At 37.8% G+C, this 144,179-nt stretch overlaps 1 protein-coding gene and 2 long non-coding RNA genes across 5 annotated transcripts in view; 1 reads left to right on the forward strand and 2 right to left on the reverse strand.

Annotated features, from left to right (window-relative positions):
* Positions 1-8,523: 8,523 nt before the first annotated feature.
* LOC130181241 (uncharacterized) lies at positions 8,524-89,794 on the forward strand. 2 transcript variants are annotated; one of them, XR_008829542.1, is made up of 5 exons: positions 8,524-8,839; positions 28,002-28,051; positions 74,071-74,184; positions 86,281-86,580; positions 87,981-89,794. It is a non-coding gene; the product is annotated as an uncharacterized LOC130181241 (long non-coding RNA). The 2 variants fall into 2 exon arrangements; XR_008829541.1 differs by having other exon boundaries at positions 8,532-8,839; positions 86,281-89,794.
* Positions 89,795-103,915: 14,121 nt separating this feature from the next.
* On the reverse strand, positions 103,916-138,109 carry LOC130181033 (uncharacterized). Of its 2 annotated transcripts, XR_008829513.1 has the most exons (5): positions 137,994-138,109; positions 137,330-137,483; positions 130,227-130,309; positions 129,712-129,795; positions 103,916-104,193 (listed from the first exon to the last, which is right to left on the reverse strand). It is a non-coding gene; the product is annotated as an uncharacterized LOC130181033 (long non-coding RNA). The 2 variants fall into 2 exon arrangements; XR_008829514.1 differs by lacking the exons at positions 137,330-137,483; positions 137,994-138,109 and adding an exon at positions 131,675-132,351.
* Positions 138,110-139,363: 1,254 nt separating this feature from the next.
* LOC130181611 (bcl-2-like protein 11) overlaps positions 139,364-144,179 on the reverse strand; it is a 24,615-nt gene continuing 19,799 nt past the window's right edge. The window contains exon 4 of the mRNA XM_056395942.1: positions 139,364-144,178. Coding sequence (XP_056251917.1) covers positions 144,014-144,178 — 165 coding nt within the window. The 3' untranslated portion in view covers positions 139,364-144,013. The remainder of the gene's footprint in view (position 144,179) is intronic.

The raw sequence follows: 144,179 nt of genomic DNA on the forward strand, positions 1-144,179 counted from the left end.
ATAAACCAAACAGCACTTTGTGTCTCTTTCACTCTCAATCCGTCCACAGGTCACACACGTTCATAGTAAAGGTAGCCCACTCAAAAATACTACCTACAGGCCGCGTCTCTGCTGTGTGGGAAGAGAACATTAACAAACGGTACTCTTAGTGGTCAAACTAAAATTCAAAGTCTGTAGCGGTTAACACCAACACACAGCCAGTGATCACATAAATAGACACTGCTAATGAATCCAGACCTTGTCCACTGTGTCGGGGGGTTTTCTTAAGAACATTCAAAGTTTAGTGATGCCGTTGGATTTTCTCATACAGTTTCACATGTAGGTCGTGTTAAGCCAACAACTTTGAAAACCCAGGACTGTGGGACTTTCCTACTAGTGCATGACGATAGTATAAATGCCCAAAACTATCTGTTGCTGGAAATCCCAGATCTTACCAAAATCTAATTGCCCGTTGCTGAGTTGATGCCTATCTGCCCCACAAGATTTCTAGACCTTGGCTCAAAGGTTTTCAAACTGTGAAGTGTGTCTCTGTGTTTGTGTGTGTTAGTGGGGTGGGGTTGGGTGGGGTGGGGATCGTGGTGGAGTTGAAAAAGATCTTATTTTGAAATAACAAAATAAAGAACCAACCAATGAGGTCACTGATTAAATAAAACGAAAAATGTTGGTCAAAACACAACAAATTGTGATATAGTTTGGCCTTGTTCTTATATTGGCTGGTATGACTCAGCAAGTATCTGTAAAGAAGAAAAAGTAAATAAGGCAAATGGTGGAATATTTTTGATTTTGAGCTTTAACCAAACTCAACCCGTTAATCTACTTTGGCCGCTTGCTGCAGTGACACTGCATGTCTTTGGATTCACTTTGCAAAGTTATCACATAATAAAAAAGACACCCAGAGGAACTCCAGAATTCACCTGAGTTATTGTTTTTGTGTATCATTAGATTAACTGCATTTAGCTAATTCAACACACTTTTAATGGTGCCAGTTTGCCAAAGTGTAAACAAATACAAGAAAAAACAACAGGGCTCAGGTTGCAACCTAACCCCAGTTTGTGCCTCATTTACTAGCAGATGACCGACAGCCTGTCAGCCATCTGGACGGGTCATAAGATCCAAACTTGGGAAACAGATTAAAAGTCTTTTATTATAATTCAGCTGGTGAAATATCTTTTCATCCCAATGGTTAGAGGAGTCTTTGAGGTTTGTGAAAATATCCTCAGAACAGCAGTGAGTTTCTAAACGACCCTCTGGGTTTTTCAAACATCGTAGGTTAATTATCTTTTAGAGAAACCATTGATTACTTCTGTGACCTGAATGTATGCTAACTGACTGACTCCACGGCAACATTATACTTAACCCCTCCAAAATTATGGGAACTGTAGTTCCAGAACTTGGAGCTCATCTACCAAATAGAAGTAAAACAAAGAATAATAAAAGGAGTGTCTTCCTTTCATGTTGCACTATCTGTATTTATTTTAACGTCACTGAGGCTCAGAAAGACTGTCTCACTGTCTGTGAATCCCAGTGGCAGACTTTGAAAGCCTCTGTCTCAACCTTTTTAAGCTGTTGAAAAGTCTTGGAGTCTGATACCCAACCAATTATAAAAACCCTCATGTTACGAAGTTAGTGTGTGGGAGGATGTGCATGTGTGTGTTCAGATCATTTTTAACCAACAGCTCTGAGAACATTCCAGAGAAAATGGAAAACATCCGAACAAACAAGTGGCCCACACCCTCTGCACAGAGCTGCAACACACAGAGCAGCTCCTCGCTCTAACTCTTCACATGGAAAAACATGTTTGTATTTAGTTAGGCTTTTTGTATGCAGAGAGATGAAATCTTTTTTATCTAAGGGTTCATTCACCTGACACATGACTAGAGTAAACACTTCAGCTCCTCAGAGTCATTTACTGCCTGCAAAGGTAATGCATTTCCAGGAAATGTTTTTTGTCAGTGGTGATCACTCATTAGCACCAAAGGAAGATATAATAAAGGACCAACAAGTGTCCATTCTATCTGTTTTAAGTCTACTCTTCCTCATACCGCGGCTAATTCCCCTGGTTTGGGCGGACAAAACGCAGGATTTGAAGCATCTGTTAAGCTCTGAATCGCCTGGTCCACCCACATTTAAACAGCATCTTGCATCTGCTGAAAAAAGTATTAAAACAAAGCTCCAAACAGTTTTCAGCATTATAACCTTGAAAAGGACCAAATATAGCATCCAGACATGACTCACATGCTCCTCATAGATGAAAAGACGCTTTTAGACCTGTGTGGATATTTCTGCTATGTCTTTCTGACATATTTCCTGGTCTTAATCATCACACACAGAGTTGTTTGGGTGGATACTTGACATGGTTTTTTTTTTGTCCACCTAAACACAGATGATTCAGTTTCTCTTAACTGTACGACTCACTCTATTTAATCAATTTGTATGAGACAACTGGCGTGTGCATCCCTGTCTCTCCAGGGACGTTGTGCACCCACATTGTACGCGTCAAAAATAAAAATGGTGACTTAAGAATTTAAGACACCTGGCGTCTGTTCTCTCAATCGGCCTCTTGCTCTGAGTAACGTGAATCCAGAGGGTCAGGATTATTTTCTGCCAAAGTTTGAACAGTTTTGGATGTTTCATGTGAGAACATTCTGCATTTGTGCTTTTCTTACTGGTTTGAAGTGGGTGGAGCTCGGGAGTAAAAAGGTGATGCCACATACCAAACAGGATTTAGCAACACTTAAATCTAAATCTGATGATAGCTCAGGGGTTGTTTGTTATGGTGCCATGTTAAACTCTTAAGAAGTAATACCTAAGGATGTTATTTTCCAAACTTTGTGACTATATAATGTTACAAAGAAATACTTTACATTTTCCTTATTGGTAAATCTGATCAAAAATTTTGCTTTCTGCCCTCAATTCTGGAAAATTTTATAAAAATGCACCAAGGAAGTTCCCAAAGTCCCAAACCTTCAGTTTGCTTGTTTTGTCTGACTGACAGCTCAAAATCAAAAAGTAATCACTTTGCAATGATATAAGATTGAGAAAACATGAGCAAATCCTCACATTTCAGAAGCTGGAGCCATTGAACGATAGGCATTTTAATTTACTGCCAGTCAACCACTTGATTAATGTCTAATAGTTTCAGCATTGTAAGTACTCAAGAACATTCTGACAAAATTTTAAAGATGTCACGTGTAGTATTTTAACATCACATCATTATAACGTTAGTTAGTGCTGAGGCGACTGACAGACTTCTGAGTCAAATCTGTTATTGTAGAGGAAGGAGGTGCAGTTCTTTCAAAAATGAATAACATCCTCTCTATAAGTCCTGCTGCTTCTGCAAGACACGGGAGCCGTTCATCTTCAATGGGAGCCTCGTTTTGCTACCGAAATACTGCTATTCCGTTTAAACATTTAAAGCTGCACTCATCAATATGTTTATATTAAACAATGGATCAAATGACAACATGTAATGTGTAAGGGAGTCACTTCCAGAAATGAATCCACAGAGAATTATCACTCCTCAGCTCTTTGGAGCGTTTTAGCATCCGTTTGTTTTTCTTTAATGTCCCACAAACTCCGCTCTCATCTGCCTCGTTTCTGGCCATGCAGCTGTTTAGAGTGTCAGATACTTCTCTCAGGAGAGTGATGAATAATAAATGATAAATAATGTTGCTTTGTGCTTTACTAACAAATTCACCTTAACATATGATAATTGCCATTGTTGTCAATGTTTTTTCAGCTTGTCTCGCTGCTTTGAAATTATTAAATGCAGCTTTAAAGCTCCAGAATATAGGACATGTAAATACTAATGAATAATAATACACGCAATAATTATATCTCCAAATCTAAACGAAGCATTCATGTCATATAAAATAATACAGGCAAGGTTTACTTGTACACTGTCTTCATTAAACATAGATTAAATCCTATTATCAGGACCCCAGTCACCTTAAATGACCTCCCTCCTCACTATGCCAACATGCCACCCAGGCAGTATCATGTTTCAGGTTTGATATCCAGTATCACAGTGTAATCTGTAGGACAACCAGGTCGTTCAGCATCTGGCCATGTGTTTAGCTGACGATGGCGGTGTGTGTGTGTGTGTGTGTGGTTTCTCGGAAACACGTGCCGACTCAGTCAACGTGTCTCAACAAACATTCCAGGCAAATGTCACATGAACTGAGAGTCCAGGGCCAACAGGAACTGGGACAGCCTGTGGGTGTCTTTAAGATGATCAAAGGTTTTAATAGTCCTGAAGTCTCCACCGACTGCCTTTTAAAGGACTGCTCTTCTTTTCTCAACTTGTAGGAGCTACTTGTATCCCTGCTGTTGTGATGCTCCAGGGATACAGTGGGTCTTAAGTTAAATGGCTCAATGATGGGAATAGCAAAAAAAGCAACAGAAAAAAAGAGAATGAAGAAAAGATGAATCGCAGATTTTTCCGGCTCAGTAATGCTTTGTGCCGACAAACAGATGCTTAGTCTGAAACCATGTTCTGATCTCTGAAAGTAATTTAGTAACTGCGGCTCATTACAAGATGCAGGTTATCTGTGGATTCACATGCTTGTTCGTGAAACATGTGTCCAGGCTTATCTCTCACTTTCCCCTCTCAAACACGGAGTAGCATTCGCTTGTTTAGAAACCTGGTTGAAACTGTGGATGTAAATTTAAAAATAAGTCAAAGAGGGGCAAAGTATAAGAGAATGAAAGTGAAACTTAACTGAAACTGACTTTATCTGGTCTTCATTTCTTTGTGGTTGCTTTCTAAATTAAAAATACCAGCAGATAACACGTTTGATACTGACGTGACTCACTGAAGATGATGCTGATGCTTTCTCACAAAGGTGGAAGGAGATGAGGCCTTGTCAAATGAGTCTTCACGTCAGCAAGATGGTGACTTGACCTATCCTGAATGTGTGTACATATATGTACAAACACATACATTGTACAAACTTATTAATATAATCTATATTTAACCAAAACCACAAAGCTTTTGTTGCCTAGACCTAAACACAGACAGGACTCCATGAAATGGTGATGCATTATAGCTCATGGGTATTAGGACTGTACTTGTGGCTAAATGTGGGCTTGAATTACTTTTTGGGTCAAGAACACAAGTTCAGACAAAAATGCAGATTGAGAAAGAATCCATTTTATTAATAAAACTCCCTGAGTAATCATTTCATCCCGACTGGAGTTCATTTCGTTTCGGGGCATTTGCTAAAACAACTGATCTGTAGTTCCTCTCGGGACAAGTCTCATCGCAGGACTCTTAAAAAACCAGTCCCAAATTTCCTGTCAGCTTCAGCTGTGCCTTGAGGTAAATGCTACAATGACATGACAACATGTTAGCGTTATAGCATTATATTTCTGCCTAAACCCTGTTGCGACCATGACGCTCAAAAGACAAACAAAACAAATGGCGTAAAGTGAAAATACGTAGCATATTAAAGGGAACCTCCACTCTTGCCAAAAGCTAAAAAGCTATCTCGTCGTAGCAGCTGTCAAGGTTAGGCAGTTTGTCCCTTCATCAGCTCCCGGGGGGGTCTGTCCCTGAATATTCACATAAGGCCTCCGTCCAATAGATAATCACAATACTGAATCAATTATACTGCGATGTGTAACATTTCTGTAGCTGGATTTATTGTAAGTCTCTGTGGATCAGATTTAAACAACCAACACAATGTAAGATTGTGTAATAATGTGGGTGTTTTTTCTCCAGACAGCTCAGAGGCATGTGTTGTGAAACAGACAGCCTTGACTGAGTCCAGTGTTTGTAGTGATGGTCTGTCTGTATTGAGCCTGTGGGGGAAAAGAGCGCTGCCTCCAAGAAAAAGTCCTGTTGTGTTTGTTTCCACATTAAGACAATCTAAGTGTGTCGCAGTAAACATACCGTCCGACCCCGTGGCTTTTTTCTCACGTCTTAACTGTACAGACAGACGTGCAAAGTACTGACGCGCAATTTTGTTTTAACCCCTTCCTTAAGCAATTAACCAGATAACACTTTGATTCCTTATAAAACCAAAGCCTGACCATTGAACACCAACATCCAAGAGAAGTTGGATCGAGGGCAGCTGGAGTTGTTTGACCACCAAGTCATCAAAACTGACAGATTATGAGAAAATGGGCCCAGCTTCCCCTCCCATATAGGACCCCCGGACTGAAAGGACAACAAAACGACTGCAAATGACACAACTTGTTGAGAGTCGTTTGGTGCGTCTTCGGTCGTTTTTCATCTCTTTGTGGTTGTTTTGTGTCTCTGTGGCAATTTTGTGTCTCTTTGTAGTTGTTTTTCGTCTCTTTGTAGTCATTTTTTGTCTCTGCGGTCATTTTGTGCCTCTTCATAGTCATTTTCTGCGTCTCTGTGGCCTTTTTCCATCTCTTTGTAGTTGACTGTGGTTGTTTTTGTCTCTTTTTGGTCATTTTGAAGCTGAAGTTATTCTTCTTTGTATCCTTTGAAATCTTTTCAGCACATCATAAGAGCTGAGACCACAGAGGCTCAACATTTTACAGATGTCCTCTCCTTCTTACAAGTCCCACACAGTTCCACTCATTCAGTCAACTGGTTAAATTTCTGTATGAGTAACTGATACTACAGTTTGAATTTGAAATGTGGCCACAACGTGACAGTAAACCACAGAGGAATGAAAACAAGTCAGTTGTACAAAGCTGTGGACAAATGAATTTTCTGGTAAAGAAATTACCTTTTGAATGTACTGTGATCCTTCATCACTGGTTACATATGTTCACTGGTTATTATCAGTTCAACCAGTACCAACCTGAAGAACTAATACACTACAACAAAATTAGAAAGATTAGGGGGAAATAAATATATTTCTTTCTGCTTTCTTATCCTGTTAATTGTGATTTAGGTAATATGAGCTGACATGACACCCTTACTCACTCAATCCTGCTTTCAACACTTGGGGCGTTTTTTTTGTGGACAAACTTATTGAAACATCTGTCATAGGAGGAGTTCCCGATGTGACACCACATCTGTACTTCCCTCTGCTCTAACGTCCACTTCTCTGCACCAGGTCAACCCCACAAGCAGCGGTTAGATCAGATACTGTTTCCACACAATTTGCACTTAGAGAGGAATTATGTAAATCTTGACAGGAAATATCTCACTTAGCATTTACACAGAATCTGGGCAGGGTTCGTCTCGGGCCATTTGGTTAATAAATACAGAACTTAGTTTCTGTACAAGGAAGTTGTAATATCCATCCCACTGACACTTGAGCGAGGACAATTTACTGACAGAGGCTGGCACATTCAAGCATACGCAGAGAAATGAAAAGGACACCCTTTCCCCTCTATTGATAGCCCATGTCTCCTTGAGCAAGGCATCAAGAGCTAAATGAAACAAGCTGCAGGGAAATCTCCCCCACTTCTGCCGCAACTTCTGCTTTTACTTCCTTTGTGTGTATGTGTGTTCATGAAAATGGGCTGAATTTCCCTGTCTTTTTCATGCATGGCAGCTTTTCATATATCTGCATATTGTCCTGCATTAATAATAGATGAAGCATGGGAGAAAGAAAGACGGATGACTGACATCCTCTGTGTGCATTGACTTGTTGAACGCTGCTTTATTTTTAATTCTGTTTTTTTTAATGGTATTATTTAAATAGTTCTTTAATCTAAGGCTAGGTCAGTTGCTTGGGCAACCACTTTACTCCAACTATTTGATTCAACATTGATCAATCATTCATGGGCTCCTGAGGACGAGTCCTAGCGCCACAAGCATGTCAACATTTTTATTAATCCAAGCTCCAATTAGAAAATGTTAGCATGCTATGCTACTCTAAGAGCCTATAAACATGACACCTGCTAATCATCAGCATGTTAGCATTGTCACCATGAGCATTGTAGCATGTAGACACATAATCTGGCCTCTACATTATCCTTTTTTTTTTTTTTTGGACACAATATGTTGGAAATTTAAAAAACTACAATGTGAAGTCTCGGGCTTTATTGTTATCATTGACATTTTCATTGTTGTCTGTGATCCTGACCCTTTTGATATCAAATAACCTAAATAGCTTCTTAAAAATAATTTAATTTACACTACTTGGACTCTTAAACGGGGGAAAAAAATGATCATGTGAGGACCATCATGGTGAAAACACCACCAGTTCTCATTTGGCAATATTTACCTTTAAAAACAGACTTTGTATTTTTTTTTTTTTTTTAAATGTCCTCCAGGTTCTCATTCTCAGTGTTTCAGTTTGTGTGTATTTTATCCTAGAGGCGGCACATGATGAGTGAACTTCTGCAAGATACTCATTGTTCACAAAGTTCAGTGACAGGTGTGTTTGTACCTTCAATTATTGTCCTTGCTAATTGACTGCTTACATTGTGTACATTATAATGTGTGTGTGTGTGTGTGTCTCTGTCTGTCTGTCCTTGTTGAACAGTGATGTCAAACGGAGAAGTCCATTCATGATGAGGTTTCCCCTGGTGCAGCCGAGAAGGAAGGACTGGTGAGGTGGGTGTGACCAAAACTACGAAAAATGTATCACAGTGCAAGTCCCGTAGCCATATCAGTATGAATGGTGGAGCTGCAGAGGACAGCTCTGGTGCAGCAGTGAAGAAAGTTAGTGAGGAGAGAAACACACACAGAGAGAGAAAGAAAGAGAGAGAGGAAGCGCGCATCATGGCTCGCTGTGTTCAGGATGACTTTTAATCCGCAGAGCAAAAGTTTGAAAGTGAAAGAAAGCCATTGGTGCAGATGCACGCCTTGCAATTGTTGCCTGAGTAAAAAAAAGAAAAAGAAAAAAAAAAGAAGAACAGAAGACGTGTAAAGTGTGCGCCTGCCTGCCTGCCATTGACGCCGGGGGTAAGTTCATTTTTTATTTTATGAATTAAACGTATCAAACTCTCGAGAAGTTCTCCACCTCACAGCTGTGCTCCGTTCAAGGTCCAAATGAGGAAGCAGGTCGGATAAAACTGCAGGTTGAATTTCATCACATCGCACTGGCATTTCAAAACCTTTTTTTTTTTTTTTTTTTCTTTAGTACAGACCTAGAAGCGCCAGAAGTGTTCACTGTCTTAAAGAGTTCAGAAGTTTGAGGGCCGTGCTGCTTCACTCATGCGTAATGGGCGGTTTGTGCAATGATAAAAAGGAAGTGTGCGGTGTCAGACAGAGATAGTAACCCGGCCTTCCTCTTCCTTTTGTATTTTTTCAAAAAAGTTATTGAATGACTTGACCTGAAACGTTTTTTGGTTTTTTTTGTTTTACTTGGTGGCACATTGTCATAATTTTCCCCTTGAGCTGTAGCCTTGAATGCACAACAGAGGAGCTGCACCCTGTTTTTATCACCATCATCCCGCAGAAAATCCTCTTATGACTTTGAGTGAACCTCACTGATCTTTTTAAAGTCAGATTCTTATCAGCGTGTGAAGTTTGAGCGGTGAGCGTCACCTCCTGGAAAGAGTCTTACCAGAATGCAGTGGGCGTCACTTCAATAACTTTATTACAGGCGAAGCGCTGTAGCCATGGAAGTCACTGGGAGATGCTGCGTTCAGGTTCTGTCGGGAAACGAGGGGTTCAGAAACGTTTACGACAAAGCAAACTGGCAAATGATAATTTGTAGTTGTTTAGGAAAATACCGGAACTGCTATGTACTGCATCATCTGAATAATGAATAATACTTTCATTTGAATTAATAATTCTTTCATTTGAGAGAAACTAAATTTTGTGACGACTGAAATCTACAGTGAAACATTAAACTAAGGTTTAAATGTTGATAAGACATATTATGACTTTGCCTCATCATATTCAAAACAAACAATTTTTCCTCAAGGTCCATTTAGTAGTTTTTCTGGGGCTTTTGACTGCGTCACACAATCAGCCTCTGGGTTTATGTCGTTGACATGGAAATGTTTTAATTTCAATATTTCTGTTCATTCTAGACATTGAAAATAGTTCCACAAAAAAAAAAATAGCCATGTTCCACATTCCAGGTTTTTCCGTAGTATTTCATTAGAAGACGATGACGACTACAACTTTTGAGTTGAATCAAGTTGAGCCGGTACCATGCTGTAGAAAAGGGCTAAATCAAATCTGCTGATGAGAACCTTGATGTATGGCTGAAAGCTCAGAGAAAAACCCAGTAAGTGGACCTGAGTTTTTTTTTTGTTTTTTGTTTTTTCTCGTTAGAGTATTTTAATTTTTAATTTCCTGTTGGGTTCTTGGGTTGTTTGTGCTACCTTTTGTTTGTCCATTGTACATGATTGGTTTCTCATGACATAATTAATCAGTTGGCTATGATTTCATTTCAACTCACCACCACATTTTTCTTCTTATAAAGACACGACAAACTGTAAAGCCACAACTTTCCTCTTAATTTAATTTTCTAAGAAATGTCGTTGTTACGTTTTCTCCAATGAGGAACTTAAAGATTTAAAGAAGTAGTTGAAGATATTGTCTCTGTGTTTTCTATTAACTCTTTTTTGTCAGTTTTGCTGATCATTTCACCACCACATTTCTCCACTATTTGGACTCATTAAAAGTAAAGACATAGATGTACTCAGTGGTGTGTGTGTGTGTGTGTGTGTGTGTGTGTGTGTGTGTGTGTGTGTGTTTCATAATGAGTGACATGGGGTTTCCCTGTCCCTCTTTCCTCCATTCATGTGGCTGGAGACTGAGAAGCATAGACATTTCAACCCGGATATGAGCTGAATATTGAGTGAGTGTGTTTGAGGGAAAGGAAGGAAGAGAGACCAAGAGTGTGTGTGTGTGAGTGAGAGAGAGAGAGAGCGAGACTATTGGGAGTGTGTTTGCATGTTTTATCTATACAACCTTTATTTAAGGAGGTTTATTCTTTGAGATCATGTATTGTTTTTGCCGGGGTGTGTGTGTGCGTGTGTGTGTGTGTGTGTGATAAAAACAGCAGCTCATTTCCTCATTCTGCTTCCTAGTGACCTCAGTTGCACGAGCTTCCTCTTGTCACTTGCACCATTTTGCATCCCCAGCAACTAAATATGATGATTAGCAGGAAGAAGCGAAACACACACATAGCATAACTGATATCATATCATATATTTCTGGTTCTGTAGCAAGATGACAGATTACATGTAAAATACTTGTAAATTTTAAAGACACGTTTCAGCCTTGTCCAGCCAACTATGATTCATGTGGAGGTATTTCAGCTGTAGCACGTAGCACAAAGCAAGTTATCCTGTGACTCACGTTGACATCCCGTCAAAAGCGGAAAGCGGTATTTTGGTCTGTACTTCAATACTAAAATTATAATCCTATATTTAAAATGATCAACCTTTTTTGTTGAGCTAGGAAATGCCACTAGGGGACAGTGTTACTCCAAAACTGTGTGTAACCTAAGCTAAGTTTTTTAATCCACAAGCAACTGGAAACGTAATCACAAAGGGAGGCAGTGATTAGTGATCCAGATGCTAATAAACCTTTTTTTTTTATACGTATTTTACGTAATTAGACCTTTCCTCAAGTGTGTGTATGTAGGAGTTTACAGAGTGCAGACATATTGACTTGAAAAGCACGAGTGTTACCAATAACATCAATGGTGGCTCAGTTTCAAGCTTGAAGTGTCCCAGTAACAAATGACAGCGTGAACAATACCAGGACACTGAAAGCGAAGTGGCTAAATGGATCATTGTTACTTACGCCTGTGCTTTTCTTACTGTAACATGTCGAAATGTCCTCTGTGAAAATGGTCGTCTGTTGTTGCGCTTGACAGTAGTGTTGAAGAACGCCCCCCTCACTCCCATGAAGATGTAGTAATTTGTGTGCTATTGTACAGTGAAACTCTAACATCCAAAGTCCCTACATATCCATGGAACACCAGCCCCAGGTGTTTTCTGTTATTCACCTCATTAGACCTCTTCTCCGGACAGTGTGTTGGTGCACAGTCTGTGCTTGACAGCCACAGCGCCAACATTAAACCTGCTATAATCAAAATTTTTATAATGTAATGTATCATTTTAAGAACTGTTTTAGATGACGATGTGAAAATCGGTCACTACTGAGGATCATCATTCAAATTTGCGGCTCCCCTCGGCTTTACAGAGCTTTGTAGTGAGTTTCAGCTCATTGTTTAGCTGTTTGCAGCTGCTCAGCACCAAACAGCTGACAGACACAGTGAGCAGCTATAGCAGGTGAACGCAGTGCCAGATATATTTGTCTGGAGTTGGTGGAGACCAAAACGAGAGCAAAAGGGAGAGTAAATACATCAGGTGGCCTGAAGCACAACTCCAAAAGAATGATAATCTGTGACTTGGGGGCATTTTATAGACATTTATGAATCAATTAATAATGAAAAGATTAATTTGTAACTATTTATGTAAAGGAATTGATTGATCTTAGCACAAAGACTGGGAATGTAGATGCAGATGGCCAAATTATTCCACATTCAAACTTCTTCCACCTTGCAAATTTTTGTTGGCTTGTGTATCTTTGCTAAATTGAAATAAAAGTTTCAGTCATTGTAGCTGTGGCTTTGTCTGCAGTATGAAGCCATAAACCCTGTAGTAATTCCTTTATAGCGGTGCAGTCACATCTTTGTTGTAACCATGACCACAGTAAAGAACGCCGTCTCCAGTATCGCCGTGATATTCAGCTGTTTGTCTCGTGAGTTTTGTCGCTGAGCATAGAAATGAAGTCAACGCAGGAACTGGCTTGTTGTAGGCTGCTCTGTGTGCTGTGCCTTCGTACAGACAAATTAGAGGAAATGTACACGAGAGGTGTTGCCATGGAGACGCAGGCAGAAACAGAGAAAGTTGAGTGTCATAGGTGTGAGATGGGTGAGATCCAAGCTAGAGCGAGATTAAGTTTAGTTAATCACTTCATGCGAGAGAGTAAAATACGGAAACAAGAACCCGATTAGACCTAAAGGATCTACATAGTTTGAACTTGATGAAATTCAAATGCAAAGTTGGAAAGGAGACTAGAAAGTGAGTAAAAAAGGGAAGAGAAGAGGTTGTCACTGTTCAAATCAGTATGAATACAGAAAATGGAAGTGGAACCAAACTAGAGATACTGTCTCTGGAGCTCGGTATTCTCTTACAGCGACTTACAAATGGCTGCTGAAGGATTTCTGAACCTTTTTAGTGACACAAGGAACTTAGTTACAAGCGATTAAACATTAACATGCATTAACTAATATTTTTAGCCACATCGATGCAACAGAAACAAGCCGTTATATCGGGCTCTTCAGTCGGTTACAGTTGGTATATAAAAGTTTTTTTTTTGCTCAAAGCAGCTGCCTGTTGTGGCTGGAAAAGACAATATAAGAGCAGTGACAATAAAACAAAACATTAAAGTCACAGAAAACCAAAACAATGACCTCAAAGACTCTAAAATACATGTAGTCATTTGATGCAATGTGAGTATGAGGATTGAGCAGCTTTTAGTTACCCATTACTCCCAGGACACCTGAGCTTGCAGCTACCACCCACAGAAGAAGCTTCAAGCTTTCACCTGTTGCTGCCTCACACTGTACTACAGTAGATGTGTCGCTTCACTTTCCCGAGCACACAGTCAGCAGATGTCTTTTAAGGCTACTTGTTCTCTCCGTGCTGCAGAGAGAGATGTAAACCACAGATAGCTCATTCAAATGAAAGTAAACCCTGTGTCTATTTGTGCAGCGACGAAAACAAATGAGTAGGCAGCTTTTACACCACACACACACGAACAGTACTGAAATTAGCTCGAGTCATCTCAATGTCACATTTGTAATCCTTATGGGCTCCAACTCAGCCTGAATCATGGCATCTGATTGGTCACCATGCAGGGATGTTGCAGTATGGACTTTAAACCCAGCTCATATAGCGCAGATGTGAGCTAGTGTGATTGAAACATAACTCTTGTTTTCTATGGGAGGCTCTTAACCTGAAATATCAATATCATTCAAAAACCTTGCAGCTGCACCTCCATTTCCATGCTCTCACTTCAGTTGAACGAGTACCTTGTTCCTCTGTGTGTTCCTCCTCTTTTAGCACCTTTGGTTTTGTGAAACCTTTTCAGACCTGCAGTAGATTAAGGTACAGATGCAAAGTGGTTTTTCTTGACACTTTTCAACACTGGATTTTCCCTCAGAAGCCATTACGTGTCGTTTCCAGCAGCAGTAGTTTCAGCTGAGAGTTTTTGGGGTCTCTTTTTTTCTTTTCTTTTTAATACAAGAGTGCAAACAACTGCTTGCTGTGGCAGAAAACAACATATGAGAGTGGTGAGAGTGAACCAAAACAGTAAAACTGCAGATCGGACAACTAAATAGTGAGCTGGAACTCGGTATCAAGCCCTGGAAGGCAGAGGGGAGTGAGTCACCTCTTTCACATTGTCATTTGAAACACTGTCATTATAAAAACATTGATATTGATTATAATGTGGAGCGAGAGCCAGGAGGCGATTAGCCAAGCATAGCATAAAGGCTGGAAGCAGAGGGGAACAACTAGCATGGCTCTGCCCAAAGTTCAAAAATATAAACGCATAAATACACCGGTTGGTGTTCTTCTCTTTTTTAACAATTCCATTCAGGTTAAATACAAGATGATGTGAATTAGTTACTTTTCAGAGGTGCTGGTAGGTGTATTTTTTAGGTTTCAAAAGAGCAAGTCTAGCTGTTTCCAGTCTTTATGCTAAGCTAAACTAAGCTTATTTATTTATTCATTACCTGTAGTGTCTGATTCCAATGTGCTGCTACTCGTCACACATCTTGTCCAGCACCTATCACACTGAGGTTTTGTGGATGTGCACACAACTACTCCAACATAAAGACATGAAGCAATAAGATTTAAAGACACTGAACACCAGAATAGAATTTATCAATATATATATAAGTGCTAAAAGCTGTCAGATCTCTCTGGACCCTCGGGTGTCAGCAGCGTCACGGGCGTGGCCATTGCCATGATGATAAGATGTTTAATGGCAGGATTTTTCAGTCTGCACTGACATCAGCTTTAATGAGAATACAGTAGTGAGTAAGAGAGTGTAGTAGTACACCCATCACCAAAAGTGGATGTTAATGCACACATGCAACACTCACAGCGCAGGGACGGTAGCACTTCCGCTTTTGTCACTATCAAAGCCTCGATTTTGACATAATACGCCTCTCAGGGAAAAAAAAAACAAAAAAAAACTCTAACCTCTCAATTTTTCAGAAACTGTTGACAGCAGCCTGGTTTGTAGCTTGACATTTGTGGTGTTATATTTTAGATTAGCCAGTGGAGGGTTGAGCCAGATGGATGGTGAGAAAACATGAAAACCACAAAATTTATTTTAAGAGGTTTTTACAAGACAAAAACGTGGTTCAGTGAGGACTTCTAAGCAATGGTGTGAAGAATGTGTGTCTAACTTCAGAGTGTTTTTGGCCAGTGTGTGTGAATTTATGTGGGTGTTTGTGCACACTGTATGAGTGAGTGGGTGCAGTGTGTGTGTGCATACCTGTTGCTCCTGTGGCCAGCTGTAACTCTTTATCCTTTTATTTTGAAGGTAAAGTGAAAGTACAGTGGAGGCGAGCTGATTAGCTAAACTAGCATTCTTCTCTTATCACACTGCATTTCTCACAGTGTATGTTCTAAAATCTTATCAGCTCATAGCTTGCACAACATGTAGTTTACTTGAGTGGCTCTGTTGCATTGCCTCCACCAAGCAGGGCTGGAAGAGGGTTGTGTTTTCATTCCTCTGTGCTTCTTAGAAAGAAGTCTCAGAGAGTTTCAGGTTTGCACAGAGTGCCCTCGCCACAAGAAAACAGCTCACGTGATTTTGTCTTTGATCCACATCTGGGATTTCAATCATCAGCCTTAAAAATTCAGACAGAAACCTGTGTCATTCTCACATGGGTGCAAAAAAGAGTATTGTCAAAGCTGTTGATGTTGATGCAGGACTGACAGGGAGAGCAGGAGGAAGCAGAAGGCAGTGCACGTATTCATGGCTGTTCAAAGGTCAAACTGTTGAAAAGCTGCAGTTTTGCTTGTTGCAGAGTTGTTCTGTGATAGTGGAGGTTCGGGCTCTGCAGGGAGCCTTGTAGAGGAGTTGGTCAGTGAGACCATCAGGAACTGGTCTGTTTTCACTTTCAGTCCGGTCAGAGAATCTGCAGTGACTTCAGCAGCAGCAGCAGGAGCAGCAGTGCTCATTTTCATGCCTTAATAGGCAACACTCACATGTCTGTTATCAGTGCATGAACACTGAAACAAATCCATTATTCGACAGGGAATTGCTCTTGTCAGAATTGTAGTAAAGACAGTTGGCTAACACCCATGATAAACTTTTGTGGGCAGATTTTGTTGGTTGACCACACCGGCTTACAGTTGAAGTTACTGGTTTCCAGTGAGATGTTGCCTCAGGGTGCAGCTGGGAGGATGGAGGATGTGTGACACTTCTTGCGCAGACACTGAGGTGTCTACGCAAGAACTGTCTCACACTGTGCAATTTATTGGTAACTAACGGCTGCCACAAGTGCACCATACACTATTACAGTGGGGTTTTTAGTCAGAGCTACTGGTTTCCAGTAAAGACCTGCACCCAGTGGCTTCACAGTAGAGGAAGTGGTGGTGGTGAAGTCTGAAACTCTGTTCACAAAAAGGGGGAGAGAAAAAAAAGGTTTTCACGCGCCAATTGCTTATCTTTTCATGCAAAATGTTTTTTTGCCTCACATGCATTTACATATCTGCTTTTTATTTTATTGAGCTGTTCATATAGGAACTTCCTGTGAGCACACAGTGAAAGAAAAGGGTCAGAGGTCAAAGCCACAGCACACTGAACTGAACAGAACAAATGCTGCATGCATCTTGAGGCACTGCACCACTTGATCATGCAATTCTCAATTTATTCTTAAAAGCAGAGTCAACACAATGTTTTAATGTCACAAAAGTGACCAACAGACTGTAAATGCATCAGGTTTAAGGTCTGAAAAGAAAAAACATCTTATCCTATCCTTTTTTGATTCAGTATAATATTTAGTGCACCACATGTTACCGAATGTGAATAGATGTGTGGCAAGTGTCACCACCCCATGTTATATACAGTCTTATATCGCCACTTGGTGGAAAGGCACCGACATGACATTTAGGGCAGGGATCCATATCTGCTTAATATCCATCTGCACATTTTCTTTAGCTGCACAAAGATGATGATATTAAACTTGGTTTATAAAGCAGGATTTCCAACATGTTGTTAAAAGGGTAATAAATGTTAAAAAAAAAAAAGGGTAACAGTGAGCAGCCGTACTACCGGTGAAAGTTGAAAGTTCACTGCCTTGCTCAAAGGGGTTCTGGGCGTTTTTCACTATGTTCTGACCTCTTACAAACTGACCAATCAATTCATTAATCAAAAGAACAATGGAGACATTAATCACTGCAGATAATAATGGTTGTTTGCAGCCCTACACTCCTCTCCTCAGAGTTTCCACTTCAGCCTCAAATCCACAGGGTCACTCTGCCTCCACCTGCTGTTTGAGTTTGAAAGCTGCAGAAAGTGAAACCTCCTTTCAACCCTTAAATCACTCCTAAGTTATCTTTTTAAAAATGCCTTTTCTTAATGTTAACCACGCTTTTTATTCATCCAGCTTTATTTGACCTCTTTATTTATTTATTCTAATTTGTCAAATTTTATTTGTCTCATTGTTAACATATGCACTCTAAAAAGGTTGAAATCTTGATTTTACCTGCAGGGCCTTTTGGACCTTGGGACAAGAAAGGCAAGCATCTATTACTTATTCATTTCTTAATTTATTTTACAGGGACCACACAGATAAACATTGTTACCAGAGGAGAAGCAGTGCAACAGATGTAATGTGTATCAGGCCTCTACAGCTGAAGCAAACTCACAGTTTCTGTCAATTCAGGCCAGCCAAACAAAGAAATGGATAAACCAGACTGTGAAGCTGTGAAGGCGTGAGTCTGTCTGACTGACTGTATACATTGACATATAGGTGTGATCACGGAATCACTACATGTCTAGCACTGTGTGCAGCAATAGCTGAGTGGAAAACGAATTCCCCACTTTGTAACTTTGTACCAGATCTCATCAATACTTGACTAAGAAACTTTATGTCACATCTATACACAAATGTAGTTGTACGACATCCTTAAAGTGCACAGAACCTGGCACGTAAGGGACGAATTCTATCCACATAAAGCTATTGTCGCATCCATTTTGAGGTAACTGCCCATTATTTGGAGGCTGTATTTTTATTTTGAACATCTCACCAACTAGTAAGTCTGAAGGGGATGAAACAAAAATGTCTCATAGTTGCCAGAAGAGGGCGGTGTTTTCCACATCATCCCCATCAGACTTGAGGCTGGGGGTGTTTGTGCCCTCCAGCATCACCCCCATCAATGGATTCTTTCAACCTCTGTCATTTTCTACAGAGTGAAATAGAACATTTGAAACTCCGCCCCCTGGGAAATGTGAATTATTGATTGGTTGGTGGGTGTCAGCTTGCAGTATTGATTGGCATACTTAAAGGCAACAATGGGGGAGAGCAGTGAGAAGCAGTCAGGTTTTGGTTCACACAGTAGATCAGCACAGTGAAGGCAGACACAGCTATGGCAGTGTATTAGGATAATTTAGTGTGTGTGTTTGTGTGTGCGTGTGTGTATCCCCGTAAATATTGATTGAGCTGCAGTTGAAGTTTTCCAGTGGGGCAGAGGAGCAGCTGCCTCTACTCAGGCTTTTTAATATACATTCCTTAAGGGAATATTCCACCCAAAACATCATCTTAGCTTTAATAACTCGCTCGTGTGAGTAGGTCAATTGCTACTGTCATCCTGTTATTAAGTGTCATTAATCTGCAGATCATTTTCTTGATTAACTGATTAACAACAGTCCCACAAGCAAAGATATTCAATGTAGTGTAATGTCAAGCAAGTTAAAGTAGTAGATTCTCACATTTGAGAAGTTGGAATAATGACATGTCTGCATTAATGTGATCAGTATTGGCACTGATACTGATTCAGTATATCAGATTAGTCTTGTGGAGTTACAGTGAGACTGAGTCACTGGTGGACCCTCAGCGGAGACAAAGACATCCCACCTGCAGCATCAAGCATGGTGGTCTCACTCAGGCATTAATCATGGTAGAAACAGACATCATTTCTCTTTTTCTGTCACACTCACACTCAGTCCACACACACACACACACACACACACACACACACACACACACACACACACACACACACACACACACAATACACACAAAAACCTCCCCACACTGACACACAGACAAGATGCAGACTTCACATACACTCCCACGCAGACACAGGATAATCCACTTTTTTTTCTGAGGGAAAAGTGCCTCAGCTGTCTAATCAGAAACACAATGGCGTCTCAGTTTACCACCTGGAAACTAATGGTGTTTAGACTAATGTCGAGGTGAGTCAGATCCTCTGCTCCCTCTGACTCATATACACCCAGACTGGATGGAGAAGGAAAGCTACGTTTGTGGGGGAAGATGGAGGGAATGTGCGAAGAAAGAAGGGGATTAATTTAATTTTTCAGGCGCAGACAAAGTAAGATAAACACCACAATGTAATATATGGTTGAGGCAAAGATAAGTTTTTGTTTAGACTGTCTTGGTCATTTTGCAAGGGCGTAGCTGTTCTTGTGTTGCTAAGTAAATATCCTGTTAAAAATCATTATCAGTGTTGCTCAGTGAACACGGTGATAATGCGGTTTTCCTGTGTTTTTTGTCTTCATGATTTTAGACAGTTCCACCTATCACATTTTTGCAACATTCAGTCAAGCAGCAACTGTTCAGCCTTTGATTTGTAAAATTATGACTTTAGATTTCTGCTAAATTTGAGACTCACTGTGTCACTGCATCAGTTGCAAATCCTGTAACATTATTTACTGGGACACAGCCCAGTATTCTCACAAATACAATCTTGTTGGACGTTACAATTCACAGCAAGTGCTAACTTTAAGTGCCAGTGCAGGAAGCAGTGTGACCTGTAAACACAATGAGGCAGAAAATAAAGGGGTCAGTAGTCTTCATCCTATTTTTGTAGTTTACCGAAACTGACAGTCCAACATTCACACCCACTCCGCACAACAATTGACTGGGAGTGTGTGGAGGTGTATGCAGCATTTGAACTTCCCTCCGAAGCTCTCATTTCTCATTCTTCACACACAACTGCTTCCATCATTCTTTTTGTATGTATAAATAATTGCAACACCACGCATACCTCTGAGGAGAGACTGTCCAAAAGCGTTTACTTATTATTGGATGGTAGTCTTTATACTCTGCCTTGAAATACTTCAGCCTTCAGACGTGGTCAGAGGATGCACTATACAGGGTAGTTTATTTCAGGCATGAGTGTGAAGGTCGGTGATCTCTCCCTAACCTTAACCATGTGTTGTCTAACCTAACCCATAACTTGGCCATGGTTTATTTACCATCTGCAGATGTAGAAAGCAACAGTTTTAAAAAATGTTGGCATTAGCTGTACATACAGCAAAGCCACATCAAATAGGTACGTTATTGACTGCAGGACTGCTGCACTTTATTTATGGATGTTATTTTGTCCACCCCTGTGCACGTGCACGATTGATAAGTATGCTGTGAGAGCAACAGAAAAAGAGAGATTCAGTTAATGGGTGTGTGGGTGCTCGTCCATTTCCACTTGTGAAACCTCTTAGTCCGCCTGCCCAACAGTGTTTCCATGGTAAAACATCATCACAAAAATTGTTCCACCTTACGTCAACACACAGAAACAGCCAGTAACCAGAGGACAGAGGTGGAAGTGTTGTTTTTTAAGAGGTGGAAAGGACTGGTGGAGGCACAGACAGACAGATATAATCAAAACATTTAGTGGCTTGTCGAAGCCAATGAGCAGAGACTAGTTGAATGAAATGTTTTTGACAAAAGAGTGGGAATATGGTGCCAGAGTTAGATTATAGGGCTAAATTCTACAAAAACAAAGCATGATGGATGTATCCGTTCTGGGTCAGAGGAAAAAGAGGGACTGAGTCTCACTAACAAAGGAAGCAAGAAAATGCCTCCTCTAGTCAGGTTGTGTAGTTTTCTCAGCTTGGATAGATGATTATTAGCAGTTTTAGGGCATCACTTCCATACACATGTGGAAAATGAATATGCTATTGTCAAATTACATTATCATTTGAATATAGTCCCCGATAGGCTTCCATAACTACCTGTGCTGCCACAAAAATGTATTGGGTTTACTTTTCCCTCAGGACAGGAACATTCAATTTGTTGTGAAATGCTGTAGGTAAAACAAAACCTGTGAGAAAGTCACCCCAAAGACCTGTAATTAATGTCAGAATTTTACCATAGGGGAGGTGTGAGAAAAATGGTGTCATTCTAAACTTAGATAAAGTATTTTTAAAGACTAGCTTGTTGAGCTCGTTGTGTAAAGTTATGTTGTTTTCTCTGTCTGAACATAAAGATGTATGATCTGTACACATAATAAAACAATGACGACAGGAGACAGGCTCATGTTTTCAGTTTCGTCCCAGAGGATGTACATGTAGTATGTTATAGAATAGCCCTCGACTGACATTAACGTTAATGTTTCCAACATTAGCAAACCACACAATTCACGCTGAACACACAACAAGAAACAATATTTAGCTGCCTTTTTATATTGAACCTTGGCTGTTACCTGGGTACTTCCCATTGGCGGTTATCCAGGAGTGAGGTCATCAGCTGGACCCCTCTCACCTGCTGAGTCAGCATGGATACCCTGTAGGAGTGTAGAGGTGGAAGAAACCGCTCGTCTGGTTGCTCAACAGTGGTGTGAGAGTCTAAATGAGTCAACGCTGATGTGGGAGAAAAGACGTTTGCCACTTCCAGCCGACAGTGGCAGCGCTGCTGAACAGCGCTAAAATCTATAGTCCGGGAAGAAATGATTATGCGCCATCTTGGATTTCAGATGGGTTAAATTGGTAGCGTAATAACAGCAGATTGCAGTTACAATACAACTACCACAAAACTATCATAAAACTGTCACAATCACACTTACAGAATATTTTTAGAGTGGCAGAAATAAGAAATGTGTCTTAGTCCCACTTTAGTTTAACTATGAACTCACAGATAAACCTTTAAACACACTTCAGATTCAACTGCACTGTGTTTGAGTAAGTTGTGTTGTGGTTACTTACGCCTGAATGATGTTGCATTTTTTTCTGTTGCGCAGGTGAATTTGTATTTTTTCATTTCACGTTTTCATTGCTGAACATTACGACTACTGAATGTCTAAAATACGTGGACCACTCGGACGACACTCCAGAACTGCATTGCCTAAGCAGTTATCTGTAACCCAGAGCCATCGTTCAACTGCTTCATTCACTCCACTTAAAAATAGCCATTAGCGTCTAGCTGTTCTGTTGTGCTTCATTTGAGCTAATGGATCTCTATCTGTAAAGTATACACATGTAGGGAGAGAATATTTCTATCTGCATAATAACATGCAACGCTGAAGTGTTTTTACAAGTCAGTAGCCTAATAAACTCCTCTATAATGAAACAGGATAAAGTACGACATAATGATACAGTAAAAATCATGTTTGGTTCAGCATTAACACATTAATGTGTTAACATGGCCAACAATTCCTTTAAACAATTGTTTTTTATAGCATTTAATAAATGACCCTTGTGAAAGAGCTGATAATGATGGCAATCCCACTGAGAATCAACGCCTCACTGCGTTTTACACGCTTTCTGCTTATTCTTGTTTGACTGCCTGAGATAAACAGATCAATACCAGTTCACCAGTCAACAAGTAATAAAACGGAGCTGGTGGACAAAACTTGAGCCTTGATGCCGGTGAATACTTTCACATTTGTCAGATGACTAGAAACAGGCCTAAGGAGAGGTGTTCTGTTGCTCTGTGTTTGCTGGAGGCACGACTGGGCAAAGTGTTGCTAATGTGACCTAATGGCCTTAAGGAATGAAAGTTGCTGTTTCAAAGAATTATGATCTCACAAGATACAATCAGAGGTTCTGTTTTCTGGCGCTGCGCACTCACCCAAAAACTGCCAAAAGGCTGATAAAATATCCTAAACTTCCAGAAAAAATACAGCAACAGCAGACGGATGCCGACAGACTGCTAACCAGCCATAAATAATGACTTAGTAGGAAAAGTAATTATATGGCATTTTAAGAAGGAAAATCCTGTCCAGTGCCTTGAAAGACTCGGTGTTTCTATGAAGAGAACAGCTGTATTCTTGTTCTTTTTACATGTCTAAATTTACTTAAGACCATCACGGGACGGTTTAACTGTCCACATAGCTGGACATGTTTTTATGTGTTTAACAGCTGTTCTGATAAAAAGAAACCAGTCCTATTTAATGTGTGATCAGTTGTTTCCTTTAGTTGAAGAATTAGTTTGCCAATGACTAAGCACAATGCTCAAAGAAGTACATCTTATCTTATTTTTAAAAGATGAATATTAAAGATATTTTAAGTTATTCATAGGTGCTTAACTCAAAGCAACGGTTCAGCCAGTGTTGAAGGTTGAATTCCCACACAGACACTAAAGATAGAATGCTTGTCCTATTCATTCTGATATTATGTGTAATGGCTCTCCTTGACTCATCCGTAGACTCCCACAATCCTCCCACAATGAGCTCTTTGCTGAGCCAGCACTTCTCAAAGGCTAACTTTCTCTCTTTCTCTTTATGGGTCTGTCAGTCTGGTTAACTGTGTGTCATTGAAAAAACTAAAAATAGATTTGTCTGTGACTAAAATTCATGCATTAGAAAACCTATAACTATATATATGATCACTGAGTACGTGATTGAAGTTGCTTCATTAAGACCTCCCCTTTTTCTTTTTATCTTTTGTTCCTTATCTTTGTGGTTGAGCAATATGGAGATACATTTGTAAGTCAAACTCTGTTGGCACCACTGTGACACCGTCTTGGTAAAAAAAAAAAAAAAAAAAAAACATCTTGATAAAGTTGATAAGGTTTTAGTTTCTATGCAAGTGTTACTTTCTTTGCATGTTCAGCAGCTGCTCTGACTTGCTGCTAAGTGCAAGAGAGTGACCGGTTACTGACTGTTCTAAACAATATAAGAATAATACAAGTGAAATCTTCCAATAGAATGTTTTTATAATGATCAACCTGGTGGTGATTAAGGTGACATTCAGTAACTTCTACACATTTGTCTTTTAGATATTTTTGGCCATGGTTTTTGGGATGGGAATGTTGGAGCTGTCGATTGGTTGGCCGCCTTTGGTTCCAGTATGTAATATAACAACTAATTGATGGACTGTCATTACATTTTATACGGACATTAATGGTCCTTAAGAGGATGAGTCATGCTGACCTTGGTCCCCTGACTTTTCATCTAACTCCACCTTTTAATTTGTCCGATATTTTGCTTTGTGACCAAATGCCTGCAAAATAAACGACATTGTCTTCAGCTGCACTTTGTGTACGGACTAATTAGCAAATGTTAGCATGGTAGCATGCTAAATGAAGGCGATAAACATGGTTAACATTATACCTGCAACCTGCATTGTCGTTGTGAACGTGTTGGCATCACTATTCTATCCTTAGTCACTAGTCTTGTTTCTGTGTGTGTCATTTGCAAAGTGACACAATACTATAGTTGAAAGGTGAAGGGGCTGAAGAGTAATAATGCATGGCAGCTTCTGACTGGATGGCCTTCTACTGCAAACTGGTACATGCAGTATGCAGTGCAGCAGTAACACAGTAGAACTGTCACAAACGCTCCATCGGCCATGTACAAGCAGAATCACAGTAACATCTTGTGCAATCATGTGTGTGTGTTCCCTATTTTCTGTCACTGCCAGTGCGACTACGCAGAAAATGAGACGTGAGACATCATGCCCAAGTCTGCCCTTGCTTCTGTCCGTATATGAGGATTTGTGTGCATGTGTGTGTTGTGAAAGTCGTGGGAACTGCAGAGGAGGATGTGTGTATTTATGAAGCTGGCTCAGAGTTCCCATGATTTCCTCCGGATAGAGCGGGACAAGGCGGGAATCCTTTTGTATCACAGTAACCCCAGAGGCAGACTGATTTACAGTATACTGTGAATATAGACAGAATAGTGGTCATATCCAGGATTCACACTTTTTGGTATTGTGCAAGAGTTCAGGTTGGTTGCCTCTCTATAGTGATTAAACATGACCTGAAACATTGCAACTGTATCAGAGAGCATGGTTGTGAGGTTATATCTGACTGTACAACAGCCTTGAATATCACAGATGAATAGAAACAACAGGACGATACGTTCTCAGGGTGATGCAGTAATTTTGTTTTCAGTTTATTCTTTCTCATTACTGTTGTGTCACTATTTATAACTTTTTGAAAGATGACAAGTTCTTAAATGTCATAGAAAGTGTTGGTCAGGCTTAGGGTGCAGATGTTTCACGTGCCCTGATCTACAAAAAACTACACGAAGGAAGTGATTTTAAAATGAAACCATTTCCAGTTGAACCCAAGCGAATTAAAAGAATTTACAGCCCCCAGTAGCCAGAATGAATCTGGCCCCCGCTGAGATGGGTTCAGACTAAGAACTGATGATATATTCATCTGTAATGAATCATAGGTCACCAAAGTTGAACTGTGGGCCACAAGGTTGTATAAACCTGCACTTTCACAATCAGCTTTATTTCAGGTTTTTGTCTCAGAGCTCTACTGACCGAGCAACACGTTTGTCATCCCATGTGGCTTTGACACTGCTGCCGCGCTGTGACTCTGCTCAGAAAAAGAGCTTGTATTTTTGTTCACACTTTGCAAGGTTTCAGGCGACTTGATCTGGATGGAAATGTACCTGTCTGATACTTATGGACCTGTGATAAACCTCCTAAATCGCAGAACAAGGCCTTGGTTTGCTAAGGTGCTTTTAAAGGAATAGTTAAGCATTCTGGGAAATATTGTTCGCAGGTGGTGGTTAGCTTAGCTTAGCACAAAGACTTATGGCTCTGGGAAAAAGGTAACCTGGTTCTATGCGAAGTTAAAAAAAAAACATGCTTATCTTTTGTTGGTTTTACACTGAAGTATGTGGTGGAACTATTTCTTGGTGAATAACAGCTGGGTGAAACCAAACCGGTGCTGTATCAGGCAACCTGCGGAGAGGCTGCTCTGCTGTTTGTCAAGAAACAGTTCCAGTGCATAACTCCACTCCAAACACCACCTATCATTAAAATGTAACAACAGATTAAACTACCAAGACACAATGTGTTTATTCGTGAGCTTGAGAGCTGCTGGTAGGAATATTTTTAACATGGAGCCAGAGCCAGCTGTTTCCCGCTGCTGCCAGTCTGTATGCAAAGCTATGCTACATGTCCTGATTCCAGCTTCGTACTCAAAGCGGCTATAATTGAATAACAATGTGAAAACACAGCGACAATGTGAAAGAGGTCATTCGTAGTGATGGACCTACAGAGAGTATCCCCCAAATCTGCAGCTCCCTTGGATTTTCTGAAGCTTTATAGTGAGTTTCAGCTCATTGTTTAGCTGTCTAGCCGTTTTTGTTCACTATCAACACCGTTGTCAGCATCGTTTTTGGCCCCAGCAGGCAGCTGTTTTCAGTGGAAAAGCTAAAAAAAAACCACTGTACACCACCTGCTCAGCACCAGATAACAGACAGACACAGGTAGCAACTATCTGGTTAACACAGCGGGGAGATTAGCAGCTAAAGAGACGGATATTTCCCTGGGGAGTTGATGGAGAGTAAGAACAGAGCTAAAAGAGAGTCACTATTGAACTTGCATTCACCAGGTGTCCACAAACATGACTCTTACACAGTGATGATATGTCAATATTGTGTTCCCAACCTGTTTACACCGGCTCCGTCTGGCCAAAAAATAATTTACTGTTGGTTTAAAGTATTTTTTGCAAGCCAACAACCACTTAAGCTACAAGTTATGATTACACGGTATTTGTAAGTGCTAAAGTTTTCAACAGTAGCAAAGTAGGAAAGAGTTGTGAAGTTAGGCAACTTGATCAGTAATGTCAGTATCTATATAAAGTTTAGCTACCATACGCTACTGCTTATACCAGACCAAGTAACCCCTAAACCTGACTTTGTCCCCTTGAGTGTACTGAACAGAGTAAATGTGTGTTATATGTTCTCACTCTAACACACAGCCTTTGGTTTTGATCTTCTGATTTCACTCTCAGAAGGAAAGCAAACAAGCAATTTTCCCAAAATGTTGACTCAGTCCTTTAAGTGAGGCGCCTAGATGGATTTCCCCATCACTGTATAGGATGGATGTGAAGCGGAGTGATCAGTTACCCTTCCCTGGATGAATAAAAATTAAGAAACCGTGCCTCTGGGAATTCTGGGAAAAGGGAAAAACTGTTTATTTCTGAAGTTAGCGGCACAGATTGTGCTGTTTCTCATGACACACATGGTGAGGTCAGTTCATGGGTCAACTTCTCAGGCTTTCTCTTATACACACGAACACACACACACACACACACACACACACACACACACACACACACACACACACACACACACACACACACACACACGTGAAAGAGGAAGAAAGAGTGTGCAGCTTAAGTAGGAGAGTCTTGTGTTTTTGCATGTGCATATGTGTGTTCGTGTGTGTGTGTGTGTGTGTGTGTGTGTGCGCGCGCGCTTGCCTCAGAAGTTAGCCAGTCATTAGAAGAGAGCTTTTACAGAGTGTAAGAGTGTAAGAAGAGAGGAAGTGGTGGTTACTGATGACTCAGCCAAGCCATGCATTTCATTCTCTCTCTCTCTCTCTCTCTCTGCACTCTCCTCCCTCTGTCATCTGCTTTTCTTCATACATTCTATTCATTCCTCTTTTCTATTCTGCCTCTTTATTTTCTGTCTCTTCATTCACTCATTCTCTCTCCCCTGTCTTTTCTCTCCTCTCCTGCTTCATCTTGACCTTTGGAGGTATCTTTGGGAGTGTGTGTGTGTGTGTGTTGTGTGTGTGTCTGTGTGAGTAGGACACTCAGCAATGTGTGTGGGAAGATAACTGGCTTCCTTCAGAGTGATTAAAACATTCCTTCTCTCTTCTTTTTCCTCTCTCCTCTTTCTCTCTCTGCCCTTCTTAGTTTGCAGTGAAGACTTTCTGATGAAGAGGAGAATGAAGACTGACAAACTGGTAAGTGAACGCGAGCTAGACTTCAGGTTTCTTACAGCACTGGCTGGTATTTTTCAAGCTATGAAGGAATGCAGGTCTTGGAAAGTCTCTTCTGTCAGATTTTAGTGTATGGGCTAAAGAGCAGGCAGGATTCAAGAGCTAGCTGGAAAATATTACAAATGTTTCCAGAGCTTTGGTGAATTGCACTGTGTGAGGCGCTGAACGTCCATTTGATGTTACTTTGACTTGATTTAATTTCTCTTAAGTCTTCATAAAGCAGTTAATGAATCGCCTTTTTATAAATAGATCATAGCGCTGGATTTTCAATAAGTATCACAGCATGCAAAAAAGAAAAAAAACAGGTTCGCCTTTTGCAGCGATGGGTTAAAAATAGGAAATGTAAAATATGGCAGTATGATCATCACAGAGCGGATGAATTGCACTGTGAGGGCAAATGTTTTCAGTTCATTGGCAGTCAGTCAGGTTGTGGCAAATATTGGCTATATTTGGCACTTGGCACGGAACCCGTTTCTCCAAACTTAGTCATATAATAATGGTGTGACGCACTGAATACACCTCTGAAGGGCTGAAGTGAAAGTGGCAGTGTTGTATATCTCCTGGTGATATTGCAGCAGCTGTCTTCAGATGGAACAAGGTGATCAAAGAGCTCCAGCTCAGGAGCACTTCAGTCACCTTGATCAATCTGTGTATAGGAATGAGTCTCTTAGTGACGTTAGTGGGAGTTTCGCAATCTGTATTGACGCACATTATACAAGATCTGTAAGTAGTATGGTATATCAGAATACATATGAAAAAGACTAAATATACACACATACTCCAAACACACATACTCCACTGAACTCCAGATTCACATTTTGAGTCAATAGAAAGGCTTTAAGTGGGATGGCTAGAAAGGATGACTGTATTTCTGCACAGGTTGCATGCTCTTAGTTTTTTAATAATGTCTCAGAGATGGAGAGATGCATAGAAATTATTTGGTTACGCCAAACTTGTAATGTATGACTATGTCAACTGTACTTAGCATTAAGACGTTTTGCAGATGTGCAGTAGCTGCAAACATCTGATTGTGTATTCAAACCCATGGCTTTGCTGCCTTAGCGGAAGAGGCATGATTGAAATCTCTGTGGATGATAGGGTAGTGGTAATTTCTGGGTAGCGTACAGGATGAGGAGAATTTTTTTGGCCCATGGGGGTCATGTGATTTGTATTTCTGACTGTAGCTTCTAAGACAAACTCGTCTACAGCCGAGCCTGTTCCTGAGGCCTGGATGACTGCACACTAGCCTTGGTGCTTGTAAACAGTTGCATCTTACAACATTAGTTGCTTTGCTAATGTAGCCTACTGACGACTAGCTAGCTAAACATCAGTATTGAGGTGTGTTTAGAGAAAATACAAAACAAAATTTCACCTTGTTATTAATGCAAACTTAACTCAAGGACCATTTATGCAGTCTTTGTGCTCAGCTCAGCCTCTGACTGATCTCAGAACTCACCAGAAACTCCAGGTTTTTCTGTAATTTTCTCTCCGGTCTCTCTCCAATGTCCCCCCATCTATAGACGTGTGTAAAGTCGTATTTTCCTTGGGTTTTTTTTTTTTTTTTGCTTATGTTGAAATGGTTTCACATTGCATGGTTGCATTTTCACTTACATTTCACCTGCCTTGAGCGAAATCGAGTCAGTCTGCATCTATTTGCATCTAAATCTATCTATCTTTTTAATCATTGTCCCAACTTGTCAAAAGCGAAGCATGAGTTCAAACTAGGGACCATCTTTCAATAGGATAACAGCGACCATGACCTACGAGTACTCCGTAGTTATTACTATTTTATTACTAAATTATCACGTCAATAATCAGCACTCATCGGTCGGACCACAGCCAGCTTTGAACTCGGGCTTCAATTTAATCTCAACCATACACTTGTAAAGTTTTGTGACTGTATCTTACACAGTTGTGATGTTATTGTGTTCAAAAAATCTGTCCACAGAAAGAGAAACATATAAACACTCAAAACCTCAGTCTCTGTGGTAGTTGCTGCTACAGTAGGTGTCCCCAGGGCCACGTTTTTCCATGATCACGCACACACATACAAACACACGCACTATATTTGTGGAGACCTCTCTTTGACATAATGCATTCCCTAGCCCCTTACTATAACCTTAACCATCCTTAACCCTAATTCTACCCCTTACCATAAAACCAAATCTTAAACCTCAAACAGCCATTTCAATTTGTAGGGGTTCAGCATTTGGTCCTGGTTGTTGGACCCCATGAATATAATGAAACAAAACCACACACGCACACACTCGCACACACAGAGACACTGACAAGCTGAAATACCAGCCCTGCTGTTGCAGCTGGTAAATGTGTAGTGGAAAAATATTTTTTGATAAATTTATTTGTCAGGGACCATGAACAAAACCATTCTTTTCGTACAAAGAGAAGAGACGCTATGCATCAGATTTAGCTACTAGCTACTCTCTGTCTGTTCTGGGTTGGTCTACAAAAATACGCCATCCCTCAAGAAGTTTTCCCGTTGCTCAAAAAGTAGAAATAAACACTACACAGAGCCTTTTCTCCTTTGTTACACCAGAGGGAGGGATACGCAGTTTGGGAAACAATGTCATTATCACGTCTCTGTGATTTGGATAAAATAATCACTATAAGCCAATATTTTGTCAAAATATTAATATTATTAACAACTAATTGAAAGAATTAACCATTTATTTGTATGAGTAATGTGACCAAAGGTCTCAGAACAGACTGTAAGCAGTTAAGGCCTTGAATTTACCCCAAAGAGAATTCAGACACCTGTGTAATGAACTCACAAGTGGCTCTGTACACTAGTGAGAAGTCACAACTATTTCCTGAATACAAACAATTTATTTGTGAGTTTTGCTGTTGCTACATAGCTAGCATTAGCATTAACAGCAGTTTACTTCACGGTCTAGAAGAAACGTTTTGAGTTTTTTTTTTTCAGCATCAAACTTCATTCCTGTACATGCCAAGAGCTGTGTCCAGCAGTGGAAAGCAACGCCAATGTTAACTCTTGTTTCTATCGCACCTTTTCTTCTACTGAAGTTAGCATGCTAACCAGCTATCCGCCGGCCTGTCTCGTCATTTTCCGATAGTGACTCACTGTAGCCTCCAAGCTGCCCTTAAGACATAGCGCTGCTCAGAGGGGGTATTATCACCTTTTGTATTGTAAACACAACCCTAACAAACCAAGCTCTTGTCAAGCAACAATCCCCACCACCCGCTCTCGGCAAGAAACCACGTTTAGCGTTGGAGAAAACATAGAATTACCACCTTAACACCTTAGCTTATAATAAAGTTTGGCCATTGCCCAGAATAAATAATAAAGTCAATAAGTCAATATATTCACATTTTAGAGAATATATTTAATATTTTCCTCATACTTTATATAGTATTTATCAACCAAACCCATCCACTGTTAATCAGAATGTTAATTTTTATGATTTGTCCCACGTGATCCAAGGATTAACCGCAGTGACCGCAGATATGACTGTGATTCGTGCATCACTGCTGTAAACACAGTATTGCTGGGTTTTGTCTACACAAGGAGATGAATGAGACATGTCGAGTCAGGATGGTTGTAGGAAGTCTGCTCATTTCCACAACCTTTGGGACGTTCAGATGATACATTTTCTGTCAGCGTTCAGATTCTTGTGGCTACATTAATATAGAAAGTATAATTTGGGCTGACAGAAAAGTTACGAGCACTACAACATTATTGTCTTCTCCATTTCTAAAGCTCAGAATGGTTCATTCAGTCTGAAAGCAAGAAGTCAGATAAACAACTGAGCTACGAGCTCATACATAACAAGAAAAACTAGATGAATGGTACAGATGCAGTTACGTCACCAAGAAATATAACGTTGATGAGCAAATGGAGAGGGAAGTTTGTGAACTTGCGAATTCCCTGCCAATGTGGTTGATTGTGGAAATTAAGGGATGCCGCCAGACGGCCTGGAAATCCCTAAAACTATTGCATAGTTGGCAGATGATAACTGGCTTTGCCCCAAAGGCTGCTCTCGACCAACATCAGAAAATACCAAAGTGAAAGGACTTGGGACGGGCGGGGTGAGGTGCAGTGGTTGCAGTTAGATTTCAGCCCTTATGCTTCATGTTTAGGCTTAAATTTGAGGAAAGCATTAAAGAAGTCTGGCTGGTAGGGTTAGCTGGTAGTTATGGCCTGCTTTGTGTTTACGAGTGCTGTACGGTCCAGCGATGTCCATCCTCACACAAAAAAAACCTTTTGAAATTTCTATTTAATTATCCCCAAAAATCCCTTTTCACCTGTTTGCTGTTAGATCCCTGTTCACTATTTTAATACAGACATTTCTTCACTGGGCTTCTTCATAAATGTTGACCTTGGCCCTCATAAATGTCAGTATTAATCAGTAACATCAGACTGTGGCCAAGAGAGTTCGTCTTTACAGTAAAGTCAGTGGTCAGGTGAACACACACACACACACACACACACACACACACACACACACACTTCACAAAGCTTTTACAAAGTTCTATAAGTGGTATCAGTTTCCATATAATTGTCATAAGATTCACATGCGCGCGCACACTCACACACACAAAACACACTCACACCCACCTATGCCAACCCTGTTCCGTCAAGGCTCCCCCCATTTACGGTAAATGTGTGTTTTTGTCATCCGTGGGCCTGGATGAAGTGATGCAGTTAGTTTTGGTATCATGTCCGTGGCCATGCATCTCCACCACCGAGAGAGACAGAGAGCAGTGCAGCGTGGGTAGGCGTGGGAGGGCTGTGACAGAGATGACTCAGCTTTCTGTTGCCGGGTAGAGAAGCACCAAACGCTCTCCCACCCCCATACATTTTAAAAAATACTGTATCTAACGTAGTTCTCATTCAAGCTTCAGCCTTGGGTAAACACTTACCAAAACTGCACTTGGATAACATTTGCATGGTGCATTTCCCAGCAGCCATGTTCCATCCTCTGGAGCTCCACTGGAGAGTTAGCTGTGAGTAATTAATGGATTAATAAATAGCAAAACCAGGCAGGAAACAAAGAAATACTTGAAAGAGATTGTTGAACTACAATGATCAGTTAACTTGAATAGACAGGTTGCTGTTTGCTTTGTTGCCCGGCAAGCAAGCAAAGCAACCGACTTGAAGATGTAACGAGCCACTTCTAAAGCTTTCTATACCACTGTCAAACCCAAAATGTGCCAAAAACACCACCTACCAGATACTCTGGTTAGCTGACAAGAAGACATTATCCAAACACAGAATCAGGAACAGAGTGAAAAATTGTTTCGTGAAAGTCTGGTTATACGCAGCTAATGTAAAAACATTTTGAAGGAAACATAACACCGACCAGATTATGTTTTCAATCTACATAATGAGGAAATGCCATGAAATAACATATATGGTAAGTTTGTATTATAATGCGCTTTTCTCTGGATCCTCAAAAAAAATCAGTAAAGCAACTACAACTCATCAAAAATTGAATTTAAAACTCTTTCAATGATTTACAAAGAATGAAATGGCTTAAACCCAGCTTCTAAAACCACGTCCCAGCCCGTGCACCCAGCTCCTACAAAGCCCAGTAGAAGTTACTGTCAACTTCAACTTTTAATCTCTAATTTTAGTGTCATTTAAAAAGAAAAAATCTAAATTCTAATTTTTAAACTCATGTGTTGTTTTTTTTTTTTCAAATGTCCTTATTGTAGGAGTGTTTTATTGTTTCATTTTCCTTTGGTGTGCAGAACCTTTTGAGTTGTAACCACCGTGTGGCTTTAAAAAAATAAATAAACTTGAAACTAGAAGTGATTACACTTGACAGCACAAAGTAATTCAGAAAACAATTTAGTAATAAACAAATCTAATTGTAGTATCCAGGGTTGACTCATCCTGACTAACAGTGTCCAATGAATTCTGTCGACAGTTCATGATATTCAGCTTGTCGAAGCCGTTGTTGAGGATATACTGTACGTGTCCACTCACGTCTTTCATCATGTCGTCTCTAAAATTCACAATCCTTCTGAAGACTCCTTTAGAAATGGCTATGTTCAGGATTGACTTAGTAAAGGCACCTTATTTTCCCCTTCTGTTCATATTCAGTGGTTCTCACCTGTAAACATTATGTTAATATCAAAGGCCTAACAAATTTGTTATAACAATTTTGTTGTCAGTTGCCCAGTTTCAGTTTATCATGGACTCGTCTACCCAAAAGTCTCAAATGTTTTTCATGTCACTTAGCTGCCATACTGTTGTCCACAAATTCCAGTTTGATATTGCTGTAATAACCTTTACTGTGTGTGAACATTTTTATTCTAGTGACTAAAGTCACAATGATGAAACTGAAACGTGGAGAATTTAATCACATGGTAATTCTTCTTTTTGTCCCGGAGTCACATGGCTGGGACAGTCCACGAGGAGTCATGGGAGTCCCCTGACGTGACTTTGAATGAGATAAAAAAAAGAAAAAAAAAGAAGAGGTTTACAGGACACCTGTAACTGTGTGTGGGCTCACACTAAGCTGTTGTCAAATATTGTCAAATAATTCCCACTTTTACCATTTTACCTAAGAGTCTCATTAGTGCTGGTTTGGCTGCTGCATCAGCTTAAATTACACTAATGGTAAATCTTAAAACGTGTTGATTCATGTTGATTGTCAGACTGATCTGATGAAATGGTCAAATGAAAGTTCTACCTTCCAGATTCGATAATTAATCTTCTAAAGCCACAAATGAAGTGAAGGGCTCAAATTCAACACCACTCAGAGGAAATGGTTTTAAAGAGGTTTCACTTGGCTGGGCCCAATATTTCACACACCACATGACATTATAGATGCATACAGCAGCCCCTCAAGGACATGAAGAGACATTTTTTTGTTCCAGCTGGGTTGAGAGGAGTATATATTTATATATTTGAAGGTTTGGGCTCAGCAGATAAGAGCAGCTACAGAAGAAGTGAGAACTTGCTATGTGTCATCCAGTGAATTACAGCAGTAATGAGAGAGCAGAAAATGACTTGGCACCACGTCTCCCTCGAGGTATACAGCCATCGCCCCTGTTCTTTCAGTCTGAGAATAGACTGTATTTTACATTTTAATGATAATATTCCACCACAAATGCACACAAATGAATGTATTTATACAAATCATTGCACACATTAGAATTAATTAGCCTTAAGGGAATGTTTCAGTTTTCTCCCTTTTTAATCAGAAATCCATTTATATTGTAGATTTACTGTTAGCTTTCGACTCTATTACACAAAAAAGATCAAAAGATGGACTTTGTACAGCTGTCAGATGCTCAAAATTAAAACATTTTTTTTGACTTTGACCTTGACTTCTCAGACAATGTTTCCCTGAAAGTTGAAGCTTAAAGTTTTTTCTTGATTTTGGAAACAGAACAAAACAATCTCACCACAACACCATTTAGTAGCTGGTCTGGAGTGAGACAGTACAGTAAATACATTTTTAATTCTCCCGAACAGCTAAAAAGTGGACCTTATGTGGATCATATTACCTGCAAGGTCAATAATGAACTTTTTTTTTTACATTTATTAATGAGACTGAATAGATTTTTAATCAAATAAATGAATGCATCATGTTAATAAAACCCTGAATGTATAGTGTTTTAGGTCCAATCTTTTAACACTGACTTTAACATCCAGCTAATCGGTCTCGCAAAGAGAGAGAGTCCAGATGCTTTTATTGATGCTGTGTGTCTGCTGCGGTGCTAAAAGTACCAGTGTTATGGTGCAATTTTCGACTGAACTTCACTTAAAACGAGCCCAGTCGAGCGTATTTTTATCCTGTGAGTGCTTTACTGTAAATGCTCAAAACGAAAACAGACAAAAACACGCCGCAATAAAACAAACAAGAAAAACAACCAAAGACAGAATGAGGCAAAATGCTTTTGTATGCAATGTGCACATGTGTGTGTCTGTGTGTGTGTGTGTGTGTGTGTGTGTGTGTGTGTGTGTGTGTGTGTGTGTGTGTGTGTGTGTGTGTGTGTGTGTGTGTGTGTGTGTGCGTGTGTGTAAGCGTTAGTACTGGTTTGAATCAAAGTTTTGGTTTGTGTGAGTATGAAACCTTGACATTGTCCTTAAAATGCCTTCTCAGTGTACATATTCAAGTCAGTAATACATAGTTTCTTATGGGGTCAAAGCAGCACATGTCGTATGGAGCGTTTAGGAAGTTTTAAAAATGTTGTAACATTTTCCTAGATTTTAATAAAATCTAAATGGTGTTAGAATAGATGATGTGAGCTTTATGCTTTTAAATGACAAATAATAGATTTACATGGAAATTTAGCTTCAGGGATCTAAAAACTGTCATGTGGCAGAAAAGGTCAAGCAACATGGAGTTATTTGTGTGTGTGAGTGTGAGGCTGTGTGTGTGGGCGTGCAGTATTGCTCATATCGTAATTTTTGTGTCCCAAAATGACGATAAACCTTACACAACACTCTGGATACGAGCTTGTGTGTGTGTGTGTGTGTGTGTGTGTGTGTGTGTGTGTGTGTGTGTGTGTGTGTGCGCTCTCATGAGTCAGATACCAGGTTCGAGATCAATAGTCAAAGCTGAATATCTTTTTCAAGGTGAAAACAGTTGTAGGTCACTGGTTTGTGGGTGTGCATGGGTGGGTGTGTGTGTGTGTGACTGTGTGTGTGTGTGTGTGTTCTGTTGCACCTTTACTCATCATGAATTACGCTCAGAGATACAGTAAATGACTAAGAACGCCACAAACATCACTCTGCTCATTACTCAGGGGTTGTAAGAAAAGTCACAAATGACAAAGGCGTTTTCAGAAGTTCATATTCTACAGTTAGCCGTCTCATTTGTTGGCTTCAACTACTTTTCTTTATTCTGTTTTTTTTTAACTCTTTCAACTCCCAGGTGAAAATGACTAACATCCTCTTGCAAGAGGCATAATTTACTGATTTAGCTTTATGAAATATGGAGGTTACAGGGTTCAGTTCATTCTTTAAAATGAATCTACTGGCAACCTGAAGCTGCTTCGTGCTGCAGTTTGACCATGGACCATGACCACGTTCAGTTTAAGTCAGTAGAAATTCTCTGAACAAGATGCCATCACTGAGAGGACTGACAGCCTCTAGTGGTCTCTGTGCTGCATTTACCATTTTTACAGCTTTGCAATGATTAGTCATGTTTGTTTTTATTCACTGTTTTAAAGCTGAAGGCTTCAGTCGTGTCACCTTTTCATTCATTTAGAGGAAAACTTATAGATTCCACACAGAAAAAGCACAAGAGCAAATTAATAGATATAAAACTTAAAAACAAAATAAAAATAAAACTATATATATTACAAGCATCTACTATTTTGAAATAAAGTATGGAAAAGGATAATTAACACTGGAGCTGCAAGGATTGGTCGATTGGCAGAAAATTAATCAATAACTTTTTTTGATCATTGAATCTTTTTTGTCAATTTTAAAGCAACATTTCCAAATATTCTCTGGTTACAGCTTGAGGTATTTTTTAACACAGATTCTTAGACTGTGGGGAAATTTACAACATTTAACATTTAACAACAGTTTTTTGGTATTTTTTTTAAGACTAAACAATAAATCGATTAATCAAGAAAATAAGCTGCTGATTAATGAATAAAGAAAACAACTGTGAATTTCCTCTAGCATAAATACTCAGTATAAAGTGTTTTTGTACAAAGATAATCACAAGGAGACAAACATTTTTAAATACAAACAGTGTGACTTTCTTGTACCTGCAGAAAACAGTGTTAGCAGCTTAAAATACAGTTGTTCCAGTTGTGGCGGCAAAACCAAAGTGTGTAAAACATTTATTATAATGCAGGAGGTGACAGTTGTCAGGGCGAAGGTACAACAGCAGATGTTTAGTTAGTTAGTCTGTAACAAAGTAATACACATCCCATCATTGCTATTGCTGTCAATAAGTGTTAGTATTTACCTTGCAGTGGAGTTTATAAAATTAGGACGTGATTCCACAGTGGTGGCGTCATGTGAGGCATTGTACTAGTTGAGACTAGTGTAGCTAATAAGTCTGACCTTCATTTTGACCTTTCTTGTAAATCTCTTTCGTAAATATCTTTGATGTTTCTTGTAAATCCTCTCAGTAAATGTCATTTTCCATGCTGATCTCGGTACCAAACAGAAGAAAATAATAAGTTTACAGCCTCCAAAATCTCGCCTTCCTCTGCCTCTCAATTCTAACCACACAGTTTCAACTTCATGTCAGGTTGCCATGTCTAAATGTGAGATGACTGTCGTCGGCTCTTTCCATTCTTCTTCTTTGTGATCTTCAAAACAAACAACGTGATGCCAGGGAGAGGGGAGGGCATGTAGAGAGAAACAGCAGGGCTCATGGGAAAGTAAAGTAAGTCTTTACTCTTGGGATTATTAGCACAAACAACACCGAATGAAGGATAGGCCTGCTACTCATCTCCACCGTGGAATCCTTTGTTTATGAATCTATATGTTGAGGGATCAGCATTGACCAAGTGCATCATGTAGCTGATTTATTTCTGAATTTAGTTCATATTTCAAAGCAGCAGGTAGAGGATGTTTGGCTTTCTGCCGTACGTGCGAAAGTAGCGCCACTCAAAGCGCTTTACACTGCAAGCCACAGTCACCCATTCTTCCTACATAGTGTTTTTTTTCTACCATACACGCACACTCAAACACCCATGATGCATCGGGGGCAATTTGGGGTTCAGTATCAAGGACACTTTGACATGCTGACAGGAGGAGCCAGGAATCGAACCACTGACCCTCCCTACTTCAGTAAAAGTACCAATATGACAGTCTGAATATATTACAAGTAAAAGTTCTTTGTATAAGTAAAAGATTATCAAAAAAAAGGCCAATAAAGTATCTAAACGTGTCGGTGTGTAAGCAGCATTTTAATGTTCCAGTAGTTTAGTGCAGTGGTTCCCGTCCTCCGGGTGGCGCCTGTCTGAAGGGTCATGAGATGACTAATGGGAGAGGAAAGAAGAAAAAACAATGTTCTGTCACATACATTTGAATTCATTTCTGAAGTCTTCTCTGATCTTTTCTGGATAATTTCACCTCTTTGTTCCTCGAACAGTGATTTAAATGAAACCATCTGAGCAGTTTAGAGGGGAAATGTCGCCAACAACACATCTGAGCCATGATGACCGGCTCCAGCCAGACACTGTGGTCACAAGCCAGGAAGACTGAGAGGCTCTGGGTTAATCTTTATCAACATATTATATTTTATATGCCTATCATGTTTTTTGTTTTTTTCTTTTAAATCTTAACCTTGGAGTAAAATCTACAAGACTACCCTCTGTAGTAGAGTACAAGTGTACAATTCCATAAAGTGTAAATACTCCAAATGTCTCACTTGAGTAAATGTACTTAGCTGCTTTCCAGTCCTGAGAGTGGATAGTGTTTGTAGTAACTGTCTGTGATCTCATCCCACCGTACAGCAGTGCCTCCATGAGTGGAGTCAGAGTATTCCTCAAAGACACCTGAGCAGGGTGGAGCACGGGTCGACGGGGCAGATGAGCCACCAGATATTGTTTTAATATTTACTTTTTGAGCAAGAATGCACAAAAACACAACATAACCAGACGGGAAGACAAAACAAAAACTTGCCGGAGTAACAGTACTTGTCGACGTGTACCCAGATTTACTGTTTCTCCAGCGTCCGCAGCTGGAGAAATGTCTGAGGAGGAGAGGTAGATTTCCATTCTCTCAAAATGAGCCTTTTAGCTTTAACCATGTAAAGGGTTGTAAAGTCTGCTGGGTCTCATGAGGCCCCGGGGGGGGGGGGCTTTCAAAACCACCACCACACCAAAACAGCAAGTTCAAGTTTAAACCTTTATTATTAATTACTCTTTGCGTGTCATGTGTAGATATGTTGAGGAAACATAATTCCTTGTGGATGTGGCACTGAAGCTGGTGAGTATCCTCGCAGCTTGAGGCAGGAAGTGCTCGTACCTCCGGCCAGATGTTAAGGAGGTGGAGAAGCTGAGCCTGGGGTCACTGTCTGGACACAGTCTGGATCCATTTGTTTCCCAACAATTGTATAATGAAACATTTCCTCCCAGAACATTTAACTTTGTAGGCCAAGCCCAGAAAAGACAAGCGGAGGTCCCCTCACTTGCTTTTATTTACAACTAATTTCTGGCACAGCAGCGTTTACACCTGTTGACGGATAAACTAATAAATACTTTTATTTATTGAGGATACACTCTGATTTTGTTATGACATCCCGAAATCCCCTAATTTCCTCTCAGCTGAGTTTGAGAACATCATGAAGACGGGTTTCAAAACATCAGGAGAACATTTTCTGAGGGATCAAGTGTGTATTCAATTAAAGACGTTCATTTCTTTCTCTGTGACTTTATGGTCATGATGTAGCTCTGCTCTTTGAGTTGGGATTAATACAAGAATTAAAGACGGAAATTCAAAAGTCTTGTTGTCAGTGCTCACTGTGAACAATGGATATTTATTTTAATCTTCTTTGTAATCTAACACCTCCATGTAGGTTGTGTTTAAACTCCAATGGTGCGTCATATTTTATGTGTATATCATAAAACGAGGAGGAGCAGGATAAGACAGTGGAGACCCTCAATTAGTGGAGCAATTGTCTAAACTGTGATGAATTGTGGGTGAGGTGCTGGAGTCCGTGTTACCGTGTTGTTGAGTGTAGTCACATGTTGTGTTGCTCCAAAGGTTTCCGTCTGCTTTCCAGGAAACACCGTCAGTGCTCGACTGTGTTTCCCCTTCATCATCAGCATTAATAAGTCACGGTGTGGGGAGTGTTTACCTGGGTGGGAGCAGATCTCATGGTGTGGGTGTTTTAAGAAACTGAAACAAGGTGAATGACAGTAATATGAAGTGATGATACCTGGTAAATGTCACTGTGTGTGTGTGTGTGTGTGTGTGTGTGTGTGTGTGTGTGTGTGAGAGTGTGAGTGTGAGTGAGTGAGAGAGAGAGAGGGAGTGAGAGAGGGAGAGAGGGAGTGAGAAAGAAAGAAAGTTGTAGTTCCATGTCCCTCCACTAGAGGGCGGCTCCTTCCCACAGAAAACAGCCTGGGCCTCCAACAGTGTTTTTCTCTTCTTCAATCCTTCAACTAACCTGCGTCTTAAATACTTTTCTGTCAACTGAAAACATTATTATCGACGCTTTGCTCTTAAACTTCGATCTTACATCAACATAAACCGCAACCAACCACTGTTTTATATAGTAATATATATTATATTATTACAAGTCTGTGCTACCGGAGCTTTATTTATCTCTTCAGTCCAACACTTTTTCATAGCGGTTGTCGGCAAAAAAAAACGTGTTTCATCCTAATAATCGCTTTAATATACCATTAATATTACTTTAAGTTCTGATGCTGTATCTGTGGCACGTAGTGCTGCGTTCAAAGTCATTTATACAGAGCTTTTACAAAGCTTTACGGTCTGTTTATTCTCTCTGATGGTCTCTATTTATACTCCTACAGACGGAATTACAATGCTGTTTTGTTTTTCACACATTAAGTTTGATCTTTTTCTATTTCTCAGAGTGATTCTCTTTATTAAAATCACACAGTCGACATTTTTTGCTGTTAGAAAACAAGATGGTTCAGATGTGAAATCGTTCTGCTCTCGACCTGCTCTCGTCGTCGTCGTCGTCCTGTAGCCAAGATCTTTTAGAAAATGCGGTCATTTCTTCATTTAGTCATTTTGTTATTTTTCTTCTCAGGATTTCAAGACGACCACAGGTTAAATGTGATTTTTACCAAAACGAAAAAAATGCCGCACGGGGTTATAAAAAAGCGTTTGTCTAATATCCACGTTCAAAGAAATATATCACCATCAATAACCACATAATTCACTGGCCTTTTCTGTGCTTTGTGTTTGATTTTACTTCTAATATAGTGGGGAAAATGTAATATAGTGGGAAATATTTTGAGAAATGGGATTATTTGTAACTTGCATTAAATGTTTGGTCTGAGGGAAGACATTAGAAATATATTAGGACATACAGGACTGCGCTGTTAATGTTCCGGTGACGCCCGTCAAAAGTTTTTATAAAAATCAGAAGCAGAAAATTAAACATTTCTTCATATTTAAAAACATTAAGTTTCTATATTTTTAATCTCCCACAGCTTCAGGAAATGACTCAACATTTGACAAGAAATAATATATATTATAAAATATGTGTAATGACTAGTGACTGCAATTTTAACTTAAATGCTTGTGTATTTTCGCTTCATCTATTAATGACAGTTTTGTACTCGGCTACAACAGGTAACATTTGGACCCAGTTTGTGCTGAGATGTGAAGGCTTGCCACACTCAGAGCTCAGACACTAAAACACGTTTAGAGCTAAAATATTTTTTTTTAAAAAAGGAAAAAAAGATGAAAAAAGAATAAAATGAAGTGCAAATGTGACCTTTTGGTCATTTCATTATATCAAGTTTATTTCCTGAGGACACTGCGCACACTGAAGCGGTTCTGCTTTTTAACACGTTATTTATTTATTTATTTATGCGGCATTAATCTATTCATCCATGCTTTTGTGACACTCCGTTACTTTGTAATTTGATATATTATTTTCACAATAGCCCGTTACCGAAGTGGGAATATGAAAAATAAAAGTCGACAGAAATGTAGTTTTATTAATTTATTTAAACCAAAGGAGAGCCAGTCATTTGTCCCACGTCCCAATTTAAACAGCAGATATTTTTCATGACTACAAACGTTTGATTTGAATAGAATTGCTGCCTGTGCACGACGTGGAAATCTGTCGATATTGTTGACTAGTGTGTTTATCACTGAGTAAATAACAAGAACAACAAGAGACGATAATGAAAATGTCACAGCCTGATTAGCTTCCTGTGTGATGAGCAGGCAGACATTTGACATTTTGGGCTTGTTTTCCTTTCCTTTCTCTCTCACTCTCTCTCTCACTCACTCACTCATACACACGCACATGTGCACGCGAACACGCACACACACAGGGTCAGGGTCAATTCACACGAGCAGGAATTTATGATCAACTTGTTTTTTTGTTTTTTTTTAATATGTAAAGAAGTATAGAAGGTGTCTTAATGACATTAATACCATTAATAAAACAGTATCTTCTGACACAAAAAAATAAAAATCCATTTAAGTTTTTAAAGTCTGTTGTGACTTTATTTTTTTCACAATTTATTTTCTTTTACATATGACAGAATTTTTAAATCTGTCATTGAAAAACACTCAAAAGTGTCTAGTAGCATTTTTATTTAAGAAGCTTGATCAATAATCTATTTATTCCTTTGTTTGAGGATATTGGCATATGTATTTACAGTGACATCTAGATCCTTTTATGTAAACTTAACCCTGAACTTTATAGTTTTCAGGGCTGAAATTAATTCTAAGACAGAAGGCCTTTTTATCTAAAAGCCTCGTCCTCGGTGTGTGAGTCATGTCTCTCTACAGCGGCATCAAAATATGTCAGTAAAATCCAAAAACAGATTTAAACAAGCTCAAACAAGAACCCAGTTGTGAAATCAACTTCAATGTTTGAATTTCATTTTCTTTGAACTTTGAATATATAAAGTTTCACATCTTTATTCTCGTGTGAGTGTGTTTGTGTGTTTCTGAGTCACCTGCGGTTGTGATGGAGATAATATTCACCCCACTGATGTCTCTCACTTTAAGTCAGCGTAAAATGGATATTAGAAATGCTAAAGGTTGAATGCTGTGTTACTGCAGTTGAGACAGTTGTTGTGCATGTAGGAGGCAGACTGGACTAGGTAACAGCTGCTTTAACTGCAAACCAGACAATGCAAATATATAAAGTGTGTAGTGGAAAATAAAGAAGGTTGAAATACACACGCAGAACAACAAACTGAAAATGTAGCATCACCACAGGTGAACATTAATTTATACTTTTCCCATGAAAGAGCCTAAAGCTTTATGTAATGTCTTCTATTCTGCTGTCACATAAGATGATGTGTATTATTAATTTATATTACAAGCTCTGAGTGAGTTTCACAAAATCCCTAAAATAAAAATCAGTCATCACAGTTAACAAAATACAATATTTTTCAGTCTAAGGGAAAACAGCATGCACATATTCACGTCCTGATAATCTTTTGGTCTGTGTGTTTATCAGGTTCATGGTGACCTTTGTGTGTGTGTGTGTGTGTGTGTGTGTGTGTGTGTTCAGTGGATATCGGTTCAGTAAATCATCATAAACTGTTATCATTATATGAACTAAACTATAAAGCTGTATGTAAAGCTCCTGTGGTCACAGTGCTCCCGTACTTTCAGTGATGGATTTAGGCTGTTGGAGACTTAATGAACTAGTTCATGTCTTGCGGTGGCTGTTTATCTTATATTGGGAAAACTATTCTTAACCAGGGTTTAGTCTGTATTCAAACTGGTCAGGTACACGTGGATCTTTAGTTATTAGATTATGAGTTGTGTAATATTTTGGTCGTAGAAACTGCAGCTCAGTGTAAGTTGCTCTGGAGAAGTGACATGAAAACACTCTGCTCTGAGTAATCATTTGTCTGTTATGACTTTTCCCCAACTATTTAAAATTCTTAAAATTACACCTACTCCTTCTGTCTCATTGAATAATTCAGAATCTATCCAAGTAATGTTCATTTCAAATGTTCCAGTAGTCCGTCCTCAGTGTTTGGATCCTGGAGGCTTTAGGATTCCACATCACACTTCTGTCAGGTGCTTATTGGGCAACGACAGGCCACAAACCAGTTGTGAAATCCTGCTCGTACTTACATGTCTACATGTCAGACTCGGATTCAAGTTGAGCACAGATATAAAAACAAACTCTGCACAGTGAAGGTCGAACATCCAAGTGAACTGTCTGAAGGAGGCAATATTTCACCTCTGTTTTCCTTCTGCAGCCCACAGGTGATGGTCCTGCGTGGACTAATTGCTCTTATTTAAATGCAGCTCCGCTCGCAGGGGTTGTGTCTTCGCCTGGTCCCTTCACAGATTTATGAAAATTCATGTTTGATTTAAATTCATCAGATTTCAGATGAACATCTAGTGAAACTGCATAAAAAAATACGGGACTTTCATTCGAATCGTTTTCATCTGCTCTGGGCGAGGGTGGGGAGGTGACACCTGCTTCTACAAAAAGCACTGTGGGCATCAAAGCAAAGCCTGTTATACTGTTGTGGTTATGAGCTACTCTGTTTTAATGATGATACAGCGAGCCTACATGTTTTTGTAGAAGTTTAGTTTCAGGTATTTGGCAGAGGTATGATACAAACTTGTCATTAGAGCTCACATCTCCTATGTCTTTGTTTAGCTCTTACAGTGTTGATTATACAGGTAATTATAACACCGATGTGTTTTCTCATTGTCATAGCTCTGATCCAGAGATGTTTGTAAATGAACAGTGCCGGACTCGAAGCCTTTTGTTTTGTTTTTTTTACCCCTTTGGGAAACGGGGGGAAAAAAAAAATGGCTGCAGTTTATACATGTGTCTGTACGAGAGTAAACGCCTTCGAATTAAAGTTGAACGTCAGCACTTTAACCTTGTTTTCACTAGTTCATTATAATGGAGAGTCCGAAGGAAGCTGCCAAATTCTCTCAGAATGAACCACACATGTGATGGGGCAGAGCAGTTTCGGCTTTCCAGCTCGCACCCTTGGTACTCTTGTAGTTGGTCGGTTAAATGGAAATGTATGCTGCTGTTTCATTGTGGTTTCCTGGACTGGACAAGGGATACAAAGGATCATTTCACTGTACAGCTGCTGATGCACTGAGCTCACGGCACAGAATCACAACAGTGCAGATCAAAACTTCATCCTGGCAAAAACACTTACAGCATTTTGCCCATTTAAGGAAAGTGATAACTGATAATGTATTTATTTTTAAGTTGGATAATGGTACTAGTGTATAAATTTGCAGGGACATCTGCCCTGCAGTGTTTCCTCTGAGAACATTTCCATGAACTTTCTGTTTAAAGGGATACGATTTAAAAAAAGAAAGATAACTAAAAGAGGGAAAATAGATGAGAGATGAGCTTTAACTAAACTCATGTTTCTCTAGTCAGGCAGGTAGAGGTCCAATTTGTTTTTTTTTTTTACCTGGCTATGAAATCAAAAGTATCTTTGCACCAGTGCAGCAAACATAAAGCAGAGAATCACAAAACTCTAATACCTGATTTAAGCTTGGGAAAGATTTTTATTTCCTCATTCATACACTGAAACTACGCTCATACAGATGAGTCGGGGCAGCAACTTTACACACATTACAAATGCATGCTGCACGGCCACACTGCTCTAAAGCACAGAACTTCATTTGAGGTTAAATCCTAGTGTTCCCGAAGGAAGCAAATGTTATGTTTCAAACTGAATTACAGGGAAATTTGTATGAAATGATGCACAAAACATCAATAAGATGCCCATGCCCGAAAAAGCATGAAAAACTTTGGGATTTCAGTATTTCAATATAAGCATCATAGACGTGTCATTCAGAGTGAAGAGTTATTTCTCTGACTGAAATCTGCTTGAAGGGACAGTTTTGGTCAAAAGTCAAAGGACAATCAACTTTTATTAGTTTTGCCCCAAACATCTGAAGGGAGGATTGGCACTGGAATAATCTGTGTCTGTCTGGTTTGAATGCTGACACACTGGCGTGCAGTGGGTTACGTAAGGCCTCCATGCGAGATGATGTTGAATCAATAACAGCATTAAAAACACACACCACTGTCCCAGTATTTACATCTGTCAGAGATGCAGTTGTCCTAAAGTAACTTAGCTGAATTGCAGAGCTAATTTAAGCACCGCTCATATCACAGGAAGAGGTTTCAGTGTTTTTCAGCGTGGAGTGAAAGCCTGTGTTTTGTGTTGAGTGGCCGCTGTTGTGAGGCTTCATGAGGAAATCAGGCAGGGATCCTGCTGTTCAGCTTGCCAGCTATGGAAATGAGAGATTATCTTTTATCATTAAGTCACCCTATCCCACTCAACCCAGCACACATCCACGCACACCTCCACACCCATATCTGCTAACACCCTCATACCCTCTCACGCAGGTAAACACCCACACACTCGCCGTGTGAGTGCGCTTCTATCAGCGCGCACTTTTAAGTGCACATCTTGTAAACACGTTTGTCAGGTGTTCGATGTGTCACTTGTATTTTCTAAAGACATCTGGCACACTGGGGCCTTCATGGGTCACCTTGACAGAAATTATAAACCTACTGTGTAGGTGTGTGTGTTTGTGTTTTTGTGTGTGTGTGTGTGTGTGTGAGATACCTTTTAGCTTTTTGATTTGACTTATTGCCAACATCATTGCTCATCTGCAGTGTCACAGTGTTACATTTCACTCATTCATTCACTGATGTTTCAGCTGAGGCTGCTAACGTTTATTTTCATACAGTCAAAAAGTCTAGAAACTGTAAAAAAACAAACAAAAAAAAATGCCCGTTATAATTTTCCAAAGCCGAGGGTGATGTGCACTCACACAATTAAATGATTAAATGGTTCATTAAGGGGCGACCCGATAGCCGAGTGGTTAGGGCACCAACCATGTGGGTGCAACTGCCCTGAGCAGCGAGTCTCTGGCTCAGCTCCCAGCTGGCCGGAGCCCTGGTTGCATGGCAACATGTCCCAGTGTTGTCTGATGTGTTACGTTACATCAGTCTGCATAAAAAAAAAAACAAAAAAAAAAAACTCAGACATGAGCAAAGGATGAACTTCACATCACACAGACTCTTGCTGACACACACATCCTCATGGATTCAGGAAGTAAAAGTTGAGCTTAAGCTACTGTTGTCGTCGATGGTCAGATTTAGCGCACCTACCTCAGCTGCTGGTCAGAGAAGCCGCACCAGCTCGACCTGTTTATGATGGTCGGGCCCTGAACATAATTGCTGCTTTAGGTGGTCACGAGCTCCACATAATACAGTGTTTTGTTTTGAGCACATGTTCGTCGTGTGTGGTAAACCAGCATGTACCTCATTTGTCATCTAACTAGCATCATTCAGTTACTGACCAACAGAGGCTCAGTTGTTCCCATCAGCAGGGCTGCTTTGTTTTCAGGGCTGAGGTCACTTTTTTTTTTTCTGTGGATATTTAACAGGCTGATTTCAGAGCTATAGTGAGTCACTGGGTTTGAATTTGACTCTTATTAAGACACTTTTTTTATTGGTGCCAGCGCAGAGAAGGCTTTGAAACTGTATTTGCAACTTCCAGTTGGGAAATTAAACGCTTTATTTAATGAGCCTGTAATTTTCGAGAAGCACTGTAAAGAACTACAGTGGCAAGGAAGAGTGAAACCTTTGGAATTAGCTGCGTTAGTGTTTAAATTCATCTTAAAATATGGTCATTGAACAAACAATCTATTTTGTGTTTAACCCTGAATGTCCATGTAAATCTACAGAATGGCTTCAAACTAAGAAAATCCACCTTTTGGAGCGGTCCACTCAGAGCCCAGGTCTTAATCCAGTTGAGATGCTGAGAAATGACTTGAAGAAATCCGTTCACGCCAGACGTCCAGAGAATATGTGTGAGCTGAAGCAGCTCTGTAGGAAAATCGGTCCAAAAATCCTCCTGGACGTTGTGCAGCTCGGATCAGCAGCTAACTCCCGCTCGAGGTTATCGCTCCGAAAGGAGATTCAACCAGTTATTAGTCCAAAGGTTCACTTGTTTTCTTCCTGCAGCTCTGTGGATGTTTCATGGGTGTGTTCAATAAAGGCACAAAAGATAATAATTGTTTGTGTGTTTTTAGCTTAGGCACATTGTGCTTGTCTATACTTGCAACTTAGATGGAGATCAGATTACATTTTCACAGTTCACGCACTTGTTATCTTCAGAGGGATTTCTTTTCTTTTCTTTTATTTAAATAAAACCTGCATAAAATATAACTGAAGAGCTAACTCCATAAGTAAAAGAGGAGAAAAACAACAGGATAATTACAAAAAATTAAAAATTAAAAAAATTTCGGCACTTTCATGTTGGTGCCCATCAGCAATGGGCTCAGGCGATCTGCACACCATCAGCCAAAGGTTTTTTCAGCAGAGAGATTTGCAACCACCTGCAACAGTAAGAGCAGCAGAGGGATTTTCTTCCAGTCACCACAGTGAAACAAGTGAAATAGTAACCACCTGGCTGAGCTCACAAATGTCACTTTCCTCTCTGCAGTGAGGCATTTCCTGATGTTGTTCCACGTGTTGTTAGCATGGCATTTAGAGCAGCTGAGCATGACCTTTGAACCTTAACATTAAGAGACAAACTAATTTGAATCTTGCACACAGCTGTAAATAGCAAGTACATCACCCTGTTTCTGTGCAAGAGAGTAAAAATATGCAGTTTTGAAAAAGAAAGAAAAATTCACAGGAGACAGTGAATTGAGATCAGGATGCTTCGATGACTTTGTTGTGTGCACGTGGCTGAACATATAACGAACGGATATCTGACACCCTTTGTCATGACCCCCCCCGTTCCCGATATATTTTAGGTAAAAGTGAATAATGTGCATGATTTATTTCCATTTTTTAGGAACTATTTATTTGTATACACTTCTGGCTTTGTTGTAAGTAAACAAGCTGCTCCTGTGTGCTTTTATCTGCTCGATGGTGTATTTTGGCTTGTGAGTTACTCAGATGTGTTTACAAGACAGACAATAGTTTGCCAGATGACATTATCTAAACATATCACAGTCAACAATGATAAACCATGTCTGCTGACTTGCGATCCAAAGATAATTTTTGTTCGATTGATCTACCATTATTTTCTTAAATGATTGATTTATTGTTTGTTGGAGGAAATTGTCTGAAAATAGTGTAAAAAGTCCAGAGTGAAAACATCTTAGTGAAGGATTGTAGTAACCGTCCAAAAACCCAAATATTTTCAATTTATCAATCAGAGAAAAACCAGATATTCACATTTGGAAGCAGAACTGAAATGTAAATCAGCAAATCTTGCTTAAAAAATTACAATCAATCTGTTGTGAAAGTAGTTTATTTTGATTTTCTGTTGGCTCACTAATTGATTAAGTAGCTTGAATGGCACTCAGCTTCTGTCAGCGTCTGCACCCAATTGTACAAAGTCATAGATCTCAACTGCATAAATATGTTTGATCCATACATTATTTCCAGAGAAATTGACAGTAATGTTGAAAAATGTCTTGCAATGTTTAGGAAAGTGATAAAAAAAATTTCTGGATAGGCGCCTTTAACCGGATCCACACCAGAACTCAGTGAGTTCTTCTCTGGCCCGTGCCTCAGCCCTCCACCAAGTGTGGTGCAAATCAGTTCATTACTTTTTGCCTAATCGTGCTGACAAATAAACAAACAAACAAACAAACAAACAAACAGACACGGGTGAAAACATAAGTTTCGGCTCTACAGTCAGCTGTTCATAAGTATTGTTGTTGAGAGATGAGAAACCTTCACGTGGCGCCACATCACTGAAACTCCACACAACAAGAGAGACATGGAGAAAGATGAAAGAGACTGAAAATGAGGGAGACAAAAGTCACATTAAGTGTTGAGAGTTCATGTGAGAGGAGTGTGTGGGCTTTGTTTGGCTCCACAGATGGCACACAAACTCTCTCACACACACACACACACACACACACACACACACACACACACACACACACACACACACACACAGATAAAATGTTAAATGTCAGAAGGCAGAAATACCGTTGCCTCCTGTCAAACACATCTCACATCTCCCTGAATAGTAAAGCATTGCCTGAAACCCACAAAACTTTTCTCGGTTTTGTTTTTCAGAAGTTGACAAAAAACAGTTGTTTCACCCTGAAGCTGACTAAATATGGTGAGTTCTAAGTTATATACATTCCTGGAACACATGCAGTATCCCCACCTCTCATCACCTGATTATTTATCAGAAACTGTTGGTTTGTGACGGATTCCCCCGGCGCAGGCCTGTCTGTTCCTGTCTACCAGTCATACCGCGCCGTGTGAGGAAACAATCCGCTAATTTGAGGTAGAGAGATCATGTGCTGAGCGCTCACCGCCTGCCTCTTATCTGATGTGCCTCTCAGCTGTGTCATTATTAAAGCAGAACTCTGACTCATCTACCTGAAATGGACTTTCCCATTTATTCTACCATATTCATCAAATATGAGCAAAATCTCCTCAGCTGCATACTCATGTCATTAGTGCAGTTGTACAGCAGTCAAAGACCATGTCAAAGTTATTTTTAAATGCTTTGCTAATCCATGAATAAGTAACATGAAAGTGCAATACAGGATTGACCAATACAGGCCACTGTGTGCTTGAGGTAGTTAAGAAACAGTGATGCTGCGACATAGATGTAAAATGCCTCACTCAGCATTATATTTATGTCAAGATTTAACAGAACAGAAACAAATTTGAGGAATAAATGTTGGATTTCTTTAAACTGTCAAATATCTGTCAGAAGTGGCTTTTTGAGGTGAAGTCAGACCGGTGAAATGCAGCTTAGGCACATGGTGGCAAACAGCAGGCGGGGCAGGAAATGGGCACATGAGCCGTCCACATAGTTGTACATTATACAGCATTTTATCAAAGGTTTTGTTGTCATACACTGATCGATCTACACTCAGTTGTCGGTTTATTAGGATCAACTGCTTAAACCAGTCGGTCTAATACAACAGTCCTGCAGTAAATCCTCCCCTCATTAATACAGAATGGTCTTTCTGTAATATAGCCTACCACCACTAATATAAATGGGACAAAATAATAGAAACACTGGACTGACTGTTGTATTAAACTGCGTTTGTTTTACCCAGGTGTTCCTTATAAACTGGCAGCTGAGTATATTTAATGTGCTACAGCTGACAAGCGCATTATCTGTCACAGAAAACTGATTCTGGTTATTGTTGTCTCAGGTTTCTGTCTGGCTGTTGGTCAGTGTCATTGTCGGCTCACGACAGAACAGTGACGTTATGTAAATACAGTTTAAAGTCAAATTGGATCTTCTCTGTGCACAGACTTCTTTTTTTTTCCCTCAAAACATGGCGCACAACATAAAGCTCACAAAACAGATCTGTGAGCTGTAGCAGAACAAATAACATGAGGTTTAATTCAGTTGGATCTGCCATCGTGATTTACTGTTACGCTGCTTTATATTGCACAGGAAGTGGCCAGCTGGCAAAAAGCAAATGAAAAGGAGCTAAAGCAGTGACTAAGATTATTATTTTTACTGTCATGAGTCATCACTGAGTTGGAGAGGACATGCTTTGTCCAGGGCTGCACTGGAGCTCTGCAACCTGACAGAAAAGGCTGTATAGGCTACTCTACAGTAAAGCAGTGTTTTTTCTTTGTATCAGATCATTGGTGTATTGTTGATGTCTGAAGCCCACCACTGTTTTGGTTTAACATTTTCATTTCAAGTGAAGGATGGACAGAGGAAAGTCTGTGGCCTCCAAGTCTCAAGAAAACTCTCAGACAGAAACCCACTGTTTGGTCAAACCTGCTCTGTGGACAGGAGTTTGGTCAGAATTAATCATTACAGCGGACAAAGGTGCAAAAGCACGAGTTCAAGATGAAAAAATTTACAGATTCCAACATTAAAAAAACTAATTTCTGACTGAATTGGCTCATTGATGTTGAAGCTTTAAGTGAAGAACAAATCATGAAGTTCTCTGAGACACAGTGAAGTGATGAAGAAGGTGGAAATGGAAGTTTTCATTAACAAACAGACATGCAAAGAAAAACAGTCAGTGTGGATCAGCTCACAGAGATCCTCTGTCTCACACAAAATCCTCATTATATACACTTATCACACTGCTCATGTTCACACAATGCAGCATTATACTTGGAAAACGCTTGAGGCTGGTTTACATTTACATTCTCCCAAAACAGAGGGAACCACTGAAATCTTTAATGATTTCATATTTTATATAGCCTCTGTTTAATCTTTGTCTAAACTTTCTCTCAACATATGAGATGATAGCGGTTTTTCGGCGGGACCTGCGAATGCTGGATCTGATTTTAGTTGCAGAATCACCGGCAAAGTCAAACATCTCTGTCAGTCACTGCTCTGTCTGTGACAGCAGAGACGCTCAGCAGGGTTAAATGGTGACTTTCAGATATGTGAAAACATTTAGTGACGCTTGGAGTTGCCAAATCACTGGGGTGTACCCTGGTTTGTCACATGGGAAAATAACAGTACTGCTTTTAAAGGAAACAAAATGATGCAATCCGTGTGACTATTGTTCCACTGTGGGGAAATATAATACAACTATACACAGAACATGAGTTTTTTTTTAAACAGTGCTACACATAGGGAACAGCAGCATTAGTTCTGCTGCTAAAATTCCCATGTGTCAGCTGTAATAAAGTGCCGCAGTCCCCCTGGTAGGCGGCGGTGCTCAGGTGTTGCCGTAGCTTGATTGTTTTGCACACACGGTGTATTATTAAACCCATCAGGAAACAGAATGTGGCACGTTTTTGGCTCCGTAGCTTATGTAGTTTCCTGTTAAGGGTTTTTTTTTTTTTTTTTTTTTTTTTGCCTGAAATGATGTTTTCGATCATTGAGGGCAACAAACCGTTCACATATCCGGTAATGCTTGAGTCCAGTTGTAGCCGTGTTGTCTGTTGCTGTGGCGCGTTACCCAACAACGTCGCCGCGTCTGTCACCAACGCGGTGTCAGGAGTTTTTATAAGCTCTTATTCACAGTCGGACAGTTAATACGTGCGGTGAGTCCTCTGTGGAAGCGTCTCTGGAGCAGGCTGATAACGTTTCTTTGTGTCTTGGTCTCACATTGAGTTTCCACTGAGGTTTACCACATAGGAAAATACAATAAATTCAACATTATTTTTTCATAAGCTGCACCTCTTAAGCAATTACCGTTGTACCATAACCACAGTGAAGAGCATTTTTTTTTATATCTAATAACCATGAGAAAACAGCAGATCACATGGCATGGCTGAGAGATGCTCTAAATTTGTTCATTAAAAGTAAATGACCAGTAACGTAAGAAAATATAAACACACGACAAAAGTCTCCTTCATTTTTTGTCTGTCATTGTGTCCTTACAACAGTGAGATCAAATCAACTGAATTCAAGTGCAAATTAACTTCTAATTTCTAGAATCAAATAAAAATGTTCACGACTCTTGTGCAGTGATCTGCTTTATTCTTTTGAATCTTGAATATTGTTGAAACATCTTTTACAGTGCTGGAAGATTGTATCACTTGTTTTAAGAAAACAAGATTTTCATGACACAAAGGTAAACAGGAATGAATAGATTAGCTGGACTTTTTTTTTTTTTTCTTTTTAACAAGAGTATTTACTTTCTTATCAGCAGCCAGTCTGTGTACCGTGTGTGTTTGTGTGTGAATGTGCGTGAGGCCTCTCCCACTTGTGGTTGTCTTGTCTCCCAGACCGTGGGAGGCTCTGCAGTCTTTCACATCGGGACAGCTAGACATCTGCATGCCACCAACACACACACACACACACACACACTAACCCGTGCACACACACACACACACACACACACACACACACACACACACAACCGTGCACACACACAGGCACGCTGTTTTGTGATGTAGAAACTGATAAACAGGCACACGTAAGGAGAGAAAAAAAGAAAGTGCTGAGGTTTAAGGACACATTGTGAGCCAGCTTACCTCCCACTTGACCAGATAAAATCAACTTTTTAATGTTAGAAGATGCACCAACACTGAAGTGTAAATACTGAATTTTTGAATCTTCATGTGCAGAGATTTCATGTTTCTGGAGTATCTTTCTATTTCACAGCTGGTGTGATATTTTCTTAGCTCTTATTTTAATTGATAACTTTGCCCATTGTTGTGTAGAGAGTGAGAGGTAAAGAGCAATGACAGAGATGTGGTAGAGTGATCTATTTCTCTATCTAACTCATAAACCCACGCTAAAGGTCACAGATGAATTTTTGCAACAGTCTTGTATCTGGTTGAAGCTTCAAGTCTCTCCACTCCCACTGTGTGCTGTATGTAAATGTAAACTGAATACTGAAGCATGTTAGTCAGATTTTAAAGAATGAAGCTGGTGATATTCTGTATTTTTCTTACCATGAAAAAAATTCCATGAAGAGACCGAATCAGACTCAGAATAGCTCCCAACAAATGCACATGACATTGTGTTCATATAGTACTGAATAGTTTTTCCCGTATTTGTACAGGAATGTAATTGTCGATTGACTTATGCTCTGAGGCAGCTTTTTTCTTTGTTTTTATAAATTGGATGAAGCGCTACACTTAGAGTATATACTGCACCTGAGTCGCAGGGAGGTAGTTTAGTGGAGGTGCTGGTGTATGAAGCGTAGGACTGTGACACCAGAGTTCAGGGTTCACATCCTTACTCCCATCTGTGGTGAGGTTTAGGCTACAAAAGCACTCTAGGGAAAGATTGTGGTTTCTGTTAAATGTTATTTAACACGTTTCATCTCTAGTCACTATGGACTTTTTTTTTTTAATTAAACATCACTACAAGCCACTACAAGTGGATTTTGTTTCTTTGCCAGCTGGCATTACATATCCTCCTAAACATATTTGCCAATTAGTTGTATATAAATGTCATTTGTAGGAGACAGGGGTGGCAGAGACCTGAGTTTTGTTCGGTTCCAGTTCGCGGTGCATCATGCTTGGGTGTCCTGGCAGCACGACGTTGGCTCAATTTGAGAAATAAATATTAGCAGGTGATACGGAGGCAGGTTTCAACAATGTCGGGTCACATCAGCTCCTCTAACCTCTTCCATAATAAAATGTTTTGTAACCCTGTGTAACCTTGGCACATTTGAGCAAACAGGCCTCATTGTTTCTAGATCCTTCACACTTTGCATATAGGAAGAGAGTGGGAGTCGTTGGTGCTCTATTCTATAAGCTTCACTGCATTTGGAAACAGCAGGTGGTTCTGTTTTCTGTGGGATTATTTTATTTCATGGCGTGTCAATGCAACACAACCACACATATTAGCATGTAAATGAATGGCTCATACTACTGCTAGAGGCTCTGGTGTAGACCTCAGAGTGGCAAACTGTAAAATTAGATAATAACAGAGAGGTTCACCTTTCACCACAAGGAAAACAATGCAATGACCTGTGATATTTACACTGGCTGAAAGCTGAAGTCCACCTGAACCAAAGTGTTGATGCCGCTCTCAGCTTGTGTCATTTCATGTAAGTGGATGTAAATGGCACTTACTAGTGGACCTCGGCTTTTTTTCAAGTTCTTCTACAGTTATTAAAGCCTGTTGAGCCAGACTGTATCTTGGGATTGTGGGTATTTTAATGCAGTTACGTATGTACAGCAACATGTTTTTTCCTCCATGGTTGTTCAGTGACGCAAATTTCTGAACTTTCCGGACTCTGGTGAATTTCTCTTTTTAGTTGTGGCATCTACATTAGTAACAGTTTATCATATACTTCCTCTTGTATGTTGTCAAAACATTCATATCTATCCCTAATATACTGTGGTGCTGTTGATATTATACTCATTGTGGCCTTATGCCATCTTGTTTTGTCTGACCAACTGTTCAGAAACCAAAACATTTTATTGACTATAATGTGACGACAGGTGAAAAGCAGTTTGGCATTTTTTGGTTGATTAGAAATTAAGCAATTATCAAAATAGCTGCTGCTTAATTGTGCAGCTCTTTAGGAAACTGACGTGGAAGGACTGTGCTGATCAGAAAGGCAGGTTTTGTTGTGGGCGCGACTCCAGATTTATTGGAAGCTAAACTACAGATTGTTGTGCATCACTGAGGCCACCCATCGTACAGCGAACACCTGATCATGTTTAATTCCACTGAGAGGCCAGGGAGGATTTTTTTTTTTATTGAATCAACATCTGTTTGTAAATGTGATCCAACTTTGATCAGAGCATTTTCTCTGTCTGAGCAGTTTGATGTTGATTTAAAAGACACAATGAGGTTACAATGAGTTTAAAGTGAAAGTTTAAAAGACTCTTAAACTCCATCTTGTGGAATTATGTCATGCTCAAGGATACGTGTATGTTTACTGTTGATAACTCATCAAACTACATTACATTAACATCCATTTCCTGTTTATGTTATGTGTATATAATATACCTGTCTCCACTGTAAGTCACTTTCTAGTGAAAACTTGAGTGGACTCCTGTGATAGCGACTCATCCAGGGCAGAGTGAGTGAAAAAATAAATAAATCCATCCCTGAATCCTCAAATTCTGAATCCCAGTTTCCTTGAAATGAAATGGAGACATCAACAGTATCAAGAAGTTTTCTCTAACTACAGGGCGAGTAACTGGTGATGTTAAGGGACACAGATTAACTTATAGATGTTTAAAGAAAATATTGGATGTGGGAGAACTTATCCCACTGTTCACTTCATCTCAGAAGTTTTAATCAACACGTATTACTTGTCAGTGTTTAGGCCTGAAGGAAGAGAGTGGTGAAGAGGAAGTGAAGGAGGACATGTCACATGTTCGTGTGCTGCACCACTTACCTGTGTACGATGTCGCCTCACTTCTGCTTCTCTGTACGTGCAGCTAATAACATGGGATTAAATGTAGATGTGAGTTAGCGGGCCCTGCCAGCGTCTGCTCCTCCGATGGTATCGGACAGGTGTATCGCGAGACCTCGGTGAAAACCATCACATGACGAGCAAATATACATAGTCTGTTTACTCTTACACTGCTGACACGGTCTGCTTGCACTTCACCCACCACTACAACAGGTTGGGTTGTGCTGAGCATGCATTTTAGCAGCATAGGTTGCATTTCATTTTACTGTTATACTGCGGAATAAAATGAAGGAAGTGAAAATGGCTCTTTAAACAGATATGGTTCAATCCCTATTGCCTATGAAGATCCAGATCTACTGCTGACACGCAGACATACAGATAGTGGTCTCAGACTTTTGGACCCCACTGTATGTGTTCCTGAAAATAAAGTCCTGATGCAGTACCATGACTGTTTCTCCTCCGCGTATGGCAAAATCTACCTTTTTTATGATCCATGGCGCACACAGCAGACATGTTTATGACGCAATTATTTTCATATTTCCAGTCAAGCTTTTGTTCTATAGTAAAATTCCGTGAGAAAATGGTGAAATTAAATATAAATCTGCCACATGGAAACATTAAAGACCCTCTCTGGCCCTCCCAAAAAATTTGAAACCACTCTCCCTTGAGGAAGAATAAAAAAAATACATAACCATCCCACCAGTACGTTTCATAAAGTCCCTTATCAATCGTGATTTTGTGCCATCTCTGACAGGTGTATTCTTATATAATTGGAATGGGAGATTTTCAGGGAAACGTAGTGTAATATTATAAAGCTATGGGCTCTACTGTTTAATATGCAGGCACTAAGACGGTCGCTAAGTGCACTAGGTAGCAGATAGATGGACAAACGCAGACCGCCGCTGTCTAAACACATGGAACACATGATGTGGTGTTTCTCCAGGGCACTACGCTGTAGCTTTTGAGGTGGGGGGGGGAGTGTTACTCTTTCACTTTCTCCACATAGTTTTTCCGAACTCGTCTTATTTGACGCCAGCTGCAGGCAGCCAGGTTGTGTTATTAGTCACAATGTGTAAAGTTAACACCACGTGATCCCGAGCTCTCTCAGATCACCGTGCACGCATTTACAGGATGAACTGATTTATAGGATCATTTGGCCCCAGACAGTCTAGTACATGCAGAAGAAATAATGTGTGTGTGATGAAAGAGGGCTAGTTATCTTGAGACTGATTCAGTTAGTGTAAAGGGTTGGTGTGTCTGGTTATAACTGGTTGACTCCTTACTTTCAACAGATGGTGGTGTCGTTTCACATCTCACTTCAAAATGGAGACGCCTGTTTTTAGGCCACAGCTCTCCTACAGACTTTTGTTTTGTCTCTAAAGCCTCCCACATTTCTCTTCTGTGTCTGAGCTGTTATTTGCTGCAACTCTACATGCACCACAATTTAACCAGCATCTCTTTCTGTCTTACATTTCTCTCTCTCTCTCTGTTTTTTTTTTGGGGGGGGGTCAGGGGTGGGGGTGGTGGCTCTTTCATCCTTTCTTTTTTTTCTTCTTTTACTTATCGCTTGTTGTTTCTGCTTCAAAACATTCAGAAGCACACAAATGATATAAAAGTAGATTATTCTATTCCTCTACTTGCAGTGAAACTGAATCAAAAAGAGAACTACTTTGATCGATGAGGCATTAAAGGTGACATGATTCAGCCTGAACCCACGTCTTAGAAACTAATACTTCATAGTGAAATTTATACTATGACTAGTGAATATAACCCACAATGTATGACAAACTTTTTTGATACATACATCAAAAGCCTCCGTTTATTTTTCACTTCGGTTTGACGTGTTTTAAAATTCAACTACACCCTCTTCCTTTGGTTTCTTTTCTGCTTCTTTTATTCACCGTTTGTCTTTTTACCTTAAAATATCAGTAACACCAAAATGGGGGAAAGTAAATTTGAGCTCATATTCTCAAACTGAATTAAAGAAATTAAGGGATGTTTTTAAGTTTGTTTTTATTTATTTAAATGTATAAATTAATTGGTTCTCAAATGCTTTTGTTTGTGAAAAATCTTTATTTTGCTCTTGATACCTTTCTTCTGTCTTTTCTGTGTCTTTCTTGCTCTTTGCTCTTTCATTTTCTCCCTTATTTCAACATCAAAATATCAGCGGCAGAGAAAGAGGAAAAGCAGATTTTCATTGCTCTCCTACCCACTGTTCTCTCATCCTCTCAGCTTCCTTTTCACTTTTTGAAACGCACGCTGCGCCTGATCGCATCAAAGCCCAGCCTCGACGTCCTCTCCTTTTCTCTCTGACTAATTTTGATAGTAAAAGACGCCGAGTAAAGCTCATCTGTCTCCCTTTTATATTTTTAGGCGGCACAGTCATGCTGGATTATGTCATGTTTTTCAGGTGTGCTTTGTGAAACAGGTCGTGGGGATGAGCGTCCCCAGCGACGGCTGCTTACATCCGACAGAGACAAACCCACTCTCTGCTGCGTGGGGAAAAATTGTCCACCTCATTTATGATTTCACTTTGTGTGTACTGTTTTTGTCGGATGCTAGAAAATTGTAGTCGGAGGCTGGGTGCTGTTTTGTCACAGGCCCCTGAACGTTCCCCAGAGTGTCTACGTGTGACAAACAGAGTCGGACTGTTGATGTCGGTGTAGCTGAGACTGCTAAGTAATTATTTGAACCTGTACTTGTGCACAAAGTGTGGTTTGCTTGCTTCAGGTTTGTGTTTTTTAATAAATAAAACCAACAGTAATAGTGAAACTCTGAATCAGAATGAGAATTACTTTGATCGATGATCCTTTAAAGGTGACATATAAACTCTTGAGCAGTGGGTGGAGTGCTGTTAAATGTTGGCAAACGGTTCTTTTCATTTTAGTATTTGATAGTTTAATGCTTCAGAGTGTATTTCATCTATCACTTACCAACAAAAGTCCAAATATTTTTTGTATCTTGCAGAATATTTATGGCAATATTTAATTTCACATTAACATTTAAATTACACTTTGTGAATGTGATGTGACTTATTTTAAGCTTGTTTTGAAATTAAACAGATTCAGCTAAATTACACAATGTGAATTCTAAAATATGAGCATTGTCACACTTGAATTTTAATTATAAAATGATTTTTCATATTGAGAGAGAAGCTGAAACTCTGCCATTACTGTTATTTGTGTCAAATTTGTTTTTCAATTTGTATGTCAGATTTGAAATCTGCTGCTCAAACATATAAGCACTAACCTATAGACGTGTATCTGTGAGCTGTGACTGTATTTTGTGTTAATTGGTGTCAGGCTTGTTTTCTTCTTATAAATAAATCCATAAGTCATACTGAAACTATGATGCTTTGGAGTGATAATATTACCAGAGCACCAGGGGAAATTTGCCTTGTGAAATGTTCAGTTCTCTGACAACCCACTCAGTTTCGACTGGAAAAAAAAAATCTTTTAACCTTTTCAGCAACAACAAATGCATGTTTAAAAAAAAAAAAAAAAAAAAAAAAAAAAAAAAAAACGAAGAAGAAAAAAAAAGAGATGAAATGAGTGTGGCTGAATATTGTAAATGTGCTGTGTTTGTTCACTGCTGTCAACCACTGCTCAAAGTAAAAATCCTGCTGTTGATTATTTTGTAGGATCACTGTTCTCAGATAAACACGCAGTTTGACTCACCTCTTTTGTCATCACATTTTTTTTTTTTTTTTTTAATTTTAGCGTCTGCATATTTTTAAATGTTCTATTTCACGTCTCTGTGCCATACGTGTCTGTTTGATCATTTCTCTCTGGTTTATTTGTGACTGAGACGAGCAGTTTCAAGATGAGACTCGTGTTATTTCACAGCACGGTCCTGTGAGTACAGTGTCGACAATATTTGAGCTGATGACCCTGCTGTGATTACTGTACCTACACTTTAATTTGTGATTCTGAATATTTCGAGGGAAAGTCCTGCTCTCTAATTACTGATATGACTGCAGTTGTATCGATTGTATTTGCCACTGCTGATGACCTTTAATGCAATTTCACATTTTTAATCATTATGTTAAAATTCAGTTTAGCAAATTTTACTTTGGAAATATTTAGACTTATTTTCCTTTTTTCTTGTGTTGTTTTTTTTATTGGTCAGGCTAAATGTTTCCTTCAGTGTTGTTTTTTATGTTGTTGTTATTTAGGAAAATTATACACAGTATTATTTAAGCTAGATACTGTATTTTATATTTTACTCTGCCACTGAGACATTAGTTATTCCTGTTGCCACTAATTATTAGCCTAATAACTTAGAGGTAGAGTTGTCTGAAAAAGCTTTCATGCTGTGTTTGGCTTGAGATATTAAATGTCAGACATTATATAGTCATTTTCCTTGATCTAAAATGAGATAATAAGTAAATATAAACATGTTTATGGTTTCAGTTAGGCAGTGTTGCGTGCTCAGAGTCCGTGGGTGGCATCACTTTGTTCATTGCCATCAGCGACTGTTTGACTAATCACCCTGCTAACTTGTTCCGTGTGTCTATGGCTGTGAGTGTGTGTGTGTGTGTGTTTATGAAGCTAACCTTTATGTTACTGGTTTGTATAGGTGTATGAATGAACAGTACATGAGCACCGATCTGTAAGGACAGTGTGTTCATATATGTGTGTGTTTGTGTGCATATTCAGACAGTACATATATCTGTGTGTTTTTGTTTTTGTGGTTGTCTATCCCTGGCTGCTTTAGGGGTTCTGGTACAGTTGTGTGTGTGTGTGTGTGTGTGTGTGTGTGTGTGTGTGTGTGTGTGTGTGTGTGTGTGTGTACACACAGTATCTGTTTGCATGTATCTGTACAGTGTGTGTACAGTTCTGTCTCTACATGCAGTGTGTGTGTCTTCTTATATGTGTCACGTGTCTTTGACTGTATGTCTTTGTCAATGTACAGGCAACATGTGTGTTTGTGTGTGTGTATGTAATTAATATTAATATAATTTTTACTATTACTGTGTTCAAACACATTGTGTATGTGTTTGTCAGTATGCACATTTATTTCTGACCGTTTATGGAGTGTGTGTGTTTGTATTTTTACATGTGTCATGTGTCTTTGTCTGTACATCTCTGGACAGCTACACATGCTTTGTGTGTTAACAGGATGTGTGTCTATGTGCTTATAACACATATAGTATTATTACTACTACTGTGTGTGTGATCATATGTTTACGTGTGTATGAGTGTGCTTTGTTGCGGACAGTGTATGTGGTTTTTTTTTTGTTTGTGTGCGTTTACATACATTTGTCAGTGTGTATGTGTGTGTTTTCACATGTTTATATCTGGCTGTGTGTGTGCATTTTGTGAGCGTGTGTATTTCTGTACTTATTTCTACTGTATGTATATGGTCAGTGTGTGTGTGTCTGTGTTTAGACTTTGTCCACATGCAGGCTTCATGTGTTTACGTTATGTGCATATGTAGTTATTACACATATGATCGTACAACTACTACTACTGTGTGAGAACCATGTTGAGAACGTGTGTGTGTGTGTGTGTGTTAGAATTGTATTGGAATGCATGTCTTTATACAGTATATTTACAACTCTGGGAGTAGATGTATGTATTTTGGTCAGTGTGTGTGTTTGTGTGTGTGTGTGTGTGTGTATGTATATATATATATATATATATATATATATAATGTGTGTATGTGAGGACGTATGGCCACTGGGCGGTGTGTTTGTGAATGTGCACATTTTTTTCAGATTGTCTGTGTAGTTCTATGAGTGTGTGTACTTCTGCACTTGTGTGCACATATAGCATTTGTTTATATTTAACCATACAGTGTGTGTACAACTCTGTGTGTACATGTTTTTGTCCACATGTTGTACATGTGTGTACAGTTTGTGCGCATATGCAATCATTACTAATACTACTAATTATACAGTACTACCGTGAGTGAACACATGTCTGCTTGTGTGTGTATTAGTGAATGTTTACACGTATTTCTGAATGTGTGTGTGGTTCAATGAGTGTGTGTGCAATTCTGTATGTACATGTATGTACTTTTCTGTGTCTGTTTATGTGGATAATTTGTCTTTGTACATATCCATGTGTATGCTTGTTTTATTTATTATTATTTATGTCATTATTCATTTTGTGTGTATGTCTATGTGTGTGTTTCTGCATGTGGTTCTATAAGTGTGTTTCCTTGTTTATGTGCAGATACAGATGGGTGATGAATTAAAGGTAAAACCTGCATAAATGAGTGGACAAACAAACACACTCCACTCAGTGGGTTAAAAACGGATCCAGGTTGAGTCAATAGTGACAGTTGCAATCGTGGGTTCACTATGTTTTGACTCACTGTTAGTGAGTTAGTGCTTTAAATTAGCAATGGACTATTTATTCAAACTAAATAACAACCATATCAGATACAGACTCTTCCACACAGGACGTGCAGGGTCTCTGAATGTTTTGATGACTATGAAAATGATGCGCATCACGTGTTGCAGCTTTCACAATCACCAGATCTCATCCTCTATGAGATTGTGGACTGATTTTTTTCGGTAGCGCTCTTCCACCATCACCATCAACACACCAAAGTCTTTTTGAGATGATGAGTTAATGATCAATCCTCCAGTAGGTTTTCAGAGAAACCGGAGAATCTATGCCAGACAACACTGAAGCTGTTCTGGACGCCTGTGGTGGCCTTCCTCTCTCTCAATTCATCTCCCATCTGTGCGTGTGTATTTCTGTGTACAGCTGTGTGGACAGTATATGTTGTCACTATATTGTGTGCTAATATGTGCTGTAGCTTGTGTGTGTGTGTGTGTGTGTGTGTGTGTGTGTGTGTGTGTGTGTGTGTGTGTGTGTGTGTGTGTGTGTGTGTGTGTGTGTGTGTGTGTGTGTGTGTGTGTGTGTGTGTGTGTGTGTGTGTGTGTGTGTGTGCCTGTGTGCAGCACTGTGTATGTATTTATTTGCACGCACGTGTGAAAACAGCTTGTTCCCTCTTCTTGCTGCTCATCATCTGTCCCGGCTGACATTTACACATTCAAATCAGAGAGTGTTTATCGTTGTTGGAGGCACATGACAAGATTTCATGCTTTGTTTAAGATAACCACTGACTTTACTGCAGCACGTAGAGACACTGCTGCATGCTGAAAGACTGCTTTTGACATCAAGTAAAATCCTCACATCTCCCAGAAGTAAACTTTTCAGGAACTAAGACATGGCCTTATTTTTAACTTTACCACCAGGTTGTTGACTTTTTATTACCAGTGCTCTTTGAAAAGTTACTTCATATTACTCTTTACCTATTTTATGTTCATTATTATGGTGTGGGAACAAAGTGTCATAGTCGTTTGTTGTCATCTTTTACAGAATGTGCAGTTTGTGGCAAAGGGAGGGGCTAACTTTGTACAAATGGGGTTTTAATGAGGTCAAGAAGTTTTTTTTTTTTTTTTTTTTTTTAACACATGCAATAGTGGAGTGGAGGAAGTCATGTAAACAAAACGGAAGCGGTTAAGTAACATTTTATATGTTAAATTAGGATGTCTTTAATAGTTGTTCTTTTGTATATTCCATACTTGTTTTTCCAGAGGAAATAGTCTGGAACTCACCCGTCTAAAAATCCTGAGTTGTGTAAATCGAACTTTAATATTCTTTCCATTTTTAACAGACAGGCTGCACAACTGATCCTGCTTTGAATCACACATTAGCTTATGGACTGTGATTGATGGGAGCTGGAACAATGACGTTTTCTTTGCCCGACCGCTGTAGAAGTCACCCCTTGTTTTCAGTGCTCTTTGAAGCTGCATGGGAGAGAATTTATCAAATATGAGCAACAAATCTTTTTATTTATTTTGTGGCGTATGCATGTGAAAAAAAAAATTGCAATAAAAAGAGGAGAGAAAATAAAGAAGTGCTCTGTCAACAGTGAGCTGACTGTATCGCATATGGAAGCGAGTGTTCATAATGTCCTTTGGTTTAAATGAGTGACGTTTTTAAAAGTTTCCAGTGGTGCAGAACTGTAGAGAAAGGATTTAACCTTGAAAGCACTTTATTTTTTATATGAATTCTTTTTTTTTCACCCAGTTGTATTTATACCCCACTTCTCTCCATCCCAGAGCATCAACAATTCACATCCTGAGGAAAACACTGCAACAGAGATTTGTGTTGATACATCAAACATCCTCATGACTCAGGTCTACTAGTCTACTGCCTCTTTTGGTTCCTTGAATTTCACGTAACACGACCAATTTATAAATTAATTGACAAGACTTGTAGTTTGACGACAGAGGAGTTTGAAATAATATTTTTTTTAAAAAGAGTCATTACCTGTCAGCATTTGTGAGCCTTTCCTGTGTCATCTTGGTGGGTGTGTCTCTGAATAGGTTCAGTCTCTTGAAACTGAAATTCAAATGACACACACACACATGCAGATATTTATCGTGTGGTCTTGTCTGGATTTCAGCTCCTGTTTACGATATTGCAGTCAGAATGGCAGAATAAGAGCGTTTCAGTCTTGCAGTTTAAAACTTCATAGTCGGGTATTTGCTTTGTTTTAAAGTGACCGAAGGGATATTAATAACAGCAGTATGTTGTTCTACTTGGATGTTGAATCATTGTTTTGAAAATGTACCACGATACCACTATCACCTCATGGCTTTGTTTGGGTTTGGTTCAGTCTGGTGTAACATCATGGTGTCTGTCAGAAAATGAGCGGTGAGGCATTTGAAACTTTTCTCTTTTTTTTTTTTTTTTTTTAAGAGTGGGTGTGAATGTGTTTAAGTAAACATGTTGAAGCATTACCATGCCCTGCAGGATATATGGTACCTGTCGTCTGGTAAAAAACCACATGAGCATACACGCATACACACATATTATCATTAGTGTTTTTATTTTATTGTTTTTACTTCTCTACTCTTGCATCCTTGAATTCCTTCAAAATAAAATTTCCCATGATTTGGCCCATCATCATAATAATCTTCTTTTTTTTTTTTTTTTTTTTTTTTTTGCTAATGCATAGAACCTAGACCTAATCAGGAACCTAATATTAATGCGACAAAGTTATTCCATATTCATTTTCTGTAGATTTTCATACAATCATAAGAACCAACGGCTGGTTACTAAGCAGAAGTAAACACACTGGGGTAAAGATATATTAGATTTTCCTATATTTCTAGTATAGTAGGATTTCTAAAAGCAGTCCTCCTCCCACAGCTGGTTCCCTGTTAGCACATAAGTTTCCTTACTGTATTCACAACCTCATGTTGTAATGTTCTTGATTTATTTGGAACAGTAGGAATCATTAAGCTTATTTGGTTCTGGGTTGTGGAATCATCAACATGTTTAGGAAATTACAGTTTTTTAAAATTGTGTTTCCTTATATTTGAAAATAATAGTAGGCTACAGTTACATTTAAACTGCTGTAGTTCAACAGCATTTTACTATCTATTACCAACTTGTAACCATTATGAATTATTAGCATTTTCCTTCTACCAGTATTTACAGTCTGAAGTCTGTATAACAATTCAGAGGGCGTGTGTCTGCGATCGTGGTTGATGCTGTGCATCGAGTCTGTATATTTTAGATTTGTTGACAGACAAGGTTGCAAAGTGGCACGGATGACAGGCCTTGAAGTTTACAACCTGTGTAATGTAGTTACCATAGCAACCACAAGAACACTATAATACTGCAATTTTTACTGGAGTCATAGCCTGTAGGTATGGGTAAATACATTGTTTAATCTAGGGTGATATTTGATTTTAGAAAATCCCGTCATTATTGACAGTTATGATTAAACACATTTACAATCCTTTCATCTTGTTAGGAAATGTACATTATAAAGTGTTTGCTTTTCCTTCCTTTTGATTGGTTTTGTCGCTGTTTCCAGGAGAAAATACTTTTACTAATTTTTAGGTTCACCACACTAGACACTAAAGCTTACATGTCGTAGCCTTGGTTGATAACATTTGACAAGTTCTCACAAGTTCTCTGAATCCGAGGGAAGTGTAATACTACAGTAAATCTTGAGTACCTTTTGAGTTAAAATATCTGGAAGTATTATCATGTGAGATACTGGAAAATTTATCTTAAATTTAGCTTGGGCGACATGAGTGGGCTAGAAGAGCGGCAGCATCAGTCATTTCATCCATGGCCGAAAAACGACACGGTTACGTTCAAATGACATTGCCCTCTAGTGGCTGTAGTAATAATAACGGGAGTAAAACAGGAACACGGATGATGTAAAGTTGCATTCACACCAAGAAAAAAAAAGCCCCGCTTTGAGCAGCGCAGGGGGCGTGTGTTTGTGGGGACGTGTTGTTTCATGTACCAGAGAGACAATGAAACACTGTGGAACTATGGAAAGTTTTGACGGCATCAATCTTGATGTAAACAGCAGAAATATAAAGTAAATCCACCAGAAATGCTCATTTGCATGTACGTGATTCGTTGACGCAGCGCCTCTCTGGAACAATGTATTTTGTTGTTTCATTTGGAGGACTTACTATTTTGTATTTGACCCCGTTCCATTTCATTTTTTCAGTTCACTTCTGTTCATGTCACTGTGCGGGAGTCAAAGCTTTGGTGAGGTTAATAATGTTGGCAGCATCTCTGCAGGTATGGAGGAGTTAAGAGGGACATTAGCAGTATATAGATAAGAGGCTTTGCTCTGACTCGTGTGTGATTTTTGGTGTGTTCAGTTTCCCAGGAATATTAGTCACATCTTTGGTTTAGTCATAGTGGCTCAGCATTGCTTGCTGTTGTCTCCATGCAAAGCTTTTGTTCTAGGAATCCGTCTGCTGCCGCTGCTGACGTCTCCGGTGACCTGCATAGGAACCTCAGATAAATGTAAACATGCTACAGGAGGCCATGTACTGAGAATTGAAATGTATTGACTCTGGATTTTCCCTGAGCACAGCAACTCACAGATATTAAACCTCTCACTTCCTTTTTGAAGCCGCTTTGTTTACCAGCCAACATGCTATTTTTACTGGAGGCCTGTGCTCGCTCACAGCCTCAGTTTACTGTAGAAAAGGATGTGTCTTCTTGGGAACAACACACATCTGTGTAACTTCTCAGTGCAGCATTTCATTTTATTGTGTGTAGGATGCAGTGATACATGCCTCTTACACCTATAAGTGCCTCTGGTTGTCTATAACTACTAGTTTTAACCTGAATTTTTCCAAATATAAGTAGTAATAGAAATAACTGTGCCTAGAGTTATATAGTGATGCCACTGTGGAAATTATCTGTCATTTTACTGTCATGTATTTTAGTCTTTAGAAAATCTGGAAACCCTGCAGAAATGACGAGGACAGAGGTCCAAAGCTAATAAAAATGCTGCACCAGTTGAGCTCTGTTATTTTCTTTTCTTCTCCCACTAACGTTTTTGTTAGTTAATGTCGGCTGTAACAGCATAAACATCAAGTTATGACATTTTGTAAATGAACAAGTGATGCTTTGTAAAAATCTCTCTTTACCCCATCCCTGTTTGTGTTTGGATTATTTTAGAATTATTAATGTCAAATTTGTTTTGCATCACAAGGTGAACACATGACATGACATCAATCATGACAGACCGGAGGCATGGTGGTAACGTAACACAATACATCTAATGAAATGCACATCATCATCTAATAAAATAGGATATGATATTGTATTTTAACAACCCACTGCATATAAAGTTGGTAAAATTAGCTCCACATCGACCAGCTACAATATTCAAATGCTGCTTACATTATTTAAGAAGTCGTACTGCAGAGCATTTCCTTGTATCAGCAAATGTGTCATTTGTACTTTTAGTACTATTTTAATGCTATTTACATTTACTGATTTTGCGTGCACTTTTGTCCCACCACTAATTCAGCCACACAATAAACATAATTACAAACAAACGTGTAATGCAATCACACAGGTTATTTGAAACGCAGATTTGACTTGTTGTTTCATGTGAATAAGGTTGAGAAATCAGCCATATGATCAACCTACTGGGTGGCTAGCGATGGCGAACGTTAACATTCACTGTGACAAAGGAACTGGTTCAAGCATGTCTATCTCTCTCTTCCAAACCAGTATGAATGCCCACCTATGAAGCTTTCGGCTAAAGGCAGCAATTGTGCTCATCAGATTTGATCCTTTTGTCACTGATATTTCTTTTGGATTGGACCCAATGTGCCTCCAGACAATTCACCAGTAACCTCTGGCAGCTCAAATCCATTTTCCTGAAGCGTGATTCAAAATGGAGCAACACTAAACACGACGAAGAGACTCCAGCCATGCTATTGGGTGTGCGAGGCTATATAGATGCTGCAGTGTAAATATCCGGACAGTATAACGCAATCCAGTCACTGTTTCATTACTCAGGGAAATGATAGCTGCAATAACAATCAATACAGTGATGCAGCTCAATTCTTCCATGTGCCGTGAGTCATATTAAACAGATAGACAAACTTGACGAACTCAGCGTTCATGTGCGAAAACAGGTTTTACAAGATGGAAGTTACTGACACGTTTGTTTTATAGATCTTGAGGAAATTGTGTCTCTGCAGATGGTGATCGCAGGAGAGGCCTCATGGTTTATTAACAACATGCATTTAAATTCAAGCCTCAGGATAATGTGTTTGCGATGCCAGAATTCGCTGTTTGGTCTCATTCAAACCAGAAAGCTTCAATGATTGATCACATTTCTTCAGTAACTTGGCCAACACTGGTTATATTGTATACTTGAATGCGTCCGCACCGGCGACAGCTGTGTAAATTCTTTAAATTTGGCACCAACATTCACTTGAATCCAAACATGAACTGATTAGAATTTGGTGGTCAAAGGTCAAGGTCACTGTGACCACACAAAACATGTTTCTGGCCATAACTCAGGATACGCTAATTATGACACAATTTCACATAAATGTCTAACAGGATAGAAATGATGAAGTAAAGACATTTTATATCCAAAAGGTGAAAGGTCAACTTTAATGCGACGTAAACACAAAATCCAAAAAAGGTTTTTCTGTCTGTTATTCAGTGCCATAACCCAGAAAGAGAAGGGGAGATTGTGACCATATTTCCTGAAACTTGACTGGTTGACGGAGGCATACAACCACAAGGAAGTTATTCTAATTTTGTGTCATTGTGTCCACCCCCGTTGCCCTGAAGACTTAGGCCATAAAAACATCCCATAAATGTATTTGCACATTTACGTTGTGTTTGTTTAAGCATGTTTTATACTGCAGTGTGACTAAGCCTGTACCTTCCTACATTAACAAATAGTGGTAGTGTAGTTAGTAATAGTGGTTGGGGTATAGTGATAACAACAGTAGTCATAGTAGTCGTACTGTGAGTGCTATGGTAGAATTTATATTATACTGTTAAAAGAACTTTTCGTTAAGTCATAATAAGAAAAGGAGCAGCAGTAGTAGCAACATCAGCAATAATAATAAGCGGAAGCGTTTCACTTTCGTGCTGCAGTTAAAGCTGTATCAAACAAAAACAACTGAATAAGGGAAAGCAGACACGGACACATATCAATAACAGACCTTTTTTTTTAAATGAGCTTTTAAAAAAGTTGTTCTTATCATTCAATGCAGACAGTGGAGCAGTTGTTGGAGGGAAAAAAGGTCCAGGTCCGGGCCAGAGATTAAGTCTAGACCTCTTCACCAACACTTAACTTTCTACTGGAGTCAAAAAAGATCCAACATTCAGAAGCCTCCCCTCTACCCTAAATCTAAGGCCCTCATCGATCCTCAATCTGGACCTCGCTATGGCTGCTACTCCAACACCGTTTCTCCCGGGGCCTTCGGACCATTTTGTTTTTTTAACTTTATTCCCTCCAGGTTCCATCCTATAACAATCCTACTTCAGTAAAAGCTGGTTCACATACAAATCTAACCTCAGTTGTGGGTATAGCTATTCCATTGGATTATATAAGTTTAACATTCAGTATATTTATAATGCATAGTATATTTTAATGAAGATTTACTACAACATAGTCGTCACAGAAACTGGTACAGTGAGCATATCTATGATACAGAGTGACATGTGAAAGTGTTCGCAAAATAAATCACTGACTAAAGACTCTAATTCCACTTTTGTAGACTGAGATTGAGATTTCAGCATTTCCAACACTTGATTGTAAACTGTCTGTTTTGGATGCATTTCGTCAGTTGACAAGATGCCGCGCAGCTCAGTGTGAATGACGCTGAACTTGATTTTCTCTGCTACTATCATCATGAGTCACCCTGTACATGAGCTATGATTTAGTGCGTTCACCTCTGAAATGTGGTACTTGTCCTCTCAGCGCTGGCTGCATATCAGATAAGAACTCAGGTGTGTGAGGATAAGATTATGTTGGAAAGTTTAGGTTACTCATTAGAATAGCTATGATGCACAGTGCGTGCAGTGACCCCCAGGCAGGGTTGTTTTTTCTTTCCTTGGCTGCTCGCAACAACGTGAGAGGAAATGTGGGAAGTAAAACAAATGACTAGAAATGAAGCATGAGACAGAAAATATTATTTAAGTTCACATTGTACAGATAATCCCACACAGGGGGAGGCAGTTCTGTTGTATATTTATTCATTACCGAGAGTAGGCCTGTATTCCGTTAATGTCAAGTAGAAATGTCAATAAACAATTGTAAGGCAGTGTTCTGTAGCAGGACAAAAGAGAGGTATAAAAGGATATAAATAACACAAACAAATTTATATAATATCAGTGGAAATCGAGATGTGAAGCCATATTAAAAGTTGACAACCCCCATCAGATCTTTGTTCACCTTCTCTCTCTGATTGCCACGCACACAGATGGACACGTATATGTATCTATGCATAAACAGGCTTCAGGTTTAGTCAAAACGCTGCCCACACACAGGCCTCTTTGCATCTGCCTGCTGTGTGGGACGGCTTTTCAGACATTGCCTCATGTGTCAAACAATACACTCACACATGTGAACGGTGAGAGAGCTTTATCGCAAGACTTTGAGGCACAGCCTAAAACCAGCGTTCCCATGACCTTGAAACGTGTAGAGAAGTCAGGGGGTTAAACTAAGATGAGTTTGTGTGAAAACATGTGTTGTTTACAAAATTTGAAAAGTATCACACCATATACTTTTATCTCTGCCAAGGGTGTGTTTGTTTTCAGGGCATGTTTTTTCCTGGATCTCTCAAATACCTGTTCACAGTTTTCAAAAAAAGTTAGGCAGCGATTCAAGAAGTGCAGATGTGTTTTCGGGATTTCTTTACAGTCTTTTGGGAATTATTGCACATATGTTTGTGTACTCACTAACTCCTACGTATGTGTATTTGGCATGTATGTTTCATTTAATTATGAAACATGGTGTAGTCATCCAGCATCTTTCAGTGGTTAACACGTGAGAGACAACTGATTCATGCAATGAGGGCATCCTGGTATCTCAGAAAAAGAAGTGGTGTAAACAGGCTCATCAGTTTTCTGTGAGAAAATGATCATTTTTCAGCTGCAGACTCAGTTCAGCAGCGGTTCCCAGATATTCAACAGGTACACACGCACACGAAGAATGCACGCAGCTATTTCCGCACGGAAGCGGGTATTTCTCAATAACAGCGTGCTGAGTGCGTGCGTACATCCACACAATCTTTGCACCATTCATACAGAGACGTTTATGAGTCAGCTGAAACGAGTGTGATATCATATTGTGCCAAAGAAAATGAAAACATCAAAGAGAGAGAATTTACGCAAGGTTTTATTTGAAGCCTTAATTTTGTCAGGCACTACAGTCTCAACAGCGAATGATATAGTGTTTTCCAAATGTAGTAATTCAAATCATGCAGTAATTCTGGTGATTGACAGTGTATGCTGTTGTGTATGGGCTGTGTGTAATGGCCCAGCGGATGCTTCAGCACATGCTGGACCAAGGACAGAGCAAACCTGGTTTATGTCAAGATTAAACAGCTGTGTCATCGTTGATTTATGAATAACTGTGTAGGTGGTTTGTTCACTTGCAAACAGAGAGGTTAAACGCTTGTGCAGGGATTTTTGATCTCTGAAGTGAGTGCAAACACTGTGCATATGGTTTGCTTTTGAGCGTGCAGACTTGAAGTGTTGAATCTTCTGATTTACACCCATGACACCAAGTAAATACAAAAAATGGCATTTCAGTAGGAGTTAGATAGAAAAACCAGGAGCAGCCAGACTCCTCACTATGAAAAAACGGTTAAATTTCTTTGTGGTCGCGCCACAGTGGCTCACCTGGTAGAGAGGATACCACTCAGGCTCATGACATGCAACAAAGGGCCATGGGTTCAAGTCTGACCCATGGCCCTTTGTTGCATGTAATCCCCTCTCTCTCCCCAGCCCTTCAGTCACTCTCTCACTGTCCATATCTGAATAAACTGTATCTGAAAAAATAACTTAAAAAAAGAAATTCTTTGCAGTACAGTTTCCAGGCAAATGGTAGCACTTGTACTGACATTCCCGTTTCTCTCTCACTTGTAAACCGTATATAATATACAGCACGATGACATGGATGACTGAGAATCTCCACAGACAATTTATCTGTTTATTTTTATAGATGTTTTTTTTGGGACTCAAATCTTCTTGGCGAAATGATTTGTTACAATGGGGATTTTTTTTCTTTTCTTTTGCAGGGCTGAGGCACAATGTTGAGAAACAGTTTCCACCACAGGACTATCGACTTGGTTTCCACCACATTCACCTATCCTGACAAGTAGCGGGGAAACCACCCCAGCACAGCTCATCTGGTAGGAGTTATGACATCCGTAAACTACTGTACTCTTTGGCAGTCTGATCAGTGCCTTGTTGATGATCTCAAACATGATCATTTGACATAAGGACTAAATATTCCTGTGTAGCTGCGTAATGTGAGATGGAGTTATATGTTTATGAGCTGACATTAATGACATATATAAAGGTTCCTAAACAATGAAAACATGGGAAGTCCGTGAGCAGTAAATGTGGTTTATAAGCCTACCTGATATTATCCTGTTTCTGCTGTTGTTTGCTCATTTCCAGCTCGAAGTCAGATTGACCCAACCCACACTTATGTCATTTCTCCAACAACAGCTTGCTCAAGTTCTCTTTTTGTGGTTATTCTTTGTTTTATTAAAAAATATTAAAGTTCAGGATAATTTCACTCACCCTGTAAAGTGTGTGACACTTGATCATTGCCTAAATCCAAAAAAAAAGGGTAAGGGTATAAAAAAAGTCTCTTCGTGTGAGTGAGGCAGTGCTGTGGCTGAAGGAAATGCAGTGTGTGTCAGTGCGTGTCAGTGCGTGTGTCAGTGTGTGTGTCAGTGTGTGATAGTGTGTGATAGTGTGTGTCATTGTGTGTGTCAGTGTGTATCAGTGTGTGTGTCAGTGCGTGTCAGTGCGTGTGTCAGTGTGTGATAGTGTGTGTCAGTGTGTGTGTCAGTGTGTATCAGAGTGTGTCAGTGCGTGTGTCAGTGTGTGTCAGTGCGTGTGTCTGTGTGTCAGTGTGTGTCAGTGAGTGTCAGTGTGTGATAGTGTGTGTCAGTGTGTGTGTCAGTGTGTATCAGTGTGTGTGTCAGTGCGTGTGTCAGTGTGTGTCAGTGTGTGTGTCAGTGTGTGTCAGTGCGTGTGTCAGTGTGTGATAGTGTGTGTCATTGTGTGTGTCAGTGTGTATCAGTGTGTGTGTCAGTGTGTGTCAGTGCGTGTGTCAGTGTGTGATAGTGTGTGTCAGTGTTTGTGTCGGAGTGTATCAGTGTGTGTGTCAGTGTGTGTCAGTGTGTGTCAGTGCGTGTGTCAGTGTGTCAGTGTGTGATAGTGTGTGTCAGTGTGTGTGTCAGTGTGTGATAGTGTGTGATAGTGTGTGTCAGTGTGTGTCAGTGTGTGTTTGTGTGCCTTTGAGCAAGACACCAAACCCTAACTAAACCTTTTCAGCAAAATAAACTGCATATAAACTAGTACAACCACAGTGCTGCAGTGAACAAGAGACCGCCTGTGTGTCCCGCTCGAGACCACCCAACTGAGTCACAGCACGAGCCATTGTTCCTGTTTTATCAACAGATCTGAGATCTGAACTGATTATCTCCCGGTCACAAATCTGCATTCTTCACAACAGACTTAATTTCTTTACAGCACTGTGTGTGTGTAACATGAAAGCTCTAATGCATGGAAAACTGCCGATGAGTTCAAGTTCAACCGTTGAAGCGAATTAGTACAAATCAAATTGAATTAATGTAGCACCCTTCATTTGACCTTGGATTTTACATGGCGATAAATAAAAAGAAAGGAGGGATTAGAGCAGAGTGAAGCCTCTGTGAGGCATTATGTGTCCGGATTGTCTGTCCATCCCATTGTCGTGAACGCTCAGAAACGCCTTGAGGGAATTACTTCAAATTTGGACTTGAGCATAAACTGATTAGATTTTGGTGGTCAAAAGTCAAAGGTCAAAGGTCACTGCGACCTCACAAAACATGGTTTTGGCCTCTTGAATGTGGTATCTCAAGACCACTTTGAAGGAATATCTTCAGATTTGGCACAAACATTCACTTGGACTTAAAGATGAACTGATTAGATTTTTGTGCGCAAACGTCAAAGTTCGAGGCCACAATGACCTCACATTCTTGTGAATGCGATAGCATCATAATAGCCAGAACATCATAATGTTCTGGCTATTATTCACACTTTAACTCAGGAAGGGGAGATTGTGACCATATTTCCTACAACTTGGCTGGTTGGCGCAGGCATACAACCACAAGCCGGTAATTCTAGTTGCTCATGTTAGACGTTATTTTAACTCACACTACACGTCACACTACATGTCCGACATCCAGATCATTGATCAATCAGACAATTATTCAAGGGGCCGTGACGCTCCTCAAACTCAAACGTTTAAAGACAGCTGATCTGGGACAACTTCCTTCCAGTTCTAAAATTACTTTTATCTGTTGTGAAATGGTGATATCCGGTGTGATGGCTGCCATGGGATCAGAATAACTATGTGATCCGGACATTTTGAAATGCTTTATGTCATTAATTAATATCAGAGTAATGTAGTGATGACTCTGCCTGCTCAGTGTTGGTGATTGTTTCCCTCTCTACTGCAGCAATAATACACCTTAATACGTCTACGAGTATTTATCACAGGATCAGGAAATATCGTCTTAGGTACCTGTGGCCAGAAGGCAAAAGAAAAGAAAACATTTTGTGGTTAATCTTACTTTCATTGGGGCGGTAAAACACCGAGAGAAAACAGTTGCCACTATTTTAAGTCACGTGGCACTCCGTGTAAAACACCAGCACCTGTGAGCTATTTTAAGTTTGTGGATGCCCTACAAATGTTCTCAGATGTAGAGGCCTGTCGTAATCACTCAAAATATGAACATACAGTATATAAAGTCAAACAAAATCATCGGGACATTAATTTCATTGCAACTGCCTGTAAATAATCCAACAATCCTTCCTCCCTCCTGAACTCTCCTCCCATTTAACTCTCTCATGCCGGCTGACTGACAGCTCAGATTAATTAGCTAAAGTGCAAATCCATCCATTCGTCACAAAGTCTTCATGATCAATACTGTGAGTGTCATGGCCTCACACTGGCGTCAGTCCTTACATGGAGGCATCTAAAAACAGCAGCTGGCAAAGCATTTAGAAAAACAACAGATTGGAAATTTATCAAGCGTCCATATTTATAGTGTTTAGTGTGAGTAATGCCAGATGTGCTGTAGACCTTTTTGGAGAATGAAGGTGAAAAAAAATGTGGTTGCGGGACTCACATGAACTGATTCTAAAACGGATTATCCCCTCAGCTGGAGATCAGTGTTATCACAGTAACCTATAGGGAGTGTTGTGTTTAATAAAGACCAGTCACAACATCTTTACACAGTTATTTCATCACAGTTATTTAAATGCGATCAAGTTGCTCGTGTGATTGTTGACAGCGGCCCATGTTTCTCTCTCAGTTGGAACACTCACAAGAGCAACATGTCAAATGTAAGAGAATCATTGGTACGTTTAAATTTCATGTTTGTCAAACTCAGACTGTTAGCAGTCATGGTGTTCCTGCAGGCATGTCAACAAAGCCACTGAATGTGATCAGTTACTGCTGTCGGATGTAAAATTTCTTATTTTTGAAAATGCAGGGTGTTTACAAAAGCTTAAACCAATCTTGTTTTTATCTCAACCTTTATGTAGAATCACATGTGATATTTTTTTACTGTATAGACTACTGGCAGCTGTGAGGCCAGGTAGAGCGAGAGAGGAAGACGCCTCTGCTTAACACGGTGCTAAGGTGGGGCTGTAATTAAAGAATTGACTTTAGTTTGATGTTTTGGGAAAGAGTTAGAAGAGGGTTGATGCCACTCTCACATCTGTGTGGTATTTATGAAGCTTGAGTCAGCAGCTGGTTAGCGTAGCTTAGCATCAAGACTGGACAGCCGTGCAATCTGTACAGAAGCTGAAGAGTAAAAATTACAGTTTTATGGAGCGTCGTGTGTCCGTTTAGTCTGCACTGACTACATTTGGCTTCTCTACAGAGTAAACAAACGTAGTATATTGTGTTAACTTTGGAGGTGCCTTTAGGCATTTGTTACCTTCAGACAGAGCAAGACTTATTATTTTCCCTTTTCCAGCTTTATGCTAAGCTAAGCTAACCTGATGCTGACTCCAACTACATATTTTCTGTGCAGATACAAGAGAGGCATCAATTTTTCACTTGCACATAAGTTTATTTCTGAAAATATCTCACTATTCCTTAAAATATATCTTTCATTTTATGCAAAATGCTAGGAGTGACTTACGCTCTGTTTATAAAATCTCGATGAATAATAATTTGAAAATTGGAGTTCATGGACATTAGTTTTATTTTTTGCCAAATGAGTTGCCACTTCAGCTTGGAGTCGTTTCAGAACAGGACCGTCCTCCGCAGTCAGTCAGTACAATAAGGGACAGAGCACACTGCAGAGACCCGTCCCTGGGGCCCGGTCAGTGCTGTGATCTTAATTCTTTAAACTGAAGAACCAAAATTGAATGCAGACCTGTGAAGCTTTTGTCCGGCAGCAACACAAATTTAATTAACAGACTCTCTTGAGGGTGGTGTGTGAGAACCTGTGTGCATCTGTGTGTTCACTGAGTGGAAACTAAAAGTGCAGCATGACTGTTCCCAGTCGTCTTCCATCAGTATGGACACAGCCCTCCACTCGGCCAAACTTAACCTTGTGAACGCACACACAGACACACACACACACACACACACACACACAAAACATCAAGAACAAAAGCAGCAGATGTTAAATTTCCATCTTAAAAGTCTTGTGCAAAAAAACCTCTATTCCTTGTCTTGTTTTGACAGCTGTGCGTGTGTGTGTGTGTGTGTGTGTGTGTGTGTGTGCGTGTGTGCGTGTGTGCGTGTGTGCGTGTGTGTGTGTGTGTGTGTGTGTGTGTGTGTGTGTGTGTGTGTGTGTGTGTGTGTGTGTGTGTGTGTTTGCGCACAACTAGATCATAGTTTGTGGCAAATGTCCCACCTCTCTTGTTCTGGTTTCCGGTTCAGCCATTTTATCTCCACATCCATCTCTCCAGTCAGCAAATGAGCTCCTTCTCCCGTGAAATGTAAAAGAAAGAGCAGAGTGAATGAGCGACCGATGGAAAGTGAATCACTCACTCGAGCTCTGAAGTGATTTCTTTTGTCCTGCAGATTTTGTCCACACCAAATGTTTTTTTTACATCTATTATAACACAGTACTCACTCACTCCTCATGTAGGTGCGACCAATTAGAAGGAAGTGGGAGGCAGTGGAGATTACAAACAAAGAAAACCTCTGTAATGAGCTGTAAGTGATGTTAAACCTGTCAAAAACACCATACATTGCAAGTGGAGACAATCCAGGAAAATCCTAAAAATGTTAGAATTATTAAAAAATAGTCCCAATATTGGACAAGATGAAAACATATGACGCGTGACAAGGTGAGTTGTAAAGTTCAGGTGTACAATTTGGACCAACAAAATCTAAACTACAGATCTTCAGTTGGTGAATAAATGTAACCACAAGGAAACAACAGAGAAATGTTGAAACATTAATAACAATACTAAGTAAAAATTAGCATAATACCATAAAACAAGAAAAACAAACTGCACCCTCTTTTATCTTGAGGCTCGTCAACAATTTGAGTCAAACAGCACAGGCTTGACGCAAGCGGCTCCCTTTCAAAGCTCTGACGAACAGACAGCGTGTAATGTTATATGTGGTTGCTCTGTGCTGTTGTAGGCGTTTTTTTGGGGGGTTTTTTTTGTTTGAGGACAAAGGATCAGTTAGTCGGTTTTAAAAGTTGATTTGTTTTCTGTGTCCCATTTTTTACTTAAACATGAAAGCTCATATTAGTATCTGCTTGTACACTCTCTACAGTCAACATAGATCTTTGTGAGAAATAATCCAGATGTTGACTTTCTCTATTGTCTTCAGTGTAAAAGAATTATTAATAATACTGAATGATGCTTAAATATAATATACCTAGTAACTTAATATTTTTAATATTTTAAATGATAGAAAATATCCTATTTTGCAGATTAACTTAAATTTTGCACATTTTGTCATTTAACTAATGAGTTGTTTTTCATTTGAGCCATGGAGTGTGTGATGGGAAGTACTCACCGTTGCAGTTAAAGTTGAGAGTAATCATGTAATGTGTCGTCATAGTATGTTTCCTAAATTCACTTGACATTAATGGGTCTTCAATATGGTTTTAATAAAAGCTGATTTTAAATGTTGCCTGCATGTTTTAAAGACAAGTATTAGGTACACTGCCTAAAAAGATTTAAGTTTAATATAGCTCTGTGATTATTTCTTACTTCATGAAGGTTATAATATGATTCAGTTTTTGTTGATTCAATATGGTTGTTTTGGAGTCTGTAGTTTGTGGTGCTGTTTAACTCTGTTGTGTTGGACTGATCTAATGCAGAACTAATGCAACACAGTTCAACAGCACCACAAACTACATCCTCCAAGACGATCAGAACATTGAATCAACATGTCTCTTAAACGGCTTCATGAAGACAAGATTGCAAGATCGCGTTAGTTGTAGGTAGGTGTACCTAATAAACCGGCAGTGGAGTGTATATATAGTTCATAGCTCTTCCACTGTAACAGTAAGATTCGGGACAGTAAGATGAATCAGACTCTCTGAAAATGAGGATTGGCAGGAGGAAGATTTATCCACTGCACATGTCCCCCGCCTTCACCTCTGATCTCCAGCCAATACATACGGTTGGTGTTAAGTACTCACTCTTAAAGCTGCTTAATGCTGATGTAGGTTTCCACTTTATCAAAAGAGACGACAAGACAAAACATCCACTCATCCATCAAACTGGTTTCTCTCCCTTTCACCAGTAATGAACACAGTGGAGAAATCCCTGTGACACAACCCTTGATCTTTGCACAATTACTATTTGGAGTCTCTCGCCATCGCTGCTGAAACTAGCTGTTAGGTAGCTCAAAAAGCTGCTGGAAGTTGCCTGTTAGCATAGTGTGCTAATTTTTCATTTCTGCACATTTGGTACAGCAGGAGGAGCTGTGCTCTGTTTACTAATCCGTAGCTAAGTATAAGCAAAAGTCGTTTATACCACCCTTCTAGCTGTAATCACAAGTCAGACATGTCAGGAATATCTGACAAGTACAGAAGTGTCAACAAAGCCGTGGCAAAATGGCTGCCTCACAGTGCTTGCAATGTCAACATGAAATCAGTAAGTTTAGCTTATGACAAAGGATAATAGGTGCAACACAATACAATACAAATAACTAAATTGTGTTATTTATGTGGTGTGATTTATAAGAGTGGCAAAGTCAAATACGGAAATATTGAATTAATAGATATTTTTACCCCTTTTTTCCTATTATCCTGATGTACAGTAAATGCAACATTAACACAGTCTTCAGGATGTCTGCTAAATAGCAAATGTACTAATGCGGCTTGAAAATTTTAATGTCTTTTATTAATTAATTTTATTGGAATGGTTTTAGTAGTCAACACATCATCACTTTACTTAATTCTGTTTTCCAAAAAGTCCCTTTATATTAGAGTCTGTTCCTCCTGTATGTTCACATTTTGATTCAGAGCTCATCAAACCTGGATCTTGATTTAATTTTCATTTATCCTAATTTCTATCACATTTAAAACTTCTGCTACAGGGGAGTAGTGCCCTGGTACATAAGGACCTCTAGGGAAATGTACATTTTCCGTTAAATAAAATGGCTGTTAAATCTACCTCTGCATGAGGGCAGGCATGGTCACAGAGGACACGTTGTTGCTGTTAAATATCTAAACATAATCAGTTACAAGCCTTTAAAGCATCCTGCCGCTCTCTTTCCAGTAAGTTTACTCCACTGTGGTTAAAACGTCCAGAGAGAGCTAAATGCAGATCAACTTTATCAGGCAGGGGGAGAAAAAAAGCACAGAGTCATCTATCAGACTGGTTAATCTGGTCCTGTCCCTTCAGTAAATTATTCATCATACCTATGTGTCTTTGTCCGGAGAGAAAAAGATCACTGGAATGAATGGACACACCCGTTTAATCTCTTTTTTTCTTCACTGTCTTGTACAAAGACAGACATGCAGTTGTTTAGTTTTGAGGAGAAGCTGATGGTGATTACCTGCCAAATGTTGCTGCAGGCGTTTGAGCTTCGGATTCGTTGAAAATAATATGATATTTCAAAATGTATCACCTCACATCCTGAGAATCTGACTTCATGTTGCTGGCAGTCATATCTAGTATTTTAACAATACAGAACATTTCAATAAGCCAAAGAGTAGAACTGAAACATCTTTTCACGGCGATATCTTGAGTCTGAAACTAAGTGGTGCTCCGCTTAAAAAGGGCAGACGACTAATTCATCTCCTCAGCTCTTAACAGAATGATTAAAGGTGTCACCGAAGCTGAGAAATTTCTAACCATCTGGCCCGTGGTCAGTGTAATGGTGTGAGTAGAGAGGCTGGGTTATAAATGGAAGAGTGTCATTTATCTTTTTGCACTTCTTACAAGGTCTTTAATCACATTGTCCACCTATGACACTTTCAGAGGGCTGAAGACATTCATCCTCAGGAGGAAAGCCTGTCGGTCTGTAGAGATTTGTCTTAATAAAGGTAGCTGTGTGTGTGTGTGTGTGTGTGTGTGTGTGTGTGTGTGTGTGTGTGTGTGTGTGTGTGTGTGTGTGTGTACATATAATCTACATCTTGTCTATTTTTTTTAACCCATCAAAGCTGTGTTGTCTCATAAGTTAAAATATCTTCACAGCAGGCAGATCGCTGCAGAGGGGTCATTATTATTTAGTAGAAACAGATTGAAATTTTCTCAGATATCATCACTGTTTTGAAAAAATTAGTGCTTCAATAGTCAATAATTGTCAAAAATTGCTTGATAACATGAATATTTTCCCGGGGTGTACTCTTAACCAAATTTTAATTAAAAGTTTTCTCTGCCCAAAACACACAAACACACACACACATATTAACAAAGCACAAATTATGAGTCATAATTATCAACATGTTGTGTAACAAAGTCGCCACGACTGGACTTAAAATATTAATTTAGGAGAGTGTGAATGCATGCGTGTGGTCACCAGTGTTTGTTTGTCCGTAATGTCTTTAGCTGATTTAACGGAGTATTAATAATAAAATAAATACCACACACGATTAGGGATATTCCATGACTAGCAGCAAAAAGAAAATGCATATGTTGTTCTACCAACAGTCACGGTCTTTCACCGCGGTCAGTGTAAAGTTTCCACAATATCATCTGCTAAAAGCCTCAAGTGTAAATGTCTGCAAACAGCTTTCATCTTTCCCAGTGATGCACAGAGCTCTAGGGAGGAGGTCCTGTTGTCTGTTGTTCAGCCAAAACTGTACAACACTCTTTTTTTTTTTTTTTCCTACCAGCGAAGCGAAGCCTCAAAGTAAAATACTTTGCTTTAATCTGCTTAGACTGGGCAGACAGGGTCCATTATGACTAAACATAGCGTGGTCAAATCAAAGTGACCTTAATTGTTCATCTTTTAAGTAAATGTGACATTGTAAATTATGTTCATTCAAGCTTTGGTGTCAGGAATTTGAATTGACTCAGGTCTTGCTTAGCTCTATTTATCAAAACACATAAACACAGTTACAAAGCGAGTACAAAGTAAATACATGAAAGATAATCAATATCAGGCGTGTAACATTTGACATGGTTTAGTTTTTGTGCAGAGATGAAATGGTTTCAGGCTCCAATATAAGTTATAACAACGGAATATTTTATTTATCATGATGCTGTAACAGCAGTTGCAAATTGGCTCAGATGAGGAGCACGGCCTCTGCGTCAGTGTGTCAGAGTGAGCTGAGGGTACGTTTGGCTGTTTAGACAACGAATAAACAATTTCAGGCATTAAATTAAAAACTTAAATGCGCCGGCCCCACTGTGTTGTACAGTTGTCACATCAGTGCAGATTGTGTGTTTTGCCGTTGCAAATGTTTTCCATTTCCTCTGCAGAGATCATGTACATTATCTGTGTCAGGGACTCACTCACGCTTTTTGTCTGTACTTTTGGAGGCCAATTGTTGCTGCTGTTACTGTTTATATATTTTTATTTTTATGAGTCTAAATTATGTTGACTGTGTTTCAAAGCAAGTAAAGTGTGCGAGTAGCCTCATATAAATGGTGAGCCTGAATGGTAGCTCTCTAATCTACCAGGTTTTTAAATATTTAAACACTTGATTTTGCATATTATTTTAATTTAAGTCTGTTTCATAGAAAAAAAAATCGACCAGCGCTCCCTTTGGAGGCTAATTTCCATCTGTTGTCCTTGGCCAGTTGTCAAAAAGACACCTTAAAACGGAGAAGAAGAATATATTTGCATGTGTAACATAATAAGTATGCACGGGATAGTACAGTCCATATCCACCTGTGAATAATGCCACAGTCCAACACATGGTGTTTTAGACAAATAAGAAAAAAAACCAGGAGGAATCACAGATCACAGATGATCGTGGATTACTTTAAAAAGCTGTTATTTATTTATTGTTTTAAACCTTTGCGCTTAAACATAATTTCTTGTATTGTTTTGCCTTTGTGTGCAACCAAAATGTCGAAGGAGAAAGAAATAAAATTCTGGCTTAATAACAGCGGGAAGATCATCTCTGGACTGTGACTTCGTGTGTATTTTTAGTCAAAATCATAGCCTGACATTTCCTTTGTTTTCGCTGATGCTGCTTTGGAGAGTGTGTGTGTGTGTGTGTGTGTGTGTGTGTGTGTGTGTGTGTGTGTGTGTGTGTGTGTATGCGTCAACAGCCAGATCCAGAAAAGGGCCAGAAAGTCTGGAAGGAAAGCAGGAAGCTGCAGTGACGGTTGACATTGTACACAGATGTTTATTAAATACAAGGTCTTGTGGCAACGAAACAACATATTGTTTTGTCTAGACTTGTGTTTGTGAAGGCAGTAATTGTGTATGTGCATTAAAGTATGTTTTTAATATAATTAGGAAATTTAAGTCGCCTCGACCTTGGGAACTTCACAGGGCAACAGCTGATGTGCAGAATTCATACTGATTGATTTTGTTTGTACTGATTCAGATTTCAGAACAGAAAGAAAAACATGTTCTGTGTTGGTCGGCCCGAGTGTAGTGAACGATGGAGATCAACAAGGAACATTAGGCAACTTAGGTGTCAGTTCAGTTGTATATACTGCAGCACCAGCTGATATTTGTCATACGATCTTGTAATTGTTAAACTGGTCTGAACTTTACTGTCACTCTGACAGGAAAGGGACGAAGGGAGGATTACATGGAGGTTTACGACTGAGCTTGTTTCTTCATTCAGTGTTGTAAAGTCTGAATTGACTGAGCCAAAAAAAGCAAAAGAATAGCAGAGAAGATAATGATAGAAAATTGATTATTGTGCTTTCTACATGTGGTAGTATAACCCAACAACAAAAATGGCAAAATATCTGTTTTGATAGAAAATAAAATCTTTTTAGTTTCGTTTTTTAGTTTTAGATTTTATACTAATGATATATTCACGTCTTTACTACAAAGAGCTTTGTGCTTTACTGTGTTATCTTTGACTAGTGTTTGGTTGTAGCATCTTTTAAGGAAAATATTACTATAAATATAAATATAGATTTTTCTTTTTTTTATTTATTTATTTTTTTTACTAAACAGCAAAGGTGGCAGTGTTTCTTTTTTTTTTAGCCCTTGGTAGTGTCTGCATGTATTTCTTCTAGGCTGCATACAGCCTGTATGTAGCCTGAGAGGAAAAACTGAGGACAAAAACTTGCTCCTACTCCTTTAGCTCATTATCAACTTCTTTATCAACTCAGATTTTCTCTCATCTGGACTTTAATGGCAGAACAGTGAGAAAAAAACGAGATACTTTAATAAGAAAATCAAGCTGAAACAATAAAAGTGAGGAGGACAAAAGTTGGATTTTAGGATGTTATGTTGTTTTATTATATTCTAGGCTTTTAATCGTATTACGACACACACAGGCAGCACTGGACAATCTGAGGAATCTTGATAAATTGTTGGCCGTGATGTTCCTTTTGTCAGCTTTATATTTGGAGGGAATTGAAATGTGCTTCCTTCTCTGCAGGTTGGCAAAAAACACATTTTTATTTGAGGGCAATAAAAGCTAAATAGTTTGTGCTTCACTGTGTGCCGTTCCAGCCCGTTGTATTTTAATTGCTCACAGTAGGGCTGTAATCAGTTAACAATGCCCGATGATACCTGATCACCCCTTAATCCAATGTGCCACCTCAGATTTATAACGCTATTTTCCTCCATTTACGTTTATTCTCTGTGTTTTTTGCTTTCTTTTCCTGCATCCTGACAATGTTTTTCTCTTGCTCTTCCCCAGTTGAGATGTTGCTGAGTCAGTTTGGGGTCATGACATCATCATCATGAGATGGGGAGCCTGGTGAACAGTGACCGCAGGCGGCGACAGAAGAGGTGGTGCTGTGTGTTGCGTTTTGCAGCTGCTGGTAGTTGGCAAAAAAAAAAAATTGTCAACTCCCTTTTTTTTCTTGGCAAAAAAAACCAAAAAAAAAAAAAACAACCTGTCAACTCCACAGAATTTTTTTCTTTGCCAAGAACCTCAGGGAATCCTTTGCTCCAGTGTTGAATGGAAGAACAAATTCTCAAGAGATTTGAAGAGGCAGTAAGTCAGATTTTTATTGCTGCATTCCACCAAATGACCATAAAACACCTGCAGGAGGTTGGTAATCGTCCATGTTCTGAGGTCTTTTGGCCAAACCGTCTTTCCGGCTTGTGGGTTGTTTTGGAGCAAAATCTCCACACCCAGTGAAGTAATTCTGATGCTGTTGAAACCCTGACTGGTGGTGACCACAGCTACTAACACACGAGTGAAAGATTAGCCTCTGGGGTCCATCTCTTCACCAGTGATTATACAGAGTAGGTTTAATTTACAGTAACATAACTTTATTTATATATGATGTAGAGACAATGTGAGAATATCCCATACAGTCTCTCATTCATCTCTGTAGATCGTAACGAGTGATTTACAGACATTCATAGACTTTCAGTGAAAGAGGCACAAATGAGTTTGGATAAAATCATTTTAACTCTAAATAAACTATATTAGTTTTATTTCTTACATTTTTAAATCTGATAAACAAACAGACATCCTGCTGCTTAACAAGTTCATTATAGTGAAATAAAAGTTTTTGAAGCATCCATTGACCTTTAATGACTGAATGAATTTGTTCTTCCTCTCTGTATGTTGCAGCTAATGCACCTCGTCTTTTATCTAAATGATCAAAATAATGAAATGAATCCATGAACTTAAACATTAAGTTACAATTCAACTGAATCAAGGGCTCGTTTTGATATCATAATGTAAGGTCATGAAACACACTCAGCACATAAGATCCTATTGTTTACAATCTAACAGTGTGTTTGTGTCTGACATACACAGCTCATAAAAATGATGATCAGTTTGTTAATTTAGGGGTGTGATTAATGATCATTAATTAATTGATCATTTTTAATATTTTATATAATTCATCTGCTAATTATTTCCTCAATTAATCATTCAGCCTATTAAATGAATCCAGAGTTGACGTCCTCAGATTGTTCTGTCAAACCAACAGTCAAAACTCAAAGATTCACTTTGTCATCACAGGAGACAAAAATCTCACGATTTAGAAGTTCAGATCAGTGAATGATTGGCACTTTTTTTATTTAAGTGATTAATCAATAATTAAATCAGTTAAATCTAATTGATTATTAGATCATTATTATTTTTCTGTCTGCCATCTAATTGATTTATTAACTAATCATTTCAACTCTGACATTAGTTGAATGTCAGCTTCCTGCCTTCCTCCGTAGACTGTCAATACACTTTAGTGAACAAAAACACTAACGCCCTATTAACTTAATTTCAGTTTATGCTCACAGAAACACGAAGAGTTAAATAAAGCTATTATAAAGTTGGATTTATTTTTCCTGTATCAGAGGCTTCACATGGAGGTATTTAAGGACGACTCAGCACTTCCTCAAAATCGTAACTATAACATGGCTGCTTGTGTGTTTTGGCAGTGGAAGAGCTACAAACTGGCCTGATTGGACTCATTTCAGTGACTCTGTGGCAAGTGGAGCTGAAAGGATCAAGTCCAGCTGTGATACATGTGTGTGAATAAATGTGAAAAAAAGAATGGATAATATTTAAAAACTTCAGATCCTTAACGATCTCCATTAAACTTGCTTGAAAATATTTAAATAATTTGAGGAAAATTAGATTCTAATAATAGGATCCCCAACAAAAATAATTAAAACATAAAGCATGTTAACTACATCATCGATATCATACTTTTCATATAATACTCTTTAGAAGTACGTAATAAAAATGTAATTAATTAATTATATTTGAAGAGTTGTGACTGGGTTTCATATGATCACTAAACCTCTGGCTGAGTGAGACTGGTGACTAACTCTGCAGTGTTTTAAAACTATCACCAGGTCATAATTTATGGGTTGAGTGAGTTTCATGACCCTCAGGCTGTTGTCACACATTAAAACCGCATTGTTAAATTTCAAACATAGTCAGTGTAAACATGCATCATTCCTGAAAAATTTACTTCGCCCAAGCACATTTTCCCTTCGGAATTGTGAATTTCTCTTTGTCCTGCAGTGAACCAACTTTTCTGTCTAACAAAAAAACAAAAAAACAAAAACAAAACAGGTTTTGAGCCTGAAAAAAGAGAAGTTTTGTGAAATTTGTCTTCTAGCACTCTGTAAGCAGGAACAGTTAATGATTTTAACAGGGTGAGAGAACCAGCATGAAAAACTGCAGTGGTCACTGAGAACATGTCCACACTAATGCAAATCTGTAAACAGCTTCTTTCATTTCATCAAGCACAGAGAACCGCACTTGTCAAAAGTCCTGACCTGTGGTGTCACATTTTATGGTCAGATGATCCATTTTAGAGACTTGCTGTTCTGTAAATGACACAAATCTCCAATATGATCAGCAAACAATTTTTTAGGAAACAATTGTGTGTGTGGATAGGACACACGTGGCACACTGATGTCATTTTCTTGACTTAATCTGCATTAGTGTGAACATGACCTGAGAAAGAAAGGAAGGGGAAAACAGGTGAACTCATGTGAACACGTGTCCGTAATCTATAATACATACATTGTATTTAACAGATACCTTAAATGTGACAAGGGGCACCAACCTAATCCACAGACATTGGTTTGCATTGTATTTTCTAACCTTATCATATTTTTTATACTTTTTTTTAATGTAAAATCTTAATATGAAAGTTAATTAGCAACTACAAGGTGTTGGTTAGAGCCCCTTGTCAACTTCGAGGTGTGTACAGTTGACGTTTATTGGGAGGGGGTCTTCAAGTGACCCATGTGGGAACAGTCTTGCCAGTGACCTCCAGGTAATTTAAAGGCCCCTGATTTAGGAGTTTGTCTGTGTTTCTTTTTAAGATAGATAGATATTTGGCTGTTCTCACAGCAGCTTGTAGACAGCCTCAAGAAAGCAGAGAGATCGAGGGTGAGAGAAAAAGATGCTGAACCAAAACAAGGAAGGCAGTCAGACTGTGTGTGTGTGTGTGTGTGTGTGTGTGTGTGTGTGTGTGTGTGTGTTAGTGTTTGAAAGAGAGTGTGTGAACTAGGAAGAGAGGAACAAAGATCGAAAAGAAAAGAGTGCGTGTGAAAGAAAGCAAGACAGGGTGAGTTAGGGAGAGAGAGAAAGAGGAGGGGAGATATATTTGTCTGCCTATAAAGCACAGCACGCTTCTCATTTTGATTTCTGGACCTGTCGAGTAAAGTTTAGCAGAAGTGAATCCTGACTGTAAGAAATGATCACAATACACCAATAAAACATCTCAAACTGAGGAAGTTGTCTGTTGTTGTTGTTTGAAGGAGCACAACGAAACTACACTTCATGTTTCTGTGAAGTACATTCAGGGCGTGTTCACAGGAAAAATAATTCAAAACAGAGGTATGCAGTGAGAATTTGCCATCTTTGTACTCATCCAGTGAAAATATGTCAAATGGATAGGTTGCAGAAATTGCTTCATCTTCTATGTCTGATCATTTCCTCCATTAGTCAGGATGTGCTGCCTCCTCCTTCTTTTTCTAATGGCTCTGCTTTTGGTATCTGTGATGGATGAAGTGCAGCTGTAGTTTCCAGTGATGCTCATAATCAAGTTGTACATAAACTCCTAACCACATGGTGAGACTTTTTGTTTTCTATACAATGCTACAGAGCACCAAAACTGTACTCAGAGTTATTCACATTTACAACTCTCAGATGGATTTTAGAATATAGTATGAAACCTAAATGGACAGAAAGTGCAACAACACGTCATGTTTGATTCACACAAAAAATAAAGTGTGCTCACATTTTGAAAATGGACACTTTAGCCCTTTACCTAACAATACTAACTGAACATTTTCAGTATGGAAAGACACAATAGAAGTCGAGACAGTGTTAGTGCTAAAATCAATACATTTGAGTAACTGCCGTTTTGTAACAGTCTATGAAGTTTTTTTTTAAACAAAATCTCTCTTTCATCAAATGTCAGTCACTCAATCTCTTCTCTTGTTTTTCACTGCTAAGTAAACACATTTTATTTTTCCTTTAATTTTATTTTTCTTCAATTAAAGGTTAGTTTAGCAGTAGCAGGAAACAGCCTGTTTTTGCTGACCTGCATTAGTTTAGTTTTCATACCTTGCTGCAATGATGTGGAAGTACAATATAATTGAGGATGTGTCACTTCTGACCACACCCAGCAGAGGAGCAGCAAACTTTAAACTTTCAAACCAGAGATAGCGGTTAAACACTGCTTTCTGGTATTAAAGGAACAGTTCGACATTTTAGGAAATGCTGAATTTGACCTCTCATGAAGCGCTAGATGAAAGGATTGATACCACTCATGCCTGTACGGTAATGATGAAACTATGATCAGCAGCCAGTTAGCTTAGCTTAGCATAAAGACTGGAAACAGGGGGAAACAGCTAGTCTGGCTCCACAAAGGTAACAAAATCTACCTACTAGCACCTCTAGAACTGCCTAATTAACATGTCCTATCTCATTTGTTTAATCCATACAAAAACTGGCCTTTTTATTGGCTGAATTCCACCAGTTTCTAGTTTCTTTGCTTATCTAACTCAAACAAGAAAGAATACCACATTGGCTAGAATATAAAACAATAGTTTTTTCATCTTATATTTGAACACAGTTTCATTACATCAGACAGCCTATTCTTTTTGAATGGAGAGAGTACGTGTAACAAGAGGGTTGCATTATGGGTTTTTGTAGACTTAATACTACTAGGCTAGCAAGGCGTTTACAAGTCCATCTGTACTGAGTCTCTCAGAGTTAGTCGGCCCTAAAAGTGTTTAACCTGCAGGTTACAAGTAAAAACAAGATGATAGGGTCTCTTGACGTCTTTACAGCAAAAATAAACAGGGAGAAAATCCCGGAAACAGCCAAAAATCACAGCTGTCACGGACAAAAAAGACATTTTAAAAAATGCTACAGTGACTCTGTCAGCTGGCTGGTGGCTACACACAGAAATTGACCTGCCTATAGACTTACGACTGAACAGAAAATTGTGGTAAGTTGCCAAGTGATGTTACATTGTGGCTTTGGGAGGATGAGAAAATTTCTGTTCAAATCCGTGGTAAATCGTAAATGGACTTGCACTTATATAGCGCTTTTTTAGTCTTACTGACCACTCAAAGCACTTTACAATACTTGCCACATTCACCCATTCACTCACACTCATAAACTGATGGAACAGCCATCAGGGGCAACATGGGGTTCAGCATCTTGCCAAAGAATACTTCTACATGCAGCCGGGAGGAGCAGGGGATCGAACCACCAACCTTCTAATTAGTGAATGACCTGCTCTACCTCTTGATCCATGCACTACAAGCATAATTTTACTAAGCATCAAAACCCTCCAGAAACTTAGGGAAACTGCTGCTATTATGATCCCTGTCTGCTACATCTGCTTTAATGAAAAAAATGTATTTATCATTATTATTATTTCCTTTATTTTACCAGGAAGTCTCATTGTGATTTTGTGAAATCTATTTTACAAGAGAGATGTGGACAGGATGGCAGCCATACAAACACAACACATATTGAAATACAGCACAAAACATAAAATACCACATATATGACATGACAGCAAATTGAGCTTATCAAGAAAAACAAGTCCATGTCTCATTTACCACATTGCACATTAGATTGAAAACTCTGTCTTTTTTATGCCTTACTGTACTACAACCTTTTATGCCTTTCTATACTTTGACATTTTTATGGCTTACTGTCACAACCCAGGTATAAAGCCATGACAAAAACCAGGGGAACAGAGTGTGGTCAAACAATAATAAATTTAATAACAACAAAGTGATGTATCTAACACAAAAGAAGTAAGATAAACTGTGAGGTGGGGATATCAGTATGATCAGTGATGTGGGTACATGTGTGCATAAATGGGATGTATGAAGTGTCAGCTGTTGTCTGCATGAACACAAAATCAGAATATGCCGAAGAGCCGAGAGAGAGCCCAAAGACAGCATGTTGGAGCGACCTCTTATTGGGCTGGAACACTGGTTCTTCCGATCTAGGTGTAGCTCCGCCCTCAAGACACCTGCTGAACAAAGTGGAAAACAGAACAATCACTTAAATACAAATCACAATGACGGGCCATAGTTCTGTCACACTTTTATGCCTTACTGTACTATATTTTATGCTTTACTAGACCATTATTTTTCATGCCTCACAATAGTATGATGTTTTTATGACGTTTTATGCTTACTTTAGTATCACATTGTTTGCCTAACTATATTGTGATGTTTTGTTCACTTTTTATGCGTTGCTATAGTATGACATTTTTATGACATTTTATGCCTAACACTATGATGCTTTTATAACTTTTTATCTGTTACTATGCTGTGACTTTTTATACATTACTATACTTTGAAGTTTTTATGACTTTTTATGACAATCACACTTTTAATACTTTTTATGCCTTAATATACTATGAGGTTTTTTGACATTCTTATGTGTTATATACTATAACGTTTTTATGACTATCTATGCATAACTATACGATGATGTTTTTATGACTTTTTATGCCTTACTATTTAATGACATTTTTTGCCTCACTACATTGTGATGTTTTTATGACTTTTTAATAATTAAAATACTATGACGATCTTATGACTTTTCGTACCTTACTATACTATTACTTTTTAATGACTTTTTATGCCTAACTATTATGTGACATTTTTTGCCTCACTGCATTGTGACATTTTTTGACATTTTTATGACTTTTTATGACTTAATATGTCTTACCATACTATGACGTTTTTTTGACTTTATATGCCTTAGTATACTATGACATTTATTGCCTCACTACATTCTGACTTTTTTTATGAATTTTATACCTTACTGTACGATGACGTTTTTATGACTTTTCATGCCTTACTATACTATGACATTTATTGTCTTACTACATTCTGATATTTTTATGATTTATTATGCCTAACTATACTATGGAGTTTTATGCCTTACTATACAGTACTTTGACGTTTTTATAACTTTTCATCCCTTACTATACTATAAGATTTTTACATCTTACTATAGTATATGTTTTTTTGACTTTTTATGCCTTACTATAATATGACATTTATTGCCACACTATATTCTGATGTTTTTACGACTTTTTATGAATTACTATACTATAACATTTTTATGACTTTTTAGGGCTTATTATAATATGATGTTTCATGCCTTACTACACTATGACGTTTTTATGACTTTTCATGCCTTACTATTATATGAATTTTTATGTCTAAGAATACTATGATGTATTTTTGACTTTTTATGCCTTAGTATACTGTGACATTTTCATGACTTTTTATAACTTAGTATACTATGAATTTTTATGTCTTAACATACTATGATGTTTTTATGACTTTTCATGCCTTCAGATACTATGACGTTTTTATGGCTTTTATTTCCTCACTATACTATAAAATATTTATGACTTTTTATGCCTTACTATACTATGAAGTTTTCATGACTTTTTATGCCTTAGTATACTATGTTTTTATGAATTTGTAAGCCCTACTATACTAAACTGTATACTATACTATGTCATTTTTATGACCTTTATGCCTTACTATACTATGACGTATTTTGACATTTTTATTCCTTACTATACTATGATGTTTTTGTGACTTTTCACGCCTTAACATACTATGATGTTTTTATGACTTTTCATGCATTATTACTATGACGTTTTTATGACTTTTTATGCCTAACTATACTATGACTTTTTATGCCTAACTATACTGTGACGTTTTATGCCTTACTATTATATGAATTTTTATGTCTTAGAATACTATGATGTTTTTGGAGTTTTTATGCCTTAGTATACTATGACATTTTCATGACTTTTCTTGGCTCACTATACTATAACATTTTTATGACTTTTTATGCCTTACTATACTATGATGTTTCTATGACGTTTTTATGCCTTACTATACTATGACATTTTTTGACATTTTTATGCCTTACTATACTACAATGTTTTTATGACTTTTTATGCCTTACTATACTATGATTTTAATTGACATTTTTATGCCTTACTATACTATGATGTTTATTGACATTTTTATGCCTTACTATACTATGATGTTTATTGACATTTTTATGCCTTACTATACTATGATGTTTTTAAGACTTTTCATGCCTTACTATACTAGTGTGTTTGTATGACTTTTTATGCCTTACTATACTATAACGTTTTATGTCTTACTATACTATGACGTTTTTTGAGATTTTTATGCCTTACTTTACTATGACGTTTTTATGACTTTTTATGCCTTACTATACTATGACGTTTTTTGAGATTTTTATGCCTTACTATACTATGACATTTTTATGACTTTTCATGCCTTACTATACTATGACGTTTTTTGACATTTTTATACCTTACTATACTATGAAGTTTTTTGACATTTTTATGCCTTACTATACTATGACGTTTTTATGACTTTTTATGCCTTACTATACTATGACGTTTTTATGAATTTTCATACCTTACTATACTATGACGTTTTTATGACTTTTTATGCCTTACTATACTATGACGTTTTTTGACATTTTTATGCCTTACTATACTATGACGTTTTTTGACATTTTTATGCCTTACTATACTATGCCGTTTTTATGACTTTTCATACCTTTCTATACTATTGCATTTGTATGACTTTTTAGGCCTAATGGTACTATGACGTTTTATGTCTTACTATACTATGACATTTTTTGACATTTTTATGCCTTACTATACTATGATGTTTTTATGACTTTTCATGCCTTACTATACTAGTGTGTTTGTATGACTTTTTATGCCTTACTATACTATAACGTTTTATGTCTTACTATACTATGACGTTTTTTGAGATTTTTATGCCTCACTATGCTATGACGTTTTTATGACTTTTTATGCCTTACTATACTATGACGTTTTTTGATTTTTATGCCTTACTATACTATGACGTTTTTATGACTATTCATGCCTTACTATACTATGACGTTTTTTGACATTTTTATACCTTACTATACTATGAAGTTTTTTGAGATTTTTATGCCTTACTATACTATGACGTTTTTATGACTTTTTATGCCTTACTATACTATGACGTTTTTTGACATTTTTATGCCTTACTATACTATGACGTTTTTATGACTTTTTATGCCTTACTATACTATGACATTTTTATGACTTTTCATACCTTACTATACTATGACGTTTTTTGAGATTTTTATGCCTTACTATACTATGCCGTTTTTATGACTTTTTATGCCTTACTATACTATGACATTTTTTGACATTTTTATGCCTTACTATACTATGACTTTTTATGCCTTACTATACTATGACGTTTTATGCCTTACTATACTATGACGTTTTTTGACATTTTTATGCCTTACTATACTATGACGTTTTTTGACATTTTTATGGTTTACTACACTATGAAGTTTTTATGACTTTTTATGCCTTACTATACTATGACGTTTTTTGACATTTTTATGCCTTACTATACTATGACGTTTTTTGACATTTTTATGCCTTACTATACTATGACGTTTTTTGACATTTTTATGCCTTACTATACTATGACGTTTTTATGACTTTTTATGCCTTACTATACTATGACGTTCTTTGACATTTTTATGCCTTACTATACTATGACGTTTTTTGACATTTTTATGCCTTACTATACTATGCCGTTTTTTGACATTTTTATGCCTTACTATACTATGACGTTTTTATGACTTTTTATGCCTTACTATTCTATGACGTCTTTTGACATTTTTATGCCTTACTATACTATGAAGTTTTTTGACATTTTTATGCCTTACTATACTATGACGTTTTTATGACTTTTCATACCTTTCTATACTATTGCATTTGTATGACTTTTTAGGCCTAATGGTACTATGACGTTTTATGTCTTACTATACTATGACATTTTTTGACATTTTTATGCCTTACTATACTATGACGTTTTTATGACTTTTTATGCCTTACTATACTATGACGTTTTTATGACTTTTCATACCTTTCTATACTATGACGTTTTTTGACATTTTTATACCTTACTATACTATGACGTTTTTGACATTTTTATGCCTTACTATACTATGACGTTTTTGACATTTTTATGCCTTACTATACTATGACGTTTTTTGACATTTTTATGCCTTACTATACTATGCCTTTTTTATGACTTTTCATACCTTACTATACTATTGCATTTGTATGACTTTTTAGGCCTAATGGTACTATGACGTTTTATGTCTTACTATACTATGACATTTTTTGACATTTTTATGCCTTACTATACTATGATGTTTATTGACATTTTTATGCCTTACTATACTATGATGTTTTTATGACTTTTCATGCCTTACTATACTAGTGTGTTTGTATGACTTTTTATGCCTTACTATACTATAACGTTTTATGTCTTACTATACTATGACGTTTTTTGACATTTTTATACCTTACTATACTATGAAGTTTTTTGAGATTTTTATGCCTTACTATACTATGACGTTTTTATGACTTTTTATGCCTTACTATACTATGACATTTTTTGACATTTTTATGCCTTACTATATTATGCTTTTTTTATGACTTTTCATACCTTACTATACTATGACGTTTTTTGACATTTTTATGCCTTACTATACTATGACGTTTTTTGACATTTTTATGGTTTACTACACTATGAAGTTTTTATGACTTTTTATGCCTTACTATTCTATGACGTTTTTTGACATTTTTATGCCTTACTATACTATGACGTTTTTTGACATTTTTATGCCTTACTATACTATGACGTTTTTTGACATTTTTATGGTTTACTATACTATGAAGTTTTTATGACTTTTTATGCCTTACTATACTATGACGTTTTTTGACATTTTTATGCCTTACTATACTATGACTTTTTTTGACATTTTTATGCCTACTATACTATGACTTTTTTTGACATTTTTTATGACATTTTTTATGACTTTTTATGCCTTACTATTCTATGACGTTTTTATGACTTTTTATGCCTTACTTTACTATGACGTTTTTATGACTATTCATGCCTTACTATACTATGCTTTTTTTATGACTTTTTATGCCTTACTATATTATGCTTTTTTTATGACTTTTTATGCCTTACTATACTATGACGTTTTTTGACATTTTTATGCCTTACTATACTATGAACGTTTTTATGACTTTTTATGCCTTACTATACTATGACGTTTTTTTGACTTTTTATGCCTTACTATACTATGACGTATTTTGACATTTTTATGCCTTACTATACTATGCCGTTTTTATGACTTTTCATACCTTTCTATACGATTGCATTTGTATGACTTTTTAGGCCTAATGGTACTATGACGTTTTATGTCTTACTATACTATGACATTTTTTGACATTTTTATGCCTTACTATACTATGACGTTTTTTGACATTTTTATGCCTTACTATACTATGACGTTTTTATGACTTTTCATACCTTTCTATACTATGACGTTTTTTGACATTTTTATGCCTTACTATACTATGACGTTTTTGACATTTTTATGCCTTACTATACTATGACGTTTTTTGACATTTTTATGCCTTACTATACTATGACGTTTTTTGACATTTTTATGCCTTACTATACTATGCCTTTTTTATGACTTTTCATACCTTACTATACTATTGCATTGTATGACTTTTTAGGCCTAATGGTACTATGACGTTTTATGTCTTACTATACTATGACATTTTTTGACATTTTTATGCCTTACTATACTATGATGTTTATTGACATTTTTATGCCTTACTATACTATAACGTTTTTATGACTTTTCATGCCTTACTATACTAGTGTGTTTGTATGACTTTTTATGCCTTACTATACTATAACGTTTTATGTCTTACTATACTATGACGTTTTTTGACATTTTTATACCTTACTATACTATGAAGTTTTTTGAGATTTTTATGCCTTACTATACTATGACGTTTTTATGACTTTTTATGCCTTACTATACTATGACATTTTTTGACATTTTTATGCCTTACTATACTATGCTTTTTTTATGACTTTTCATACCTTACTATACTATGACGTTTTTTGACATTTTTATGCCTTACTATACTATGACGTTTTTTGACATTTTTATGCCTTACTACACTATGAAGTTTTTATGACTTTTTATGCCTTACTATTCTATGACGTTTTTTGACATTTTTATGCCTTACTATACTATGACGTTTTTTGACATTTTTATGCCTTACTATACTATGACGTTTTTTGACATTTTTATGCCTTACTATACTATGACGTTTTTATGACTTTTTATGCCTTACTATACTATGACGTTCTTTGACATTTTTATGCCTTACTATACTATGACGTTTTTTGACATTTTTATGCCTTACTATACTATGCCGTTTTTTGACATTTTTATGCCTTACTATACTATGACGTTTTTATGACTTTTTATGCCTTACTATACTATGACGTTTTTTGACATTTTTATGCCTTACTATACTATGACGTTTTTTGACATTTTTATGCCTTACTATACTATGACGTTTTTATGACTTTTCATACCTTTCTATACTATTGCATTTGTATGACTTTTTAGGCCTAATGGTACTATGACGTTTTATGTCTTACTATACTATGACATTTTTTGACATTTTTATGCCTTACTATACTATGACGTTTTTATGACTTTTTATGCCTTACTATACTATGACGTTTTTATGACTTTTTATGCCTTAAAATACTATGACATTTTTTGACATTTTTATGCCTTACTATACTATGCCTTTTTTATGACTTTTCATACCTTACTATACTATGACGTTTTTTGACATTTTTATGCCTTACTATACTATGACGTTTTTTGACATTTTTATGGTTTACTACACTATGAAGTTTTTATGACTTTTTATGCCTTACTATTCTATGACGTTTTTTGACATTTTTATGCCTTACTATACTATGACGTTTTTTGACATTTTTATGCCTTACTATACTATGACGTTTTTATGACTTTTTATGCCTTACTATACTATGACGTTCTTTGACATTTTTATGCCTTACTATACTATGACGTTTTTTGAAATTTTTATGCCTTACTATACTATGACGTTTTTTTGACTTTTTATGCCTTACTATACTATGACGTTTTTATGACTTTTTATGCCTTACTATACTATGACGTTCTTTGACATTTTTATGCCTTACTATACTATGACGTTTTTTGACATTTTTATGCCTTACTATACTATGCCGTTTTTTGACATTTTTATGCCTTACTATACTATGACGTTTTTATGACTTTTTATGCCTTACTATTCTATGACGTCTTTTGACATTTTTATGCCTTACTATACTATGACGTTTTTTGACATTTTTATGCCTTACTATACTGTGACGTTTTTATGACTTTTCATACCTTACTATTCTATGACGTCTTTTGACATTTTTATGCCTTACTATACTATGACGTTTTTTGACATTTTTATGCCTTACTATACTATGACTTTTTATGCCTTACTTTACTATGACATTTTTATGCCTTTCTATACTATTGCATTTGTATGACTTTTTAGGCCTAATGGTACTATGACGTTTTATGTCTTACTATACTATGACATTTTTTGACATTTTTATGCCTTACTATACTATGACGTTTTTATGACTTTTTATGCCTTACTATACTATGACGTTTTTATGACTTTTCATGCCTTACTATACTATGACGTTTTTTGACATTTTTATGCCTCACTATACTATGACTTTTTTTGACATTTTTATGACTTTTCATACCTTACTATACTATGACTTTTTTTGACATTTTTATGACTTTTTAGGCCTAATGGTACTATGACGTTTTATGTCTTACTATACTATGACGTTTTTTGACATTTTTATGCCTTACTATACTATGATGTTTTTATGACTTTTTATGCCTTACTATACTATTGCATTTTTATGACTTTTCATGCCTTACTATACTAGTGTGTTTGTATGACTTTTTATGCCTTACTATACTATAACGTTTTATGTCTTACTATACTATGACGTTTTTTGAGATTTTTATGCCTCACTATGCTATGACGTTTTTATGACTTTTTATGCCTTACTATACTATGACATTTTTATGACTTTTCATACCTTACTATACTATGACGTTTTTTGACATTTTTATGCCTTACTATACTATGACGTTTTTTGACATTTTTATGGTTTACTATACTATGACGTTTTTTGACATTTTTATGCCTTACTATACTATGAAGTTTTTATGACTTTTTATGCCTTACTATTCTATGACGTTTTTTGACATTTTTATGCCTTACTATACTATGACGTTTTTATGACTTTTTATGCCTTACTCTACTATGACGTTTTTGACATTTTTATGCCTTACTATACGATGACATTTTTATGACTTTTTATGCCTTACTATACTATGACGTTTTTATGACTTTTTATGCCTTACTATACTATGACGTTTTTTGACATTTTTATGCCTTACTATACTATAACGTTTTATGCCTTACTTTACTATGACATTTTTATGACTTTTCATACCTTACTATACTATGACGTTTTTTGACATTTTTATGCCTTACTATACTATAACGTTTTTATGACTTTTCATACCTTACTATACTATTGCATTTGTATGACTTTTTAGGCCTAATGGTACTATGACGTTTTATGTCTTACTATACTATGACGTTTTTTGACATTTTTATGCCTTACTATACTATGACGTTTTTATGACTTTTCATGTCTTACTATACTAGTGTGTTTGTATGATTTTTTATGCCTTACTATACTATGACTTTTTTTGACATTTTTATGCCTCACTATACTATGACGTTTTTTGACATTTTTATGCCTTACTATACTATGACGTTTTTATGACTTTTCATACCTTACTATACTATTGCATTTGTATGACTTTTTAGGCCTAATGGTACTGTGACGTTTTATGTCTTACTATACTATGACGTTTTTTGACATTTTTATACCTTACTATACTATGACGTTTTTTGACATTTTTATGCCTTACTATACTGTGACGTTTTTATGACTTTTCATACCTTACTATACTATGACGTTTTTATGACTTTTTATGCCTTACTATACTATGACGTTTTTTGACATTTTTATGCCTTACTATACTATGAAGTTTTTATGACTTTTTATGCCTTACTATTCTATGACGTTTTTTGACATTTTTATGCCTTACTATACTATGACGTTTTTTGACATTTTTATGCCTTACTATACTGTGACGTTTTTATGACTTTTCATACCTTACTATACTATGACGTTTTTTGAAATTTTTATGCATTACTATACTATGACGTTTTTTGACATTTTTATGCCTTACTATACTATGACGTTTTTATGACTTTTTATGCCTTACTCTACTATGACGTTTTTTGACTTTTTTATGCCTTACTATACTATGACGTTTTTTGACATTTTTATGCCTTACTAGACTATGCCGTTTTTTGACATTTTTATGCCTTACTATACTATGACGTTTTTATGACTTTTTATGCCTTACTATACTATGACGTTTTTATGACTTTTCATACCTTACTATACTATGACGTTTTTTGACATTTTTATGCCTTACTATACTATGACGTTTTTATGACTTTTTATGCCTTACTATACTATGACGTTTTTATGACTTTTCATACCTTACTATACTATGACGTTTTTTGACATTTTTATGCCTTACTATACTATGACGTTTTTATGACTTTTCATACCTTACTATACTATTGCATTTGTATGACTTTTTAGGCCTAATGGTACTGTGACGTTTTATGTCTTACTATACTATGACGTTTTTTGACATTTTTATGCCTTACTATACTGACATTTTTATGACTTTTAATGCCTTACTATACTATGCAGTTTTTATGACTTTTTATGCGTTAGGATAGTTTATCTCTTTTATGCAATTTTATGCCTTACTATAATATGACATTTATTGTTTCACTACATGCTGATGTTTTTATGACTTTTAATGCCTTACTATACTATGAGGTTTTATGCCTTACTATAATATGACTTTTCATGATTTATTATACTATGACATTTTCCTGACTTTTCTTGCCTTACTATACCATGACTGTTTATGTCTTACTATACTATTATGTTTTAATGACTTTTCATCCTTTAGTATACTATGACATTTTTATGACTTATTATACGTTACTACACTATGACTTTTTTTGCCCTACTGTCACAACCCGGCTCTAAAACCATAACAAAAACCAAGGGAACACAGTTTGGGTAAACAATAGTACATTTATTAACAACAATATGATGCATTGAACAAAAAACAACTGAGGTAAGTAGTGTGGTTTGGACATCAGTATCATCAGTGATGTGGGTACATGTGTGCATGAATGGGATGAGTGAAGTGTTAATTCTTGTCTTCATGGACACAACATCAGAATATGCTGAGGAGCCGAGAGAGAGCCCAAAGACAGTATGAAGAGGTGACTTCTTATAAGGCTGCAACACTGGTTCTTCCGATCTAGGTGTAGCTTCGCCATCCAGACACCTGTCGCACAAACTGGAAGACAGAACAATCACCACACTTAATGTACTAATACGTTTTTATGCCATACTGTACTCTATTCTATTCTTTACTATACTATGACTTTAGATACCTTACTATAGTATGACTTTTTAATGGCTTTATTTTGCATATGGTTATGTTCTTATGACTTATTTTGCTTTGCTTTACTATAAAGTATTGATGACTTTTTGTTTAGGACTTTTTATGACTTACTATACTATGACATTTCATGCCTTATTATAGTATTGCGTTTCTTTAGCATTTGATGCCTTACTATGCTATGATATTTTCATCACTTATATGCTTTACTATACTATGACGTTTTTATGACTTTATATACCTTGCTTTACTATAACTTTTCATGCTTAACTATACTATGACGTTATGACTTTTTAATCCCTACTATACTATGACTTTTTATGCCTCACTATACTACAATATTTTTATGACTTTTTATGCCTCACTATACTACAATATTTTTATGACTTTTTATGCCTTACTATACTATGACGTTTTTTGACATTTTTATGCCTTACTATACCATGATGTTTTTATGACTTTTCATGTCTTACTATACTATTGCGTTTGTATGACTTTTTATACCTTACTATACTATAACGTTTTATGTCTTACTATACTATTATGTTTTCATGACTTTTCATGCTTTAGTATAGTATGACATTTTTATGACTTTTTATACGTTACTATACTATGACTTTTTTTGCCCTACTGTCACAACCCGGCTCTAAAACCATAACAAAAACCAAGGGAACACAGTTTGGGTAAACAATAGTACATTTATTAACAACAATATGATGCATTGAACAAAAAACAACTGAGGTAAGTTGTGAGGTTTGGACATCAGTATCATCAGTGATGTGGGTACATGTGAGCATGAATGGGATGAGTGAAGTGTTAATTCTTGTCTTCATGGACACAACATCAGATTATGCTGAGGAGCCGAGAGAGAGCCCAAAGACAGCATGAAGAGGTGACTTCTTATATGTCTGCAACACTGGTTCTTCCGATCTAGGTGTAGCTTCGCCATCCAGACACCTGTCGCACAAACTGGAAGACAGAACAATCACCACACTTAATGTACTAATACATTTTTATGCCATACTGTACTCTATTCTATTCTTTACTATACTATGACTTTAGATGCCTTACTATAGTATGACTTTTTAATGGCTTTATTTTGCATATGGTTATGTTCGTATGACTTATTTTGCTTTGCTTTACTATAAAGTATTGATGACTTTTCGTTTAGGACTTTTTATGCCTTACTATACTATGATATTTCATGCCTTATTATAGTATTGCGTTTCTTTAGCATTTGATGCCTTACTATGCTATGATATTTTCATCACTTATATGCTTTACTAGCATGGCCGTTTTTATGACTTTTTACACCTTAGTATACTATGACGTTTTTATGACTTTTCATGTCTTACTATACTAGTGTGTTTGTATGACTTTTTAGGCCTTACTATACTATAACGTTTTATGTCTTACCATACTATGACGTTTTTTGACATTTTTATGCCTTACTATATTATGACGTTTTTATGACTTTTTATGCCTTACTATGCTATGACGTTTTTATGACTTTTTATGCCTTACTATACTATGACGTTTTTTGACATTTTTATGCCTTACTATACTATGACGTTTTTATGACTTTTCATACCTTACTATACTATGACGTTTTTATGACGTTTTATGTCTTACTATACTATGACGTTTTTGAACATTTTTATGCCTTACTATACTATGACGTTTTTTGACATTTTTATGCCTTACTATACTATGACGTTTTTATGACTTTTCATGTCTTACTATACTAGTGTGTTTGTATGACTTTTTATGCCTTACTATACTATAACGTTTTATGTCTTACTATACTACGACATTTTTATGAATTTTTATGCCTTACTATACTATGACTTTTCATGTCTTGCTATACTATGACATTTTTCTGACTTTTTACGCCTTACTATACTGTGACTTTTCATGCCTTAATATACTATGACTTTTCATGTCTCAACATACTATGATGTTTTTTGACGACTTTTCATGCCTTACTATACTATGACGTTTTCATGCCATTTCATGGCTTATTATACTATGACATTTATTGCCTCACTAGATTCTTATGTTTTTATGACTTTTTATGCCTTACTATACCATGACGTTTTCAAGCCATTTCATGCCTTAGTATATTATGGTGTTTTCATGCTATTTTGTGTCTCACTATACTATGACATTTATTGCCTCACTACTAAATTTTTATGCCTTACTATACTGTGACTTTTCATGCCTTAATATACTATGACATTTTTCTAACTTTTTAAGCCTTACTATAGTATGACTTTTTTATGCCTTTTCATGCCTTACCATACTATGACGTTTTTTGACAGTTTTATGCCTTACTATGCTATGACGTTTTTATGACTTTTTATGCCATACTATACTATGACGTTTGTTGACATTTTTATGCCTTACTATACTATGACGTTTTTATGACTTTTCATACCTTACTATACTATGACGTTTTTATGACTTTTTATGCCTTACTATACTATGACGTTTTTTGACATTTTTATGCCTTACTATACTATGACGTTTTTATGACTTTTCATACCTTACTATACTATTGCATTTGTATGACTTTTTAGGCCTAATGGTACTATGACGTTTTATGTCTTACTATACTATGACGTTTTTGAACATTTTTATGCCTTACTATACTATAACGTTTTATGTCTTACCATACTATGACGTTTTTTGACATTTTTATGCCTTACTATATTATGACGTTTTTATGACTTTTTATGCCTTACTATACTATGACGTTTTTTGACATTTTTATGCCTTACTATATTATGACGTTTTTATGACTTTTCATACCTTACTATACTATGACGTTTTTATGACTTTTTATGCCTTACTATACTATGCCGTTTTTATGACTTTTCATACCTTACTATACTATTGCATTTGTATGACTTTTTAGGCCTAATGGTACTATGACGTTTTATGCCTTACTATACTATGACGTTTTTGAACATTTTTATGCCTTACTATACTATGACGTTTTTGAACATTTTTATGCCTTACTATACTATGACGTTTTTATGACTTTTTATGACTTTTTATGCCTTACTATTCTATGACGTTTTTTTTACATTTTTATGCCTTACTATACTATGCCGTTTTTATGACTTTTCATACCTTACTATACTATTGCATTTGTATGACTTTTTAGGCCTAATGGTACTATGACGTTTTATGCCTTACTATACTATGACGTTTTTGAACATTTTTATGCCTTACTATACTATGACGTTTTTTGACATTTTTATGCCTTACTATACTATGACGTTTTTATGACTTTTCATATCTTACTATACTAGTGTGTTTGTATGACTTTTTAGGCCTTACTATACTATAACGTTTTATGTCTTACCATACTATGACGTTTTTTGACATTTTTATGCCTTACTATATTATGACGTTTTTATGACTTTTTATGCCTTACTATACTATGACGTTTTTTGACATTTTTATGCCTTACTATATTATGACGTTTTTATGACTTTTCATACCTTACTATACTATGACGTTTTTATGACTTTTTATGCCTTACTATACTATGACGTTTTTATGACTTTTCATACCTTACTATACTATTGCATTTGTATGACTTTTTAGGCCTAATGGTACTATGACGTTTTATGCCTTACTATACTATGACGTTTTTGAACATTTTTATGCCTTACTATACTATGACGTTTTTGAACATTTTTATGCCTTACTATACTATGACGTTTTTATGACTTTTTATGCCTTACTATTCTATGACGTTTTTTTTACATTTTTATGCCTTACTATACTATGACGTTTTTATGACTTTTCATGTCTTACTATACTAGTGTGTTTGTATGACTTTTTATGCCCTACTATAATATAACGTTTTATGTCTTACTATACTACGACATTTTTATGAATTTTTATGCCTTACTATACTATGACGTTTCATGTCTTGCTATACTATAACATTTTTCTGACTTTTTACGCCTTACTATAGTATGACTTTTTTATAACTTTTCATGCCTTACTATATTATCGCGTTTTCATGCCATTTTGTGCTTTACTACACTATGACATTTTTATGACTTTTTATGCCTTACTATACTGTGACTTTTCATGCCTTAATATACTATGACTTTTCATGTCTCAACATACTATGATGTTTTTTGACGACTTTTCATGCCTTACTATACTATGACGTTTTCAAGCCATTTCATGCCTTAGTATATTATGGTGTTTTCATGCTATTTTGTGTCTCACTATACTATGACATTTATTGCCTCACTACAAAATTTTTATGCCTTACTATACTATGACTTTTCATGCCTTAATATACTATGACATTTTTCTAACTTTTTAAGCCTTACTATAGTATGACTTTTTTGTGCCTTTTCATGCCTTACTATACTATGATGTTTTTATGACTTTTCATGCCTTACTATACTATGATGTTTTCAAGCCGTTTTGTGTCTTGCTATACTATGACATTTTTATGACTTTTTACGCCTTACTATACTACGACGTTTTTATAAATTTTTATGCCTTACTATACTGTGACTTTTTATGCCTTGCTATACTGTGACGTTTTTAATCACTTTTCATACCTTACTATACTATAACGTTTTTATTACTTTTTATGCCTTACTATACTATGACATTTTTATGCCTTTTTACGCCTTACTATACTGTGACGTTTTTATGACTTTTCATACCTTACTATACTATGACGTTTTTATGACTTTTTATGCCTTACTATTCTATGACGTTTTTTGACATTTTTATGCCTTACTATACTATGACATTTTAATGACTTTTTATGCCTTACTATACTATGACTTTTTCATGACTTATTATGCCTTACTATACTATGACGTTTTTTTACATTTTTATGCCTTACTATACTATGACGTTAAAATTACTTTTTATGCCTTACTATACTGTGACTTTTCATGCCTTAATATACTATGACTTTTCATGCCTCAACATACTATGATGTTTTTTGACGACTTTTCATGCCTTACTGTACTATGACATTTATTGCCTCACTACATTCTTATGTTTTTATGACCTTTTATGCCTTACTATACCATGACGTTTTCAAGCCATTTCATGCCTTAGTATATTATGGTGTTTTCATGCTATTTTGTGTCTCACTATACTATGACATTTATTGCCTCACTACATCCTGCCGTTTTTATGACTTTTTACACCTTAGTATAGCATGACGTTTTATGCCATTACATGCCTTATTATACTATGACATTTATTGGCTCACTACATTCTTACATTTGTAAGACTTTCCATGCCTTACTACTATGATGTTTTTATGACTTTTTATGCCTTACTATACTACGACATTTTTATGAATTTTTATGCCTTACTATACTATGACTTTTCATGCCTTACTATACTATGACTTTTTTATCACTTTTTATGACATTTTAATGTCGTTTTTATGCCTTGCTATATTATGACATTTTTGCCATTCCATTCATACCTTACCATATTATGGCGTTTTCATGCCATTTTGTGCTTTACTACACTATGACATTTTTATGACTTTTTACGCCTTACTATACTACAACGTTTTTATACATTTTTATGCCTTACTATACTGTCACTTTTCATGCCTTAATATACTATGATGTTTTTATGACTTTTCCTGCCTTACTTTACTATGACATTTTTATGACTTTTTATGCCTTACTATACTACGACATTTTTATAAATTTTTATGCCTTCCTATACTGTGACTTTTCATGCCTTAATATACTATGACATTTTTTTGCCTTATTATAACATGACATTTTTATGATGTTTCATGAGTCATTATTCCATGATGTTTTTATGAATTTTCATGCCTTACTATATTATGACGTTTCCAATTACCTTTTATGCCTTACTACACAATGTCATTTTATGCCTCACTATACTATGACTTTTTTATGCCTTACAATAACATGACGTTTTTATGTGTTACTACACTATAACTTTTTTATGCCTTTTAATGATTTACTATAGTATGACCTTTAATGAATTACTATTATGTCTATTTATGACTTACTATAGTATTAGTTTTTTATGACTTATTATGATATTTGTATATCATACTAAACCATGACATTTTTATGCATTATTATAGTATGACTTTTTATGCCTTACTGACATTCTTTAGCCTTAAAGTATTGTAACGTTTTTATGACTTATTATACTGTTATTTTTTATGCCTTTTTAAAATATGACTTTTTATGCCTATACCACTTGGGCAGCCAACCAATGGTGTAAATTGATCACTCAGTCGGTCAGCTAGGCGGCGTCAGACATTTGTGTTTAAAGGGTTGGTCCCAGTGTTGTGGTCCAGCCAAAATCATGCTCACTAGGCTGTTTCTGTCTCAATTTCAGTATTTACAACAATTGTCTGTTTTCAAGCTTTAAAAAAAAAAAAAAAAAAGCTTTAAAGAGGCTTTAAAAAAATCAAGCTTATAAGAAAGAAAGGATTGTCAATTTCAGTCTCCCTTGATTTTAACAGGGAAATATCCACAATTATTTATTAGCCGGAATATATATATTATATATATTATATATATATAAAAGTAGTACCATTACTGAAACACATAACTAGGTACGGTGTTACTGCCCAACACTGTTTGGGGACATTTTGTTACTCTTGTTTTGTTTTTTTCTAAGCTTCTACTATTAATTACACACACTCCAACTGCACCAATGACCTGCGTTAAGATATGATATCTAGACAATGTGTTTTGCCTGCACATTCTTCTTCAAACGTAACGAAAAGCAACTGGTAAATTTTCCACTTGTTTTTCACATCAGTTCAGGTGCAGCACAGGTAGCAGGACAGAGGCAGGCAGCCAGGTAGACGACCCAGGTGAGGCTTCTGTAACACAATTTCCTGATAACGGTGAGTCAGCCGAGTGTTTTTGCTGCAGACGTCAGACGATAAGAGGACCATAAACAGATATTCATCAAAATGTGTTTCACTTGAACTCTGGCACCTAGACATCTCAGTGTGTGTGTAAATGTTTTTCTTCACTGTGCTGACTCATACTGTAAATCTCTCTCTCTCACTTTCTCAGTGTAAGAAATTCTTAATGCATTAACTCTTATTACACTTACATTTTAAAGACTAGACAAGAAAAAGACTTTTAAAGACTAGAAATGTAGTTACTCCCATATTTACATCGATACAATGGACACTCCTTGGAAAGCAGTGCCTCTTTAGCTGTCACAGTTACTGTTCTGTCCAATCAAACAATGCAATGTTCTAGCCAGTAAACTGTTTCAACTGGATACGTTGATGATACCATTCCAGTGGACCTGTTCATGAAGTATTTTTAATGCCGACTCTGAGAATCTGTGTCACCTGCAAGTGACTCAATTACTTGTTTACTGCTGTGTAACTGTTTGCTAGTTACCTTGTCCAAGTTGAACATTATTGCCTGGAAAGACTGGTTTTATCTCGACTGTAGAGGTGAGTGGATCGATGCCTAATTAGCGATACTACCAAAACTACGTCTTGTTTTGAGTATGGATACCAACATTATAGGATCAGGATATTTAGGCATAAACAAGCTAGGCATTCTCCCATAAAAGACGACCCCATAGGTTGTCAGTGCAAGGAGCTTATGATGGCCCATAGTTACTTAACAATAAATGGGAAGCAACATCCATCGTAACTATGATGGGAGCAAAGGAGGAAGTCAGGTGACGATGTTATAGAGCGATAATGTCCTTGTAGAGGAGGTCAGGGTGGATGGATGGGTTTACCAAACACTGGACTTTTGCCGATCAGTGAATTAAAGAATTGCTGCACATAAATAAATATATATGACAAACTTACTAATGCTTTTTGTCACGCTTTTATTTTGTGGGCAAATCGCTAAAAAGGAAGTGATTCTGTGGGTAACCGTTGCTGCGGGCCGCCTGTTGCCAACCACTGATCTATGCTATCAATTTGTATAGAGATAGATCACGATGGCATTGTTTTATGTTTTTATAATTCAACACACAGCTGACTCACTGACAACTGGTATGCCTTGTCGTCTATTTTCAGACTTTATAACCGCTCATGTTTTCATTGTTGATCATTAAAATCCCCAAGAGGAGAGCCCCATCACGTTTGTTTTTACCTGCGAGTGAAATGACTAATTGTGACGTGGCTGTGCCAAGTTGGTGTGCAAAGTCTCACCTTGTTTGTCAGATTATAATTACTGAACTAGACTGCGATGTTCATCACAGAAATACTGTTACATAAACACAGAAAACAAATAGCCTGTTAAATCATCCTGAAGGCTGTGATGACAGCCAGCTGGAGGTTAAACGGTTCACTTTTTTACTGCATTTGTCTTTTCTTTAGGATTAAATTAGTTTGCATTTATGCTTCACTGGAGGCTGTCTTGTGTGGAAGCAGGCTGTCCTGTGTGTGTGTGTCTGTGTGTGTGTCTCAGTGCCTCAGGCCTTGTGCAGCCTTGAGTGAGAATACGCCCAGACATGTCTAAGAGCAATCTTACTACACGTGCACTACCAAACACACACACACACACACACACACACACACACACACACACACACACACACACACACACACCCAATCACATTTAAATCTACACTGCTGAGATACACACACACTTGCAACTCAAGATTCCATAGTCACACACACACACACACACACACACACACACACATACACATAGTCATGCACTGTGGTTAAAGCCAGCTGCCTAAGCTGGTTTATTGCCCAGATAAGACAGTCCTGGGTACAGCTTCACTCCGACACCATGGACTGCTAAAATGAACAACAACCAATGACCTCAACAACAGCCAGGAGGAATTCAGAGAAATCACATGTATAAGCTGCCCTGTTCAAAGATAAGCTTAATGGGTCACTTCACCCAAATGACAGAACATGTTTTTTCTCTCTCATTAGTTGTATCTAACCATGGTTGCAGTTGTTTCAGTTTGTTTGTGTAGGTGCACAGAATAGTTTACATACTGTCAAATACATGTTTCTGTTCCGTGACTTTTCAATATTTTAAGTTACACAAACAAAATTCCCTTGTCTTCATCATATTCGGATGGAGGCAGAAATCTCACAGATGGATATTTCAAAACCTATGGAAAATAAAACCAAAACTATCTGCCTGGCAAGATACCACTGATGGTGCTTTCACATCCACCCTGTGCGTCTGATTGTTTGTTCGGTTGGTCTCATGATAGTAACACAACATGATGGTAGTTATGGAACATTTTGGCATGATTTATAAAGCTAAACTACCATGAAATCCAACTGCTCATCATAGGAACTGTCAAGGAAGCGGTCTGTATGAGCAATCCATTTAATTATGCAAGACCAGTATGTGGATGTTGGGATTTTACTATACATAATTAATCATAGAAAAGGAGTTAACACAATGGTGTGTCGTACTTTACTCTGCAATACTATGATGCAAGACTCCATCATTATTTATGACATGCAGGGTTTTCCACTGTTGCTTACAATGGCCTGCTGGAGGAAAATAGTAGTAGCTGGAGATCTGGCCAACAGCCGGCACTTATTCACAACTCTGCATATGAGGTGCAAATGGAGTCTCAACTAATGATGCCAATCAATGAAATATTTCTTCAATAGCTCTTTGAGAAGACAAATTTCCGGCAGTGACGTACAGCATGACCTGCTGTGAGTCTGATGATGTAGGACGACCGTTACTAAAACTGTCCATTGAAGGTCAGGTGGTATTTTGATTGGATGAAAACCTTGCTAGAGCTTCTGCTATTGTTGTGTTTACAATACAAAAGGTTATTATACGCTCTCTGAGCAGCGTTACGTCGTCAGAGCAGATTGGAGGGAACAGTGAGTCACTACCGGAAAGTGACGAAACGGGCCAGGGCTAGCTAATTAGCATGCTAACTTTAGAAGAAGAAAAGACATGATGGAGACAACAATGTTGGCTTCCACCACTGGAGACAGCTGTTGCCGTGTGTTTCTTTTTGTAAACATCTATTAACGCTAATGCCAGCTGTGTAGCAATAGCAAAACTTACAGATAGCTCCTTTAAGCTACTTGCTTTAGACCAATTTTTTTTTTTTTTTGCTTTAACTCAGGTTTTTTACATGCAAATTGAAACATTTATATAAACTCAGGTGGAAGGAAATGCATTCAATGAGAAGACATAACAGACTCATTTGTTATAAACTGGAACTATCCTTTCCTCTCCTCTCAGTGTTTACACTAGCGGTTAGAAGAAACATGTTGTGCGGGGCACAAAGAGGAAGACTTAATGTGTAGGAGTAACCAATGACACTGCACATGGCCTCTTTGCATGAGAGGAAAACTGTTTTTGATGACAGAGTTTTGTATTTCAATAATTGCACAACCACATTTTACCCTTTTTTCTCGAGAATAAAAATGTATGTCTAAATGATGGTGGCTACCTGCCAAAGTGGCAGTTACAGTTTAATTAGTGTGAAAGAAAATGTGTCTCTCATGGGGAATTAATTTTCACGTTGTGACTACTTGTCAAGTTGAGTGCAACAGTTTGATTGTTGGAATTAAGAATTGTGCAGAGCACCTATTTGTTTTACTAATTCAATGGAAAGTGAGTCGACTCATGTCCTGACGTGTGAAACCACACACACACACACACACACACACAAACACACACACACACACACACACACACACACACACACACTATCACACACATACACACAAATGTGACACAATGTGCTATTTTGAAAGTAGCTGAATAGATAAGATTTGCATCAGTGGTGTGGGGCATATAGTGTACTGACAGCAATGTTAAATGTCAGATCTATTTTTGTTACAATAGGTTGTTTTACCAAAGTTACATCTTATATGCTTTTTGTGATGTATAATCTGCCGAGGGAACCTTTCATCAAAACTTTTAAAACCGATCAAAAATTATGTTCAGAAAACAGGCTCATGAAAACGTGAAAAATTTTGGAACAACATTGGCATAAAAAAATATATCAACTTCCTTATATATTGTCCACCTAGAAATGTGTCCCCAGTGTGGTGTACCAATGAGATCTATCACCACTATCACCACTAATGAGATCAATCACCACTATCACCACCAATAAGATCAATCAACAGTATCAAATTAATTTATGCAGTGCTGATGTTTTAAATAAAAGGTTTTTATCTTTTAATCAGTATGAGAAATACATTTATTCTTTATTTTTTTACCCCCACAGTTGCATTGCCACTTGTTAAAGAAAAATAACATAGGTGGAAGTGGAAACAACATTTGTAAAAAGATTTGAACTGGTGCGTGAGAAAAAGTTTTGCAACTCATGTCAAGCTACACATGAAGGGTTAAGAGAGGGCTTTGGTTAAAATGGAGAAGCTTGTTGCTGTGGAGAGGAGAAGGCACACACACACACACACACACACACACACACACACACACACACACACACACACAGAGAGTGGTGAAGTTGCTGTCAAGAAAGAACACAGTCTTACTTGTTCAGACAAAACGGACAACAGGCGGACATGTTGAAATGTGAAACTGCACAGTCATACTCACACTGACGTAGTCGTGCATGATATCATCGGGAAGTGCCGCAATCTTCGTCTTGTATCCTTGTGTGTGTGATACTACTTAGTGGTTATTATTTTAAATAAAAATCCAAATCACTCTCAATGATGTTAGGAACTACTGTGAATTCAACACACTTGCACAAGCACGTGAGGAATTTGTGTGTTAGAGGATTATGTGAAAATTAAACTCTGTGTTCATGAAAATGCCACTTACAGTGATAAAATCTCTGTAAGCTTTATCTTCAACATCAAACCAAATGAGCAAAAAATATAACACCCATGATGATGCTGACACACAAAGAAGAGCTTTGAAATCCTGATGTTTTGAAGTGAGAACAAAAGGAAAATTTCACACAGAAATGCTGCTACAGATGTCTACTGACAGTTTGGCTCTGTGTTCATGTATAGTTTGGCTTCGGTACAGTGCATCAGTGATGAAAGACTTATCGTGCCCTCGCTATTTAAGATTTAACAGTCAGTTTTGGGCTATTGGAGAATCTACTACGGTCAAGTTTGACCTTGAATAACGCTCATATATGCACACAAGAAAAACATTTAGGATCCCTGTGGGGAAATTAAAATGAATGAATGATGATGAGCAGACAAGTACAGAACAATACGAGAATGAGCTATAAAATTGTTGCAGAAACATTAAAGCAATGAGAGCAGTAACATGGGACCAAAAAATGACTTACGAAAACAGATGTTGCTGCAAACTCCAAGTAAACTCCCAGAGGATTGTTAGAAGAGGAAGAAGATTGATATCTTAATTTGATATTGATATTTGCTTAGGGGAACATGAACTACTAGAAATGAAAGACCTGGCACCTTCAAAATTTGTCATGTAGTTGGCTCAGAATATACTTAAACAACATAATGATACCAAATGCAAAATGCAAAAACAGAAAGACTATCAGGGAAGTGTTTTCCTCTCAAATATCTTCACAATAATAATACAATCAATAATCAATGCAGTTGTGAGCTGGTGCCTCTCCATCGCTCTGCAATTAAACTACCAAAGCAATAGTTGGCAGTGAAACTCCACTGCCAACTATTGCTTAAGCCACTAAAGCTGAGCAGATCATGTTGGAGTTAGAGCTAATAAATGTTAAGGCAATTACTTTTACTGAAATTATTGCAATGCAAAGGCGTGGAAGGAGATGTTGTGCATGAGCATTGCACTGACTGAGGCAGGAGGAAGCAGACTTTTCTGTGGTTGTCCAGCCATGGAGAAGACATGCTACCAACAGACCTATCACAGTTGTTTTGTGACATGACATGGACCACACCACAGGAAGGTGTACATCAAGCAACGGGGTAGTGTATGCGGCTAGAGCGTACCTATGGAGTTGATTCAGACGTTTATGCTGACATATAAATTACCTTGCAGTAAGACAGGTTATGGAGTTGTAAACTCTTCTTTGTTTTTTTAAAAAAGGGACCTGATCAAAAAAAGGAAGCAAGCTACTTTTTTTTCTTTTGGGTCAGAGGTTAAGTCCATTTTTATCTATATATCAGCTAATCACAACAGACATTATCACAAGGTACTTTTCATGCTGAGCAGGTCTTTATTTTAGTGGCATTTCAATGTCCTGGATACATTTCTTGGCAAAAGGTGTGCAAAACCTTTTACATTGATTACAGAGTTATTGTGCTGATTTACACGTCAGATGCCACCACAGTAATGGCAGTTTGTTTACTTCCACCTATAAACTAAATTAGTTTATAGGCTAAATGTTTGAACACTGGTTTCAATATTCATTAGAAAATCCACAAGATCCCCACTAAAAACATAAAGGTGGCTCTGAGCCTCTCCTCTGATTGGCTAACCGACACAAAACAGCCTGTTCTTGCTGTATGTTCCTAGAGCTGCCACAGTCTTTTACAGGTTTATCTCATGATATATCTGATTGACCTACAAGATGGCACAAAGAATGACTACAAAATGTGTTTACCATTACCAACTACTACCACTGCTACTGCTAGCCTGCCTCTCTCTAAATACACGCACAAAATCTCTGTTGTTTATATACCTGTACAAGAAAAGCTCAGCCAATCACATGAGGCAGCAGTGACAAGCAGTCAGCTGCCACATTAATGTTTGGAAGATGAGTCACTGTGGTTAAATAGAGGCAGGAAGCTGATTGGTGGGAAGAGTTCTGAGTCACCAGGCAACAGCTCCTCATTGGTGGAAACACTGACCAATGACAAGTGAGATCCTTAAATAGGGAACAAGTTTTGGAGGGAAAAATGTGTATGATTGACTTACCACAGTTAAGAATGGGAGGACATTTTAGACTTAATATTAGCTCATATTGAGCAGTGGATTGACACTTTAAAAAAGGAGGTTGGTAGATTTACAGATTCAAAAAAGAGTTTATACTTTTTCAAAGTGACAAATATCTCAAACAAATAAGAGTTTAGAGTGATCTCTGTATTTTAGAGATGTATTTACTTGTTTGTTTCAGGCTGAATTTTTGGGAATATACATTTCTGTTAATCCAGGTTTAGGCCCTTTGTCAATTCGAGTGTCTCATATCCAGATGAAATCTCAATGAGATTTAAGACACATACATTTCTATTTCTGTTGGCCAGCTGACAAATCTATCTAGGGGTTGGGGTTAGGGTTGTGGTATTTGCAAGTGGTCAAGTGCTGACTTGTGTGATATATTTCCCGTGACTGCCACAGCGCCTGCGCCTGTTAGTGCCCTTTAAAATCGAGGCTTGTAAACGTCTATCACTGGGACATATTTTATTAATAAAAGACATCCCATCACACATATAAATACAAATACTGTACATGGCACTATCAATCTCATATGATTTGTTGGAACAAATAAATATGATCAACCGCAAAGTATTACAGTTACAATCAGATGGCAAACTAAACATTCAGTGATACACTTAAGGTCTAATGTGTATAAGAATCATAAAATTATATTATTTTGAAAAGTTTCTGTCTGATGAAATGTTTAAAAATGAAACATTTCTTTAAATCTTTGATAAGATATGATGTTCAATATTTATCTCGACAATGTCAGATATTACAATATTCTAATCAGTCATGTTAACGCTGAAAAGGCTAAAAAAGAAGGAACCAAGGGCAGAGTTTGCATGAGATTCTGGATTGAGAGACCCCTGCAGTTTGGGGCATGGTCTACAGAGGGAGGAGGTGGCTAGTGAACTTTGTAAAATGAAACTGATGAAATGAAGTGAAACGCAAAATGCAAGTATCGTTAGCAGTCGCAAATGTCAAACATGTTTTAAAAGAGATCTTCATGAGAACAACTAGCAGTGACTGAATCTGAAAAGTCAGCATTACAGTCTAGAAGAAATGTTGTGAGTTCAGCATCAAACTTTATTCCTCTACTCGTCAAGAGCAAATGTTAATAACTCTCGTTTCGCTTCTACGTCCATCACTTCTTTTCTCTGCTGCTAAACTTGTGTTCTTGCTAGGACCAGGTGGCGGTGGTGATAATGGTCACTTGCCAAGAGCTTCAGACATCATTGCGTTTACTGTTCAGTACCTTCAACACAACAAAAAGCTAGATGACGCCCTATGGGAAGTGCTATTTCTTCATCCTTTCATGTTGGACGCTACATTGTCTCATTATCACCTTTTGAGGTACAAAGTGGTATTACGAGACAGGACGGGGTGGGGCTAGCTGGTTAGCATGTTAACTTCAGTAGATATCTCTGCAACGTGATACACAGACATCTTTGACTGATTTCTTCACAGTCTGTTGAAAATTTTAGTTTTAAACTAAAATATTTACATATAGCAACTTTAAGTGGACCTTCAGTTGAAATAATTTTGACAAAACCCATGGTCAAAAATGAATTTCCATGATCATTGGCACAAACTCTCCATGAAGCATTCCTGACAGAGGAAAAGGCTGAGCAGATCCCCCACTCCCATAAACCCATATTCAATTTACGTTTTTCTATATCTGGATCTGGAGAATTGGGAAACAGAGCATGAATGACCTTCTAGATCACTGCAGTGATTCACATTCATGCACAGCTTAACAGCTCCATTTTTCAACTTCACTTCTGTTTTCCACTTAGATTTTATCCACTAAGATCTGGATTCACAGAAAGCCCATGACCTGAGTTGTGATTCTAAAGTTTGAGACTCACTGTTTGTTCTGACCGCACTTGGGGAACAAAAGCTTACTCATTATGTCTCACATGTTCCCTCACACCAGACAGGATTATTTACACATCTTTGTTTCAGCAGTTTGTTACAGCTTCCGGTTATATGCTGAAGTTTCCATTAAGCAATTTGTGGTTTTGATAAGCTCTGATTTAAAAAGGTTTCTAATGAGAGTCATATGCGGGTCTCTCCCCTTGGTTTGGTTTCAGTTTTGGTGGTAAAAATGAAAGTATGGTGGGGCTTTCAATAAATATAACAAAAGGAAGAATTACATTTTTAAATGTGTTTTACTTTCCGTGACCAAGCTGATCAATGTCAAGTACACGTGATTTTATATATATGGTACAAAATCATAAAATGATCTACCAACTTACTAGCGAGAGAGGTTGCATTAGCACAACTCAACTGTGCTAGCCGTTCAACCTAGCACAAGCAGCGGTGGTGGGTACGGTACGAGGCCTGACCCAGAATTTCTCAGTGAGGACATGAGTGTAGATCTGCTCCCAGCCACTTACTTTTTATGTGGGAAACCCATTTTAATCATATTACTCCATCAATCTAGCTAAGTGTTTTTACATCAAACAAATGTGTCTGGAGGAGACAGTTTCACTTTGTTCTATTTGTTTGTTCAACCTGTCTGTTCAATCTGGAGTAAAGAGGAGAAGAAATGGATTTTAGCAGCATTAACATTATCCACCATGAAAGAGCAACGCCCACAGAAAATGAAACTTCACTGAGAGAAAGGGACGTCGTAAACAATACCCCACACACACACACACACACACACACACACACACACACACACACACACACACACACACACACACACACACACACACACACACAGTAGGGCTTAGTGAGTACGAGAGGAATTTCCTGGGAAGTGCAATGAAGATAGAGATAGGAGGTACAGAAAGCGAGAATCTCTCAGATAACCGTTTAAACTTAAGGTACATACACTTCATGTTTTTGCATGTTTTAGAGCAGGCAGTTTATTCCTGTTATTTAACTGAGAATCAAAAGTAGTTCAGCTGCCAGGTACTTTCAGATGGAACAGGGATTTACCTTGTTGCACACAATACAAAACAGAAAACAATGAAGACCCAAATTACACACAGAGATGTTGTAAAATATATAAAATACACTGCAGAACTTTCTGATGAGGCCCCATTTATAAAGTGTTTATTGGCTGCAATTAAAAGGTTTATTACTTCTTATTAAATAATGCACTGACACATTGTAGTCATTAATAATAACAACTTTTGGGTTCCCAGGTTGAGGAAAAAGTTTTAGCTGACCCTGGAATACAGAAGTTCAGAAACTCAGGACTCTTTATTAAACACTTATAAATGCAAAGAATAATGGCTAATTATAACTTTTGACCCTTTTTCAGTGACTTACACACTTTAACCGACCTACAAACATTAGTAAATGATTTATTAACCATTAACAAAACCATTCATCACAGCTTATAAACCCTTTATAAAGGATGCCTTATCAGAAAGTTGTACCAAACACACTATGTATATTCTGTTTGAGCTGCTGATAGTGTTCACAGGGTTCATATTCAGCAACTGCAAACTAACATGAACTTCTTATAATTTGCTCTCCTCATTTATTAACAGACATGGTATCCTCACGTCTGCCAAAATGCTACGATAACAGACAAACTTTCGAGCACTTGTGCAACATTTCTTATACAAAGATGCGGCCTTATCAGCAAACATGTGAGTGAGGTGTTGTGTAATTGATGTGTGTGTCAAATTCTGGTGTCTGGTGTCTACTAAAGTAAGTGGTACATTCAGATAAAACTGGACTTGTTATGCCTTTGATATAAACCATTAAAGACCAACCAGGCTGATGATTACTGTTAGATTATTACAGCCACCAACATGCAGGTTCCTGCTTCTGGTATTTCTGCATTCTGACTAAAACACTGATTCAAGACTTTGTCAGTTGCAGACTCCTCAGCTACACTGAAAGTGATGTTCACCATCTTCAGAAAGTGAAACTAAAACAATTTCCAAGGAAGATGACAAACTGTGGATAAATGTGTCACCCACCGAGGCATGTGAGCATGAGACGCTGTATGTAGGAAGTGTTGCAAGGATAGAAATGAAATGGGCAAAAAAAACAAAAAGAAATACTCACATAGACTCACACATGACCCATATGCTTACACAAGTGTTTCACCAAGCAGTTCCAGTAAAACAGTTTGAGGTTTAGCTGCTTGTTCAGAGACTATTGGTGTCGTGGTCATTTATGAAATGGATTTTAACTGAGATACAAGTAGGATTCAAGAAAATTCAGGTTTCTGCATGTTTTAGAGCAACAAGGTTATCCCTGCTGGATGAATGGGAGTCAAAGGAAGCTAAGCTGCCAGGTACTTTCAGATGGAACAGGAAAATACCTTGGTGTACAAAACATGAAGTAGCAAAGTTAACTGTGTGCACCACTGTCACACCAGAGACTATGGATTGCATCCAGTGTGTGTGTGTGTGTGCAGTCTGTGTTAAGTGTTAGGCAACAAAAAAACTTTTGTTAATGTTTGGTCATGGTTTATATATTTAATAAGTGAAATAGGAGTGTGGGAAGTAAAATTCGGTATGTGTTTGATGGTAGGCGGATCTGCCAACACAAATGACTCAGACTGTATAACATAATGTGAAATTACAGCAGAGCTGGAGCTGAAATCGTGATGGTATAGAAGGTATTTCTGTGTAGGCCCTGAGAGCTCAACGCACTGCAGCTTAAGAGAGCACATGCAAATAGACAAATCACAAGCAAATGAGAGTGCTGCAGGAATGACTCGTAAAACCCGGAAATAAGTCTGAATTTTTGCACTTCCAGTTGTTTAGTCCCAAAGTCAAAATCAATTCAAATGTTTTTTTGTTTTTTTTCCAGGTTCACATTCAGCATGTTGGACAGTTTGACATGTGCACAGGAAGAGTTATTAGTGTACGACTCGCTCTGCCTCCTGAGCCACAGCCACCCCAGTGCAATGAATTGTTGTTGTTGTGGATCAGACAAAAGACTGATGAATCATGTGCAAATATGAATATGGGATTGTTTTGACTGTAAATGTGCAGTCATTGGTGTACAAAGAAATCAGATTTGGGCTCAGACTTATCTATTATGTTATCTATCTAGATGTTATATTATATATTATTAATATCTAAATATATCATGCTGGTTATAATTTAAGTTCCAATTTAGTTTTGTACTTTGAGCAATATTTGCCTCAGCGCATTAAGGCAAAAAATATGTGACAAAGAACTCCTGACAGTCAGGGGAGGGAATTCATCATCAACCAGCTATGCCACCTTGCAGTCCCAACAAGATCACAGATTAAACTCAGGCTGAGAGGCAAAGGACTCACTGATTGGTGCAAAGAGAAACGAGGGCGGGGACTTACAGTGTGGTGTGATTACCAGTAAGTGGGGACGGGTCCAAATGGAAAGTACCTGAAGATTTTAGATGAGCACGGCGTCAAGACAGGGTCAAGTGCATTCAACTCTGTATGTTTGTGTGTGTGTGTGTGTGTGTGAGAGAGAGAGAGAGAGAGAGAGCGTCCATGTGCCTGCAGGCTTGCTCTACAGTGATTTAAGCAAACCTAGGGGTAAACAGCTGGTTGTTTTTTTCTTTGTTTTGTTTTGTTTTTCTTAAATCAAGCAAATTAAAGTGAGTAACTTCAACTAAACATCGCAGGTTTTCTAATTTCCCAAAAGGAAGCTACTCAGATAGTTTTTCTTTATTTTTTTTTGCTCCATTTACAGAAAAAGGTGTGTCTCCTCAACTTCAAAGAATAATCACCATTGATCTACTGCTATTGAGTTTGTTGCATGACATACCCTGTTTAATGAATTGGAAAAACACTGCGTCACACATATGCCATGCTGGCACAGGCTCATTTAGACAGATACAAATGTTTATTTTTAGCAGAAGAGGAAGTTGGAGAGACAAAAACCTAAAAAAAAAAAAAAAAAGACTGGTAGTCATTATTATGAGTTCATGGATTTATGAAAATTAGATTAAAAAAAAAAGACAGTGAATTAAAGCTGAAGAGGAAGAGAGACAGACAGACTATTCTCACACTAACTCAACCATACATTGTTTGCTTTGGTTTGGCTCAGTGACATATTTTCCATGACCCCCTGAGGAGGGCTGTAGATGTGGTTGAACTGACTGTGAGAAGACCGTGTCCACATCACAACAACTCCAAATGACATGTCTGTCATAACAGCAAAGACATTAGCAAAGTAGCAACTTTTGATTGGTTTTCATTGAATATGTTTTTGCATAATTAGGCCGTAAATAGCAGGGAAAGACAGATATGACTGTGTTACTGTTGCTTATACAAATTAAAATAGGAATATTTATAGAAAATTAATTGTTTTTTTCCTCTATTTTCTTCCAGTTTCCCCATGCACTGCTAACTGTACTGTTGTTGACATATGCAGCCACTGTGACACACAGGGGGATTTCTACTGGGCCTGCTGCAAATTACCATTTGGGGCAAGAAATTTTTGCACCATGAAAATTTTTCCATTTGTTTCACACCAACTCTTTCTCAATGTTAAATCTAAGATGCAATCTGCTCTACCGCAGTGGTTGGCCAGCAACTAAAAATCAGGTGCTAAAGCTATTTGTATTCCTTCCTCCGATGTTCAGTGTCTCCAAACAGAAACATCTTTCTACATGAGGCCAAACTTTTTTTTTTTAGCTATGCTGCTTTTTTTCCATTTTACTGGGGGAAAACCGTGAAATACAACTGTTTTTTTAATGTTCAATATTTTTTTTAAATGTATTCATTTTACATTATCTCTGCATGGCAAATGGTATATTGACCATGCAAAGTAAGAAAACAAAACAAAAGATTTTAACGTGTTGAGTATTTTTACAGTGCAGCCACACAAACTTATATTGTATTAATACATAAGTCAGTCAGTAATCAGTCTATTTCCATGGTGAAATGAGCAACCATGATCTGAATAAGGAGTTGGTTACCTCTTCATCTACCAGTTGCGATATTTAAAACTAATCTGCTGTCAAAAGAATGCGAAAAATGGCAAAAAATTATGTATTCTTAGTCAGTAGACACACACTATGACTGTTTCAGAATAGAAGTCACATGTGTTTCACCAGTTAAAAACTTTTAATGTGAAGCAGTCGCAGTAGGTAATGTTGAGTTTGCATGAGCAGTAACTGTGATATACAATCATGATATGGTGTTTGGAGAATTTGCATCGCTGAACTTATATTGTTTCCTCCTGCACAGCTGGAACTCTGAGCAGAAATGGCCGATTCTGCCACTATCATGAAAGCTACCACACAGAGACATAACTACATGGGTATTTTTGTTTTTTTATTTCATCAAAAAGTTATTAGGCTGACGTGATGGAGAGTATCAGAATGCAACTTTCTGTATTAGTTAGCTGCTACTATTAGCATTGTTTAGCTCTTACTAATCCTTAATGGAAACTCGGAAAACTTGGTTCTGGTAAACTTGTCATCCGCCTGTGGAGGATCCAACATGAATTTTCTTCATTAGTCAGGGAATTTACTCAATTTATTCAACTTTACGAAGAAATGTTAACATGAACACATACTTTGATGATGATGAAGATGGTGGTGATTCATAACTTTGCAAGTAGAGGCTATCTGAGCATGCAATGCGACAGAGGTAGGGTATACCCTCGGCAGGGCATGAATCACAGGGTAATGGTTATTCATCTAATTATTATGTTGGCCAAAGAAGACTAGACTCCAAGTGGTTGTTGAAGGAGAAATGTGTCAAAGTGTTTTTCTCCAAAAAAATATGTAGCAATGTACTTCAGCCTAAACTTCTGCATTACAGCCATGAAGTGCCCGACAATAGATGACATGTCATGTTTGTCTGCTATGTTGTTTCTACAGATGTTGTGATCTATTTACTGTATACCTGCTACTGTTTTCTCAGAAAGGATTTACTCACATTTACACGAGAAGCCCAGTTACCTCAGACAGTGGTTGAACATGAGTCATTAACCGAATTCTGATGTATGAACTTACAGCAGGTTACAAAGTGGTTGACTTACAACATGATAAATACCACTTCCTTTATTCGGACTGTCTTGGTTTCCATTTCTGGGAAATCAAGGTATCTTAGAGGTCACGGTTAGCGTTAGCAACAGGTTTCACTCACTTTGGTGGAACTACCTTTCCTATTCATTTCCTTTTTCTCTTTCGAAAGCTCCTTTTTTAAAAATTTATTTCCAGTATGTTTGCATAGAACAACATTTTAAGCTGGTTTCTCCTCCAAACTATTGGTGTGATTTAGGGTACCAGCAAGTCTTCAAATTTAAACAACAAAATACATCTCTATTGGCAGGATGAATTGTTTGTCAGTGTCTTCAAAAGCAATAAAAAAAACTACCATTGCAAAAATCAACATCATTTCCTGTGGTCCAATATGCAACTTATACAAGTATTAAGTGGAAAAATGAAGCGTCCAGCACACGTACACCAAGAATGGGGTTTCCAGTGAAGTAAAAAGGTATTGGCATTGTTAACATTTTATTGTGCATAAATGAAGAATAAAGTTTCCAGTAATAAATGAATGAATAACAAATATTCACTGGGGATTAAAGTTATTTCATGGAAATCAATAATAATTAATAATAATCTCAACACAATTAGTTAAACTAACTAAAATAAAAGTATCTGTCATTATGAGTGACTGCATGATTGGACCTGTAAAATAAAGCATTACTGTTTGTGAACTATTGTCACTTACAGACCATATCAATTCCCATTTTTTGTCTTAAAAACTTGAATAGAACAAGTGGGTACTGAATAACTGTAGCAACTACCAATCCATTTCCCATATAATTAGCTAATTGTGTAATTTTCTTGGAGATGTCCCATCAGCTAACAGCTAAATATCAGCTAGTTTTTTATGAAATTATGAGCAAAGCTTAGCTAGAGCATTAGCTGGAAAATGCAGGATCCCTAAAATAAAGTGTTGCCAAAACATCTTGATAAACCCCTTGAAATAAACAATATTGGCATATCAATAGGTTCAGGATTCTTCAGTGAGGGCTAAGGACTAAATTTAATTTAACAAGGTAATTCAACTTTGTTGTGGAAAAACCACATTGGACACAATTTTATATCAAATGACTTCAATGGAGGGGACCTTAATTTCTGGATTAGTTTAAGTTTAGGCACAAAAATGACCTGGTTAGGGAAACATGGCAGTTTGGGTTAAAATTGCTACTTTGTTAGGTTTAAAGCATCTTCATTACCATGGTTAAGATATGAATCATTTGGTTGAAGTTGGAGAACAACACCGATGGTTAAAAGAAACCAACGTTAACTGCAGCGTTGGTACAAAAACAGGAAGCAATTAGTGGTCTCCTTTGTTAAAGAACGACTGTTGACCCACCACAACCTCCTCCCTCTGTGGACTAAGTGGCTCTTTAACAAGGTCGTATCGTTTCATACTTTGCTCTCAACAGACAAGAATCATAATAAATAAGTGTGTGCTACCTGCTGGACGTGACAGTTAAAAGAAAATGAAGCTGAAATGTTTCTGGAACATTTGAAGATCTGGAGAAACACAGGACGCACGCTGACTGTTTTCTAATGAATATGTGAATTTACTCCTTTAATAGTTTCATATTAGGGCAGATTGTAGCCTGCTTGATCTGCACTTCCTCTTTCATATCCCTGTGAAGTCATTCCTAATGACTGACTCACCGATCCTGATGAGTACGCCATGAAAACATGTTCACAGGGCTTTTCTTTAAAGATATTTATAGAGGCACTCCAGACAAGACAAGAGACAGATTAAAAAAAGGAAAGAATCATCAAATATGAGGCAGTGAATTCAGAGATGTTCAAATTCTTAGTCTCACGTGTGGGTCAAGCCCCAAAGACACTGAATCCTACATTGCCCATAATGCACAGCAACAGAGTATTTCATCAGAACTTTCCTGCTTGGTCCATGCCTACCTCTTTGAAACCCCACACCCACAGTTTTGTGAGCCAAAAAAAAAAAATTCTCCAAGCACAAACTGGAAATCTCCACCAACAGAAGACGCTGTGCTCCATGTGAAAACTCAACTGAACTTGATGTGTGCAAATCAGTGGAGTGTCTACATCTACAGTTGTATTGTCACCTTTTATTTCAATTAGTTCTCCCTGAGTAAATTTACCACTCAATTTTAGGCATTTGTACCTCAGCACAGTACAATATAGCGCAACACAGTGCAACTGAAAGCAACGCAACAAGATGCGAAAAACACAAAAACAAGACAACAGCAACAGCGAAATGCAACGCTATGCAACACGGACCCTCAAAGCAAACACTGTATATCTAAAATAAATAAAAGCTGTAAATGAAAATCTGATCAAGGTTGTTGCATAAGCCTTTCAACTTTTCACTTTATTCAGGTGTATCTCACATCATTTTCCCCGGAGTTCAGCGCAAAAAAATAAAAAAAAATGAAAAAATTTCAGGAGCGTGAAGGTGTTTAGTTGCCTGAGGTAGTTGAGCAGCTTTGATACCTTTGTTTTTGAAGATGTGAAAGCTTTTGATTCTGAAACCTGTGGCTGAGTTTTTGCAACAGAGCCTGATTTTTACCCTAAGTGGAGTTTAAAAGGTCTTTCACCAGCTTCACAGAGATTAGACGTGTTTGTCTGCATGCCTTCTTCACAGTGAGTCAAATGGCTGATGAAATATTAGGGAGCTGTGTGGTGAGGCACATGGCAGAAGAGGAGGAAGTCTTATGAGGGAAAAACCTTAACGTGTGTCACAGCTTAATCAGAGCAACACATGTAGTGAGAGGCTGCTAACCTACTATGTTCAATTCATCCAATAAAGCTGTCTTGATATGGGACTTTCAATTTCGCATTTCTATGAAGGCAATGTTAAAATTCTATTGTGTGTGGTAAAATTAAAGTTATTTCATTTTAAATCTGTTTCAGATAATCTAGTAAATGTTTCACAGCTGGACTTGATCTTGTTTGGCTCACTTTCACTAATGAATCACTTGAATATGTCCAAACCAAGCAGTGGTTCAGCTGGAAAGGTTCCACTCAGCAGGGGTGTGTTCAGTCTAAAACATTTGCATGCTCATTGATAGCTGATTATAGCATCATTTTACAGCATTTAGTCCAATTTGGTGGCTGCAATTTAGTTTTAATTAAGAGAAACAGAAGACATTGCAAAAATATCAATGCAACATGGGATGAATTTTTCACCATTTAACACCTTCACAGCGTCACCTGAAATTCACCTAAACTACTGTATGTAAGAATGATAGCAACAACATGACTTGTCTGGAACAGCACTGAGGATTTTACAAATAGGCTACTGAGGTCATGAGTCCAAGTTCAGCCAATGCAACTTTCTTTTTATATATTTCATTTGTTCACTTAACTGTCAAGTGATGGTCTACCAATGTGAATTTATAAATTACATTTCTATACTGCCAGTCTTGTGGAGAAATATTTACATTCATATTTACCTATTTATTTATTTATTCATTGTTTTCCTAAAGGTAGTCAGATTTTAAATATGTTGAAAATACTGGACTCTGAACAGAAGTCAATATTTGGAAGAATGTAATCGTAGTGTTGCTAAAATGACTAAATTCCCGGGAAAGATCCCAGAGCATGACCTCAGTGTCTTCAATGGCAGCACCAGCCCTGACCACTATTCATGATTCTTGAAAAGTTGTTCCCACAGTCAAAACGTGGGATGCATTCAGTGTCCTGTTTGAATAAATAGAGCTTTTGACTTTCTTCCCATGTAAGTAATCAATTCAACTTTGAGAGAATTTCTCTATAAAAACCACATGAAAACTAGCATCAAAGAAGATTTGAAAACTAAGTCCTGAGAAGTGTCTTATAAGAGTCATTTAACTTCTCTTTAACCAAAGGAGAATAACAGCTTCTTTTGTCTCAGGGAATATTATGAGACAGAATAGCACTGAATCTTGCTGTGAGTCACTGAATGACGTGTTTGCTCTTCTAACTGCCAGCGATTATATGCTGTGTGAGACAAACCTGTCATTACCCCCAAGGGCACGGCAACAGCCCGGGCCGAGCGCCAAACTTCCCCACGTCAAAACTCTTCATTTGGACTTCCAATATTTTCTACATGGCTAAATGACATCAGAAGTTGTTTTCTTAATGTTGGCCGAGAAGACAAAACTACAAGCTTTAAGCATCCAAAAGCTACAGTTCTGCATTTGTCAAATGTATAAACAGACTGACTTCCTGAACTGTACACAGGCATTTATTTTGCCCTGCAAGACTCACATGGCTTTTGTCACACTAACATGTCACATTTGCTGAGAAACAAGTGGCACATGATATGCAATGAGAAAGAGAATATAAGTAGGTGTACATGTGGCCGTGTAAACCAGAGAATGAAAGAGCTGATAAAAATCACAACTTCCAAAATGCTAAATATAAGAATAATACCAAAGTCCAGCCTGGAAAACAAAGACACCAATCATCTATTCATGGAAACTTCTCTGAAGCATGTGGTGATGTAAAGTAAAGGAAACAAAGCAAACATATTAACAATAAGTCAAGGTTAATTAAAACCTAAACAGAAACTTCTACTGTTGTCTTTATAATGTGAGCTAAAACTCCTGTTTGCACAGACAAATATGACCCCGGGACATTTAGTGACTTTAAACAATTGCAGCAACTGTGTGTGATTTTGATCCTGTCTTTGTAAAGTAAAAAAATGTCCTACCGTGCAAACTCCACCGTGCGCTGTTCTTTGTTGAGGACAAAGGCTCCTGTGTAGCTGTTTCAGCGGTGACATATCGTATTTCTCCTGTCATAAAAAAACATGACAAAAACACTTAGAGAAAGGTTTAGAAACACAATGGTCACGTCAGGGCCTTATATAACTATGTAGGACACTGAAAGATAGGAAGTAAATGTGCCACACATGAAAAATTGGTCTTGTCTTCAGTTTTACATACATACATTGTTTTATACACTTTCATCCATGAGAGGATTTCATGAGCTTGAGTTCCTCCCTACGAATGACCAAAATTAGATGTTTACAGCTGTTACATGACAAAGCAGCTATGTTGACAGAAAACAACATGCATACAAATCATACTATGGGCTGGAAATGGTTGGCTCTTTCAACCTACATGACCCAAACTGGGTTAAATACTGTGCAAAGTTCCACACTTCAGTCTCACAGGTTTCACAGTAAAACAGAAACAACCACGATGAAATCTCTCAGTTACTCACTTAAACTTAGCTGGCTTCAGCCCTGGGTGAAGGCCTGAGTAGCATTTCCTATTAGAGGAGCAGGGGTTTGTGGGATGTTGGAGCTGTAAACAGGAAGTTAAGTTGAGCTCGAGAGCCAGTACAGGAAGTGCATCAGTCAAACACAATTTATCATTTCCAATAACTCAGTTCAGTTTGTTGCCTTTTACAGTAAGTTGCAAGTATACTGACACAATGGGCACCACTCTTTACATTTTGTGCACCAGTGATACTGATAAACAACAATGACCCGGTGCTTTCTCACTATCCTTCCCTCACTGTAAAAATGTCTCTTTAGATTTAACCAATAATCTCTTGTTTTCTTACACTTTATACATTTTAAATCATTTCATTCAGATTTTGCTTGTGTACATATTTTATGTTTTCAATTAATAAAATTTCTCCAAAAACTTTAATTGAACTTATTTTTTTTAAAACCTTTTTCTTCTTTTGGTTGGTCTAGTTGGGTAATATGAGAACTGAGATCGCTTTTCTGAGTCTGGTCTTGTTTCCCATGTTCCCAGCATGTGACTGTAAGTCATGCTTAGGCTGTGTAAAAAAAAAAAAAAAAAAGGTTGATGATTGTTTTCATATTTGTTGTTGTCAGTAAATCCAAAAACACAAACCAAAAAAAAATTATTATTTTTGTCTTTTAGGGAATTTGTATAGAATTTGTGGAGTGCAGAAGAGTTTCAAAGTAAATAGTACCATTGATTTTTCCTATAGATACTGCTGGAGAACTTGTGCAACTTGGAAACTCTCCCAGTTAAATCTTCAGTACAGTACAAAAGATAAACAACTGCATTACATTTTATTTCACTGAAGAAACGTTGAAAGTACAAGTCTGTGAAGTAGAAAACATCTGCTATCAGGAAATAAACAGATAACGTTGCTAGTAAAATGTTACTCTGCTGTTGCCAAATGACTGAATAGTAAACCTGCACAGATTAGCCTATTTGTATGCTACAGTACCTTAATACCACATAATACTACCTCAAGTTGACTGTTTTGGTGGAACTAGCTATGCTTGGAGCAAATGACTATTAAGGCATGAAGTAGGCAGTTAGTAAAGCCTAGCACATTAAATAAAAAAGGTATAATAATGTGTTTGGTGAGCTTGTGCTAGAAGGCAGATTCTGTTGCCTATGGACAGCACCAAGGTAGCTGTTTCCCCCTTTGCACTGAGCTAAGCTAACTGGCTGCTGGCTATTTACTAGCTGGAAGGTGAATTAGTACCAGTTTAGTTAGCAAGCTAATTTGCCATTTCTGTCATTGCTGGTTGATTTGGTTTTATTTAATTCATTAATTTATTAGTTAATTAATAGTGAATCAGTTAATTTAGTTAATTATTTTGTGCTTTTTAAAGGAGCTATTTGTAAGTTTTGCTGTTGCTACATAGCCAATCTTAGCATTAAGAGCTGTTTACATACCAGTATTTGCCGAAACCTTCAGCCATCATTATATTTACCAGACAAGAGGTCATCATGTGTCCTCTGAGCAGCGCTACAGGGCGGACTGGACACTACAGTGACTCACTATCAGAAAGTGACAAGAAAGGGCTGGGGCTAGCTGGTTAGCATGCTAACTTCAGTAGAAGAAGTGAAAGAAATAGAAGCAAAACAAGGGCGTTGATTTCCACTGCTGCTACTCTTGGTAAGTAAAGGAATGAAGTTTGATGCTAAACTCGACTTGACTTATTCCCGACTGGTAAGGACGTAGACAGTTGCTAACACTGGTTATGTAGCAAAAGCAAAACTTACAAATGGCTCCTTTAAATTGGGCGTGTTTGATTTGGCTTTTTTAATTTGGATCCTGTTTGGTCTCTCTGTGAATGGGGTGTTTTGGTGCTTTGTGGTTTGGTTTACTCTGACATGTTTTGTCCTCTGACTCATGAATGTTGTGATTAGTGTCTCACAGAGTGGCACGGTCGCCTGTGCATATCAAGTTAGTCTGGACTAGTTTGAGTTAAATTGGTTGTGTCAGTGTATTCTCTTACATTTCACTTCTTTCTTTTGCAGCAGTTTGGTTAAGTTGGTAACATTTTCTTTGCTATGGCTCAGTTGTGGTTTTCCCCTCATTAGCATGGATTTGTTAAGTTGACTCTGGAGCTCCGGGCCTGATTTGCCTCGATGAGTCTGGTGGTATACATTGGCCTGAGCTGCTACAGAGCTGCATATCTGCATCAGTGAGGCTGATGTAACACTGAGCCAAAGAGCTGCAACACTGCGCCTGACACTGCAGCGCTGATCACATATAGAGATGCTTTGATACCAAGACAAAAACAGGCTCACATACTGTATGTGCATGAACACACGAACAGAGAGAGAGAGAGAGAGAGAGAGAGTCATATTCTCTCTGAAAGCCACAGCTTTTTGAAGAGAAAGTGGAGGAAGTGTGTTTTAGTTTTTCTTTTTTTACAGCGCTTATCAAAGGGACATCACGTATCATGGGAAGTAGTCCATATTTTTAATGAGGACATGTGGATAAAATTTTAAAAAGAGAGGACCAGGGTCACATGGTGTGAGCATCTGTGTAAAGAAACATGCCAGACTGCGGGAGAAAGCAAATTTCTATTTTTTAGCATTGGCCAATGTTCTGCTTTTGTGCGTGCGTGCGTGCATGTGTGCGTGCGTGTGTGCGTGCGTGCGTGTGTGTGCGGAGGGCCTGTTGATGAGGCCTGAGACATGAAAAGGTCGACTTCCTCTCTCAGCCCTCACCTAAAATTTTCAACACAGATAATGCAACCTCTCTTTTCTCCCTTTCTTCTGCGACTTCTTCTCCTGTTGCAGATATAGTATGACTGTACCTGTGTTATCTCATAATTATTCAATGAGGACAGGTAGTATTTAAATGAGTTATGTAACTAAAATTTGTCCTGTCTTATTACGTCTGCTGTCTTTTCAAATTCTGCCATTCCTGTCCTGCTAGTTGTCCTCAGTGTGTTCTTTGTCAGTGTGTCTTTACTGAGGCTCTGCAGCAATGAATTACGAATGATGATAATGATAATAAATAATAAATCAAAATTCTTTTTTCAATGTGTGCAATAAATTAATAAATATTAATAACATATTCTTGTGCATTTTTTTCATTTTTCAATCTGGGTCATATTTTCATATTTACATCCATTACAATCAGAGGCACACCATCAGGAGAGGCGAACACATTGGCACATTTTGCAATGACATCTATAAACCCCCTTAAACCTCCTATAAAGACTGTACACAGTGAACTGCTGCTGCCCCAAAACCCCTGATGACGACCCCTGATGATGTGTGCTGTAACTACCCTCTACCGATTGTCTGCATATGAGGCATTTAGGGGACATCTGTGGGGCATGGTAACTTTGCATCCGTCACTTCTCTTGTAGAGATTCGGAAAACAATCTGTCAAAACAACTATACAACTATGTATGTATGTGTATTTCAGTCCAACCAAAGTAAACACAGGAATTAGCCACTGTAGCAAAATGCATACCCACTTCTGGGGTAACTTGCTGATGAAACAAACTTCCTGCCTCTACATTTCCCCTCAGCTGTAAGGAGAATTTCAGCTTCTTTCAACTCGTGATTTTGGTTTTACAGTCCAAAACATCATTGATTCAGTTTCCAGCCACAGAAGGAAGCTGTACACGACCTATCCTCGGCAAACAGTGGACAGACACTGTAAGCGCCTCGCTGATGAACATATTGGAACATTTAGCTGCTTAAGAGTCAGATATTTCCCTCAGGAGTGGAGACCAAAACAGAGCCAGAAACATGTTGACAAATGGGCAGCAGTTTTTTAAAATCTTCACCATATTAAACTTCAATATGTTAATATGGTCGCTTACTTTAGCCACTATGTCAAACGTGTGAACTTCAGCTTGTTGTCGCTCTCCATCCACAAAAAAAAACAAAAACAAAACAGAAAGTTTATGCAGCTTCAAGCATGAAACATTTTTTATAATAGGAGTAGGACTTAATCATTTCTATTCTGAGGATGACCACATGGTCCAGTCAAACCTTCATCAGTAGTGACCAAACACAGAGAGATTTCCGCTGCCCACACTTTCCACACGGAGCAACATGTCCAGTAAACTGCTCCCCTCGACTTCATCAATGCAGCCCTCACGACAAGGAAATGACAACATTCATGTTAGACCACAAAAACCAAAATCACTAACCAAGTTAAAGCTGTAAAAACCATTTCTACGTCCAAAAGCCATACTGCAAACTAATTCTAGCCTGGTTTTAAGAATTCACTGCAAATTAGAAGCCTATACTTCTAAATCCGCATCACTTTTGAGTTGGTGTTAACAGATGGGCCGACTATGACGTAGATAATGAATTCTGAATTACTGTGCAGAACATCATAATACAATCCTAACTCTTAGAAATTACGTCAATATGCAACTAAACTGCAACAGCAAATATGTGTTGTAGGAAACTTAAATGAAACCGGATTACATTTTCAAATAACATAACAAGGATTTGTTGTTAATTTACATATTTGGCAAGTCGCAAATACGTCAGTCCTGAACGTACCAGTGAAAATGTTCTCAGACAATGTATTTGGTAAGGTTTAATACAGAAAAAGTTCATAATGACTTCAGACACAACATGTTTATTTAACTATATTTAACAAAAACCATGATCTTTCTCTAACCTCAACCAAAGTGCTTTTGTTGCCTAAGACTAACCACAGGCAGGACTGTGGAGGCAAACCCCAGTCTCTGGTGTGACAGTTATGTGCTTCATACCCCTTACATCCACCCCAACCACATCCTGGTGACTCCGCCGCTGTTAATAAATGTTTTGCTTCATTCATTCAGACATCGTCTCTACACATAATCTAGGCAGAAATGATGTATTTTACTGTCGCAGTTTAGTTGTACACAAATGTAATTTCTAGGAGATTGTATAATGAGTGCAGATGCTAACAAACAAGACACAAGGTTTAATGAGTATGATAATGACGTGAATCATGTGCACTGACCTACACAGTCACCAGACCTCCACCCAGCTGAACATCTATGAGAGATTTTGGAGCGATGTGTTAGACTCGGTGCTCCAGCAGCATCAAAACACAAAATGAGGGAAAGTCTTTGGAAGAATGATGTTCCATCATCTCCCAGTAGAGTTTCATTGATTTGTAGAGTCTCTGCCAAGGAGCCCTGCAGCTGCTCAGGAGGCCTGTGTTGCACCGATGCCTTATTAAGACACCTCATGTTGGTTTTTCTTTGATATATTACCCATCTTTAGATCAAATGAGTACACTGTGGCTTTTTAGGGGACAGTTGGGAACTATGAAAATATCATAATTTGTGCAAATAAAATTAATAAGTTTATATTATGGATGGATTTGTATGAATGAGTAAAATCATAGCTAAAGGTTAGCAGGCTACCTAATAGTATATTCAGCTAGATTCAGGTTGGTATTAGCATAAAGGAAAGTTATGCTAAATAGCGAACGTTGATGACTTGAGCTTATAACGCTGACAGTCACATGGTGCAGAGCATTAGCTGCTTTGTGCTGATAATTCTCACACACTCTTGCTTGTGAATGCAGCACTTTTACCTGTAATGGATAAACTTTTACATCATATCTGTATTGAGGTAAAGGGTCTGAATATGTCTTTCGGAGGCTCACATGTCACACACTCACAGACAACAGTCAATAGAGGAAGAGAATAGACTGGAGGTGCTGACCACAGCATCCTGAATACGTTTTCCTCTTGGCCCCAACAAAGCAAGCATACAGCAGACTGAGCTGTTTCACTGACTGTGTGGGAGAGACAGAGAGAGCTGAGAGTGAAAGGTAACAGTGAGGAAACTCTGTGCACACCTGGTTCCTGCTGTGCTTTACACAGTAGGCAGTGGTTTGAAGGAAAGGTGTTGGTTGCAACCAAACCATTGTAAACCACAAAAGTACAAAGTTGTTTTTCTGTGTAATCATGGCCAATGCTTTACTGTTAGTAGCATCAATATATGAGATACCACAGATGGGACTTACAGAAAATCACATTTACATGAATGACAAAACTCATGCTGTACCTTTAAAGCAGAGGAGCAGTTAAAGGTAACTTTGCTAGTGTATTGATATTGGATTGGAGTGTGCTTTACTGTCAGGAACTGTTCTTAGATCAATAGGCAACGTCTGTAACACAACACATTAAATACCATTGCCTGCTTCTTCTCACCTACATGACTGGATTTAACTGCTGTGGGGCCCTGGGGCAAAAATGAGCTGCCTCCCTGCCGCAGCGTGTCATCTACGGTTTCGGTGTCTCGCCTATTTGTCATGCGTGACGCATGTGGTTCCGAGTGAAATAGACAGGGAAACGATCTGTTGATAGTGACACTGGCATCATACCAGCAACATTACATAACTGACACCTTTCACTATAGGTTCAATGTCGAGGGTGTGTCTGAATATGTCACACACATGAAAAATGTAAACATTATATTTTTTAACCATTTTAGCAGTTGCATGTTATTAAAGGAGAGAGGGGATGCTACATGTGTACCATAGAGTCATAGCACAAACTCAGTGTAAGATATAATTATATATATAACTGAAGAGGTGAAGGGCAGCATTTTCTCTCTATATCTTAAAAGTCACATGACTTCTGGTATTAGCATAAAGGGCTGTTATGCTAAATAGCTAACATTGATAATTTAAGTTTATTAAGATGACAGTAGCATGGTGCTGAGTGTCTGCAAAGACAGGGCTGGCAGTAGCAGCTCTGCAGCAGGCACACATGTGGTGTGGACACACATGCGTGTCAGCCGCAGCAGCTCAGCCAGGTAGCCGTCACGCACACACAAAGCCGGCAGTGTGTCCCAGGCATCAGGGTCTTTATCATATCAGTTGATATCGTGCTTTAGTGATGCATAATCCCATATTCCCAAAGTTTCAGTTGAATTGTTGTAAACTGATTGCTATAAAATTAACCTGGTGCATTTGAGGGCCCCTGGGGGTCTGTCAATTTTGCAGGTGCACAGGTCTTTGAACACAGACATGAGGCTGTGGTGTGTATAAGAGACCAAACCGGCTTGATCTATTTAATGTACTACAACCAATAGGGAATTAGTTAATTAGCCTACCTTGCAAACTGACGGTTGCGGTGCACTTTTCTCCTGGTGGATGTTTGTGTGGTGGCTCAATCAGCAAGCCGAGATGAACACGGGACGTGCCGTTGTGAGCAAGTGTCCATTAATGTGCCGACTTCCTCCTGTAGGCACCTGTAAGTGGAGGCTACTGTATAAACAGATAATCAATGACAACATAGTAAAATGCAGATGTAAATATATAGAAGGAAGATGAGAAATTATAATTTTTGACAAATACATTCATGTACATTCATAAAAATGTCCTTACAGCCACTTAAACCCACATACTTTATACCATTTATTACATATTAATGTATAAATGCAATCATATTAGCTAGAAAACGAATGTGTTGTAACTGCTGCCTGGCTATTGGTCAGTGTCACCACCAATGATAGAGCAGTAAGTTTTTGTAACAGGAAATCAAATGATCTGAGTGACTATACGTACAGACAGGGGGCGTTTGTCCAAACACCCGGAGAGTCTCTAAATAATGCACAGCACATGACCTTTACAAAGCTGATCTGTATGCTGTCGCATCACATCATGATGAAATTTCATTTCAATTTGACTTTAACAAAAGCAAATCTGCTGTATGAAAGTAGAATCTGAGTCTTGTTGTCTTCTCACCTTGAAACCACAAAGGGTTAAAACACTTACTTCTCTCTTTCTGCAGATGAAGGAATCCACCCTGCCGGACTGCTGCTCTGACTCATATACGTGTGTGAAGGTGTGTGTGTGTGCACAGGAGCCATTTGTGCGCATGACCGAGTGTGTGTGTGTGTGTGTTAATGAGTTGTGTGTATGAGTGACTGTGTGGAAGACATATAATTATCTGAGCATGTGTTTGTGCCAAGCTGTGGAAGGCACCGTACTTTCCGTGTCCTGCAGATGAGCGAACACACACACCCACACACACACAAACACGCGCGCACAGACACACACAGACACAGACACACACACACACACACACACACACACACACACACACACACACACGATAATAGGAGGAAGAAAATAACAAGCGAGAGTTTGCCTCAGACAGTTACTCAAAAAAAAAAAAATCTGTTCTCATTTCACCTCAATTAACTTTTATCCCGGCAAAGTGCAATGACCTGAAATGAGCTAAGAGGCTGCTGATGAACCATATATGGATTTTACAAAAAATGATTATTAGTCTATAGTTTATAAACATATCTCACTAATTCTTGTTAAAAGTACTTAAAAGGAGAATGGAGGACATTTAGTTTACGGTATTATGGTATCTATGTAAACTGGTTCTATGTCTAAGGGTAGAAGTATTAAAAGGCGCATTTAAAGGATGGGGTCACAGTTTTCCATATGAATGTAAAATGCAAATTTGCATATTCATGACATCTTTGTGAGATATTTGCATTCTGCCTTGTGTCAGACGGCTTCAGTCTTTTATCCGTTTGCTTCTCTCCTACTCGCTGTGCTCACATATACTGTATTTTAATACAGCCAATTCTCAGAAAAGATGTTCTCATCCGAGTGGCTCTCACCTCCCTCGCAGTGCAGTGCTGGGGACTGTTCTGCGGAGAGTAGCTAGGTAACAAGATTCGCCACTAGGTGCTTTTTTTTTTTTTTTTTTTTTTTTTTTAAGCGTGGATCCGCTGTTCACGCCAAACCATTTTCAAAGAGAAAGTGCAAATGGAAAAAGTCCAACACTTGACTGACCAATGGTGTCACTCACTCACTCACATTTAGGGATGTCGCGCTGGACCGGTCCAGCCAAAAATACTGTTTATTCAAAAGTTTATCTGTAAATTAATAATTAATGTTAAAATGAATAATTAATATAGCTAATCTTGTGTGTTTTCTCTACTGTTATGGGATAGTTTAATTTAAAACAAATCCTTGTATAATTGTAATTGTAAATAATGTAAAATTGATCATCTTAATCTGAAAACTAAGAAGTAACAGTTGTCAGTTAAATGTAATAACTTAGTACAATAACGCAATATTTCTGTTGACAAACAAGTACAATATACAATAAATCCCTCATGCAGTTAAATGTAAAAAGATGAAAATGCTTTATTTACAGCAATTAAAACAGCATAATTACAATATTTCAAAATGTACAACAGTATAAACAAAAAAAAAAATCATTGCTACATTTGAACTGGGTCGTTTGGAGTCGTTCATATTAGTTTGTTTCTATTTCTGCACAAACAGGCTCCAATAGATGCATTTCTGTACAGCATTTGCAGCAAAGCACAACACACCTCAGTCTCTCTGGGCCCCCTATACTTCATGTGTTTTAACTTTTTAACAGATCCAATGAAAAAAACAGGAAGAGGAAGTATAAATGTTGCTTTTCCTGTGGACAGATCATTGACTTTGAATTATTCTCCTGTTCCATTAATCCTCGAAGCTCAAACAAATACAAATCACCAGCCAGTAAAAGTAAAATGTCACACAACTGTTTCTGTGCTGCGACACCTACTAAAGTTAGTTGATGAATCAACACATAACTAGGTTTCCATATCAGTTTCAGAAGACGGTAATTCATCTTTCGGTTTCCTCCCTGCCATGCTCTCCTCTCACACTCCAGCTCTAATACAGTACTTCAAAATGAGGTCTAAGGTTTCACATGGCACAATATCACAAATCAACATGCAGTCACAGCGCTCTCAGTGTCACAGCGGCGGAAAAGCAAAGCGAGTAAATTTGGTACACAGGAAGACGAGCGTGAAACGTTTGCATCTCCAAAAGAATATTGTGTGTCACTAATCTGAAATGTTTCATCTTCTTTTACATGAATCTCTACCAGGAAATGAACGACAAGGAGGAAACACGACTAGAAACAGAAAGTAGTGTGATACAGCGTGGTGAAAAGTAAATGTGGACGTAATGACATGAGAAGTTTTAAACTTTAGTGACCGATGAATGAAAATTGGGCAAAAGTAGATTTACCGAGGGGCAGGTTTAAAGGGTTTAAAAAACACTTTGAATGTGGTGCAGTGGTAGTTTGTGTGTTTTTGTGGTTGTCCTGTATCTCTTTGTGGTTGTTTGACTGACTTTCCAACAAGTAATGTCGGGTTGCCAGTCAGATTCTGGCCCCGCCTCTGAGTTTAATCCATCGTTTACAACTGTTTTCTGACTGATTCTGTCCTTTACACATTATTTTTGTGAGACTGTTTTCACGTGAGAGGTGGATCAGCTGGTGAAGTTTCGACATCTGTACAAAAGCAGGTTCTTCTGTCGATTTTATCCACAGAAATAAATCATCCAAGTCTCCACCATGTACTTTATGCGTGCAAAAACATGTGTCAACAAGCTTCAGTTACTGAGCTGACAACCTGACACTAATCCATCGACTCAGAGTAGGATGTTAGAAAATGAAACTCTTGAGGCTGAACAGCTGATTTAACCATTAAAAAAAAAAAAAAAGTGATTTCACAGGTTACAGAGTTGCTGGAATGAGAGTTTGGGAATGATGAAAGCCAGGATCACACTTAATCTGTGATGAATGGCTGTTGACAGGACAACGGAAACACCCAGGAGTGACTCAAACATACTCAGATGAATTTAGTTATTGATTGTGTTACAACAAAACTTCTGTTGCTGTTCTGATTTGCTGTTCCTGTGTGGGTAGCCTCACACGGAGCGGAACTAATTTGTTTTAGACGATTAAATCCAGCACATGTGACACAAATAACAAAACAGTATCTGCAATGTGAAACAGATGAACTTCCAATGAAGAGCAAAGTTTTAAATGCGATTCCTGAATGAACATACTCTGGCTTTCTGATTGATTGGTACCGATCAAAACAACATACAGGATGGCACAAATCTCTTTGGTCAACATTAAAATACAGTGTTTGATGTTTACTACTGTGTGGCAGAAAATGGTGAACCCACACCCAGTCTAGGTTATAAATAGTCCTGTTTGGGAGATTAATGCTTTATCTGAAGACAGAAGGCTTCACTGTTGAGGAGTCACTGGTTGGTTTGGCAATTGCACATCTGGTCAAGTTCCCCCACCTAAGATAAAGAGCAGCACAGCACATCCCTCATGCTGAACATGCATATACTCTCAGCCATTTAAGGTGCTTGGGTCATTTTTTTTTCTCCTTGCATAATTCTTGTTCAACACTGTATCTTTGAACACCTAAAACTGAACAGTTTAACTAAAGAAACTGACGTATTTCAAACGGCATCCTCCAGGTATTTCATATTTTTTGCATATAAGGTTTTCACAAGCTGGGTATCGTCGCTCTGCTTCAGTTTTTAATAAGCTGTAACTGCTATCATGCATTTTAGTAATCACAAGCCAATAAATAAAAAAGTACAGTGACCAGAACTGATATGTTTTAATGAGCACAAAGATAAGAATAAATGTACGTAATCTGAAGCCCGTATCACCACTGTTTGCTGTAACCAGTCAGTAACAAAAACCCCTCTTTGACTCTGTGTTATTCAGTGTTTGGTTTCTGTCCAGAAATCTCTCTCTCTCTCTCTCTCTCTCTCTCAGAGTGTTTAATGACCTGGCAGGCGTGAGGAGACTTGGCTGGGTCTGAATCACTGCACTAATAAACGGATACCATGACCTTGTCAACAAACCAACACATGTCAGCTACATCAGTCCGGCTGCTAATGGTAAATCCAGAGGCTGAGACAGAGAACGGTGGAAGACGGTACTGTTTGATCACTCACTACAGAAAAAGCTGCTTTGACTATTGAAACGTCGTCGAACTAAGGTTTGTAAATGATTGACATAATTTGATTATTCATTTTGTTCATCGTGTTGTTCTTTTGAGTTTCACTAATTGGGCAGCTCAGTAACAAGTATTAAAATCTCATCGTTGCATTAACAAGTGAAATAATCTGCTCCTGCTTCTGAACATTAACGTGCAAAATCTTTGGTTTTTAATGCTGAATACAACCGGAGCAAAGAGGAAAATGAAGCCTCTTAATGCTTTTTACTGTTTTTTTTCTCTAAGAATCCATGTACACAGATAGTATTTGGTGATAAAAGTGATTCTGAAATTCTTGGATATATTTCATGAAACACTTTAGTGTGTGTATGTGTGTGGAGGACCATGTGCCTAGTGGCTGTAGTGGTTACAGAAACACACAGGCTTTCCTGTATAAAACAAAGCTAGAGTATCAGTCACTCGGAGGTTGGCACAGTATCAATATACTAATATCAGTGGGTCATTTTTTATTTGTTTTTTATAAACATCTATCTGGGCAGGTTCACTTTACACATGAACAAGTTATACTGTCTATGTTGTACCAATTGCTGTTTAATAAGTTGTAAAGTACTCTTGAAATCCATGGATAAAACATTAATTTTGCAATTTTCCAAGACTAGAAATTTCTATAATATGCATGTTTGTTCAGAAAACTTCAGCAATCTTTGTGCATCTACTTAAAGTACCTTTGAAGGAATAAAAATCTGGATTACTGATACCTGATTACATATTTGATGAAGCAGGAGCTGCTGTAGATAAAACTTGATGCAGGGTATTAGAATATGACACAAAACAAAATTGACACTTTATGAATAATGCAGACAAATACAATATTAAGCTAAATTCAAACTTAATTCATTTTCAGGGCAAGTTGGGTAGTTTTAATATTTTACCTGCTGATCAGTCCAGAGCGCTTTATTCTTCCCCTGCCACAGGAATTATATACAGTCCCAATTATTTGTTTTTGCAAGCAGAGATCTACTTTTCTGGTGATAATGATTGTCCCTCAGATTATTTCTGCTCTACAAACCAAATACTAGAATTTGTCAACAGCATGAATATTATCCTGGACAAGCAGGTTAGTTGCTAAGGACCGCAACAAATATTTCATTACCCACCTCACCTCTCCCTGGAATCTTAATCTAGTCTGAATCGGGCTTTACTTGTAAAACTCTGTATCTGTGTGATTTAGTACAAAATTTAGGCATAATACATTTATGTGGCTGAAAATGCTGATGTACAGTTGACTCTAAGAAGACGTGTATTTCATGGTAACAGAAAGTTGGATAAAACAGTAGTTTCTGAACATTGTGTGCCAAAAATTTGGCCCAGTTGTGTCCCACACAGGTCATGAGTCTGTGGCATGCTGGATCCTCGCGTGACAGGAGTGCAAGATCATTTTTCCTGGACTGAGATCTTCAGAGGGAAAAGTTTGGGGAAAATTTTGTTAACCAGACCTAGGTACTTTAACAACCCTGGGTCTGCAGAGTTGATCACCCAGGGAACTCATAAGCTCTGTACAAAAAAAAAAAAAAAAACCTTAAAAGAAGCTAAAACAAAAAAAAGGAAACTGTACAAGGCACAATTGAATTTCCAAAGGTGTCATTTTGTAGAGAGGCATGTTTAGGTGACATGACTGCCTCTGCACTGGAAAGGAGTGCAAAATCCTGGCTCTTTGGTAGCATTGCAAAGGTATAGAGACCGTGAAGCAAAAATACAGGTGCAAAAACAAAAACACAGGCGTTTTTAGAGTTCCTTGAATGTGTTAACAAATAATCTCCATCAAAATGAGTCATGAGACATGAGTCCAACGTCTCCTTCCTCATTTGCAAAAGAGAAAGATGGAGAATAAAAATGACGTCCCCCAAAACAAAATGAAGATTCAAGATGTGATGGATCCGACAACACAGATACATTATTTAAGAAAAAAATTGCTACGTCTGCTGGGTTTTCCAAAGACTAAACCTGAGAGTGGTCCGGGCTGTTCGTACTGCTGTGGTAGTAGATTATTCGTCCGATCACGAGGAGCAGGAGGCCCACGCACAACAGCACGGCAGGCTCCTGGTGGATTTGTGGCAACTGGTTCGGATGGATCACAACATGTCTATGTCCACCTGCCACCCCC

This window comes from Seriola aureovittata, chromosome 14 (genome assembly GCF_021018895.1).
Source record: "Seriola aureovittata isolate HTS-2021-v1 ecotype China chromosome 14, ASM2101889v1, whole genome shotgun sequence".
In the NCBI taxonomy this organism is placed as follows: Eukaryota; Metazoa; Chordata; class Actinopteri; order Carangiformes; family Carangidae; genus Seriola; species Seriola aureovittata.